Consider the following 144,179-nt stretch of genomic DNA (forward strand, 5'->3'; position numbering starts at 1 on the left):
GTTTGGAAAGCTACAATATGTTGTACATAATATACCAAATATTGCCCTAGATGTTGGAATAGTTGCAAGATTTTAATGTAGTCCAAGGGAAACATATTTGACTATTGTGAAAAGGGTACTTAGATATATCAAAGGAGTTGAAGATTATGGCCTATGGTACAAACAAGAAGATGACTTTAATCTTAAAGTCTAAATAAATGTTGATTGGGCTAGAAATATTGATGATGGAAAAAGAACAAGTGGAGGAGCATTCATTTTAAGAGAGAAGTTGATCACTTGGATACGCAAGACACAAAGTTGTATTTCACAATCTATTGTTGAGGTTGAATATGTTGATGCTACAATTAATTGTTCAAATATTGTGTGGATCATAAAACTATTGGAAGGAATGCAAGAGAAAGTAACCGAGCCTGCTTATTTATTGTGATAACACAAGTGCTATAAATATATCAAAAAACTTGGTGATGCATGTAAAGACAAAACACATATCTATCAAGTATCATTACTTAAGGGAGAAAGTTAAAGAAAAACAAGTAAGGCTTGAGTATGTAAAGTCCAAGGAGAAAATTGTTGATATATTAACCAAGTCATTTTCCAATGATGAGTTTGAGTATCTAAGAGGGAAACTAGGAGTCCTACCCCTATCCAAAATTCACTATGTGAAGTTGCATGTTGCATCGATTCATGAATGAATTGAAATATCTTATGGAGTTGATGCATAAGTTGTTAGAAAAAATAGTCCACCAAGATAAGTGGTGGGGGGGTGAATTAGTTATCCAACAATTAAAACATTTATCTTCTTTAAACAAAATTAACCATTCAATCAAAGTAAACAACCATAGAAAGATGCACATAGACAATTACACCAGATATGTTGACTAGGGAAACCCTTGTTCAAAGGGAAAAGCCTGGTGGGAATGATGCCCACAATATAAATATTCCTTGTGAACCCTATTAGGAGTTTGTTACAACATTTAGTACAATGAGTCCCTGTTAGGAGCCTTTGAATCCTTGTTAGGAGTTGTGTCAACCTTGTTAGGAGTTGTGGTATAATGTATGTAAGAAGAGCCCACTACCCAAACATGCAATTTTAACTACAAGAAGAGCTCATTGCTCAAACAAGTAATTTACTGGTATCTTCTTCTTTGCTCTATCCTTTTCTCTATCCTGTCAACCGAACCAATCACTGTCAAACCTTTTGGACTAGGCCACAAACCTCAAATCCAAATATCAAACCTCAGATCACTCAGCAAAACCTCAATAATGAAGTTTCCTTCACTTCCGCACTACTCTACTCAACTTTGTATTTTGTACTCTTTGTTGCTTACTGAACATTCACAATTCACATTCATCATATCATGATAAAGGAAAATGTCATTCTTTTATATTGAGTCCATAAAACAATTCCCTGAGTCGGTTGTTAGTCCTTTTCAATTAATTATTATAGGACCTCACTAAGAACAAGTTACACTTAGTGATAACCTTAACCTTCCACCTTACAACTTGAATAACTTTCTATACACACAATGGTATGATGAGTGAGCTTAGCCATGTCATACTCAACATGTCTTCTTCATGTCCTCAACCTCGATCCTTAAGATATCAACTCTTCTAAGAGATATAAGAAGTTTACCAGAACATGCCTCTATAAACTTTATCTCAAAACATACATCACCAAAACTTACATAACTTCTTCTAGACTTATCCTTTCTACTTCTAACATTAATTGCACATACCAAATACTCCAAAGTATCTCCCATAACCTCAGGAGGTTATCATGCTCAACTAGTTGTCCCTACCAACTTAATCTTTTCGTTGTTCTTCTGTCAGATACCACAGAAGACATCAAACATGCTATGTTGACATCAATGAAAAACTCAGTCATGAATGTAACATATCATCAAACTAATCTCTCAAAGAATCTTGCCAATCCTCCAACAATCTCCCCCTTTGGCATTGATGGCAACATAGATGAAAAACATCTAGTTCCAAGAATACCAACAAAAGACAGATAGTCTTCAAATCCTTTTCATCAATCATACTCCCCCATTGATATACCTCAATGTGCTCTATACCAAACTGTTATTTCAAATTCACACAAAACTCTCCCCCATACTCATGCCAAACATCTTCTTAGCATAATGTATTTCATGCCAATCTCTTGCCCATTGACATCAATGTCAAAGGTTTCTACAACCAACATCTTTGCATCAAACTCTGCAACAATTGATACTTACTCAGCTCGAGTGTCAAAAGACACTTTGCAAAACAACATCAACAAGAGTCCTAGATGACTTTTTCCATTAGAGATACTCCTCACACATGAAGCATCAGCATCTAATACAGAAAAACAATGGTGCTCTATTACCCTAGACTGATGCACTCTTGCATCTTCTACTCTAATGTAGGAACAGGCATAACCCCAAGCATACCTCACAAATACTCAAAAGTCTCTTTGATAAAAGGCTTAATGAATATATTTGCAATCTACTCTTTAGTGCTCACATACTCCAATCTGATTTCCTTTTTAGCAAGTTTTTCTCTCAACATATGATACTTAATAGAAATGTGCTTAGTCCTCGAATGCAATACTAGATTCTTAGACATATTTACCATGCTTGTGTTGTTACAATGAATAACAACAGGTTCACTAATCTTTATCCTTATATCCTTCAACATCTGCTTCGTCTAGATAACTTGATTGTAATTATTTGTTGTTGTAACATACTTTGCTTCTGTTGTACTTTGAGATGTACAATCCTACTTCTTACTTAACCAAGAAACCAATCTTCATCCAAGAAAGAAAGCTCCTCCACTAGTGCTCTTTCTGTCATCGATACTGTCTATCCAATCTACATCAATATAAGCACTTAGGGTAAAATCATTAGATCTATCATACCATTATCCAAATTCTGAAGTTCCTTTCAGATATCTAAATATTATTTTCACTATTGTTATGCTTCTCTGGGATCAGCCTAGAATCTTGCAACAATTCCAACTACATTTGCTATATCTGGCCTTGTGTGAGTCAGATATTGCAATCCCTCGATCATAGATTTGTACTTCTTCTGCTCAATAGTAGGTGTCTCATCCTTAGTAGATAACTTGTGTCCAATTACCATAACTATTCCAATAGGTTTACATGTTTCCAAACCAAACCTTTTTAGTAAATCCTTCAAGTATTTAGTCTGAGAAATAAAGATTCCTTCTTTATTTTATACTTTTTGCCTCCTATAAATTATGTCATCTCTTCTATCATACTTGTTTCAAATTCTTTCTTCATCTCTTCTACAAACTTCTTACTTTCTTCATCATTACCTCCAAATATAATGTCATCAACAAATATTACCAAAATCATCAAACCATCATTAATTTCTTTCCAATACATATTACTATTTGCCATACCATTGCTATATCTGAGCTTTTTCAAATGCTTGTCCAACCTTGCATACCAGGTTTTGGGTGCTTGCTTAAATCCATACAATGCTTTCCTTAGTTTGCATACTATGTCCTTGTCATCTGTCAAAGGACATCCTTTAGGTTGCTCAATGTATACCTCTTCTTCAAGTTCTCCATTCAGAAATGTTAACTTGATATCCATCTAATATACTTTGAATCTCTTATGTGCTACATAGGCTAAGAATAATCTTACTACTTCTATTCTAGCCACTGGAGCATAAGTCTCCTCATAATCTATTCCTTCTTGTTGTGAGTAACCTTTACATACCAATCTTGCTTTGTTTCTTACAACTTCTCCTTGCTCATTCATCTTGTTCCTAAATACCCATTTAGTTCCTATCACATTCTTATTTGCTGGTCTGGGGACCAATTCCCATGTCTCATTCTTTTCTATTTGATCCAATTCCTCTTTCATAGCTTGCTTCCAATAATCACCTTTACATGCTTCATCTGCATTCTTGGGCTCAACTTGAGATATCAAGCATAGTTCTTCATTCACTCTACTTCTTCTCATCACACCTTTGTCTTTGCTTCCAATGATCTATTCGAATGGGTGATTCTTTATCATGTTCTTTCTTGTAGTAGGAGTTGTTATCTCAACTCTTGGCTCTACTAAAGGTTCTGAGCTTTGTTCCTACCTTTGCTCTCATTCATTCTACAAATCATTGTTAGTCTCAAGAAATACCTCATTATTCCTTGGTTTAGTAACAACATCATCATTTGAATTGTAATCAATTATTCTCTCGTGTACTCTGAACTTTTCATCAATTCTCACATTAGTACTTTCCATAATAGTCTTAATTCACTGATTATAACATCTATAAGCCTTTTTTTTCAATGAATAACCAAGAAACATACCTTCATTACTTCTAGCATCAAGCTTACCAATGTCATCATCTCTCTTTATGTAACACTTACTTCCAAATATTCTGAAGTACTTAGCTGTAGGTGAGTGACCAAACCATAGTTCATAAGGTGTCTTGTTTGTGTCCTTCCTGACTTGCACTCTGTTGATAGTGTAGACTATTGTATTCACAGCTTCTCTCCAAAATGTCTTGGATACATCATTCTCTGCTAACATAGCTCTAGTTGCTTCTATAATAGACTTGTTCCTTCTCTCTGTAACACCATTCTGTTTAAGGGTTCTTGGAGTTGATAGCTATCTCTTAATTCCATTTTCCTCGCAAAACATGTTAAACTCATTTGAAGTAAATTCTCCTCCTCCATCTGATCTTAAACATTTAATCTTTACACTAGATTCATTCTCAACTCTATTCTTGAATATCTTAAACTTGTCAAATGTCTCAAATTTCTCTTCAAGAAATGCAACCCACATCATTCTAGAAAAATCATCAACTAGAATCATAAAATACCTTTCACCATAGAATCCTCTTATCTTTGTAGGACCATTGAGATCTGTGTGTATAATCTCCAACTTTGTTGTAATGGTAAACTTCTTGCTGGGAAAAGAGGTTCTATTGTGCTTTTCCAAAACACACTCCTTGCAAATTGTGTTAATAGGCTTTACAATCTTTGACAAATCTCTAACAACAAACATTTTACTAGTCCTTACAATACTATCAAAGTTTATATGACATAATCTTTTATGCCATAACCAACTGTCATCTACCTTTGCAACCAAACATGTCATTTTAGTAGGATTCAACTAAAATACATTACCTCTAGATCTGGTTCATGTTCCAATTTCCTTTCCATCTTTATCCCTAATCATGCATGTCTTTTCTGTGAATTGCAACTGATAACCTTTCTCTACTAGTTGTCCAACACTCAAAATATTGTGCTTTAAACCATCAACAAAGTATACATCCTCAGCTTTAGTTTTACCATCAAGAGTTATAGATCCAATACCTTTTACTTGGCATGCTGCATTGTTTCCCACACTAATAATTCCTCCATCCTAACTTTTGAAGTCAACAAACTTGTTCATATCACTAGTCATATGATGTGAACAACCATTGTCAATTATCCAATTAGATTTCTTCTCAACTTGTGATACCAAAGCTACCTTCTCTAGAATTTCTTCTTTAATTGCCACAAATCCAATTTCATCATCACTAGCACTTAATGCTTGATCATCAGAATCATTATCTTCACTTGCATATAAACAATCTCTATCTTTTCTAGACTTACGATTTCCCTTATACTTTTTCTCCCTTTTAGGACACTTAGATGCATAATGACCATATTCATCACAAGTCCAACACTTAAAGATTTTCTTACCTCCTTTCTCTCTTCTTACCAGAAGGGCTACTACTTCATCAATCTTTCTGTCTTCTTCAGATCTACTGTTGCTAGCGAAATCTCCTCTAGCACTTGTGCTCCTTGATAGGTTAGGTCAAATATTTAGGGCACTGAAAGTTGTTTCTGTTCTGGTTAACTCTCCAAATTGTCTAAGTTCATTCTCAACTACTTCAAGTCTTCCAAACAATGTCTCCTTAGTGAAATCTTTGGTACATGATATCAACAACTGTATCATCTAAACTTTTGGCTTGAATGGTGGTGTTAGAGTCTTCAATATCTTCTATATAACCTCATCATCTTCTTTATTTCCTCCTTGAGCTTTAATATGTACAGTAATTTCTAATATCTTGCATATAAATGTTCTTATAGATTCATCTTCCATCATCTTAGCATCTTGAAATGCACAAATCCAACTTTTAAGCCTTAACTTCTTAGAGTGTGCATCACCTTCAAAACTATTTTCTAAAGCTTTCCAAATCAAATGTGAAGTAGGAAGCGATTTTACCTAATTGTACTCAATTTCAGGAAGTGCAGTCAATAGTGCTTCCCTAGCTCTCATGTCACACACGAAAAGATCTCATCCTGCTTTGGAGCAACTTTTCAACTCATTTTCTTCAATGATTTTTTTTGTTGAATTTGTTAAGATCCAATATCCAAACCCATGCACAACAAACATGTCTTCATCTTTTCCTTCTAGCTATCATAGTTTGTTCCATCAAACTTCAAACTATCTTTCTTGAAAATGTTCGCCATGGATCTCCCAAATCTGTTAAACATTTTATTCAAGGACCTGATACTCTGATACCAATTGTTAGAAACAATAGTCCACCAAGATAACTGAGGGGGGGGGGGGGGGAGGGGGGGTGGGGTTGGTGAATCAGTTATCCAACACTTAAAACATTTATCTTCTTTAAAAAAACTTAACCATTCAATCAAAGTAAACAACTACACAAAGATGCACATAGACAATTACACCATATATGTTGACTAGGGAAACCCTTAATCAGAGGGAAAACCCTGGTGGGAATGATGCCCACAAGATGATGTACTAATATAAATATTCCTTTTTAGAGGGTGGACCCTATTAGGAGTTTGTTACAACATTTAGCACAATGAGTCCCTGTTAGGAGACTTTGAATCCCTATTAGGAGATTCCAAACCTATTAGGAGTTGTGGTATAATGTATGCAAGAAGAACCCACTGCCAAAACATGCAATTTTAACTACAAGAAGAGCTCACTGCCCAAACAAGTAATTTACTGGTGTCTTCTTCTCTGCTCTGTCCTTTCCTTTGTCCTATCAATAGACCAATCGCTGTCAAACCTTGTAGACTAGGTCATGAACCTCAAATCCAAATATCAAACCTCGGATCACTCAGAAAAACATCAGAAATGAAGTTTCCTTCACTTCCACACTACTCTACTCAACTTCACATTCCATACTCTCTGCTGCTTATCGAACATTCACAATTCGCATTCATCATATCATGATAAAGGAAAATGTCCTTCCTTTATACTAAGTCCATAAAACAATTCCCTCAGTCATTTGTTAGTCCTCCTCGATTAATTATTTAGGACCTCACAAAGAATACGTTACACTTAGCGATAACCTTAATCTTTCACCTTGCAACTTGAATAACTTTCCATACAACCAATATTACGAAGAGTGAGCTTAGCCACGTCATCCTCAACATGTCTTCTTCATGTCCTCAACCTTGATCCTCAAGATATCAACTCTTCTAAGAGATATAACAAGTTTACCAGAACATGCTTTTGTAAACTTTATCTCAGAACAAACATCACCAAAATTTACATAACTTCTTCTAGACTTATCCTTTCTACTTCTAACATTAACTGCATATACCAAATAGTCCAAAGTATCTCCCATAACCTCGAGCAGTTATCATGCTCAACTAGTTGTCCGTACCAACTTAATATTTCCACTGTTCTTCTATCAGATACCACAGAAGACATCAAACATGCTATGTTGACATCAATGACTAACTCAGTCATGAATGTAACATATCATCAAACCAATCCCTTAAACAATCTTGCCAATCTTCCAACATAAGTGTTCACACTTTAGGAGTATTTTTTAAGTTGTGAAGTTAACTGTGATGAATTTGATATAATCTGTACATGCAAGGTACAAAGGTATTTATGAGGTTTTATAAGTCTCACATTAAAATTTATAATGACCTTTGGCATCGTTGTCAAAGGGCAAGATAAAGAGTAACAATATGAAGAGAATATACCCAAAAAGAGGAGAGAAATAATGAAGAGTAACAAAGGAGATAATACATTGAAAGGGGGAGAATATGTCAAATAAAGAGAAGAATCAAATGAAGAAGACAAAAGATTGAATCTTAACAAGAGATTATAATCAAAGGGGGAGTAATGTTGAATAAGTTGAAGTTTTTCTGCTACTGAAGATATAAACTGAGTGTCAGTTTGAAGAGCCATAATTGTAAAGTTGTGTTGCTGACAATGCATACATTTGATTATCTTATGTAATGTTTTGTAATGTAAAATATCATGTTATGTATTGCCATCAATGCTAAAGGGAGAGATTGTTAGCCCCAACTGATGTTGTAATTGATGATGTTATGAATGTATGTAAAAGAGTCATATCAGTTGTTATATTGTCATTGATGTCAAAGTCTTAATGGGCTAGACATTATGCCAACTCAAGAAAGTACCATATCATTTGATTGATGAAGAGGATTTTTGAAGAAAGTATGACGAAGGCATAGTTGATATCAAAGGTATTTAATGGGTACTTGAATGAGTTGGACAATGATTATGTAATATTGGTTTGATTGTTTTACAATCATGTATTGTTGTACTGTGTTGAAGATCACAAACTTAATTGAGTCACAAGGTTAATGAAGGGAGACTGTATTGACCGAGTAACTACAATATTGCCTGAGTGATTGTAAAGAGGAATGGAGAATACAACATTGCCCGAGCAAGATAGTATTACCTAGGTTATATGTTGCCTGAGTAAATGTAATGTTTACTGAGTGACAACTAGATGCACAAGATTGAGAAATTGGAATACGAGGCTGACTTTATTTGGAAAGTTTGAGAAGGCTTATTGGCAGAGTCAAAGTTTGTTGCAAGATTAATGATGGAGAAAAATCAAGAAGGATTTGACAAAGGAAATTGAAGAATGATAAGGATGGACACAAAGTTCTATGAAAAGTTATATTTTCCACGTGTCTAAATTCATAGTATGAAGGAATTTAGTTGTAAACCTAAGATCAACTATTCTAATTAAGTGACAAAAGATGGACGGATCTAGAAGTGTCAAGAAATCTATTTAAGGAGGAGAAAATGATAGTTTTAGGTTGATGGTTCAAAGTGGATGATGACCTCATTGTGATGTTGTTTGAGAGTTGATGAAGTTGAAAGAGATATAATTGAAGGTTTATGTTGAATGTGAAGTTGTTGAAGGAAAAGAGTCGAGTGAGCTGAGCTGAGCAAAGAAGAGAAGAGTAAGACATTTGCGACAGACAAAATCAACTGAGTGTGTAAAAGGTAGAGGAAGAAGAAGAACTAAGGATTAAGTAAAGGTAGTTTCTATTTTTTTCAAATCACTTTATATTATTTACAGTTTAACCATTGTAGCATAAAATCTCAAAAGCATCGAGTGGACCTAACAAGCCTATGAAATCCTATATGGTAACATCGATTAGTGGTGTTTGTAAGTCCTTTAAAACAAGCCACTCTTTTTGGTCCTAGACATGGAATGATAAGGTCTAGATGATCTTTTGGCAAAATCCTCTAACAAGGCCACTTTAACAAAGTGTATGTAACCTTTAACAAGGTAGTCTCATAACAAAGATCACTTAAGAAGAATGAAATTTTTGGGTTGCCAGTCCTGAGTGGTTTTTCCCTTAACAAGGTTTCCATGTTAAATATTGGTATCAAATGTTATGATGCAGGAGCATCCAGAGGTATAAGGGCAATCCTATGTCACCCAAAAAAATTTTACTTAGACTTAGTTTCTGTTTCATGCATTTTCATTTCTGGATACCCATTTGGGTCAAATAAAGGTTCCAACTCTCACAGTTCCACTATCAGTGTTCTAGGTTAGAGTATTTGAGCACCTTGGGATATGTGTAAATGCTAGAAAAATAAGACTATGTAATTGAACCATAATTATGGTGGATTAGAAGGTGTAAATTGGAGGGAGGATTAAAATTGTAATTTAGAATATTCCAAAAAAAGAATCAGGTCAAAAGGCTGCACGGTTTGAAAGTTATCGCAGTTTTTCAGTTTCTGGAGACCTCCTAAGAATGCTTCAAAGTCATGTTCAGGGCATTAAATGACCTCGTACAGGGCCAAAAAATGGGGGATGAGTAAAGCTCATCCATAGGGCTATAGAGCACTTCGAGAGCTTTCCAAAAATGTAAATGGTTCGTCAATCGCAGCTAAGGTTCAAAAGTTATGCCTCCCGAAAGTTCAGTTACCATTTCTAGATTCTTCTAATTTTGCGCCGACTTCTAACACGACTTCTGGAGCCTTCTATTTGGTCGGTGGATGCCAACTAGCACTTTCTAGAATGTATTCCTAATCCTTAACCCTTTGGGGTCTATTTAAGGACATTTTCGACATTGTAAAAGGCAGTTCGGAGTGGAGTTTGAGAGAAGGTACTGGGAGAAGAAATTATCTCTAGATTTATGCTATTGTAAGCCCATAGGGCATGTTTTGGAGTCTGTTTCTTTGCACTAAGTGTACTAGCATATTTTCATAGTTATTAAAATTTTCCCTTTCCTGTTGTGTCCATTCTGTGCTTGGGTTGCATCTCCATCGTGTTATTTGTGTTGCAAGTTGATTTACAAATTTTTACAGTTTATTGCAACTCGATAATAACTAAAAATTTACTAACAATAGGTAATGAAAGGAATAGTTTGCTAACAATTTGAGAAGAAGTTAATGCATGAGTTAATTTTTATGCTGGATATGTCTACGGAGTGATTGGATGTGTTGAAGTTAATATTGTTAATGCTTATGTTGATTTGATGGTGATATAATGTGGAAGGGACTATGAGATAACTAGACATAATTGATTCAACCTCCCTAGTTATCAAACACACCAAATATAATTACATAATTGATGCTTACTATTATAAATGTATAGTCATTCATAGTAAATAATAAAATCACTACTACAAACAAAAAAATGTGTTATGGATAAGTAATAATATAAGAATTTATTATTATATGTTTGATATTATTATATTTGACCAGTTAACAAATATTCAATTGAATAAGGAATACTTATTAGTGTAAAATCATCAATAATAAATAAACTAATAATTACTACAAATAATAATAGACACTATTACTAATAATTATGATAATAATTATATTTCTTTAGTCAGTTGGTGAATAATTTTGACTAGAGCTATGAGCCAATAGGGTCATATTGGGGGATCCCATCTGCATGGTGTTATGGGAAAGTGCTAAGACAATAACACCTCTTGAATTAGTTGCATGTTGATATCTACATTCTTCTCCTTCCTGCTTTGGTCAATCATGAACCTCCTTATATCTCATCGACTTCCTAATCCTTCAGGACCATTATTTGTGATCTGATTAGGATCTAGGACTATTATAGAGGAATGCTAATTGATTACATAGAATTAATTTAAAACTTTTCACGAATCAAATTAACGTAAATGAAATAAGAGAGCAACAAGATTAAGCTGATAAAAGAGACAATGAGAGAAAGAAGACGCAAACAATTTGATCTCGGAGTTCATCCGTATGGACTACGTCTCCGAGTCCTGCTCCAATTGGGGGACCGATCCGATTATCTCCAAAAATCAGGTACAAATGTTTACAAAGTCATTCCTTTGAAGTACAACAACATCATGCTGTTTCAAAGTACAGGAATGAGCACTTCAAAGATCTCCCTTATACTCAGCACTTGGACGTTCTCTCCTTTTTCTGAATGCCCCTAAGAGTCTCCTAACCCCCTTTTTATACATGAAATTAGCCAAAATAAGGCTATAACAAAATTTTACAAAAATAACCTTTTAATTAATTCCCCCCTTCGAATTACCCTTTAGCCATTCTTGAAGATTCGACATCATGTCAATTTTGGGGTCAAAAATAACTAATAACCTTATTTTACTAAGGTTGGCGGTTTTTTGGATAAAGTCAAATAGCAACTCATGCAAAATAGCCTTTAAGTGCTAAAATGGCGCAATGGTTAATGAGATTTTGTGGTTACCGCCGGTCGGGGGTTCCAATCCTGCCGGCGGTCACCTTACTTAAAAAGGGGAGCTAGTTAATGGTTAAATATCAATTGTCGCCAATAGATTTTGAAAACCATGCGTGGCATAGTGGTGGAAGCATGAGTTTTGGGAATAAATGGTCATGGGTTCAAATCCTACCATAAACTTTTTTATTTCCCACTTCGCTGACATCATGATGACGTCATTAATATTCATCTCTCATGCCGAACTTTAAAATGTCATAACTTCCACGTACAAGCTCCTTTTTTGACAAAATAAACACCGTCAGAAAGCTCTCGATGAGCTCTTTGTTTTGAAATCCATTGTTGTGCACTTTGGAAATGATTATTTTTTTACCTTTTTGATGACCTCCGTTCTCAATTTGACCAACCTTTGACTGACCATAACTTTTGCATATGGACTCCGTTTTTGTCCGTTAAGTTTAATCTGATGCTGATTGTTGGAGTTTTGGAGATACTTCAATTTTGACGAAAGTATCCCTCGGATCAAGCCTCCCCACTAAGGAGCTTTCGGACCACCGAAAGTTTGGATTACTCAAAAAGAAGGTGAGGGTATAGTTCCCTCACTTTACCAATCTCCATCCATCTTGCCTTGCTTGGATGCATCCCCTTCAATCCCACTCGGAGGTATTCAACTGGTCCTCTTCGTGAAGTTCTGACATTCCTGTCTAGGATAACATCTTCTGGCAATTCTGACATGTACTCTGGTGAAAGATCGTCAACTGATGGAACCTGAACACTGATGTCTTCATCCAAGATCATTGGAGGCTCATACAACTTCAGATTCTCAACATTGACAACTGAGTAAATTTGCATGTATGGAGGAAGATTAAGGCGAAAAGCATTGGTACCGATCTTTTCCAAGATCTCAAAAGGACCATACCTGATAGGTTTAAGCTTCCTTCCTTCACCTTGCATTCTTTCCTTGCTAATATGTAACCCAACTCTGTCACCAACTTGGAATTGGTGATCAATGCGATGCTTATCATGGCGAGCCTTGTATTTTGCTTGGCTCTGCTCCAACTGTGCTTCTACTACCTGATGGATTGCTTGGACCTTTTGGATGAACTTTAAAGCCTTTTCTGCATCATGGCATCCATCTACAACATCGTCCTTCCCAAAAGCAAAATCCATTGGTGTCTTAGGCAAGTAACCGAAGCAAGTCTCAAAAGGAGACCTCTTTGTAGAAGAGTGTGCCGCATGGTTGTAAGCATGTTGCACATAATGAAGACTTTCATCCCACAACTTAGGATGTTTGCTGCAGTAGCCTCTAAGTAGATGCACAATTGTCATGTTCACTACCTCTGTCTGTTCATCGGTCTGCGGATGGAAGGTTGTACTCTTCTTCAGCTTGGTGTCCATGAGTCCCTGTAAAGATGACCAAAATTCTCCTAAGAATCGAGAATCTCGATCTGATACAATAGAAGTGGGTAACACAAAATGAACCCATACATTTTGAAAGTACAAATGAGCAGTCAGTTCAGCAGTAACTTGCTTTTTACAAGACATTAACATACACATTTTGCTGAACCGATCAACTACTACATACAAATAATCATGACCCTTCCTAGAAATAGGTAAACCTCCCACAAAGTCCATAGACACACTTTCCCATGGACAGGATGGTATAGGTAATGGTGTGTACAAACCCAATTTCCTGTTACTTGGTTTGCTGGTTGCACACATTACACATCCTTTTATATACTTGGTGACAATTTCCTGCATACGAGGCCAGTAACAATACTTTTGTAATTGAGCTAGTGTCTTACTTACCCCGAAATGTCCTACAATCAAAGAGGTGTGTGCTTCACGGATTACATGTGCATGTTCATCTCTAGGAATACATAATTTTCCCAAGTGGTACAACAAATTATCTTGCACATAGTAATCTTTCTCTTCTACATGTTTACCCTGGATTAAAGCTGCATAGATATCCTTAAAGTTCTCATCATTAGCATATTGTTCTTGAAAACTTTCATGAACCATAAAACTATTTTGAAGGATTATCAAAGCATTCTGAATAGGAGGTCTAGACAGCATATCTGCTACTTTGTTATGGGAACCCTTCTTATACTTAATTACCAAATGAAACTGTTGTAGAAAACCCATCCACCTAAAGTGCCTGCTTTGTTGCAACTTAGATTGTGAGAGCAAATATTGAAGTGGCTGGTGATCAGTGTGGATTACAGTTTCCTTTCCCATTAAGTAGTGCTTCCATTTTTTAACACTCTGAACTAAAGCATAAAGTTCTTTATCATAAGTGGGATAGTTACTTACTGCTCCTGAAAAAGTTTCAGAGTGGTAGCAGACTGGTTTACCTCCTTGCATGAGTACAGCTCCCATGGCAAACCCACTCGCATCTGTCTCAATCTCAAATGGTTGATGTAAATCTGGTAGAGCTAACACTGGTGCAGTACTCAACTTTTCCTTCAAAGTGTCGAAAGCCTTTTGTTGTGGACCTCCCCACTGAAAAGTTGCCTTGATACTGGTCAATGCATGCAACGATGATGCAATGAAAGAGAAATTTGCAATGAACTTCCTCCAGTACTGAACTGCACCTAAGAAACTCCTGATTTCTGTAACTGTACTTGGCTTAGGCCATTTTAAAATACATTCGACCTTCGCAGGGTCTACTTTCAGTTGACCATTCCCTACGACATAACCTAAGTACACTAAGGATGTCTTTGCAAATTCGCATTTTAACATCTTTACATGTAGTTTTTCTTTTCTCAGTATTTCAAATACTTTCTTTACATGAATTACATGATCATCCCAAGACTTACTAAATACAAGAATATCATCTAAATAGACTATGACAAAATCATCTATAAAGGGACAGAAGACATCATTCATGACTCTCATAAATGTAGCTGGTGCATTACAAAGCCTAAATGGCATGACCAACCACTCAAAAAGTCCCTGTTTTGTCTTAAAAGCAGTTTTCCAAAGATCACTTTCTGCAATTCTTATTTGATGATATCCACTACGTAAGTCCAGCTTAGTGAAATAGATTGCATGTTTCAACTGATCAAGTAAATCATCAATTCTAGGAAGAGGGTACCTGTTCTTTACCGTTATCTTGTTCAAAGCCCTGTAGTCAATGCACATTCTCCAAGCCCCATCTTTCTTTGGAACCAACACAATAGGAGAACCACAAGGAGAAGTACTAGAACGGATAACTCCTTTCTCGACCAACTCTTGAACTTGCTTCTTGATTTCTTCATTCTACAACACTGATAAGCGGTACATGCCAATATTAGGAAGTGGTGCATCTTGCTGCAATTGGATCTTGTGTTGTATCTCTCTCTTAGGAGGCAATCCTTTCTGTTCCTGAAACAAGTCATCATAAGCGGAAACAACTTTGACTATTTCAGCCTTATGTTTTGGATCACATCCCTTAAATGCCTCAGATGTTTCATCTTCTTTGGCTTTTACAAGCATCAACACAAAATTCTTACTAGAGTTGACCAACCTTTTCATTTGACCAGCATTGACTAATGCCAGATTAGTCTTAACCTTATGTGCCCGTACAATGTATTCAATCTCGTCTTTAAACAAATGATATTTATTTTCCCCCCTATAAAAGATAGCTTGACGATCAAACAAATAGGGACTCCCAAGTACAAGACCACATATATCTAAAGGGACTACATCAGCTTCTACCTCATCTACAAAGTTTGCAGTGATAGCAAATCTTAACTTGCATTGTTTAGTTACCTGTAACTGTGCATCATCACAAACCCATCCAAGAGGGTATGGTTTTGGATGAGGTGTTGTAGTCAAGTTAAGCTTTTTACCAACTTCCTCAGATATCAAATTAACTTGGGAACCCGTATCGAATAATGTGTCAACCTTATTATGCTTGATAACAACTCGAATGTGAAATAATGCATTCCTTTGCTTATCATTCTTAGGAGAAGATTCTTTACTTGTACTTGCACTTATGCTAGAAGAACTTGGAGATGATGAAAGAGATATACCTTTTCCTTTACCTTGAATCCCGGTAGCAACAATCTTTGTCTCATCTCCGGAGTCAGATCCAAGATCTTGTTGAATTACAGCAGCAGTTTTCTGTTTACCTTTGTTTCCACCATATCGCTTTGGCCTCTTTTCAGGATGTAACTTCCAGCACTTAGAATCATCATGCCCTTCTTTCTTGCAATGTGAGCATGTGGGTTTCTCACCCTCTTTCTTTACTGTTGCTGTCTTTTTACCCTTTCCTTTTCCTTTGGACTTTTCCTCAGACTTAGATGGCTTTTTATCAGACTTATCAATGAAAGTACCCTTACCCCTTGATTCTAAATGTTTTGCCTGGACACATACTTCATCCAAATTACAAGGATTCAGGACGAGAATAGAATGCCTTAGGTAAGAATGAAGACCACCTATATACTTGAGTAAGGTGTCCTGGGTATACAATGGGACATTTAATGAAGTAGCCTTTTTGCGAAATTCATGGGTGTAATCCTGGACAGACTGACCTTTCCCTTGCCTAAAATGTTGCCAGTTCATCATTAACTGTTGCATATGGCCTAGGGGGTAGAATTGCTTTTTTAAAGCAATAACAAATTCTGACCAAGACAAACTAAACTTACCATGTTGTGAAGTTTCATCCCGAGACCTACTCTCCCACCAAGTTAGGGCTACACCACCTAAACGAAGAGTGGCTAACTGAATTCTATCAACATCATCTACAAGGTTTTGAACTCTACAGTAGACTTCTACTTGCTGAATCCAGTCATCCAGTTTCTCGGCATTTAACTCTCCATAATATTTTGGCAAGTCAAACTTTACATCCAACTTTATTCGAGGCTTATGTCCACCCTTAAAAATATTAGAAGACTCAATGGGTAGAAGAAGGAGAAGAGGGGGAAGAAGGAGAAGAGGGAGAAGAAGGAGAAGAAGGAGGTGTCTTTGGCGGATCACGATCAGCTCCTTTCTTTTTCCCTTTGTCCTTTCGAGCTGCACGTCTTTGCATCTTCTCTTCTCTTTCTCGTACCAAGACCTCTACCATTGTCTGCAAATTTCGAAGAGTCTTCTGAATACTCTTATCTTGAGAAGCTTGTCCACCTTCGTCTGCCATTTGTGATGATGGTTTAGTCCTTCATTTTCCAATCTCAAGATTGTATTCCTCAAGCTTTCCTTCGCCTTTCTCAATCCTGGATCTTGTTAACATTCAAATCTGCAATACTAGTCCAACAAAAGCTCTGATACCAAATTTGATCTGATTAGGATCTAGGACTATTACAGAGGAATGCTAATTGATTACATAGAATTAATTTAAAACTTTTAACGAATCAAACTAACGTAAATGAAATAAGAGAGCAACAAGATTAAGCTGATAAAAGAGACAATGAGAGAAAGAAGACGCAAACAATTTGATCTCGAAGTTCATCCGTATGGACTACGTCTCCAGGTCCTGCTCCAATTGGGGGACCGATCCGATTATCTCCAAAAATCAGGTACAAATGTTTACAAAGTCATTCCTTTGAAGTACAACAACATCACGCTGTTTCAAAGTACAGGAATGAGCACTTCAAAGATCTCCCTTGTACTCAGCACTTGGACGTTCTCTCCTTTTTCTGAATGCCCCTAAGAGTCTCCTAACCCCCTTTTTATACATGAAATTAGCCAAAATAAGGCTATAACAAAATTTTACAAAAATAACCTTTTAATTAATTCCCCCCTTCGAATTAACCTTTAGCCATTCTTGAAGATTCGACATCATGTCAATTTTGGGGTCAAAAATAACTAATAACCTTATTTTACTAAGGTTGGCAGTTTTCTGGATAAAGTCAAATAGCAACTCATGCAAAATAGTCTTTAAGCGCTAAAATGGCGCAACAGTTAATGAGATTTTGTGGTTACCGCCGGTCAGGGGTTCCAATCCTGCCGGCGGTCACCTTACTTAAAAAGGGGAGCTAGTTAATGGTTAAATATCAATTGCCGCCAATAGATTTTGAAAACCATGCATGGCATAGTGGTGGAAGCATGAGTTTTGGGAATAAATGGTCATGGGTTCAAATATGACCATAAACCTTTTTATTTCCCACTTCGCTGACATCATGATGATGTCATTAATATTCATCTCTCATGCCAAACTTTAAAATGTCATAACTTCCACGTACAAGCTCCTTTTTTGACAAAATAAACACCGTCGAAAAGCTCTCGATGAGCTCTTTGTTTTGAAATCCATTGTTGTGCACTTTGGAGATGATTATTTTTTTACCTTTTTGATGACCTCCGTTCTCAGTTTGACCAACCTTTGACTGACCATAACTTTTGCATATGGACTCCATTTTTGTCCGTTCAAATTGCATTGGGTTTAGAATTTCAAGGAGTTTAATCTGATGCTGATTGTTGGAGTTTTGGAGATACTTCAATTTTGACAAAAGTATCCCCCGGATCAATTTGTCAATTGCTTAAATCATTGAATATCCCTATATCTCCCTTGCTAATCATCTAAAACTCTTGATCTCTTTGGTTAATTCTCTTATGTCTCCCGAGGCACTCCCTCCATGATGAAATAAATCTCCCAACACTTCTCCATGACTCCATCCATGGATTTGTGCATGCTTTTTTTTACTACGATAGTGTGTTTGCTCAGTTATGTACATCATCTTTTTGTCAACAACACTAAATGGTAATTGCTAATGGAGCACCATGAAAAACACCCAAGATAATATCAATATCTTTCACTTGTGTATGCCACCAAACTTCAAACTAGTTTTTACCATCATTCTTATTATTTCCAACTATGGGTGGGCAATAATCGAACCCCTAACTGTCCTCTCAACAAGGCTCATGACTTGCTAAGAAATATGTTATAAAGTTAAATGTTATAATGTTTCTTGACTAAGCAATATGTTATAAATTTTAAACTAATTGAACAAAATTAGATGCAATGCATCTTTTGTTTACTTGTACTAATTTTTTCAAATGTTTTAACATTTAAATGTAAATAACTTAAAGTTAACATCTTCTCATCACTATTTGTTAAAATAATTACTACATTGTTACTCCAATTATTATTCAAATAACTCTGGCTTGTGATTTATGATGTCAAGATTCTATTATTATCACTACAATTTACAACAGTTTCAACTTCAGTACAAAAACATTACGATAAGAACATGATGCAATTACATCCTCTCATTTTAATTTTACTTCCTTATTAATTCATTTGTTATCAACTAAACATATTAAAGCCATTTCAACAAAAAACACATAACATCTAGTTCATGCTGATGTGAATGTTGAATGAATGCTTTTGGATAAATTACTAAGTCTAGTTGGAGTGTCATTGCAATGGATAAAGCAATATTATTATACGTGGAATCATACTAATCCCAATTCTAATTGCCACAACATGGCATCTCATAGTTGCAATGAATATGAAGGTGGGCTTGATGCTATTGTGCATTTGATACTTCACATTTCTACTAGAAAAAAGAGGAGTGTTGATGGGAGTACAACGAGAACAATCAAATAGGAAAATGCCAAATTCTATTTCTCTAGATATTTCCCCCTTTCCCCTCTTTATTTGCAGATCTCCCCGTCCACATTTTATAGCATGGTGCATAATAAATTTAAAGTTACTTTTTATCATGTAGGATTTACTCCATAGTGTGTTTAACCATGGAGGAAACTCCATCTTTAAGCATGCTCAAGCTGGAGTAGTACTGGGATGGGTGACCTCCTAGGAAGTCCCAATGCTTCACCTCTGTGAGTATCACCTAGATTCAATGAGTGCTAAGTGTTCCATTTATTCTCATGAGAGATGGATTTGTGTTGAATCACGACTCATGAAATATGGTTCAATGAGTTTGACTCAAAAACTGCACAGTTAAATCCTGATAGCAATATCACAAGCTACTTTTAAGTTATTGCCTAAAAAATAATGGAGTGTTCCTAAATACTCATTTCCCATTTTAGCCAACATACAACATCAAACTACATCATATCATATAATTTATTTACTATTCCAACATGTCTATTTCTTTCTTAATTATTAATTTTTTTTAATATCATATTATTGTTGGAAGAGAGAAATCAATATTTAACACATATAAGATATATAACAATTGACATGTCCACATTGATTAGATGTGTTGTGGGGTTCTCTTTATCATATGGTATCAACATTCTTGTCATATAGTAAAAATCATAAAGTTAAAAACTAAAGTAATTATTTTGCTTTAACAAAACCTTTATGTACAAGATTCTTCAAAGAATCAACCAATAGATAATGAAATAAATAATTGTTTACAAAATAATTTAAAGTATTAAATAAATGAGACATTAGAAAGAATACATTTTTATCAAGAAATAGTTTAACTTTACAAAGATGATTAGATTTTCAAAAAATAGAACTCAACTACTAAATAGAATCAAGTAAATAATACCCGCCTTATAGTACTTTTTGTACAAATGGACCAATCACAAATAAAAAAAAAACTAAAAAATGAAAAAAAGCTAACAACTATTGGTGTTGATTTGTTTTGGCATGTTTGTGGCCATGTACTTATATTTTTTTGGGCAGTAATTGGGAGAAGGGTAATAATTAACATGGGGTATTGCGTACATAGGCCAGTTTGACAATCACCCCTACTTGTCATATGCTTTTTTTTTTTATGACGGATAACTTATTTTAATAACTTTCTTTTTATGTTTTTAGAAAAAAAAGAATGATTGTTAATTTTTTAGTTGAAAAAAATTTAACAAATCTTTTAAAATTTAAATACTTTATAAACTAGAAAACAATAAATGTGAATTAGTAACTTATAAACAACTTTTCTGAACTTGTAGATTTAAATTAGTAATATTTAAAACATCTAAACTAAAATTTCAAAACTTAAAATTAATATAAATAAATAAAAAATATATATTACATACTAATATTGTAAATGACTAAAACTAAGTTTTTAAAATTTATTCTATTTTGATATTCTGTTGGTTTTTCTCTCCATCCTTTGGTGATGGTTTTGTTTTTTCTATTGAACTTGGATATCGATTGTAGGTGGTACGATGCGATGACCACCTACATGCAACTTGTTAAACTTTGTTGCTTTTAAGAGTAGGAACTCTAGTACTTTTCATTACTGTTATGTTGTTACTTATATTTTTGATGTAAATTGTTAGGGATATGTGTCGCTATCTGCTGGTTGTTTTGACTGCTTTTATATAAAAAATAAGATTCTAGATTATTATAAATGTATAATAATTAGATGCCTCGGTTGATACCTCAACACCTAGAGGTCACTGCTAGAGGCACAACTCTTTAGGCTGCTATTCTCACACTCTGCGCTCACAGGCTTCATGCCACTGCTCTCCTAGCGGTGGCAATGGTGGATGGAGGCACTGCTCGACTTCCTCGCCCCGTGGTGGTACTAGTTGGTCCCTAGCTGCTCCTCTTGGTGCTTGGCGTGTGGTTTCTGGGACTGGCTATTTCACCTCCACGACTTGATACAAAGGATGCTGACTAGGCCCCTGATGATGTTGATGTTGTCGTTGATGGCTAGACTGTTCCCAACCCGCCTCCCAATCCCAAGGATGATTAGGGATTTCATGATCGGGATGAACCACCTCCCTTAGCATGCACTACTTTAGCCACCTGAGGGTTGCTTTATATGTTTTTTTTCGATGAACAGTTGTTCATTCCAACTTCGATAGTGTGAATTTTCGCAGGGTGATCTTGTATCCCACGACCCTTTTTTGTGAATTGTAATCTTAATATATTATTTTATTAATAGAAAATGAAACTTCATAATTTTTTTAAAGAAATATATATAAATAAAAACATTGAAACCATTCATTTTTTTATAGAAACATATATAATATAAAATAAGATAGATTTATGAAACATATATTGTACATATTATAAAATCATATTACTAATCTTGAGTTTCTATAATATATATTGAGACGGTTGTAAATGTCATAATAACAGTTTTGTAAAAAAATTAGCCTCTCTAAAACGCGGAAAAATGGCATGCCAATAGGATCAAGTAACATTAGCAAGAACTAAAATAAGAATGATCATACACCGTTTAATCCTAACAAAAATTGCACTGTAATTGATTTCGCTAGCAAACATTTTAAAGTTGATCTCGCTATCAAACATTTTAAAGTCAAAATGAATAGAAAAAGTTTCTTTCCATTATAATGGCGTTTGCTCTTTTTGCAACTCGCTGGCTTGCGTTACAGATGAATTTTAGTTTTTAACCTTTTTTTAATGTTCCCAATAAACAAGCATTGAGAAGACGTCCATCAACTCAAAATGTTTGACAGAGTACAAAATATTATTGAAATCCCTCCAAAACTTAGTCCTTCGTAGTTTTCGATGGAAGAGCTATTTATTACCGTTGAACACCAGAAAAAGAGCGGGGAAAAAACTGGTGTGCGCTTGAATACCTTCCCAAACCTAATTATACGATTCACATGGCCATCGAAATCGAAGATTGGAAACAGAAATCTCCCTGCTCAATAGACACTGAAATTTATAACAGAGGTCATGGCAAATGCAATGATCACCAGAGCTCTAAGGGGCATTCCTACTTCTTTAAAGTCATGCTCGGAGATTTTGCACAAAAACTGGTATCATCAATTGCTCATTCTTTTCCTTTGGATATATACACAAAGCAGATTCACTCTTCTCGTTCTTAGAATATATACAAACATATAGATTCACTCTTTTCATTTCCCTGGATCTATATGCACACGCCCTTTTTCGTTCTTTGTATGTATGAACACATTTGCGTTCGCTTTTTTCATTTCTTGGATATATATGCTTATACCCTTTTTCATTCTTTGGAAAGTTACTAAAAACTTGCTTGCTGATTATTATGTTTCTTTTACTGCAGCGTATTCCTCCTGCATTTGTTCATGAGCTCAGTGATGAAACCGATGAAGATATAGCTTTGGAAGGCCCAACCGGGCACCAGTGGCTCATAACTTTATGGCGTGCACGTACAGAAGTGGAATTTCGAGAGGGTTGGGGTAGCTTTGTAAGCGATCAGAAAATTGAGTTGGGCGATTTTCTGGTATTCAAGTATATTGGCAGGTCACATTTTCAAGTGAAGATATTTGGAAGAAGTGGGTGTGAGAAAAAGATTATTGTTTGCGAATCTGAGAAGCAGCACTCTGATTTGCAGCGTAAGAGAAGCCCTGCCACTCCTAGTAGTTGTATTGTTAACTGCAGTTTTCGTCAACAGATCAAGAGTAAGGTCCCAGTTAGATTGGTTTTTGGTGAGGAAGGAAAAACTGTTCAAGCAGGAGCCGTCCTTAAAGCCGATTCCTCTTCTAGAGGTAAATATATTATTCCCCTTTAGGAATTATAGAAATCTGCTAGTGCCAAAGTTGTATCGATGTTTTACTGCAGACTACATAATTAGAACTTAAGCAAAGCCTCTGAGCCCATGAATTTAATTTCACTGTAGGAAAGACGAATGCTAGATATTGCCGGCAAATTGTTGCTGGAAAGAAGAAATCGACGCCGAATTCTGCAGGGCGCGAGACTGAAGAAAAGAGTTATGTAGGAGCTTATTATGTTTCTTGTAGGCGTCCTGTTACCGACGCAGAGAAAAGGAAGGCCCTCCAGCAGGCTAATTCTTTTGCATCTGATAATCCCTTCTATTTACTAGTGATGAGGCAATCTAACGTATATCAAGGATTTTGGCTTGTAAGAAATCTCTTTGCCTTCATATGTGTGATTACTATGAGCTATAGCTTAATGTTTTGATCTTATACCATTTTCGTTAGGAAGGAATCAAAAGATTATGCGGGTTTAACAGATTAATGAATGTAGTCTATCCGATGCTTCAGGTTTTAAAAAATATTTTCTCCTTAGCCGTGATGACGAGAAATTCATCCAGGCTAATGCAAGAAAGTCTTGTTGATGTTTAAGAATGTTCTGTTTTCTGCTTACCTGGGTTAAAGAGGAGGATAAGAGTATAATTTAGTATAGTCTATATGGTGCTTGAGTAATGCAATCATCCACAGACCTGCAACTTTTACAACATATTCTGAAAGAATAGAGAATCTACGAAAACAAGAGAATCAGAAAATTCAAAGCAAGCATAACAATATACTCCAGACACTAACAAATTTCTTCATTCATCTCTGCTGTAGATGATACATTATTTTTCAGAAAATAAAAACTAACGTTTGCATAGAAAAACCCTCATCCCTTTATTTCAATCTTCCCTCCTAAAAGGCTAAAAGGCTGAAAGGCTAAACCTAGTCCCTATGTAGACTCCATCAGAACAGCAGTCACAACTGATGATTGGACCATTTATTTCCTAATTATCCTCCTATGTGGACACTAACAGCAACATCAACCAAAACTCTGTAACTAGAATCCTAAATTAACTCCACCGTAAAATCCCCTTAATAAAATCTGACACCAAATTGGAAATAGGATTTAGTAACAACATGACCAGTCAAATCTTCTGGTTGAACTGGCTGTTAGCTCTCAAATTTCTAAAAGTGAATCTAAACCTAAATCCTCTGCATCATCCTCCCCTTGTCTTGAAAAATTTGAACATCTTAGTACCCCTGCATCTGATCCAAACCTGAATCAGCTTGGCTGTACTTAAGTAAGTCAGCTTCTATGACCCAAGAGTTATAAGAGTCAGGAAGGCCTTCCCACTCAACAAAATACAGTTTTTAAGAGCTGGCTTGAGTAGTCACTAATTTGGTATCTAGCGCTCTTTCAATCAACTCCCTTTTCTTCTTTGGGAGTTGTTTAGTCCAATTGTTATTCTCCTGCTACATCTGCTCCTTGTTTGATTGTCCATCACAATCTCCAACTGAATATGAATATAAATCCGCAACATTAAAGATGGCACTAATATCCAAATCTTCAGGCAATTCAATGTGATAGACATTTCCATTTATACTCTTGATGATTTTGAAAGGCCCACTTTTCTTGGGCTTCAACTTGTTATAGGTATCTCAGGGGTATCTTTCTTGAAAGACTTTTCTTTTGCAGTGCAAATCCGCTTTCTCCTTATTTTGTTTTTTCTTAGACTGCAATTTGAGTCTAACCTGCTGGTGTCTAGAATGTTTTCCAAAAAATCTGCAGCTCCTTGGGTATGCTGTGAACTTATTGGCAAATCAGCTAAGTCCACAATTCCTTTAGGATTGACACCATGTACAATTTGAAAAGGAGACTTGTTGATCCGTTGACATTGGAATTACAAGCAAACTCAGCTTGAGGTATCACTGCATCCCATTGTTGAGGATGATCTCCAACTAAACACCTCAGAAGGTTGCCTAGAATTTTATTAACCACCTCTGTTTGATCATCAATTTGGGGATGGTGTGCTGAACTGAATTGCAATTTGCTATCCAACCTCTTCTACAATACTCTCCAAAAGTGACTTAAGAACTTGGCATCCCTATCACTTTTTATAGTTTTAGGGACACCATGCAACCTCACCACTTCTTTGAAAAACAAATGTGCCACTTGACTAGCATCATAGGTCTTCTTACATGGTATGGAATGGGTCATTTTAGAAAAACAGTCCACCACTACAAACACTAAATCATTTGCCCTTTTGGGTGCTTGGAAGCCCCAAAACAAATCCATAGAGATATCAATCCATGGTTCTTTTGTTATAGGTAAAGGCATATATAAGCTTGTAGTTTGACTTCCTCCTTTTTCTGTCTGACACACTCTACAGGCAGCAACACATCTCTTCTCATGTTGGGCCAAAAGAACTTTTCACTAGTGCAAAAGTCTTATCTCTTCCAAAGTGTCCACCTAACTTGTTTGAGTGCATCTCTTCCACAAGCTTTTTGCTTCGTGATCCAAATGGAGTACAAATCTGGGATCCCTTAAATGAGAATCCATCAAACAACATGTAATGATCGAGTGGTTGCATATGAATATGTTTTGAACTGTTCAAAATAGTCAAAATGGTACTAAAATGAGGATCATCAGCATATTCATTCTTCATTTTTTCAAAGCCAACTAGTGCATGACGCACAATGTAGTGTTCCTCATCTTTTAGACCCTCAATGGAGTTCTTAGCTTTTCATTCTCCGAAGACTAAGTGGAGAAATAAATTAAATTAAGGTCAATAAATAATTAAATCTAAAGGTGACTTTATATTTAATTAATTTAAGTTTCTTGAAGTACAACTAATTATTGTATTGGAAAGGGGGAAGCTTCTAGAGAGTGCATTTTCTAGAAGCACAACTAATTATTGTAGTGGAAAGGGGGAAGCTTCTAGAGAGTGCAATTAAATAGTATTTTATTTCCTTCTAGAAGGGTGAAGGAAAAGAATAAATAGAAATGAGAGCTTCATTGTTAGGCATCCGGTTATTGTCAATTGCATTTGATATAAACTTGAGAGAAGAAACTAACGGTTTGTGATTTCAGTTAGCCTGTTGCAACCATTTGAGGTGTTGAAATATCCACTGAATTTGGCATTCAGGAGAGCTTCATTCTGGAGTTCTATTTGTGCTTAAATTGGAGAATACATTTATTGCTGGCTGCTACAGTGACGTGAACAGTGCTGTGAACAGTACTTGCACTACAATACTTGGCTTGATTATGATTGCAATTTTATCTCTTTCATTGGGCGATTTGTATATCAGGTTCTACAATCAATTTGCATTGTTTAAATTGGTCATTTGACAGTTTAAGGGTGGCTGTCATAAGTAGCTGTAGATGCACATTTTATATCAGATTTATAATGTCATTTCTACTCAGTTTTTTTGGGGTTGCAAAGCCAAAAGCCTTGGAATATTATGTTAAGCATTGAATTAGAAATTTTTTCACTAAAGGAGTGATAAGTTGTAGGTCTATATATTTGATGTAATGTGCATATTTATATCTTCCATGATTGACATAATAATATGCATGCCAAGTGTTTGACAAAATACCAATTGGCTGTAAGTGCACATTTTTCATTTAGAATTCATCTATATGCATTTGAAAAGCCAAAAGAGAATTGCATATGCATTTAGTTCTTTTCTTAAATATAGTAGTAATCAATTACAGGTTTTTAGATTCCCTTTGATATCATTTCAAGCAAACATAATCAGTCTGAAACTCAGAAACAACAAGCATAGAGATCGTATTGGAAGTGTTTGACAATTTTCTTTGACCTACAAATCAACAAGTTGAGGTTTGAATTGACAAGGGATATTACAGTGGTATCAGAGCTTGCTTGCAAAATGTTTGACAAGATGTCAAACAATTGAATTTGAGAAGGATTTGGTGTTTTACAAAGTTATAACCGGTTGGGGTTATTACACAGAACTACCAATAGATGGCATCGTCTACTTATTGCATCAGCCACTACATTGGTCTTACCACTCCTATGTTGCACATCAAAAGAGTAAGCCTGCAAGAATGAAGTCCATTTAGCATGCTTATGTGATAGCTTACTTGTGAATTAATGTACTTCAAGGCTTGGTTGTCGGTCATTAAAATGAACTCCTTACGTAGAAGATAGTGCCTCCAAAATCTTAATGCTTGCACCACAACATTAAATACCTTGTCATAAGTTGTGGACCTCTTTTTAGCTCCATTTAATTTCTCACTGAAAAAGGCAATTGGTTTACCCTCTTGCCTCAAGATTCCTCCAATGGCGTCTCCTAAAGCATCACATTCAACTATAAAAAGTTTCTCAAAATCAGGTATGACAAAGATGGGTTCTGCGGTAACCTTCTTCTTAAGTTGTTCAAAACTTGTATCAGCCTGCCTTTGTCCAAGTGAAGACCTTCCCTTTTGTGCAATCAGTGAATGGTGCACTTATACCACTGAAATTCTTGATGAATCTCTTATAGAAATTTGCCAAACCATACAAGCTCCTTACCTCAGTAATACTTTGAGGAATAGGTCAGGCAAAAATAGCCTTGGCTTTTTCTGGATCCTTGCTCAATCCCTTTGCTGAAATAACATTGCCCAAAAATACCAATTTATGCTTGCAAAATTCACTCTTTTCCTGATTGATAAATAACCTTTCTTTCCTAAGTATATCAAGTACCTTCTTCAAATGCTCTACATGCTTGTTCAAAGATTTATTAAAAATTAAGATATCACAAACTTTCCAATGTGCATTCTAAATACCTGATTCATTGTCCGCATAAATGTGGTTGGAGCATTAGACAATCCAAATGGCATCACCACCCATTCAAATAATCCATCCTGGGTTTTGAAGACAGTTTGCCACTCATCACCTTCTCAATTCCAAATCTAATGTTAACCACTTCTAAGGTCAATCTTGGAGAAGATCTCAGCACCCGATAGACAATCTAATAAGTTATCTATCCTAGGTAGAGGATATTGGTACTTCACTGTGATTTTGTTAATGGCTCTCGAATCCATACATAATCTCCACTTTCCTCCCTTCTTAGGAGAGAGAAGAGTAGGTGTGGCACAAGGACTTATACTCTCTCACGAATCCTTTCTCCGTTAATTCTGTGATCTGTCTCCTCATTTCCTTATTCTCTAGAGGAGTCATTCTATAAGCTGTTTGATTTGGAAGTTTAGCACCAGGAACTAGGTCAATGTGATGGGTAATGCCTCTAGAAGGGGGCAAACCAGATGGTTGGTCACTTGGTGTCAGGTCTGAATATTGTTGTAGCAATTCTTCCACTTCCAAAGGAATCATTTGCTGGTGTGTTTTCTTTTTTCCCTGTGGATATAGCAGATAACATAATTCTCCCCTAGATTCCCTCAAAAATTCTTTCCACCCAACTGTAGATAGTGACAAAGAAGTTATTTTGGTTGATCCTTCTTCCTTAAAAGGCCCCAAAATATGGAGTTTACCCTTGTGTTGGATCTCATAAATATTTTCTTTATCATGGTGAGTTACATCTCTATCACACAACTCCTTATCTTCATATGGGCCAATTTTGAATTCAACCATGCAAGATTGATTCACCAGCACAGAATGATCCTTTTCCAACCAAGAAATCTTGTAAGGATTTGGTTTTGCCATGCATGCAAGATTTAATTTTTGTACCATTTCTACACTTATCAAATTATCTGTGGACCCTCCATCCACAATCACCTTGCACACTCTGTCTTTGCACTTGCATTGTGTTCGAAAAACACTATTTATCCTCCAATCTGCTTTAGCCGCTTCTTTGTCCCCAGCTACCATGGTCCTTCTCAACCTCAAACTCTCTTCTATCTCTGCTTCTACCTCTTCTACCACAAGTTCTTCTCCTTCTTGAGTCATCATAGCTTTTTTGGGGTTTTGAGGACATTCTATAGCTCTATGGCCATCATTGCAGATACAACACTTAAAGGGTTTCCATCCTCCTGAGAACGGTTGCCCTCTTCCTCTACCTCTAAAGCCACCCTTCCCTTGGAAGTTCGGCTTCTCATTAAACAAAGGCTCTTCAGCATTTTATTTAGAGGGACTCCCTCTTCCTCTATATGAATTGTTACCACCTCTTTTGTTGGCCACTCTGCTAACTCTATTCAACTTCTCCTCAGCCTTCACAGCTAGTTGATATGCCTCCCCCACAGTGCTTATTTTAAGTAGAACCATTTCATTTTGGAGCTGGAATTGAAGTCCATTAATATATCTAGCCATAGTATGCTCTTCATCTTCTTGCAAATTAGTCTTGACTTGTAGCTTCATGAATTCTTCAGTATAGACAGATATGGTGGACTCCTTTTGTTTTAAGTTCTGAAATTCTTGAAAAAGATTTTTGTTGATAATTTGATGGCATGAATCTAGCCTCCAAATGCTTCAGCATCTTTGGCCACAACTTAATTTTCTCCTTCCCTTGTTGTCTCCTACTGTTTTGGAGATTTTCCCACCATAGAGCTGCATGGGACTTCATCAAGGAGGCAGCAGCTTTTGACCCTATGTGGGTCATCTTCTTCAATTTCTTCCAGGTGACAGTATTTTTCTAACTCTTGAATCCGGTCCAAGAACACGTCTGGATTCAGTCCTCCTTTAAAATCAGGAATTTCCACCTTGGCCCGAGTTGCTTGCTTCAATAAGTCTCTCCATTGGAGCTAAGGCAATGGATTGCCCTCTTTCAGCTTGTTGCTGTTCTTCTTCAGATTCATCACGAAACAACCTAGCTTCTAAGTCTTGCAAACTTTGGAGTACTTCATCCAAGGCATTACCTCTCAATCTGGCATTCCTCCTGCCTCGTCTTCCCCAAGTCATTCGAGCCCCTCTTTGAGCCATTTTTTTTTTTTTGCTCTGATACCAAACTGATGCAGTCATCCACAGACCTGCAACTTTTACAACATATCTGAAACAACAGAGAAGCTACAAAAACAAGAGAATCAGAAAACTCAAAGCAAGCATAACAATATACTCCAGACACTAATAAATGTCTCCATTCATCTCTGCTGTAGATGACCCATTATTTTCCAGGAAATAAATACTAACTTTTGCACAGAAAAACCCTCATCCCTTTATTTCAATCTTCCCTCCTAAAAAGCTAAACCTACTCCAATGTGGACAGTAACAGCAACATCAACCAAAATTCTAACTAAAATCCTAATTTAACTCCACCATAATATCCCCCTAACAAGATCTGACACTAAACTAGAAATATGGCTTGGTAAACAACATGACCAGTCAAATCTGCTGGTTGAACTGGCAGTTAGCACTCAAACTTCTAAAAGTGAATCTAAACCTAAATACCCTGCATCATTTAGGTTTCTCTATTTTCCACTTAGGGAGTTGAACTGATGTAGGCTAGTTCCTTAAATCTGCAGATTAGATTGCAAAGAAAAATACCCTCTTCTGTGTTAACTCATGCCTGTGAATATTGTCAAATGGCAGAGATCCAAACATCCATGGAATCAATTATCTATATCCATTTGACTAAACAATAAGTTATTTTATATAATGCTAATACTCAGAAACTACTGCAGCAGGCACAGTTAGTATTATAAAGATTCCCAACAAAACTAACTCTACTAGATTCCCCACAAAACTATACTAATTACTCATGTGTCTCAGCCTCTTGCCAGAACGATTTGTAATATCCCAGAAAAGGATACTAAAAACAAGATCATAATTTCTGCAGAGTAGGGCAGAAATCTGATAAAAAGCACTTCTACAAACCAGGGCATAAATCTGGAAATGGACTTTCATCAATTTATTCTCATTAAATCTCAGATTTCAAAACTGATCTAGGACTGTATACAAACATTTTCGATTGTTATCATGATCAGAAGTAATTATAAAATAACCTAGAATTTTTAAGAATAAGCATGACTAATTTGTTCCCTATTTTTTCTGATTTGGAGTCAAGAAAATAGGCAGTATCAGATGCAGATTTACCTCAGAATTATTTCTGGGTTTTATCAAACCCTAGCTGTCAAGATATGCAAGTGCTTGACTCCCAAAATCACTGTCAAATAGCCTGTTTTATTTGCTCTTTGCAGCCGTCCTACAAGTGCTCAGCTACTGACAAAATGCAGCTGTAGATGACCACCAATCTGAAGCTTTAATGCTGCTATTCTCCTCTAATTTGGTCATTAAATTGATAGTTGTCGTCGGTAGAAATTGTGTATCAGCCGACGGGTCCCTTCGGGAAGAAATTGTGTATCAGCCGACGGGTCCCTTAGGGAAGGAAATTGTGTGTCGGCCGACGGGTCCCTTCGGAAAGGTTTTTGTTATGTAGCGGACATAATGTATCTGGCCAACGGATACTTTTGAGAAGGTTTTTCGGAAAGTATTTATAACCCCTTCGGGAAGCATTGTATTCATCTTATCATCATATTTTACCATCGAAGTATAATGTATTGTGGGCATATGCGAATAATAATAAGAGTTTTGCTGGTTGCTGTTCATGTTTGTATTCTTTGTCTGTGTGCGTTTCTTAATTAATCTATGCGGTAAACATTTGGCGCCGTTGCCCGATGGACTTGGTACGCAGGCAGGCGGATATGAATTAAATGCCGAATTAGTTGAACAAAGATAAGAATAAGCTGAAGGACAAAGATGACATACGTGTTGCGCAAGAAAATTTAATTTTGGCTCAGCAGACATAGCGCCGAAGGAGATTCCAGAAGATTGCCGATGAGAACAGGAGTGCCGAAGGATTGTTGAAGGAGACTCGACAACGGCTTGAGTTGGTGGAAGAAGCGAGGGAGGAGTTTCTGAACTTGCATACGCTACGGGAAAAGAATCTTGACGGAAGGAGATCGACTCGCACAGCTTGGAGTGCCGAAGGAGCACGAGCGTGGAGTTACCTCTTCGTTCGAGATATACTTCCAGAACGGACAGCTTCGGTTGACGAACCCTCTTTTTCACCAAACAGCGCGGAAGCACAGAACAACGCGGGTGTTGAAAACAACGCGGAAGTAGAAAACAGCGCTGGTGTTGGAAACAGCGCGGGTGTGCAGAACAGTGTGGGTGTGCACAACAACGCGGGTGTTCAAAACAACACGGGAGCTCAGAACAGCGCGGGAGTGCAGAACAGCACAGGTACACAACAAAACTCTCAACATATAGTGATAATGGCAGGTCCGAAGGAAAAGTTGCCTAAATTTGATGGTGATGAAGCAACTGATCCCATTCGACATTGTAAAACATTTGAAACGATCTGGAGGGAAAATGGCATAACAGATACAAACGAATGGATCCGACAATTTCTCGCTACCCTACGGGGTGTTGCGATTGATTGGTTTACTGATGCCGATCCACAGAAATTAAATAGTTGGGATAACATTAAGAAGGAGTTCATCGCAGAATTTCAACTTTTGCGTGACGATAATGAAATTGTAGCGGAGATATTCAATACCAAGCAAAAGAAGAATGAAACAGTATGGGTCTTTGCTAGGAGATTGAAGGATTGAATCAGTAAAATGGAGAATAAGCCGGCAGATGGGCTCCAGAAGATGGTTCATTGAAGGCCTTCACCTGAAGTTGCGGAAAAAGATGAAGATCGTGCCACCATCGACATACATTGAAGTGTACAATCGGGCAATGAACCTCGAAAGTGACCAGAAGACAAAGAAGAAGAAGACCAGCTCATCGGATTTAGATGACGATGACCCTTCAGGAGAAGATAGCAGCGATGATGACGAGGGAAGCAACAAGAAGGTCCGTGCTCTCCAGAAGGACATGATTCGGATGATGAAGGAATTCAAAAACATGAACAAGGAGACTAAGGGCAATGACCTATGGTGCACAGAGGGATCTTGCCCGAAAGATCAATTTTGTGAAAACACACGATATGGTCTGCATAGGCAACAAAGAGGAAGGGTTTAATAAAAGTTGCAGCAGTACGGAGTGGACGTGTTATTCACAGCCAGAAGGGGCAGCTGACGGAGTCCATGGTACAGAGCTTCGGGAACAAACTGGGCGATATGGAGATGACACAGAACAGGCGTAGCAGGTTTCAACCAGGACAGTTGGCGTTGAGGGATGATGGACGGAATAAGATCAACCCAGGCAAGTTCAGAGTTAAGTGGGTCGGACCATATCAAATTCGGGAAGTGGGTGATAATGGAGCAGTAAAACAATGGATGCTAGACGGAAAGGAAGTTGCCGACACAGTGAATAGGTCGAAGTTGAATGTCTGCCATGAAAGAAGTAACGCACCTCCATGGACGAACAACTAAGAGAAGACTGTAAGTACTGTACATATGTAAATATTGTACATAGTTGTTCAAAAAATTTATTTTAAAAAAACAAAAAACAAAAAAATTTAAAAAAAGTTCCGTACGGTTTTTGGAAAGTACCATACGGTTTCATAATTGCAGGGGACAACACCGTACAGGTTCTCATCTGAAGGGAAATGGAAGTAACGTACGGTTTTCCATATCTGAAGGAGGACGTATGGATTTTATGTTCGCGGTTTTTAAAGCCAACGTACGGATTTCATTGCCACCGTACGGATTTCATTGCTAACGTACGGATTTCATTGCCAAGGGGCACTGTACGGTTTTCACAAACACCGTACGGATTTCACAGTTTAAAATTAAAAAAAAAAAAAGGACTACTGTACGGTTTTCAATGTCTAAGGATGGTGTACGGCTTTCTAGATAAATTAATTGTACGGGTTCTCAAGAAGTTGCTGTACGGATTTTTGGAGGAAGATACTGTACGGCTTGTTATAAGCTTGTGTTTCGTACGGATTTTCAAGCAAATATATTAAGCATACAGATTTTAGAGCCATTTTTCTGTACGGATTTTTAAACGAAAGCAACGTACGAAAATTGCAGTTGGGAATGCAAGGTGATTGTACGGATTTTTCAAGCATATCATGTGTACGGATTTGGTTTGCAAGATTATAGATTTTGAAGAGTGGGGTTTTGGTGTACGGCTTCTACTTGCTATTTGGTAGCACAGAAGGGTGACAGGAGGTTTTCTTAAAAAAAATTAAAAAAAAAAACGTCAACAAATCAAGAATGCTTAGAATGAGTATCAGATGATGCCATAGGGAAGGGGAAGCATCAGCGATTGCCAGAAAGAGTGTAAAATCGGTAGAAAATGACAGAAATGGTGTGTTCCGTGCAATTTTGTGTGGGTTTCAGAGTGCTAATTTGGTCTTGGCGGCACTCAGCGCGCTGCTCCAGGACCTCGTGAGGGCATTGCCCCCTGGACCCCCAGTCGTTGCGGATGTCAGTCATGGGAGTCTGACCAGTTGAGAAGACTTAAGAGCTGCTGTAGGCATGGAGTGTCTGTGTACCAGAGGCACTGAGAGTAGGTGTTGGCCGTGAGGCTATCTTGGTGGATGCGTAGAGAGCTCGGGAGGAGCTGATCATCCAGTTGGAGGCAGTGTAGCGACACTTGGCTCATGGTACGGAGGAGTTGGAAGCAGAGAAAGCAGCACAGGTGGCTATCAAGGTTAGCTTGAGGAGTCAGTATTGTGTTAGCAAAGGCTATAGATGCAACGGGATGAATGTGAAAGTGATGTGGCAAATCAATATTGTTGTAATTGTTGTTTGAGTTTTGTTCTGTTGTCGTTAGGAGACAACTTTTTTTTTTTGGGGGGGGGGGATGATGTCGTCGGTAGAAATTGTGTATCAGCCGATGGGTCCCTTCGGGAAGAAATTGTGTATCAGCCGACGGGTCCCTTCGGGAAGGAAATTGTGTATCGGCCGACAGGTCCCTTAGGAAAGGTTTTTGTTATGTAGCGAACATAATGTATCTGGCCGATGGATACCTTTGGGAAGGTTCTTCGGAAAGTATTTATAACCCCTTCGGGAAGCATTGTATTCATCTTATCATCATATCTTATCATTGAAGTATAATGTACTGTGGGCATATGCGAATAATAATAAGAGTTTTGCTGGTTGCTGTTTATGTTCGTATTCTTTGTCTGTGTGCATTTCTTAATTAATCTATGCGGTAAACAATAGTTACTTGCAAACCAAAATAAACAATGTGCTAGGGTTTCACAAACCAGAATTATTCCACCGAAACATACCCTTTTGATCAGGGAGAAATTTCGCGTCTCCCTTTGAATCCTCAAGCCAAGTTGTAGCACCAATAAACATAAATCTTCATTGCCTAATGAGCTCTACATGAACCATTAGGTTGTTTTATACGCCTTCTTAAAAAATGAATCAATCTCCATCCACAACAGTCCACCTCATAATCCAATGCTCCAAAAAAGTATGCACCAATGAATTCCCTGAAGCTGGGTGCCCACCTTGGCTTTCTGTCACATGTTTTATTCTATGCTCCACAGACTTTCTGGGATGATGATGTTTTAGGGTATGTGGACATGTTCCCTATTGGAGTACGGTTCAAAGCCAATATTTAGGGATGACGGGATGGCTATTAAAAAAGTAAGGACTTTTTTATATATATAGAGAGAATTCAGATATGCATATGATAACATTGATACACCAATCACTTTAGACATTTTAGAAGCTCAATACATAGCAACTTAACAAAATTCAAATATTCACTTTGTAAAAATATGACGTACATATAACAAAAATGCCCAAAGGCTCCAAGTTTCATGCATGAAATCAAAATTGCATAAAGAAAAGTCTAACTAAAATACTAAACAGTAAACAATGACATAGAAGTTCAACTCTATAATCAGATGCCCATAGTAATCAAAATCAATATTGTATCTGCAAATAATATATGCCAAATAAATGACTTGCTCAAAAATTGAAACTTTCTTGCTGCTGCCGCTCTTTCTTTTTCTTCTTGCCAAGAATGGTTGAAATGAGAAAGACTTTACCTTTTTAAGCTTCGAATGGGGTTCCATGATTTTAAATGCTATTTCTACCCACATGGGGCACACCCAGCAATTAAAAGAAAAAAAACTTTATGCAAAACAGTGGACATTTTTTTGACTAGAAAAAGGGGACACCTTTATGCACTGAAGATAGTTGGGGGATGGCTAGGTCATCCTTGATAACTAATGGTGTCCTTGAGTCCCCTATTTCACGTGAAATGCAGTTTCCGGGATGTTTCCTTTATTTTCATTTTTGGAACAACATTTGCGTCCCCATACTGTCCCCAGGGTGGGAGCAGAGGAACTTGGGCAGGGGACATGTCCCTGTGGAGCACTGGTTTTATTAAGTCACTTAAGTACATGATAGAGGGTATAACTTAAGTCCCTTGGCTAGACATCATTCAAAGTTGCCTAAAAAAACATGCCTAACTTAAAATAACATAAGTTCACCTAAGTTGCATCAAAAGATGGGTACTCAACTTAAAATTAGAATTTAGAACAAGTCTGGGACTTTATTTCTTACCCAATGATGCTCTACGTCCTCTTACTCATGGGTAATCCAGGGGAAGGACAGCCAATTGCTATTAATTGTCTTGCTTTGAGTTGGGAACATTACACAATTATTTCATCCTACTTTAATTGTTCAATCTAAATTAAAAAAATTGTAACAGCTGCAAGCTAGAAGTTTGACAGCAGCTAACCTGCTGAACTGTTAACTAAAATTAGTTAAAGTAAGCCTAAAAAAAGTGTACCACTTTCAGCTGATAGGTGGGCATCTTTCCGAACTCCCTGCTTCCATTTTGTCCTTAAACTAAAAGCTCCCCCAAAAATGAACTCTCCTAATTACCTGTGTCCTAGCCTCCAGCGCTAGAGCAATTATTCCATCCTTACTGTAATTCTTAAAACAATCATATAAACATTGTAACAGCTGTAGGCTAAAACTTTGACAACAGCGAAACACTAAGTTCTCTAACATCCTGATGATGGATCACATCGTGTGATCCAAAATGTTGATGCAAAAGCGCACACAAGTTGAATCCAGAAACAGCAGCAAGAACTAATATGGATTGTGGAAAACTAATAATCTTGGCAACAAAAGCGCCAAATCGTTAACTAAATTTAGTAACAACAAAGGTCATGCGAAGGAAGAAGTTAAGAAACTTCCTAGTTTTGGTCCAAAAGGTGGAATTGCTTAGTTGTACTTAAGCAAGACAGCTTCAGTTATCCAACAGTTGTGAGAATCCGGCAAATCTCGTTGTTTAAAGAAACACAGCTTATACTACCTGAATCGTGTAGCTATCAATTATCATCCAACTCTCGTTCTAATTGCTCTCTTTGCTTCTTTGGCATGTGCTTAGTCCAATGATTGTTTTCCCTCTCATTCTGTTCATTTCCCACCGGATTATCATTCACTCCAGCTAAATATGAATAAAGGTCAGAAACATTAAAGATAGGATTGATGTCCAAGTCTTTGGGCAAATCAATTTGGTAGGCATTCTGATTTATCTTCTTCAACATTTTGTGTGGTCCAGTTGTTTGGGCCTCAACTTGTTATAGGCACCTTGGGCATACCTTTTGTCACGTAGATGTACCATGACCATGTCTCTCTCTTGAAAGATTTTTCTTCTTTGATGCAAATCAACAATCTCCTTATACTGCTCATGCATTGACTACAATTTGAGCCTAACTTACATTTAACTGATAGTAGTTTTAAAAAAATGATAGTAAAAATCAAAATATTGACATTGAAACGAAAAATTTCAAAATTTCATAATGATAGTTCATGATTACAATCAACAATTTTCAAACTTCAAATTTCAAAAAGAAAATAGTAAATAGTGGATAGTAATACTAATGACTTATCACTCACGAGTCAATGGCCTAATACCTCTGAACATCCCCAAGCTCCTTTCCAAACTCCTTATCATTGGAACTGTTGAGCCCCACATCCTCAAGCTCATCTACTTTGATACCCAGCTAGTTTCAACAACAAAAGAACTAGAAACATGGGACATCAAACAAATGGCTAGAGTAGTAGTTAAAGATCTCATACTTCACCATAGCTTGTGGTCCTCTTATAGCATAGTCTCAATATTTATCTTGGCTGCCTCTAATATCCTCAAGGAGGCAATTTATGTCCACTCATTACAAATCAAGCTGGCCTCTATGGGATCATACATTTTCCCAAAGACCTTTATGAACCCATCCTTCGCCACATCCTCTATACCTAACGTTTGCATGTACCACTTCAAATTCAATGCATAGGTAGTTATGTGTAAGGGAGAATTGAGCATCTCCCATCTACGTCGAATGATCAGCTGTATATGTTTTATGTAGAATTGTCGCGGTCTTTTTTTCACACAACAATGTTCATTTGATCCAGCATAGAATCAATGCACTAATACACCTCTCCAAGAGGAGGTGTATTAGAATTTCCATATCTAATAACTTTGAAAATTGGAGTAATGATGGAGACAATATATTTAGCATCAGCCCAAAAGATGTCATTCTTCACCATCACCTTCACCTTGAACTATTGCTGAGTCTTCAACACAGGCTAATGATTGTTTACCGCATAGGTTAATTAAGAAATGCACACAGATAATGAACACGAACAACATAACTCCTTAGATTATTCGCATATGCTAGAACATTACATTATGCTTCATCAGATACGATAAGATGATTTACAATGATCCTAGACGGGTTATAAATACTTTTTGCCGAACCTTCCCGAAGGAGTCCGTCGGCTACAAAACAATCCTAATCTACCTGTCGGCCAAAATCTTTACCGATGACATGAACCCGTCGGCCCGTCGGCTACAAAATCTTTACCAACGACAACACCCTGTCGGCTACAGTTTCTACTGACAACATCATCCCCCCCAAAAGAAGAAAGTCGTCTCCAGACGACAATTACAAAATATCTAGGATAGATTAACAAAACAGGATACACTAACTGGTCTCCAAAATGTGTTGCATCTACAGCCTCTGTGAACACCATACTGTCTCCTTAATCAAGCTAACCTTGATAGCCACCTGTGTTGCTTTCTCTGCTTTCAACTGCTGGGTACCCTGAGTCAAGTGTTGCTGAACTGCCTTCAATTGGATGATCAACTCCTCTCGAGCTCTCTATGCATCCACCAAGACAGCTTCACATCCAACACCTACTCCAAGTGCCTCTGGTACATAGACACTCCATGCCTGCAGCAGCTCCAAGTCTCATCAATTGGTCACACTTCCCACGACTGATATCTGCAACGATTGGGGGTCCAGGGTCCCATGGGGTCCTAGGGTAGCGCCCCAGGTGCATTGCAATACATGGTGGGGTCGAGGGGTAGTGCCCTCGCTGCCAAGACCAAATTAGCACTCCAAAACCCACAAAAATACATGGAACACACTATTTTTGTCATTTTTTTTTCTGATTCCACCCTCTTTCTGGCAATTGCTTATCATGCGTGACTCATTTTGAACTGTTTCAATCTGTTGTCCTTTTCTTTTTTTTTGGCTCCTTTCTCTACTTGTTTGCTGCCTCTGATTTGTTTATGATATTATCTCCTCTACTTAGATCTGTGCTATAACAATAACTCCATTTTCCTCCAATCGTCTTTAGTTTTTAATCCCTCATGAATTGCCCAAGAGAGCGCAATCGCATAGGTTATAAAAATCTTCTTCGTGCGACACAAATACAATTTCTTCGCAGACTCCCTACTCACCTCAGCGACATACTCGACATGGTCTCCATTCCGCAGGCGTTGGTAACATAACTCTTCGTGGTTAAACACTTTATGACAGCAAACACCCTTTCTCTTGATTAAAGTATGCAACAACCGCGAAAGATAGGAAATTTTGGGCCGCAAGGAATAAGAAGTCACTCGCGGATGCAAGGAAGAGAAGCCGCGGCAGAGAAGATGGAGCAACGGCTAAACAACAATCTTAGAAAAAACCTGTGGAAGAGTAGCGTAACAACTGTTGGCATACACAGGCTGCCGAATAAGAAGTCATCCTGTGGGGAACAATAGGCATCCACAGAAGGTAAGGAACATCCATCGGAACAAAAACATCCACGGAAAGATGAAAAACGTCTGCGGGGAAACACTAAGAGCCCGTGGGAAAACAAGACGCGCGGGGGTGTCTGCGGGACCATTCGTGGAACATGCTGTCCGTGAGACAACCTGGTCGCGGAGCAACAGTCCGTGGGCACACTTTGCCTCACGCTTTTTTTTTTTCTTTTTTCTTTTTTTTCAAATAAAAAAAATACAACTCAATTTTCTCTCCACACTTCACCATTCCACGATTACGAGGAAGTCGAAAGATACATAGCAACACCACCCAATGAACTAGGGAGCCATCCGCGGATAGAGAAGTGTGCAAGAAATAAAGGAAACTGCGGAAGAAAGAACACCACCAGAGGTGGAAGAAGATACCACCGAGGAAGAATGAAGACAACCCGCAATCACAATGCACCCTGCAGAAGAATTCGTGGAAGACAGGAAAAAGCCGCACTACGCTGTGGTTGAAAAAGTGAAGTTGCCAATGAACAAGATGAGCCCGCGAACACCAAGATGCAATCTGCGGAGAATAGAAAGCCATACACACAACAAAAGTCCGCGGGAGATAAAGGCAGGTTGTGGGGAACAAAAGACTTCTCGCGGAGACACAACGCATGAAAAAGGTGTCCATAGAATAGTCCGTTGGACCCCTGTCTGGGCAAACTTCGCTCACTCTTCGATCATCATCTAGTTTCTTCTCTACTTTTCCATCAACCTTCGTTGTCTTCAGCTGCCCCTCTCCCTGTGTATTTTCTTTACTTCTCCCTCTTCCTCTGTGATTTTCTTCGTATGTCTTTCCACTGTGGTTTTCTTCTTTACTTCTGGTGGTATTTTCTTCACTTCTCCTCCTTTTACTTTGTTCGCTCGCTTTCTTTTCAAACTCTTCTTATGCTTGCCCCCGCTTTCTTCATTCTCAATTTTTTTCTCCACCATTTCACTGATCTTCATTTTCTTCGAGAGCTCTTGCTTTGTCACTGTTTTCACAGTAACCTCGATCTCCTTCTCTGATTCATTTTGCTGCAGCTCCACTTTTTTCGAAGTTGACTCATCGGCCTCATCTCCCAAATTCATTGTTTGCAGTGTGGCTTCATTATACTTAATTGTCTCCCCCTCACTGAATGTATGAGCGGGTGTAACATCCAACAGTGCCTCCCCCTCTACCTCGATAAACTCCTTTGGAAATTCATTCCCTCGCGAACCTTCCTCAATTGTCAGTACATTGCAACTCTGGTGTAGTTCGTAGTCCTCTATTTGCCAGTGGTAGAGACTGTTGATCGAATCCAAATCGTCATCTGTTGATCCTTTGTCCAATTGCAGGACTCTCTCCCGATCTGGTTCCATACGTTGTCTTCCTTCATCCTCCTCTCCCTCGGAATTTGATGACAAGGCCTCTTCCCTGACCATTTGGGTGTGTAGATCAATGACAAATTGCCGGCCTTTACTTTCCAGTGACAAGGTGTTCTTCCAATCGTGTCGGACTCTGGCTTCAATAAGCCATTCACGGCCCGAGATGGTGTCGTATCCTTTTCTCTTCAACGGAATTACAACGAAATCCAGCAGGAACGACTGTGTGCCAATCGTCACCGGTTGTGCCCTGAGAACGCCTAGAGGTTTAATGCCATGCTGGTCCGCTGTGAGCAATTGAAATGTTGGGGGCCACAATGTCGGCTGCCCCAGCTTCTTCCAGGTCTCCTCCGGTAAGACATTTACGTTGGACCCTCCATCAACTATTGTGTCTGTGAGAACACGTCTGAGGATCCCCATCTCGACAACTGCGGGATGTCGGCCAGATGTGAGGGCTAGCAACATTTGGTCTTCTTCGCCTGCAGCAATTTCTTTCCCTCTACCTTGTTCTCTTGATATCCTCGGAGTTGGTGCAATATTTGTGAGGGCGGATCAGAGCTGGGGCATTGTAAGAAGCAAATCATTTATCTTGACAGGTATCTCCATTTGCAAAATTTGCCATACAATGTTTTGTTCCGCGGAAGTCCTCGTCGAAGTGCCGGTGGTGTCCTTCAATTGAGATGTTTTCGCCTGCGATGCTTTTTCAATCTCCGCTCGTGCTTCCGCAAATTTCCTCTTTTCTTCCGTCGGGTTCGGGTACTCTTTTGCTTGCCTCTGTGTAATCGCCAACACCTCTTCTTTAGCTGTCTTGACAGTGATGAAGTTGACTCCAGATTTTGGACATTTGGCATCTTCATGATCGCCAGGTCCGCACCATCTGCATAATAATTTCTGTGTGTTCGCCATTGGACATTCTCGAGCAAAGTGCCTCCACAAATTACATGTTCGGCATTGAACGATCAGCCGTCCATTCGCATCATATTGAATTCGACTCCTTTCGCCATTATTATTGTTATTGTTGTTCTGCCCTCTGCTATTATTTCTATACCCACCCGAAGTGGCACCATCAATCTTTGCATTTTCGTTCCCTCCGGACGTGGAAGTTGTCTGTGTCAGGAGCACTTGTTGATGTCCTCTGGTTTTCATGTTGAAGGGGCATTCTTTTGTCGAATGGCCCATGATTTGACAAATGTCATAGAATTGGTTCTTTGGACATGATCCTTTAGTATGACTGTCGGTCTTACACTCCGTGCACCACAACTCACTGCCCTTCGTCTCCTTCTGCATATTTTTAAACTCCATCATGCGGATCATGTCCTTCTGTAGGGCGCGAACGTTCTTGCTACTGCCTTCATCGTTGCTGCTATCTTCTCCGGAAGGCTCGTCGTCATCAAAGTCAGATGAGCTAGTCTTCTTCTTCTTCTTTGTCTTCTGCTCACTTTCGAGGTTCAATGCTCTATTATAAGCTTCCGTGTATGACGATGGCGGCACAATTTTCATTTTCTTTCGCAACTTTGGGCGTAGACGTTCCACGAACCATCTTTTCTGAAGTTTGTCTGTCGGCTTATTTTCCATTTTGTTTATCAAGTCTTTTAATTTCCTGGCGTAGATGCGAACAATTTCATTCTTCCCCTGCTTGGTATTGAAGATTTTGCCAACAATTTCATTATCATCGCGCAACAGTTGAAATTTTGTGAGAAACTCCTTTTTAATGTTATTCCAAGTGTCTAGCTTCTGCGGATCTGTACTAGTAAAACAGTCAATTGCCACTCCCCGTAGGGTGGCCGGAAATTGCCTCATCCAGTCGTCTTCATCAGTTATGCCATTTTCCCTCCAGATCGTTTCACATGTTTTGTAGTGTCGAATGGGATCGGCTGTACCATCGCCATTGAACTTTGGCAGTTTTTCTTTTGGTCCTGCCATCACAATTGGATTTTGTAAACAGGCGTTGCTCGATCTTGCAACATTGGCACTGTTCACTCCCACACCGGCGGTCTGCACTCCCACACCGGTGGACTGTTCTCTGACACCGACGGTCTGCACTCCCACACCGGCAATCTGCTCTCCCACAGCGGTGGACTGTTCTCCCGTGGTCTCAACAGTTGCGAATGTTGGTGAAGAAGGATCTTTTGAAGTTGCTCCCTGCGGAAGTGTATCCTGGATAAAGAGTTCTCTCCACGCTCGTGCTCCCTTGGCACTCCGAGCTGTGCGAGTCGATGCTCTTCCGTCTGGATTCTCTTCCCTCGGTGGACACAACTTCAAAAACTCGTCCCATGCTTCTTCCACCAATTCCACCCGTTGCCGAGTTTCCTCCAACAATTCTTCCATGCTCCGGTTTTTGTCGGCAATCTTCTGGAAGCTCCTTCGGCGTTCGGCTTGCTGTGCTAGAATTAAATTTCCTTGCTCAGTACGGATTCCATCTTTTCCCTTGACCTTATTTCGATCCTTGCTAAGCTGATTTGACATTAATCTTCATTCCTCCCACCTTCCAGGTTCATAGGGCAATGGTGCCAAATGTTTATTGCATAGGTTAATTAAAAAATGCACACAGATAATGAACACGAACAACATAACTCCTTAGATTATTCGCATATGCCAGAACATTACATTATGCTTCATCAGATAAGATAAGATGATTTACAATGATCCCAGATGGGTTATAAATACTTTCCGTCGAACCTTTCCGAAGGAGTCTGTTGGCTACAAAACAATCCTAATCTACCCGTGGGCCAAAATTTTTACCGATGACATGAACCTATCATCCCGTCGGCTACAAAATCTTTACCGATGACAACACCGTGTCGGCTACAGTTTCTACTGACGACAATGATTTCATTATGCTATCATAACCATTACTTGTAATAGCTCTTGCAACACAAGCATCCTCTCCAATAGAATATAGTATGATGCAGACAAAGTCCCTACAGTTTTCAAGGATTCCTCATAGGAGAAGGATTTGTGTCATGTCTGCAAATTTGAATGTAATAATTAAATTAAATTAATTAATTAACTGGTTCTAGAATTTAAATAATATAATAAAAGGACCTTTAATTAGTAACTTTAATTAATTAATATGGGCCTAAGTTATTATTTGTATTTGTGGTTTCGGTTGATTTAATATATCTCGGACCTATTTTTATTTTAGTTTCCGTTGGTAAGTCTTGCCGTCGGCTATCTTTGTACACTTTCAGAAAGGTTTCCTCCGATGGGTATTTAAACACAACTTTATGTAGTTGTAGGTATGCATTCTGATTATTTATTTTGTATTGCGAATTCTCGTTGGGATTCTTTGTTGTTTGCCATTTCGGAAGTGAAGGATCTTCCCTACTTGGCTTATTCGGTTTCGGTGGGATTCAACCCTCACCCTATTATGTTGCATGTAATACTTCGCTTGGATTTGGCAAATTAGAGCACCATCTTATTGCAAATATTAATTGAAGGATTATTCGTATTTAGGTTTCTATTATTGTGTTTGGATCTATTTATGTAGGAACAAGATTGCATTCATTGTTGTGGTGCAGATACTTAATTGTATGGCTTCCAAGCTTTTATGTACAACTTCCTAATTGCCCGTACGACCTTCATTTTTACCCTCAACCCACACCATTGTACTTCCCCTCCCATCCTTCATTTGTCCATTGTACGGCTTATTGTACGACCATCTTGACTCTCACATCATACACCAACCCTCCATCACCACCATATGCAAACATAGACCAAGGTACGACCCTCTTTAAACCACTGTATGTCCCTCCCTATTCACACAGTACGACCTCCCCACAAACATCATACGACCTCCGTAATTGTTGCTATTGTACCTTCATACCCCACTGCCATAACCTAATCATACGACATCCCTCATCCTGCCATTGTACGACCTTCACTTTGTACCATACGCACCCATATGTACTTCCTCCTATACATCTCTTCCCTCTCCACAGTATGACCTACTTCTAGGATAGCCTCCTCCACCGTATGAACCCCATTCAGGAACACACCTACTGTCATTCATACCAAACAATTCGCTCATCTTGTTTTATACATTGCATTGCTAGTACGAAACATTACAAAAGGACTTTCATACCAGCATTGAGGGAGAACTACCTAAAGCACTGGCCACCCGAAGCACTAAGGGAGAACTACCTGAAGCACTGACCCAAAGCATTGACCTGAAGCACTAAGGGAGAACTACTTGAAGCATTGGCCACCCGAAGCACTGAGGGATACTACTTGGAGCACACAACTAGACTACCTGAAGCATACGACAAGACTACCTAAAGCATACTACGAGACTTCATAAGGAAACTCTAGAATGAAACATTACAGTTATATTAGTGTTGGTGATCTTGCCAACCTGCTGAGATGATTGAGAGATTTTGGTACTTGGATCACACTATGGCCTTGAACAACGATGGAGAGTGGTGGTTGAAGGCACTGCAAAGGATTGACAAAGAGCTTAGTGAGGGTGTTGATCTTCCATTAGATATATTGGAAGTTTGTTTTTGTCAGGTGAACTAATTACCTTCAAGATTTATATAGAGAATCCTCTCGCCAATTAAGGAGGCCTTAAGTCAACCCAGGCTTTTGAGACACCATGACAAGGATAAAAGATTGGCAATTGCAGCATGTTTCAGTGAGGTTTTGAAAATTTTGGCTCCTAAAGCACTGTATGATGATAACACTATGATAGAGATATTGCAATTGATAGTTGACAACTTTCAGAGTCTTAATGACTTCAGTAGTGACCCTTTTGGTAGGCGATCTACAATATTGGAGAATTGTGCAAATGTCAAAGTAAGTAACCTTCTCTTAGATCTTGAATTGCAAAATTTGGTCCATGATATGTTTCATCACTTCTTGGTCACCATCAAAGAAGATCATAATACTAAGATTTCAGTTGCTATGGAGAGTCTTATGATTTCGTGCATTGAAGAGATGGATGAAATATCCCAACCCATTACATCTATGTTATGGGTTGTTTGTAATCTAGAATATATTCCCTCTATAGTGGCATATTGATTGGTTAGTAATGTTTTCAAGCATTGTGAAGAAAAACTAATATCTCATTTGCACAAGTGGGAGAAAATGACTAACAACAATAAGGGTGATGCTTTCATGAGGAGAATGAAGGCATGATTATAGGGCCGCTCTAGGGGGATTTGCTAAATCTTTCTACTACACCAACATGGGGAGAACACCAAAAAAATGAAGAAGTTGCTTGCATGGATCATGTAAAGACATGGATGGATCAAGTTGTGCCCATCATCGAAGTTGTGCCAAAGGCTGTGTTTGTCACGGAGGTTGTGTTTGTTGTTGAGGCTGTGTGTCTGTCATTGAAGCAATGGCCATCATCATGGTCTTGCTCATTGTTGAGGTTGTATATCCGTCACCGTCATGTCCATCACTGTCATGTCCATCATTGATGTCGAGTTTGTGTCTATCACCGTTGTGTTCATCACTGTTGTGTTTGTCACCGTTGTTTCCATCACTGTCATGTCCATCATCGACATCGAGTTTGTGTTCGTCATTGTCATGTTCGTCATCGACATTGAGTTCGTGTCCGTCACTGACACCGAGTCCGTGTCCATCGCCAAGTTCATGTTCGTCATCGTCATGTTCGTCATCGTTGTGTCTGTCACCCTTGTGTCCATCACCTTCATGCCTATCACTGACGTTGAGTTCATGTCCGACGTCGAGTTCGTGTCCGTCACTGTCGTCCTGTTTGTCACTGCCTTGTTCGTCACCGAAACCGAGTCTGCGTCCATCGTCGAGTTCGTGTTTGTCACTATCATGTCCATCACTAACGTCGAGTTCGTGTCCGTCGTCGAGTTCATATCCGTCACCAACACTAAGTCCGTGTCCATCGTCGAGTTTGTATCCGTCACCATCGTGTCCATCACCGACGCCAAGTCCGTGTCCATCATCATCGTGTCCCCTATCAACGTTGAGTCCGTGTCTGTCGAGTTAGTGTTCGTCACTGTCATTGTGTTCATTATTGTCACCGTCGCCATATCCGTCATCATCATTGTATCTGTTGTCATTACCGTTGCCTTGTCCATTGCCATGTCCAACATTGTTGTCGTTGTCATGTATGTCATCTTCATTTTGTCCATTGTTGTCATCGCAGCTGTGTCTATTGCCAAGTCCATCATCTTGTTCGTCATTGTTGTTGCGTCTATCAACAACGTTAAGTCTATATCCATTGTCAAGTGTGTATCTGTCGTAGTTGTGTCCGTTGACGATGTTATGGCTGTCTCCATCATTATGGTGTGTCTGTCATTGTGGTTGCATCGGTCGCAATAGCTACATTTGTCACCATTGAAACATTGCTCGTTATCAAGGCTCTATCCATCATCGAGGCTTCAATCTGGGTTCTGTGTCCCATTGAGATTTTATCTACAGGTAAAATTTTATTTGTTGTCAAGGTACTCTTTGTTGAGGTTTTTTCTCCCAAGGTTCCCTTTGTTTATCGTACAGGTAAAATAAATGAATGCATACAAACAATGGAAATACGAATACGAACAACAGAACTCCTTTTATTATGTTCGCATATGCCAGACATTACATTATGCTTCATAAGATGAATGATGATTTACAATGATCCCAAACGGGATATAAATACTAGCTGTCGAACCTTCTCGAAAATATTATGTTCGCTACAAACTATTTACCCGTTGGCTACAAAATCTTTACCGATGATGTCGGCGACAGAATACAAAAACACCAAATGACAATCAAGTCGGCTAACATCATCCCCCCCAAAAAGAAAAGTCATCTCTTCACGACTAACAAAATTAGGAGACAACCCACAGACAACAAAAGAAATACTAGAAAGGAGGAGGCGTTCCAGAAGAGTGCTGTTGGTGATGCAACTCATACACCTGCTCTGTCTTGGTGCGCAGATCTGTTTGAATCTGTGAATTAACCTCAACGGCCCCCTTTAGAAGAAGTGCAGCATCCATAGCCTGTCTCCTAGCTAATTGCAACTCGTGCTTAGTCGCATCCTTATCCTGCACAATAGCTGCCATATCCCTCAATAGTACAGCCCGCTTCGCTGCCCATGCTGCCTATTGGTCGGCCAAGTCCGCGGCTAACTTCTCCCTTGCCTCTCTCTCAACTGCTAAAGATCTCTGAGCTACAACACTGTCTGCTGCCTTGTCTGCCTTCGTGCGCCGGTGAGCATAATAAACCTCCTTATACAATCCGACGATCTCGTGTGCCAGCTGCATCAATGAAGTGTCACTCGATCCTAACTTTGGCTCGGTGGCCCAATCTGCCAACATCTCAGGTGTCTCAACGGCGGCCAACCTCTGTCCACGAAACAAGATTGAAATCGTCACGGACAAACTCCACGAATATATGCTTGAATCAAATGCCACTCCCTTCGTCGAGTCATAGCCTGGATTGCCACATCGTGTCCCTTCAATGCAGACTTCATAGTCTTGAGGTAATCTCTGCACCTATCCTCGTCCGACCCGTAATCCTTCTTGGCGAAGCCCTCCAATGACCATTCCGCATCACTATTTTCTTCCTCCTTAGCGGGAGCCATGCCCACATCCGATGCCGCCTCCTCTGCTGTCGGCGCAACCACGGCTTGTGGCATTCCCTCCTCCTGAGGTTGAGGCTCGGGCGCTGTAGGTGATACTCCTGAATGCCTGGGAGACTGAATGGACGGACCTCACTTGCCAGGAGTGAGTCGGAATTGCTGCCTCAGAAACATACTAGCTCTATCCATCACCTCCGGTTGCTCTGATTGCGCATACTCCATGCTCTCCTCTTGCTGTACTAGCTGGGCTGACTCGGTTGGCTCGGCCTCTACTAATAAAGATGACAAAACAGTGACAACTTCATCGCAATCCATCACATCTAAACGAATCTCACGCTCAGGCTCCGACGTTATCAATTGTGCTCTCTGTGAGACTACTACTGTAACGACATCTGCTTGTGCAACTTGCTCTGCTGGTACAACTGGAATCACCTCCGCTATATCGGTGACTGTCTGTGGGACATCTGTCACTGTTTGTGGGAGAACCTTTGCCGCTATCCGTGAGACCACCTCTGCCACCGTCAGAGGAGTCATCACGACCGAGGCATGGTGCTGGCCAATCGAGGGAATGAGTAACGTGCAGGTAGTCAAGTGTGCTGAAGTTGACAGCTGAGGGGGAGTAAAGAATGTGGACCCACTATCCGCTGCCTCATCGCTAACTTCCGTTGAAGTGCTCTCCTCTTCCACGGACTCAGCCCCGTCATTCTCCGAAGTGTCCTCCTGTCTGCTATTTGTATCTTCGGAAGTGTCCAGTCCTCAGAATACTCTCTTCTGGCTTGCTGCTGTTCCACCTATATCCAAATGGCGCCAATAGAATATGAGAGGTTCCTCGTCTGCCAATTTGCTCCTCGGAGGAGCCTCAAAATCATCCAGTGGTATCTGGCTAGTTGCAGCCTCCAAGAACAGCCCAATGGCATGGTGCGGCATAAAAAAATGTTTGGTGCTGCAACGTCATGAATTTCTCCATCCTGTCGGCAAGGATTGAAGCCCAATCATATACCATCCTCTGCATGATGCCATTCATGAACACAACCTGTGGTAACGCTATATCTGAAGCCTGAGTGGCGCCTGTCAATCTGTTCTTGATGACATCCATAATGCACCTCTAGTGTCCGTCCTGGATGAAATCTCTACGAAGCCCTTTGCATTTTGACCCCTGAAGCACTGCATCCCTCTCCACGAGTGTAAGATCCCGGCATACTAGATCTATCCAATGCTCCTTCTGTTCTCGTGAGAGTTTGTGGTTTTTGATCTCCATTTTCTTACCATCGAGACCAGGGATGCCAAAAACCCTCGTGAAATCCCTAGGTTTAAAAGACATCGTCATCTAATGCTTTTTGTACATGAATGTACTTGTTTTGCTTTGTGGGCTATATGTCTTTATCATGGTGCGTAATATTGAGTCGAACAACTGGATGGAGAAGATGGGAAGTTGGATGGCCCAATGTACCTGTGCCCGTATTAGAATTTGCTTAATCTGATCTACCTCTGAGGTTTCTTGCCAGCATCGTCGGCATTCGTTGCCATTAAGACCCTCGAACTGGACGATGAAATGAGTGAGTTCTTCCTTGACCTTCTGTTTCTTGCTACTGGAACTCGAGGGGCTTGCAACTCGAATCCCCGATGCCAAAACCCTTGAATTCTTTTCCATATTTGCCGCTAGCTGACTCTTCCACGGCTTTCGTTTGCTTGCTGATTCCATGCAAAAATGGCTTCTTCCTCTTTATATGAGTTTCCTCCGTTCGTTAAAAATAATCTCACCCCGTGGAAGAGGCAAAAGAAAATGCCCTAACCAATCAGAACGCACCTTTCTCGCGGACACAGAAGGCAGCGGGTAACTTGGGGAGGGATCTTGAACCTTTGATTCAATGAGAATGGGACACTAGCAAGAAGCTTTCTTTTGAAGTTTCGCCTATGAACAATTTTGTGATGCAATTGTGGTGCAGATGATTGAAATATCTCGCATTTGAAGATGCTGGAAGAAAATAACCTCTAATTTCCGCTCAAAAGCACTGGACTGCAACTTACGGCAGCGGAGGTAAAGGCAAACACCAAATACGCCGATCCAATTCTGCCAATGATCGATTCAGATTAAATTGAAAGCCGATGAAAAGCGTATTCCTCGCTTGGCCACAAGTCACGTGTTCAAATTTTGATTTATCCCATCCAAATCACCACAAACCTCTTAACACCTTCAATACTGACGGCACAAACCCGGCTCCAGACGTAGCAACCTTGAATCCTTAGGAAAGGATCACCAAGTCTTCATTCGAGTCACAAACCACGGTAGAATCCAACACTCCTGTGATCAAAGGCTTCTTGCGAGGAGGATTGAACAATAGAGCCCATGAGGTATTTAACAATGGGATTCTGAAGGTTGAGATTTACAAGTTCTTGTCGTACTGCCATAGGATGAATTCGCAGGTCTTTGAGGAATAGATTTTCAACAGAAGAGGCACAATTTGCCTTTGAATCGACATTGCAAAAGGCCAAATCGAATCGGCGTTCAAAATCCCCTGCGGAGTCGCCATACCCTCGATGTTATATAGCGCGGAAGAAGTTTTAATGCAGACTTCTACGGTCAAGACAACCTCGCAATTAGGTGCCTGCGAATAGATGCCTGTAGAGAACCTCTCGCGGACAGGTGCCTGCGGATAGAAGCCTGCGGAGAATCAGAGCATCTCCCACGGACCACTTTTTTTTTTTTGGAATCTTTTTTCTTTTTTCTTTTTTTTTTTTCCTTTGTTCTTTTTAAATTTTTATTTCTTTTTTCTTTTCTTTCTTTCTTTGTTCTTTTTTTTAATAATTAAAATTAAAAAAATAAAATAAAATACAGAGGCCCCTCAATTTGGCGTTGATGCATCGCGGTCGTTTAACGACGATGACGACGGAGGACTCATGTGAGCATAGGGCGACGACAACAGTGACAGCAACAACGACACCTTTGTAGCTTGGTATATTTTCAATTTGGATATGTTAACTGCTTGAGGCACCTCCTGTCCGTCCAAGGTCAATAGTTTGATTGCTCCATTGTCGCCAACTTCTCGGATCTGGTATGGTCCGATCCATCGCACCTTGAACTTCCCTAGTTTTATTTCATTGCGATCGTTGTATTTCAATACTAACTGTCCCGGTTGGAATTTGCTACGTTTCAGATGGTTATCATGCCAGACCTTGTGTCTGTTTTGTGACTTTTGTTGCCTATTGCGCTAGCAATCGCTTCTCCTCTAGCTTATTCAAATTATTTAGCCGCTCCTGTAAGCTTTCCACGTCATCCAACTTGTTTTCTAGTGCTATTCGCAAGTTCGGAATCATGAATTCCGTTGGTACTATCAGTTCCTGTCCAAACATTAACTGGAACGATGTGTGCCCTGTCGTCACCTTGTACGCCGTGCGGTAAGCCCAAAGGGCGGCGGGTAAGTTTTCCTCCCAGTCTACACCTTCAACCGCATAGGATTTGTAGATAATTGATACGAGGATTTTATTGGTAGCCTCGGTTTGTTTGTTTGCTCTTGGATAGTGCGGACTCGACAGTGAATGATAAATCTTGAACTGGGTGGTGAGCAGTCGAATGACATGATTAACAAAATGTCCTCCCCTAGCACTTGTTAATTGCAACAGAATTCCATACCTAGTAATGATCTGTTCATAGATAAACTTTGCAGTGCTGACTGCCGAGTTATCTGGTAATGCCCGTCCCTTCGCCCACTTGATCATGTACTCCTTTACAACGATGATGTATCGGCACTGTCGAGTCTTGCTCATCTGCAGGGGTCCAATGAAATCTAATCCCCATCGCTCAAAAAGTTCTTGCGCATGGGAGGGGTTAAGTGGCATGAAATCTCTCTTCAGCGGCTTCTCGGCTCGTTGGCAAGTGTCACATCTGACGACCCATTTTTGTGTCTTTGTACACCATCGGCCACCAGAGACATGCGAGCAATATCTTCCGCGCAGTGGTGTTCGGCCCTATGTGTCTGCTCGCAGGACCCTCATGTGCTTCTTTTAACACTCGTGGTATCTCCTCTTCTAACACACTGCCAAAGAATATGATCCGGCCCCATTTTGTAGAGCAATCCGTTGATCAATTGAAAGGTACGGCTCTTGATTATCAACTTGCGCCTTTCACTTGGTGGCATCCCAGTGGGAAACTGTCCTGTTGACAGGTACTCGCCGATACTCCTGTACCATTCCGGCAATACCTCAATTTGAAACAGCCGCGCGTCAGGAAAGTCGTCATTCACACCCTCCGCTGGTTCCCCTGTTTTGATCCGCGATAGGTGGTCGGCGCTGACATGTTTCTTTCCTGGCCAGACAATGATCTTGAAAGTAAATTCTTGCAATAGGAGTAGCCATCTACTGATCTTCCCTTGGATGACAGGTTTATTAATTATGTACAACAGGGCTTGGTGATCAACATAGAACACAAACGGCATAGCGAGCAAATAATGACATAATTTTTGCACAGCATAGACCATTCCCAACGCTTCTCATTCAGTCGTGCTGTAGTTCTGCTTGTCCTTTGATAATAACCGGCTGGCAAAGTATATCGGGTGATCCAGCCCGTGGTTACCTGTTTGTGCCAGGGTCGTGCCGATCGCATAGTTGGAGGCATCCACATGAACATGAAACTCTTTATTCCAGTTCGGATATGCCAAGATAGGTGCCGTAGCCAGTCGTACTTTTAGCCCTTCAAATGTCTTGTCCTGCTCTTTTTCCCATCTAAATGATTCTTCCTTGCAGGTTAACCTGTCTAGCGGGTAGGACACCTTGGCAAATTTTTGAATAAATCTCCTATAATAACCTATATGCCTGAGAAAAGACTTTACCTCCGTCACATTAGTGGATGGCTGCATTTCAAGAATGACTCTCACTTTGTTGGGGTCCGTCTTCAACCCTTCCTTCAAAATAATGTGTTTGAGCAGTCTTCCCTGCGGGACCATGAATTTGCACTTCTTGGGATTCAACGCTAGCCGCGCTCTGCGACATGTCTCCATGCATTCACCAAGTGTTGCCAGGTGTTTGTCCTCCGTGCTGAATACTGACCAGTCGTCCAAGAATGCTTTGAAGTTTCCCACAGACATCTTGTCGAAGATATGCAATATAATTTGCTGCAAGGTGGTCGGCGCGTTACACAACCCGAATGGCATCTAATTGTACGCATAGACCCCATCTTCGACGACAAATGTTGTCTTTAATTTGTCCTCCTCTGCTATAGAGATTTGATTGCATTCGGAGAACCCGTCCATAAAGGAGTAAATTTCATGTCTGGCGACCTCCTCCAGAATGCTGTCTGTGAATGGAATTGGGAAAGGATCCTTGATCGTGACTACATTCAGGTATCTAAAATTGACGCATATCCGGATCTGAGTAGTATCCTTCTTCAGTCAAATGAGTATCGGTGATACCCATTCGTTGGTCTGCACCTTGAATATAATGCCAACTTCCAGCATTCGGTTTATTTTCTCCGCAACTCATGTCGCATAGTTCTTGTTCATCCTGTAGGGTTGCTTCCGTACATGTAAAACTCCTTCCATCAGCGGGATGCGGTGCACACACAATTCCGGCGGTACTCCCTTGAAGTCTTTGTATGTCCATGCAAACACATCTCTGTATTCCAAAAATATCTTGAATGCCGCGGCTTTGAGTAGTGGATCCCAGTTATCTCCGACTAGTATGTTCTTCGGCTTTGCCTCGTCCCCTAAATTCATTGTTTGCAGCGTAGCTTCATTATACTTGATTGTTTCCCCTTCATTGAATGCATGGGCTGGTGTAACATCCGACGGTGCCTTCCCCTCCTTTACTTCAGTAAACTCCTTTGGATATTCGTTCGCTATCAGACCTTCCTCAATCGACAGAATATTGCAGTTGTGAAATAATTCATAGTCCTCCATTTGCAAGTGGTAGAGATTGTTGATCGAATCCAAGTCATCATCCGTTGATCCCCCGTCCAATCACATGACTCCCTCCTGATCCGGTTCCATCCGTTGTCTTCCTTCATCCTCCTCTTCCTCATAATTTGATGACAGGGCCTCTTCCCCTACCATTTGGGTATGTAGCTCAATGACAAATCGGCGGCCTTTACTTTCCAGTGATAAAGTGTTCTTCTTCCAGTTGTGTCGGGCTCTTGCTTCGATAAGCCACCGGCGGCCTAAGATGGTGTCGTATCCTTTTCTCTTCAATGGAATCACCACGAAATCCATTAGGAACAGCTGAGTGCCAACTGTTACCGGCTGTGCCATGAGAATACCTAGCGGTTTAATGCCATGTTGATCGGCTGTCAGCAGTTGGAATCTCGGAGGCCACAATGTCGGCTGTCCAAGCTTCCTCCAGGTTTCTTTTGGCAATACATTTACGTAGGACCCTCCGTCAACTATTGTGTCCGTGAGAACATGTCCGAGGATCCCCATCTCGACAACTGCAAGGTGCCGTCCGGATGTGAGTGCCAGCAAAATTTGATTTTCTCCACCTTCAGTAATCTCCTTTTCCTTCTCTCGACTTGGTTTTCCGGTGACTTGGGAATTGGTGTAATATTTGAGAGAGCAGATCTGAGTTGAGGCATCGTGAGAAGCAAATCATTTATCTTTACTGGTACCTCCGTCTGCAAAATTTGCTGTACTATGTTTTGTTCGGCGGAATTCCTCACTGAAGTGCTGGTGCTGTCCTAAGGTGTTGCCGCTTGGGATACTTTTTCAACCTCAACCCGTGCTTTTGCAAATTTCCTCTTTTCTTTGGCGGGGTCTGGGTACTCTTTTGCTTGTTTCCGCATAATTGCCAAAACTTCCTCATCCGTCCTGACAATGATCAAGTTAACTCCGGATTTTGGACACTTGGAGTCGTCGTGATCGCCGGGTCTGCACCATTGACACAACAGTTGAGGAGTATTTGCCGTTGGACACTCCTGCGCAAAATGCCCCCACAAGTTACATGCGCGGCATTGAACAATCGGCCGTCCATTTGCATTATACTGGATTCGGCTTCTGCTTGTATTGTTATTGTTATTGTTTGCATTGTTATTGTTGTTCTGTTTGCATCTATTATTCCTGTATCCGCTGGATGTGGCACCTGCACTATTGGTGTTCCCATTACTGCCCGACGGGGAAGCCTCTTGCATAAGAAGCACCTGCAGAGAACCTCTTGTCTTAATGTTAAAGGGGCACTCCTTTGTCGAATGGCCCATGATTGGACAAATGTCGCAGAATTGATTCTTTGGACAAGACCCTTTAGTATGATTGTCGGTCTTGCACTTCGTGCACCACAGCTCACTACTTTTTGGCTCCTTTTGCATGTTTTTAAACTCCATCATGCGGATCATGTCTTTCTGTAGGGCGCGAACCTTCTTGCTACTGCCTTCATCGTCGCTGCTATCTTCGTCGGAAGGCTCGTCGTCATCAAAATCAGACGAACTAGTCTTCTTCTTTTTCTTCTATTCACTTTCAAGGTTCAATGCTCTGTTATAAGCTTCCGTGTATGATGACGGCGGCACAATTTTCATTTTCTTCCGCAGGCTTGGGCGTGGACCTTCCATGAACCACCTTTTCTGAAGTCCATTTGTCGGCTTATTTTCCATTTTGTTTATAAAATCTTTTAATTTCCTGACGTCAACGCGGACAGTTTGGTTCTTTCCTTGCTTGGTATTGAAGATCTCTACTACAATTTCATTATCGTCGCGCAACAGTTGAAATTCGGCCAGAAACTCCATTTAAATATTATTCCAACTGTCCAGCTTCTGCGAATCTATACTAGTAAACCAGTAAATTGCCATGCCCTGTAGGGTGGCCAGAAATTGCCTCATCCAGTCATCTTCATTAGTTATCCCATTTGCCCTCCAGATCGTGTCACATGTTTTGTAGTGTTGAATGGGATTAGCTGTACCATCGCCATCGAACTTTGACAGTTTCTCTTTTGGTTTCGCCATCACGATTGGTTTCTGTAAATAGGCGTTGTTCGGTCTTGCAACACTGGTGCTTTTCACTCCCACACCGGCGGACTAGTCTCCCACATCGGCGGTTTGCACTCCCACATCGGCGGACTGGTCTCCCACACTAGCGGATTGCACTTCCACACTAGCGGACTGTTCTCCCACATCGGCGGACTGTTCTCCCACACCGTTAGACTCAACAGCTGCGAACCTTGGTGAAGAAGGGTGTTATGAAGTTGTCCCCTGCGAAAGTATATCTCGGACGAAGAGTTCACTCCATGCTCTTGCTTCATCGGCACTCCGAGCCGTGCGAGTCGATGCTCTTCTATCTGGATTCTCTTTCGTCGGCGAACACAAATTCAAAAACTCCTCCCGTGCTTCTTCCACCAATTCCACCTGCTGCTGAGTTTCCTCCAACAATCTTTTCGTGCTCTGGTTTTTGTCGGCAATCTTCTGAAATCTCTAATGGCGTTCGGCTTGTTGTGCGAGAATTAAATTCTCTTGCGCAGTACAAATTCCATCTTTTCCCTTAGCCTTATTTCGATCCTTGTTAAGCTGATTTGACATTAATCTTCATTCCTTCGACCTTTCAGGCTCATAGGGCAACGACGCCAAATGTTTACCGTACGAGTAAAATAAATGAATGCATAAAGACAATGGAAATACGAACACGAACAACAGAACTCCTTTTATTATATTCGCATATGCCATACATTACATTATGCTTCATAAGATGAATGATGATTTACAATGATCCCAGACGAGATATAAATACTATCTGCCGAACCTTCACAAAGGAGTCCGTCGGTCACAACATTATGTCCGCTACAAACTATTTACCCGTCGGCTACAAAATCTTTACCGACGATGTCGGCGACAGAATACAAAAACACCAACGACAATCAAGTCGGCTGACACCCTTTACTAACGTACTCTTTGTTGAGACTCTCATCATTGCGACAGGCTTTATTGAAGCTCCTGTCGTCGAGGTACTCACAGTCGAGGCTCCCTTCGTTGACATTCTCCCCACTAAAGCTCTCTTCGTCAAGGTTTCATCCATTAGAAATATAATAACGGTCGTTGTGATTGTGGCAGTGGCTAAGTTTGTGCCAGCATCAACATTTGTGGGCATGATCGTACCCAAAGAGATTTTTGAACAAAATGACGTGAAAGATTTCATCAAATTGTGTCATTTGGATCCTGGTGAAGGCTATGACAATGTTTATATCATAGTGGCGCAGCAAATGCTTAATGATAGTGTGGTGCAAAAGAGGTTTGTTGACCATTCACTCCTTTTGCATGCATGTTTGGTTCGGGTCCCTGGTGACTTAGGATACTACAATATTTATATCAGAGTGGCGCAATGAAAGTTTGATAGCAATGTGGTGATGTGGAGGACTGACGTCATTTCAATTGTCTTTCCTATGCATTTGATTTGGGACTCGAGAGCTGTTGGTGTTTCGTTTGATGATGGATTGCTTGAGGGTAAGCAATTTTGGGCAGCGAGGATTTGTCATGTCCCCAAATTTGAATGTAATTATTAAATTAAATTAATTAATTAACTGGTCCTAGAATTTAAATAATGTAATAAAAGGACCTTAAATTAGTTACTTTAACTAATTAAGATGGCCCCAAGTTATCATTTGTATTTGTGGTTTCGATTGATTTAATATACCTCGGACCTATTTTTATTTTAGTTTTCGTTGGTAAGTTTTGCCATCGGCTATCTTTGTACACCCTCGAAAGGTTTTCCCCGACGGGTATTTAAGCACAACTTGTATGTAGTTGTAAGTATGCATTTTGATTATTTATTTTGTACTGCGAATTCTCGTTGGAACTCTTTGTTATTCGCCATTTCAGAAGTGAAGGATCTTCCCTACTTGGCTTATTCGGTTTCGGTGGGATTCAACCCTCACCTTATTATGTTGCATGTAATACTTCGCTCGGATTTGGCAAATTAGAGCACCATCTTATTGCAAATATTAATTGAAGGATTATTCGTATTTAGGTTTCTATTATTGTGTCTGGATCTATTTATGTAGGAACAAGATTGCATTCACCGTTGTGGTGCAGATACTTAATCGTGTGGCTTCTAGGCATTTTCGTACGGCTTCCTCATTGCTTTTACGACCTTCATTCTTACTCTCTACCCACACCACCGTACTTCCCCTCCCATCCTTCATCTGTCCATCGCACGACTTGCCGTACAACCATCTTGACTCTCACAGCATGCACCAACCCTCCATCACCACCGTACGCCAGCATAGACTACAGTACAACCCTCTTTAAACCATCATATGACCCTCCCTATTCACACCGTATGGCCTCCCCATGAACATTGTACAGCCTCATAATTGTTGGCACCGTACCTTCACACCCCATTGCCATAACCTCACTGTACAACATCCCTCATCCTACCATTGTACGACCTTCATTCCATACTATATAAACTCATTTGTACTTCCCCTTGCACATCTTTTCCCTCTCCACTATATGACCTCCTTCCAGGATAGCCTCCTCCACTGTACGGGCCCCATTCAGGAACACACAGACTGCCATTCGTACCAAACAATTCACTCATTGTGTTTTACACACTGCATTGCTAGCACGAAACATTACAAAAAGAGCTTCATACTAGCGTTAAGGGAGAATTACCTGAAGCATTGGCCACCCGAAGCACTAAGGGAGAACTACCTGAATCACTGACCCGAAGCCTTGACTCGAAGCACTGACCTGAAGCACTAAGGGAGAACTACTTGAAGCACTGGCCACCCGGAGCACTGAGGGATACTACTTAAAGCACACAACCAGACTACCTAAAGCATATTATGAGACTTCATAAGGAAACTCTAGAACAAAACATTACAATTTGAAGAGTGCATATGAAGTGTGTTACTTGCAGATAAACATATGCACATCTCTAGCATAACTAATACTTGTTTTGATCCAATTGATTTACTTGTAATAAAAATCCATAAACTAATTAACCTTTAAATAGAGAAATTACATCACATTCTTAACCGAATGAAAAGAGATGCAGTGAAATCAGTTATTCAACTCTCTTTAACATGAAATGGAAATATGAGGTAACTGTAATCTACATTTCCAAATATTTAGAAGCTAACAACCATCTAACTACTAGATTCACATGACATTTAGTTATTAACTACCATTTTCATTTGCATAATGGAAGCAACATGTTTATCAAATGAAATGCAAAAAGAAACATGAAAAGGGTTACCAGAGTAAAAGTTGCTGATGACATTGAGTTGTACAAGCCTTGGTATTTGTAAGAGAGGAGAAGCATTGCAATGGGCCTAACATCCCAACTGTGGACCCTTAGTATCCCCACGCAATTTCCATTGAGATAGGCCGTCCAGACCTTGGGAATTGGCTCGGGATACCCTTATCCAATGGGCAACTTATGCGTTCGATCACCCAATGCTCGACTTGACAACAAGATAAATACAAAGGATTTCCATGAGCTATCTTTTTATTGCAATTGAATGTTATTACTGATTATAATCTTTCTTTTATTGCAATAATTTTCTCTCTCTCTCTCTCTCTCTCTCTCTCGACCAAAATGGTCCTCTTTAATTGGGAGATTCATATATAAATTCTAGTTAATGAATACTTATTCCTTTGCCATCTGTCATGCCGATTTCGGCCTATGGCATCAGAATTAATTTTATGTATTTATTTTGATTGATATCAAATTATATGGAGTATGGTACACACTCAAAACATAACATATGTATCAGAGATTCAAAATTTATTCCAGGCAAAGCATATCATAATTCAATAAAGTTGCTATGAAAGACTAGCACATCTGACTCTGAGCTTTTAGTCAAGAAGACAAGTTGAAGCTGAATGGCAAACAACATGTTCAGATAAAAGTATGATGAACAACAAATAAACATAGAGCATGACTTGATTCAATCAGTGCAGTTTGAGATTTATGTAATGAGCATACATCGGCGCCCAAAGTTCCAGTGGCACCTGATATGTGTCACAGACTTAATCCACAAACTTCGGCTCAATCCAAAAATAAATGCTATTAACTACATTTGCTCTCTTGCTTGAGTTCGAACAGAGACAAGGTAGTGAAATAATGAGAAAATTTGAGATGCTAAAGAGAAAGAATGAGCAATATGTGTATATGCTTGAGTGACAAGAATAGAGAGTATAATATGCAATGAGGAAAGTGGCCAAGATAAGAAAAGACCACCCACAACATGCCAATTATGCCAAGACTAAGGTGGCAAGGAAATGTTGCACAATCTTTAATTTCAAATTTTATCAAGAAAATAAATGCTATAGACCGATGCCATAAGGTGGTGGAGAAATACGGGTGGTCATCGAAGCAATTAAATAAATGACCATAGTCAAGATAAAAGAAAAGAAAAGAATAAAGGTGGCAATATTTGCCTAATTCATGCCTTAGTATATTAATGTCGTTCTTATATATTCATGCTTACTTGAGTAATTTTGATATTTAGGTATATATTTATATCTATATATGTATGTATGTATATATATGTATGTATGTATACACAAATGATGAATTTTGCATATATATATACATATATGTGTATACATACCTACATATTTCGTACCCACACAGGTATGAGCATAGACACGATATTACTATACTAAAATATGATAGCTTTGCAAGATATATTGAGATCATCCACATAATGAAGGTAATATTTCTTATTTAAGTTTTTATAGTGTTTTTGTTTCTCTGGATAGTTCATGGTCATCCTTGTACTTTCTTACTTGTCTAGCCATTTAGTCCTTGGTCGTGGTGGTTAGGTTTGTACTTGATGGCCTAATGTTGGATTGGGTGTCCCCTTCCCCTTCCTAACTCTCATTTTGGCAACACTTCCCCTCGCCATTGTACCCTGGCAAAATCGAAGGATTTTGTGTAGTAACATATTCCCAATAATTTGAATTAATAAGAAAGCATCACGTAATCATTTTCAATTTTTAAAATTTTCATTTTTTAATCCCATCATAACAACTAACATGTCATATAAAATATTAACTAGTAACCAAATCTCCATTTTACAAGAACTAAAATATCTCAACAACTTTATCAATAGGTCAATTTCACGTGAATCGTTTTTTTCAACAAATTTATTGAACAACTAACTTCACATGAATTTTTCCAATGGTTAAAAGTTTATTTTTAATGAACCAAAATTTGGGATGTAAAATACACTCCCCCTTGTGTTTCATCGTCCTTGATGAATATGACAAAAAATATTATAGTTAAAACATAAATCTAAACAAAATTCAGAATTCTTTCATAGTTCAAGCTCTTGGAAACAAATGAGGAAACTTTTGGAAGATCTCATCATAGTCTTCCCATGTGGCATTTTCCTGAGAATGTTGGTCCCAATGGACCTTGCATTGAGTTATGTCTTGATTTCACAAGCGAAGCTTATACACCTCGAGTATTTTGAGTGGTTCTATTTCCACCACCTCTGGGTCTTGCACCTGCAAGAGATTTTAATCAATAACATTCTCATGATGAGTTATATATTTCTTAAGGTATGATACGTGAAACACATTATGCATTTTGACAAGGGTTGGAGGTAGAGCAATTCTATAGGCTATTGGGTTTATGACTTCTAATACTTCAAAGAGTCCTACATATCTTAGGAATAGTTTTGAATTCTTGCCAAACTTGATAGTGCTCTTGTGCGACTTAACCTTTAGGAGAACCTTTATCTCCTATTGAGAATTCGCTAGGAATCCTTTTCGCATCTGCTTAGCTCTTTTGTCGGTCATTTGCCTCCATCAGCCTCTGATGGATCTGAACCACTTGTTCCTCCATCTCTAGAAGCATCTTAGGGCCGAGAATGATTTGATCTTTGATCTTGTTCTAGCTCACAGACGTCCTGCACTTCGCCCATATAGAGCTTCAAAGGGTGCCATCTTAATTGCAGATTGGTAAGAATTGTTAAATGCAAACTCCACTAATGGAATATATGTTTTGCATTGATACTGTCGATCTATACAATATACCCTTAGGAGATCCTCTAACACTTGGTTCACCCTTCTGTCTAGCCATCAATCTCAGGATGATAGGTGGAGCTGATATTCAAATTAGTTCCCAAAGCCAAGAACAAGGTTTGCCAAAATTTGGATGTTATCCTGGCATCTTTATCGGATATGATCTTTTTTGGAATTTTGTGAAGTCTAAAAGTTTCTCTTACAAACTTATGAGCAATCTTTGGTGCTCCATTTGCTAGATTATGTGGTATGAAATGAGCCACCTTAGTACCACTAGGATAATAATACCACTAGGATGGTATTATGTTTGTTCCGGCTCATGGGTAACCCTCGAATAAAATCCATGGTAATCATCTGCCATTTCCATTTTGGAACTTCATTTGGATGCAATAGCCCTGTTGGATATCGGTGCTCTACCTTGATCCTCTGACACTCGAGGTATCCTGCCAAGATAATCTGCGATTTCTTTCTTCCATTTCCAAAAGTACAAGGGTTTTATATCTTCCAACATTTTGGTTACCCCAGGGTGTCAGGAATATGGAGGAGTATGAATTTCTTCTAAGATCATCATACTAATTTTTGATTTTTTGGGTATATACACCCTACCCTTGTATCTCAAAAGTTCATCGTCCTCTAGGTGGTACCCATCATATTTGGAATCTTGAGGATCCCTTTGAAGTGCTTGATGAACCTCGTTGTAGAAGTTGTCATTGGATATACATTGTAACACTTGCTCCTTAAGCCCAATATTTATTGCTACCATAGTTGATACATGCCTTTGTCGGCTTAGAGTGTCTACTACTTTATTTTCTTTACCCTTGATATAATTGATCTCAAAATCATAATCTGCTAGAAATTCTAACCATCTTCTTTGGTGTGCATTGAGGTTAGGTTGGGTAAATATATATTTCAGTCCATTATGATCTGATCAAAGTTTGAGGGGCTTACCAAATAGATAGTGCCTCCACATTTGTAAAGCGTGCACAATGGTTGCTAGTTCCAAGTCATGCGGCGCATAATTTTGTTTGTAATTCTTTAGTTTTCTGGACTCGTAGGCAATAACTTGGTCTTCTTGCACCAATACCCCTCTTAATCCTTCCCTTGATGCATTTGTTATGACCGCAAATTGACCTTCTGGATCAGGTACTCTAAGTATGGGGGTGGTAGCTAACTTTTTCTTTAGGTAATCGAAGGTGGTTTGGCATTTTTCAGTCCAAACAAACTTCTTCCCTTTTCTCTGGAATGAGGTGATAGGATACGCAATTTAGAAAAATCTTTGACAAACTTCCTATAAAATCTGGCTAGGCCCATGAAGCTCTTGACTTTCGACACATTCTTAGGTATTGGCCAATTTTTGATTGCCTTTAACTTGGTGGGATCTACAACAACTTCTTGATTTGATATAATGTGCTCTAGATATTGAATTTCCTTTTGGTAAAAAGAACACTTGGTCAGTTTTCCATATAGCTTATGTTCTTGCAGCCTTTGAAGGACTATCTCTAAGTGTCTTTGGTGCTACTCTTCATTTCGGGAATAGATAAGAATATCATCAATAAAAACCAACACAAAATAATCCAAACAATCCTGAAATATGCTATTCATGAGGTTCATGAAGGTTGTTGGAGCGTTGGTTAGCCCAAAAGGTAACATTGTGGATTCATAATGCCCATAGTGGGTTTTGAAAGCAGTCTCGTGAATGTCCTCCTTGATTCAAAGTTGACAATAACCTGACAAGTCGATCTTGGAAAACACTGTCGCTCCCCTCATTTGATCAAATAGATCGTCAATTGCGGGAAGTGGGTACCTATTCTTGATGGCAACCGTATTAAGCATGTTGTAATCTATGCACAATCTTATAGTTTCGTCCTTCTTGACAAACAGTATGGGGGTTCCCAAAGGCAAAACACTTGATCAAATGAGTTTCTTATCCAAACGGTCTTGCAAGTGCACTTGTAATTCCATCAATTCCGTAGTGGTCATTTGATAGGGTGCTCTTGATATAGGTTTTGCCCTAGGCACCAAATCTATAGTTAAGTCAAATACTTTGGATGTAGGTAATGTAAATCTAAGGATCTCTGATAGAAATAAACTATTATATCAGACTATACGAAATCAGATTAACTTACTTGTATCTCAAACTGAAGGTGTTGATTGAGTGTTGTAGATCTTCTACTTTGAACAACAATGGGGATCAATATACTTTGTCTTTATTGACCTGCAAAAAAAATGATCACTGGGACTGCATATGCTGTGTATTGACATTATATCCCAATGATTGCTCGACACCATTTATATATAAGAGTGGAGAGTCATGTCCCCGTAGAGACATGACTCTACGTGGCCAAAGGCCACGTAGGGTCATTCCCCTACATGGGCATAACTAACCATTAGTTAGTATCATAACAAATGTGATTTGTATTCTTTGTAATTGGTGGTAGATCAGACAATTACAAGGCCCTCGATAACAATAACCTTTGTAAGGATGAGTCAGATAAAGGTGAATTCATTTTATAACAACTATATATATATATATATATATATATATAATAAATCATATATGTATGTATGTATGTATGTATGTATGTATGTATGTATACCAGTAAAACAAAGTTTATATAAAACATGAATTCAAGTGCTTAATATTAGTTCGACTGATGCTATACATTAACACTCCCTCTTGGTAAGAGAGAAGTAATAAACTCTGTAATAGATACCAGAGTATAGAAAATCTGTACATAACACATTATCTAAATTTAACACCTTGAAATAGTGGCTTGTCAAATAATTAAAATCACCATGCTATGAACACTATCATAACATATATTATGATCTCTAATTGTTCGAAACAATATCTAGAGTAATAATGCATTTGTTATCAATGACTTTTGGCGTATCCGGAACAAAACTGTCATGATAACAGGCCTATCATTTGCAAGATCGTCACCTTACAAAGATTACCTTCTGAATATATATATCCATGAAAGATTGTCACCTTTCATTACATATCTAATGCAACTAAACAACCATACAAGCATAAACACATATAAATTGAAATTGAAATTCAATATTCAACATTACAATTTAATCATACCAAGTTTTCCTCTGAAGTATTCCAACTTTACTTTAGCAAGAGGCTTGGTAAAAACATCTGTTGTTTGCGCATTAGTACTGATGTACTCCAGTTTGATAATACCTTGATCCACCATATCTCTAATGTAATGATAAGGAATTTCAATATGCTTAGAGTGATTGTGAAAAACTAGATTAGTTGAAAGCTTGATACAACTCTGATTGTCATAATGAATCACAGTGGGCTTCAGAGGCCTTTTAAACAAATCAACTAGTAACTTTCGTAACCATACAACTTCTCTATCTCCCAAAGAAGAGGCTATATATTCTGCTTTAGTAGAGCTTAATGCAATTGAGGATTATTTTTTGCTGAACCAAGAAATCATCCCAAATCCAAGACTGAAGCAACATCTAGAAGTAATTTTACGTTCAGTAGGGTTGCTTGCGCAATCAAAATCTGAATATTAATGAAGATCGATTTGTACTTTATCATATCTGAATCCCATACCAATAGTGCCTCTTAGATATCTTAAGATATATGTAGCTGCCATTAGATGTATCTTCTTTGGTGCACACATGAATTGGCTTAAGGTCTTAGTAACATAACATTTATCAGGACAAGTATCACCAAATACATTAAGGATCCAATAATCTACTTGTAGTAAGTAAGATCCGTAGATTTAGATTTAATCATATCATCCTTCAACTTATGTAGGTTGACTTTCATAAGAGTAGTAGCTGGTTTACAATCCATCATTCCAAATTTTCTCAAAATATGAATAGTATATTTTCCTTGATTTAGAAAAAATTAGTTCCCCTTTTGGTAGACTTCTAGTCTTAGGGATTTGTGGAGAAGTCCTAGATCTCTCATATCAAACTCTGCTGCTAGTTCTTGTTTGCACTTCTTTATAAGATGTTCTTCACCTGTTATCAACAACTCCTCAACATATAATACAAGAATAATCATGTCACTACCATCTATCTAGAAGTTTAAGTTAGGATCAACTTCATTCTTAGAATACCCTAACTTTGTTAGATAGCTGTCTATTCTTTCATATCATGCTCTGGGAGCCTGTTTAAGACCATATAGTGCTTTCTTTAACTTACACGTGAGATTTTCTATCATGAGCGAAGAGCCCTTCTGGTTGCTCAATATAAACTTCTTCAATTTTACCGGTTAAGAATACTGTTTTAACATCCATTTGATGAACTTTCCATCCTTTCAATGCTGCGATTGCCAAGATAGTCCTAACAAATGTGTATCTAGTAATTGGGGAAAATGTTTCTTCATAATTGATAACTTCTTTCTGTGAGAAACTGTGTGCTACAAATCTGGTTTTGTATTTTTCAACGTTGCCATTAGGTGCATGCTTGATTTTGAAAAACCACTTAGAAGAAACAACTGATTTGTTTTTAGGTTTGGGTACAACATACTATACATCATTTTTAGTATAGAATTATATTCTTCAATCATTGCTTCTTTCCAAGGTTTGCTTGATAAGGCTTCTTCAACATTTGAAGGTTCTGTTTTGATAAGTTTAGTTAATAATGCCACATAAAATGATTGATTTCTTGTTCTCTTACTTTCTCTGATTACTTCATTAGGTTCAACATGATTCTCTTCTATCATTTTCCTAGCCCAAAGTGGCCTTTTTTTATTGCCAACATTTTTAGTATCATCACGATTTGAAATAGTAGGTGAAGGAGGTTCAATACCATTCTCCCTCTCATTTTTTGCTAGGTGATCTTCATCTATTTTAGTGACAGTTTCTGTAGATGATTCATCACTGTTCTTAGAAAGATCGAAGGCAATATCTTCTTCAAATTTAACATTTCTATTGATTTCAATTGTTCTTTGACCCAGAACATAGATCTTGCAGCCTTTGGTTGTTTCGTTGTATCCAATGAATATTCTCTTCTTTCCAGATGTTCTAGTTTTGTTCTTTTCTCTTTAGGAATGTGAATATAAATAGGACATTCAAATATTCTTAGGTGACCTAGATCTGGTTTGATATCCGTAAATACTTCTTTACGAGTGGTGTTTTCTAATACAGCGTGGGGACATCTATTCTGAATGTAAACTGCAGCGTTAGATGCTTCGGCCCAGAAAGAAGTATGAAGATTTTGGTCGTGCATCATTGCTTTGGTTGATACAACAATTGATCTATTTGTACGCTTTGTAACTCCATTCTGTTGAGGATTATATGATACAGAAAGCTCCCTCTTAATCCCAATAGTAATGCAAAAATCTTTGAAAATTTCAGAGATGTGTTCACCTCCATTGTCTAATCTTAATATTTTTATTTTTTGTCCTGACTGGTTTTCAACTAGAGTTTTGAATTCTTTGAATTTTGATAATACTTAAATTGATTCCTTTTGTTTGAGGAAGTAGATCCAAGTTCTTCTAGAATAGTTATCAATAAAAATTACATGATAGAGGCACCCATTTAGGGAAGGTACAAATATAGGACCACATAGGTCAATTTGTATAAGTTCAAGTACAGATTTTGATTTGTGAACACTTTTAGGAAAGGACTGCTTACTGTTTTTGCCTAGGGCACATCCTTTGCAAATGCCTAAGTCATCAGTTTTGAGACTACGTAATCCTTTTACAATCTTCCCTATTGATGACAATGCACGAAAATAAAGGTGACCTGGTCTCCTATGCCAAATTTCGGTAGAATTTGAAGTTTCATGACTTAGGGCTAAATTTTGTTGATCACAAAGTTTATATAGGCTTCCGTCCCTAAATCCAATAGACATAGCTTTCTTGATATTAGAGTTCTTTGGCCAAGATAGAATTTTGTCCTCTTGAAAGGTGAATCTAAATCCTTGATTAGCAGGACCAGAGATAGAGACCAAATTCCTTTTTATACCAGGTACGTATAAAACATTTTAAAGTTGGAGAGTAATACTTGAATTTAAGTGAATTGAGCAAGACCCAATACCTTTGATTGGATGAGTAAAATTATCTACAATGGTTACTTCTTCTGAGGAGTATTCTGAGAAGCTTTCAAATTTGTTTCTAAAACCTGTTATATGCCGAGATGCTCCACTGTCTATAATCCAAGTGTTTTTGTTTGAGTTTAATTCACTTGAAAGAGCTAGATAAAATGCAAAGTTTTCTTTTTCTTTTTTCTCTTCTTTGACTTCTGCTAGGGCTGCTTGAATTCTTTTTCGTTCAGGGTAGAAGTTGTGAGAGTGACCAATTTTTTCACATTTGAAGAATTTTACTTGAGACCAATCTTGTTTCTTATATGGTTTGTTAAATTCCTTCTTACTACATTTGAATTTGCATGAATAGCTTGAATGGCTCCCTCTCGATTTATGCTTAATTCTCTTGAAACTAATCTTGATTCTTCTTGGGTGCACTCATTTTTGAGTAATTCAAATTTAAGAAGCTTAGGTTGGGAGCTTAGACCCCAAATAAAGTTTTCCCAAGATAGAGGAAGTCCTCTTAAAGCTATCATGCTAAGTTCTTTGTCATCAACTTGATATTCAATTACTGCAAGTTGATCTTTTAACTTAGAGATTCTTAGAAAGTAGGATGTAATTGACTCCCCATTATTCATCTTTATGTATAGAAGATCTTGCTTTAAAGTTAGCAGTCTACTGGTATTATTAATTTCAAAAGTCTTCTTAATAGTAGAGAACATCTCAAATGCAGTTTTAAGATTGGATATAGAAAGGAGTATATGATCCTTTATAGTTTGTAATAATTTTCATAGCCTTGTTGTGTCTTTTCCATGTCATTATATCTGGATCATTTTCAAGAATGGATTTGTTTGATTCTATGCACTCTTCTAATTCTATATCTCTTAGTATTATCATGACTCAAATTTTCCATGATGAAAAGTTTGATGCTCCCTCAAGTCTATCCTATAATCTTACCTAATTAACCATTTTGAATTTGAGGATAAAATTAAATTTTATAAATTTGAGATTTTAGAGTTAATTCTGAATAATAGAATTTCCTATCATAATGGCTTTGATACTATGTAAATATAAGGATCTCTGGTAGAAATAAACTATTATATCAGAGAGTACAAGATCAGATTAACTTACTTGTATCTCAGACTGAAGGTGTTGATTGAGTGTTGCGGATCTTCTACTTTGAATAGCAATGGGGATCGATATACTTTGTCTTTATTGACTTGTAGAAAGAACAATCAGTGGGATTGCATATGCCATGTATTGATATTATATCCTCATGATTGCTCGTTGCCATTTATATATGAGTGGAGAGTCATGTCCTCGTAGAGACATGACTCTAACGTGACCAAAGGCCATGTAGGGTCATGCCCCTACGTAGGCATAACTAACCACTAGTGAGTATCATAACAAATGTGACTTGTATTCATTGTAATCGGTGGCAGATTAGACAATTACAAGGTCCTCGATAACAATAACCTTTGCAAGGACAAGAGTTCGATAAAGATGAATTCATTCTATAACAATTATATATATATATATAAAATCATATATGTATATATATGTATACAAGTAAAATAGAGTTTATATAAAACATGAATTCAAGTGCTTAATATTACTTCGATTGATGCTATACATCAACAGGTAAGCCGAGAAGTTCTTCTTGGAATACATCTTAGAACTAAATGAGTGTTTTCGAGGGGTTTTGTCAAGTCCTCTATCATTACAGTGAAGATTTCACACCCCTTCCTCATGCATCTTTTAAGTTGCATAGTTGGTATTTGGAAAGGTTTTATTTCATGCATTATCTCGTGAATGCTCACAACATTTCTCCGATTGTCCAAACATTCTACTGTCTTGGCAAGATAGTCTACTCTGGCCCAGTGCTCACTGAGCCAATTCATTCTCATGATGATGTCATAAGACCCTAAGGGTGGTACATACATATTTACCTTAGTAGAGAAGTTCAAAAATTCTACCCAAGCCTGAAATAAACACTACTCTACCTTAGCCTTTTTCTTGTTTGCATACTCAAAAGTCTAAGGTTTAGCCATAAATCCAGTTCTCTTAGGGAACCTACTTAATAATTTCAAAGAAATTAAACATTTTGTTGCTCCTGTATCTATCAAAATAGAGATGGGATAGCCATAAATCTTACACGGAGTTTCTTTAGGGCCCAATTGATGTTCAGCTTGTCAATTATCCAATGCAGCATAATCCTTTGCTGATAAAATTGCTTGCTAGGGAGGTAGTGGCGGTCAAGATTGTTGGTTGGCGTTGAACTTGTTGGGGCATTGATTTTCATAGTGATTCCCTCTGTATGTGAAACACCCTTTGGGTGGCCCCTTTTCATTTCCTTTATTGCTGCCCTTGTTACTACAGTTGCCCCTAACCTCTTTACCACTATTTCCCTTAATTCCAGTTTGTTGGGCCTGAAGTTCTTAAAGCTTCTTTTATGAGTTATTGAATCTGAACCATTGGTGTTCTAGCTGGTCTTCCTCTTATTATCTTGGATGGAGTCATCCCTTTTGATTTTGTGCTCTTGCTGAATAGCTCTCTCAAGAGTTTCCTCCATGTTTTGTTGAACTTGTTGGGGGCATTGATTAGCATAGTGATTCCCGCTGTATGTGAAACACCCTTTGGGCGGTCCCTTTTCATTTCGTTTATTGCTGCCATTGTTACTAGAGTTGCCCCTAACCTCTTTACCCCTATTTCCATTGATTCCAATTTGTTGGGCTTGAAGTTCTTAAAGCTTCTTTTATGAGTTCTTGAATCCAAACCATTAGTGTTCTAGTTGATCTTCCTTATCTTGGATGGAGTCATCCCTTTTGATTTTGTGCTCTTGCCGAATAGCTCTCTCAAGAGCTTCCTCCATGTTTCGTGGAGCAAGGACATCTACAACTCCCTCAAATCTATTGTTTATACCCATGATAAACTTTCTAACTTTCAAATTTTTGTCTTGCTGGTAAAAGGGTATGTATTTTAGTAAACAAGTGAACTTTTTCCAGTACTATAGTCAAATCTCCTCGCTTGAGGTTGTGGAAGTCTAACAGTTTCTAGTCATTGAAGGTTTTGGGAAGCCATCAGTTTTTGAAGATAGAGATGAACCTGTCCCATGTGATCTCTGTAGTCTTATTATTAAGTACTATTTTGGTGTTTCCCCACCAGGTAGCTGCTTGTTCGGATAGATGGTATATTACCCCATATTGCTTTAGATGCTTCTGAAAAGCTCCCAATTTCAAAATATTGTTCCATCTCAGTTAGCCATGCCTCGACATCTTCTCCGGACTTGGAGCCTAAGAGAACCTAGGAGGTTTTATTTTCTTATAATATAAGTGGATAGATCGCTGACTATTTCTTGTTTCTTTTATTTTTCAAAGGGTGTTAACGTTTATCATTTTCATTGTGGCCAGAGTTCTCAAGTTTTGACCTAGGAGGGAGCGAGGAGTGGGTCTCCTCTTGACCTTGCCCAATCTAGGGTACCATTTCACTTATTCTCTTTTCCATGTTTTCTAGTTTTGTTTGTGTATCTTGCAAAATTTGGATCAATAGATCCGATGAGTTCTAAGGATTAGCCCCACAGGTTACCTCGTTCAATATTGTTTCCATTGGTGACCATATTTTAGGGTTGAGTTGTTTTCTTGAGATACACAATTGTTTCTTTAATCAATATCTTGCTTGCTTTTGTTTACAACAAATATTTGATTGCTTAAAAAATTATGCCCAACAAGAGAGAAGAAATCGCTAATTGCTTATTCAATAGAGAATGAATTAACAATAAATTGGACACATCGAAAAATAATAAATTCACAATAAACTGGACACCCTATTCTTGAGTATTATGTCCCTTTTCATTTTAAGGCTTATCTTGCCCCTTACATGGTTTATGATAAATCATAAGAGGATTAGTTTGCTTGGCATTCCATGCCTCAATAAGTTTGTTTCTCATTTTTGCCTTCTTGGCTAGAGTCCACCTGACTCTCTCTTTCTTGATTTGTCGTAATGCTTGCGCTAAGGTCTCATTATCCTTGGGTATGGAGTGGTAGGAATAGTCATGTTTTGGCATATTCTTAATTAGATAGAAAAAATGGGATGTCGGGGTTTCTCGCAAGGTGTCATGCAAGTATACATCCCGTTTCACATCCAAGTCTACATTTTAGTTTTTCTTGATTTGTCTGAGAGGTGTGATGAGCCCAAGGTTCATAGTTTGAACCTAGTGCTCTGATACCATACTTAACAAGCTAAAAATTCAGAAACTAATTAACCTTTAAATAGAGGAATAACATCACATTCTTAACCAAATGAAAAGAGATACAGTTAAATTAGTTATTCAACTCACTTTCACATGAAATGGAAATACGAGCTAACTATAATCTACATTTCGAAATATTTAGAAAGTAACAACCATCTAACTACCAGATTCACATGACATTTAGTTATTAACTACCATTTTCACTTGCATAATAGAAGCAACATGTTTATCAAATCAAATGCGAAAAGAAACATGAAAAGGGTTACCAGAGTAAAACAGTTGATGACATTGAGTTGTACAAGCCTTGGCATTTGGAAGAGAGAAGCATTGCCATGAGATTAACCTTCCAACCACAGACCCTTAGTATCCCCACACAATCTCTATCGAGAAAGGCCCTCCCTACCTTGGGAGTTGGCTTGGGACACCCTTATCCAACCACTGAGCATCTTGGTGTTAGAATGTCGACTAGTCAGCTATGGAGATTGTGGACACTTTCCAATCAGCCCATCTCACAACCGCTAGCACCTTGACCTCTGGTGATCATGGTGGCAAACATGCCATTAACTACCTTGGCCAAGGATTTTGGATGAGCAACTTATGCGATCGATCACCCATTGCTCGACTTGCCAACAAGATAAATACAAAGGATTTCCATGTGCTATCTTTTTATTGCATTTGAATGTTATCATTGATTATAATCTTTCTTTTATTGCAAGAATTTTCCCTCTCTCTCCCCGTATCTCGACCAAAATGTTCCTCTTAAGTTGGGAGATTCTTATTATAAAGTATGGTTTATGAATACTTAATTCTTTTCCATCTTTCATCCCGATTCTGGCATATGACATCATAAGTAATTATGTTTTTATTCTAATTGATATCAAATCATATGGAGTAGTATTCCATCTCAGAGATATATTAAGTATATTCTTCTATGATATGCACTTAAAACAAAACATATGTATTAGAGATTCAAAATTTATTCCAGGCAGAGCATATTAGAATCCAATAAAGTTGCTATGAAAGGCTAGCACATTTGACTCTGAGCTTTCAATCAAGAAGAAAAGCCAAAGTTGAATGGCAAACGACATGTTAAGAGAAAAGTATGATGAACAACAAATAAACATAGAGCATGACCTGATTTAATGGGTGCGGTTTGAGATTTATGTAATGAGCAATACGTCGACTCCTGAGATTCCAATGGTACCCGATATGATTCATAGACTTAATCCACAAACTTCGGCTCAGTCCAAAAATAATGCTACAATATCTATCTAGCTTGAGTTCGAACAAAGACGAGGTAGTGAAATAATGAGGAAATTTGAAATGCTAAAGAGAAAAAATGAACAATATGTGTATACGCTTGAGTGACAAGAATAGAGGATATAAAATGCAATGGGGAAAGTGTAACAACCAGTTTTCGAAGGTCTTAATTAACAACTAACATACTCAAAGAAATATAGTTATTACCTCATTTTCATAGGAAGACGGTTAAATCAGTTTCGTTCATATGAAAGAGATTGATGGTTAAAATTAGTTAAACAAATTTTTTTTAACTAAGAACTTAAAACAACATCAATGAATTCACTATAGAAATTAAAATTCACATACCATGGAATTTGAACCAAGAATTCATTGTAGGGATGCTTCTGTAAACACCAGGTTAGTCCACAAATACCACTATAACAATATTAAATGACGACTACCATCCAATATCGCTTATATCAAAATCATATGACAATTACTATTAAATACCACTATATAAAAATTAGGGCATCACATACCATTGTATCAATTAGGACATCGATTACCATTGGATCATTTAGGCTTTAGATACCATTGTATCACTTAGGGTTTCAATTACCACTAGATCATTTAGGGCATCAGATACCACTATATCAATTAGGGCTTTAGATACTATTGAATTAATGAGGGCTTAAGATACTATTGTATCATTTAGGGCTCCAGATACTACTGTATCAATTAGGGCTTCAGATGCCATTGTTTCATTTCTTTCCTTCTGATTTCTTAACTATGGCAATAACTTAAGATTAGAAGATATGCTCATATTCAATATTCATATAAATGAAAGACTGAAATAACAATCCATCAGATAAATCTATCTCTCGCAACTAGGTGTAAATTAACTGCAATGATAATATAACTCAATTAATCTTAGCTTCTTCTTGCATATACTTCATAAAATAAAGTACTTGTTTCCAACAAACAATTGAATGCATAGCTTATCTTTGTCTGTTCTATGTTCAATAACTTGGGGAGAGGTGAAACATTGTTAGGGGCTTAACTACCCAACCTCGGACCATAATTTATCCCCACACAATCTCTAACGAGAAAGACCCTCCCTATTCGAAATTGGAGTTGGAACAACTATCATCTACTAAGCATCCTAGTATTTAAACATACCATTCGACTTGGCAACAGGAGATAATAACATGATCATGCATGAGCTATTCAATGATATTATTCTAGAATTAATGTTTCATATCTGACTTTTATTTTCTAAGTCATTGCAGACTAAATTTCACCTCTTCACCCTTTCCATGGCTATATAGCCAGTGAATCCTAGGTGCTCGGATCTCAGAGCAGTCGGCTCTGTCTGTTGATTCTCAAATAAATATATATATATATATATTCCAGCTTATCACAATTTGTGATTTGAAAAAGATATTTTTTAAAGCATTCATAATTTATTGTATAATTCTAATCTCCATTGGCATATTGATTTATGGATTCATTTTATGGTTACTTGGCTATCAATTGCCATGAACAAGGTTAAATTTAAAGAAGGTCAATCTGTAATTTCAAACAAGATATCATCATGATAAATGCTGAAAATTGCTGCTATGAAATTCGATGTTATTGTACCTTTTATTTCAGGTTTTATTGCATTTGGAAAACTCTCCCATAAGAGATGCTATTCAACTGGATACGATGAAGGTAAGAAGAAAGTTCATTATAAATCACAGCGATTATTCAGCAAGTTAAATAACATGATTATAGACATAAAGAAAAAAGGTTCCTGTTCCTAGTTGGCTGCTATAGAATTGTGTTTTTTTAAAAAACTTTGGAAGGATAACTCATGACCTGATATGTATCCTTAGGAGAACTTGAAATTTGTTCGGCTTCCTCTGGTTTCTTCAGCGCTTAACCTCAATATTCTAGCTGGAATACTTGCTCGGCTATGTTGAAATCATACAAACAAAATAGGGCTTTATCAAAGGTAAATTACAGATGAACCAATGGCAGATTGAACACGTTTCAATGGCAGATTGCGGGTGTATCAATGGTAACTGCAGATGTTTTAATGACAGATTGCAGATGTGTCAAATGCAAGATACTAATGTAACAAAGCAGGGTTGAATGGGTTATTGAGACAAGGGATTCTGAAAACGTAGCAAGGTAAGAAGAAGATTGACACCAAGGAAAAAGGTCCTCCTGTCTCTCCCTCACGACTTCCATAAAAAGAAGAACACGTGACTTCTTGGCTTCTGTCGGTTCTCAAGACTATAAACCATTCGATTTCCAAATGTTTTAAATTCGATTAAACAAAGAAGAGGAAAAGAAAAAATTAAATGGTTGGAAGATAAAGTTGGAAAGATTATTGTCAAGTGTTAATTGGTTAAAAGCAAAGAATATTAAAATGGAAAGAATAGAGTTGGAAGATTATCATTCGAATATTATTATAATTCGAATGTTATTATATCTTGAATATTATTATTATAATATATACTTGCATATGTTCATGTAAGTATATCAATGGGGTGACATCATTATATTAAGTTATTATAATATAATGGTGTCATTTCATTGTTATATTTATATGCACGTATATAAATATTTATTATAATAATATGATGAAAGATCAATTAAAATCTTTTGAGGTATGTTTTATATTTTAACTCAATTATTTATGTTCCTCAAATTATTTATTTAAATAGCTCATGCGCATCCCACAAATGTATCCTATTTCAAGTCGTTAGGTCCTCAACCCATCTGCCCAGTGATGGTGATGCTCCTATGCCTAATTATTTTTTGACAATGCTTCCACCCCTTCGACGTGTTTCCTGCAAGAAAATTCTCCGCAATTAAGTCATATTATCATAACAAGATATAAATAATCATGACGGCTAGCTACCTTTTCAATTCCATGAATTCGTGATAAATAATCAACTAGCATGTTGTCTTCACTTGAAATTATAACAACTAACCATCTTACCATTTCGCAAGATTATAACAAATTAAATTGTCAACTGACTTCATGTGAACCTCAATGGCTATATTTTAGATTAGGTAAAAAATTGGGATGTAACAGAAAGTGGCCAAGATAACAAAGACCACCCATGACATGCTCAATTACGCCAAGTTTGAGGTGGCAAGGAAACGTTGCACAATCTTTAATTTCAAATTTTATCAAGAAAATAAATGCTATAGATTGATGCCATGAGGTGACAGAGAAATACAGGTGCTCACCTAAGCAATTAAATAAATGACCATAATCATGATTGGAAAAAAGAAAGAAAGAATAAAGGTGGCAACATCAACCTAACCCATGCCTCAGTATGTTAATGTCATTCTTATATATTCATGCTTGCCTGAGCACACACACACAGATATATATATATATATATATATACATATTTCATACCCACACAAGTATGACTATAGATATAATATTACCATACTAAGACATGATAGCTTTGCAAGATATATTGAGATTATCCACATAATGATGGTAATGTTTCTTATTTAAGTTTTTATAGTGTTTTTGTTTATCTCGGTAGCTCATGGTCACCCTTGTACTTTCTTGCTTGTCTAGCCGTTTAGTCCTCCCAACCTAATGGCTTGACGGTGGATTGGGTGTCCCCTTCCTAACTCTCATTTTGGCAACACTTCCCCTCGCTATCGTATTCTTGCAAAATGGAAAGGGTTTCGGGTAATAACATATACCCAACAATTAGAAATAATAATAAAACATCACGTAATCATTTTCAATCATTAAGATATTCATTTTCTAATTTCATCATAACAACTAACTAACATTGCATATGAAATATTAACTAATAACCAAATTTCCATTTCACAAGAATCAAAATATCTCAACAACTTTATCAATAGGTCAATTTCCCATGAATTGTTATTTTCAACAAATTTACCAAACAACTAACTTCACACGAGTTTTTCCAACAGCCAAAAGTTTATTTTTAATGTAGCAAAATTTGGTATGTAACATTATTCGTGTCCATGATTTCACAATTCATGGTGTGCACACAAGGAATCTAATAAATATGTCCATAGGATGCCTCAATCAACTTCCTTGCAACATTGCACACATAGACCACATGCATTAATACCTATACAACATTTTGTTGGTCAATCTCCTTCATAGCATTTTTGAGTATTTGGAACTCAAAATGAGCATCCTTGTGATGTCCTAAACAATCAGTAGCACTAAGGAAATGAGGCCTTGCTGTAGATTTAACCATATTGATATTATTGATGAGTGGATGTTGACTAATGTTCATTCACCCATGATGACACCCATTCATGAATATGTTGCATCTACTTGTGACCTAGTTTCTCTTCATCTTCTCCATCAAAACATCAATCTTGGAGTCATAGTTGGAAATCCTAGACTTAATGAAAACTCGGCAAGCTTGGAAAATTATGACTCGGCAATAACTCAACAACTTAAAAAATTGTTTAAGTTTCTTTAGAAACCTAGTGTATTTGCAAAATTCAATGGCAAAATGTATCCAATGAGTCCATAATCAAGTACAATTTTTTTTTGTATTAAATTTGATTGATTTGAATGCAAACTGAGTACACAATTGTATCCTCTTGTGGAATACTAATAATAGTTAGATGATGTAATACATAGAAATATGGTTAGCATGGCTTATGCATGCAAACTAGGAAACTAGACCTATTTCCACTTTAATTATATGTAAGGACAGTGGATCCACTTAACTCAAGGGATTGGGCAGAAAGTGAACTCAATAGTTCTCGTTTGAGAGTTGAAAGAGATATGAAAATTTGTAAAGCAAATACTAAATCTATGGCCAAATGTGAGAAAATGAGGGTTTTCAATAGGTATAGTGCTACAAAAATCAAATATGCAAATACCACTGATAGATTTGGAAAGAGGAAGTAGAAAGGAATTCTTTTTCGGAAATTAAGCTAGACTAAGGTGGACTATTTCACTCAGGACGAACTTGATTGACCATCAGATGCAGATAGGACTAAGTATTCTAGGATTAGGATGCTACTCAGATGTTACCCTAAAGGTTTCATCAGAAGTGCTCAGGTCTATTTCACTTGGGGCAAATTAGAACCTTCTGGATCTTTTGTCACCTAATCCATATGATCTAATCCTTCCAGTTGGTCACATAAAGAAGGAAAAATGTTGAGTTGATGGGGGTTTGCTTAGGTCAAATCCCAGTTTTGGTATCAACCATGAAATAGGTTGAAATTAACTTGAAATAAAAGCTTGGAATACTATTTGAATGTGATTGCACAATATTGATGCAATAACATGACAAGATATAAAAGAAAATCAATTGAACAAGCATGTTTGCATGGAGGTTGTTGTAACATGCCACAATTCTTAGATTTGAAGAAGATGGAGGGATGAAATGTTGCTGAGTACTTTGTGAGTAGCCTAACTATGCTGGAAAGTTTGAAATAGTTCTAATCCAAGATTGTTTCCCTCAGTTTAGTCTCCCTTGGTGGCACATATGACAGTCCTGCCCTTTATCTCTTTGACATAGCTTCCTTATAATAGGGAGAGTGAGCCACATGGAGTGGAATGTCATTGGCAAAGAAGAATTTGCAAATGCATCATCTGCCTTGTCCATTGCTTGGATATTGAATGAATATACCAATGGTCATGTAGATGGACTAGTCGTCTTATGTTTCCCCTTATGCTCTGCTGCCCTTCAACTGGATAAATTTGGTAACCCCAGACTCTGCAAAGAATAAGCAGAAACTGTAGAAATTTGATCACCCCTACTCCTTTGTGGCAAAGCAGCTGATGCAGGTAATTCATCTTTATCACAACCCCATAATTTTAATATTTCAAACCCATATTTTAGGTGCCTTCCACCTTTTGGCACACATCTTACCCCTTTGCCTTGAACAAGAAGGAAGTGAGCATTAATTCTAGAAATGCTTCGAAAGAATGTGGCACTTCAACTTTATAGTACTCCCAGCTGTCCTTGGCTTTGCTGGTACCTTAGAGGCTTTGCAGGTACATTAGATGCAAATATCGGAAAACCTATATGCCGTTGTTTTGAACAAATTTGGAGTCAACAATGAACAGTGAGGTTTGAAACTATGAATTTGACTGCATTATTGCACATTTTTACTTTTCATTGTTTCAAAATTCCCTCTCAACATTTCAGTCATTGATTTATAATCACAATTTTCATTGAAAATCATGATTATGAATCATAACAGCTGCATTGTGCAATGAACAATGCAAATGAAATTGAACAAAACATATTTTTTATTAGAATGCCCACCTTTAGTCTTGCTGTTCTCTTTCTCTTGCAAGAATGAAGAATTAAGAATCTCTTCTTTGCTTGCTCCCTCTCCAAAGTGCCCTTCCAGCTCAGTCTCTCAGCCATTCTTTCTCTTCACTCTTCACTTAGAGATGTTTCAGACTTAGGCACTGATTTTTGTGATTGAGAATGAGACCAAATTTCTCTTTTATAAAATTTTGGGTTGGCCTTGGGGGTTGAAGTCAAGTCAGGGTTAGGGTCAGTGAAGTGGAAGTGAATTTTTTCTTTTTAAAAATACTCTATGGCACTATGCCATGGAAAACTTAGCCGCATCCACGGGAATGTTGAGGGATGTTTAGGCATCTTTGGGATGTCCCAACATTCTCTTTTTGGCATTTTTGACAAAGAAACGTCTTAATCTGCCCCCAGCAAAGGAAATGTTTTGCAGATGTGGTAGAGTATGTGGTGGTGGCGGAGGGACAGCAGAAGGACATTCCCTTGAGTTTACACAAATTGAGGATGCCTGGTTTTTCTGAGGGGACATGTCCTGGGGGAACTAGGCAAACTAATTAACTTTGATTGCTAAATCTGTCATGCAAGTGAGTTCCCTCTTTAGTACCTACCTGATGTTTTTGGCACCTTTGCAATCCTCTACTTTTGAAAAGAACAGCAAGCTTCACAAATGCAAAAATATCAACGTGAAGTGAATTGGTTGTCTTTGTGCTTTGTGATGTGACGCGAATGAAATAATTCCCTTTTAGGATTGTCACTCATCTTTTATGATTTTCTAAACTAATAAAATGAGTTTTTTGATATTCAGAATTTACTTTTCTTTCATCTGAATATGTTGCTGGGTCTTTGGATGCAGCTGCGGCTACCTGTAGAAGCATTTGGATATGTCATATGACTTCTAATGCATGCCTTATCTGCCTTGATATCATATTAGTGCATGAGTAATGGGGGTGGTAGAGTTGCACCCTGGCTGGCCTACGTGCATAATAGGCTTCACTTCTGCTCTCAGACGTACCCATAGTGATAGAATACCTTGGGTGATAGTGGCATCCCTTGGTCATTCTCTATGAATACCAAGCATCACTCCCATTTCATAACTTGTTTAGTTTTGAAATAGGTGCAATTCAGCTGGAACCTGGTAACATAATTCAACATGTATGGCATGGAGGGATAGAAGGCTTCATGAAGGACATTAGGATGTCTAGTATTAGAGGTAGCATTGATCCAACAACTAGATTTGCCAAGTTCAATAGCAACATGAGTTTGGCGAAGATGGAGAAACTGCAACAAATGAGAACTCATTGAGTTGGCAATGCTTGCATGGGTTTCCATTATTAATTAGTACACCAGCCATTGGGATTGTAGTTTCTCTATTTTTGAGAGGAAATGTTCTAAATATAAATGTTCAGTTTACCAAGAGGAAAAGAGTTAGCATAGGAACTTGTGGTTGTACACAATGCCTTGCTTCTCATGTAAGATGATTTAGGATAAGAATAGTATAGCTGTAGTGTGAGATATAGAGTCAATATGAAACTGATGGAGCTAGGCAAGCCATCCAGTTCCATCAATGAGTATGCCACAACAAGAAATTAGTTGGATTTGTTGAGTAACATGGATCGTTTCTGCAAATGTAATTATATTGCCATTGTTATCGATATGTTCCAAATGTAGATCCAAATATCTTATAAATATAAGAGTAGGAGACATGTTTCAAGAAGGGACATGTCTCTGTTATTAATCATCATTAGTTATCACAATATATATATATATATATATATATATATATATATATATATATATATATATATATATATATATATATATATATATCAACATTGTATCTTAAGATTAAATCAATTAGATTGTAGCTATAATCTTAACACTCCCTCTTAGCTAGGGAGGATTTGTTATGGAATACAATATGTTCTCAAGCATATGGAGATATATCATCTCAAAGTGATATTCCTAGAATGACATTTACGAATATTAACATAAATCCATCAACACACACATATATTAATTTATATTACATATGAAATTTGCTTCAATTCAACACTCCCTCTTTAACAAGGAGAGAATCAAAGCAATTATAATACAAGATTTGAACACCATCTCAAGTGTGGTCTAAGATGGATTTAAGTTATGGTGTTCGGCAAGATCCGACTCGAAGAACCATAACAAATTGATTTTCACGGTGTTCGGCAAAATCCGGTCCGAAGAACCATGATGAGTTGATTATCAAGGTGTTTAGCAAGATTTGGCTCGAAGAACCATGATAAGTTGGTTATCAAGGTGTCCGGCAAAATTTGGCCCGAAGAACTAAGATAACACTTGCTCCAATACATTTTGGTGTTAGGAGATAGTTCAGCTATTGATAAGATCGTCACCTTACAATAGTCACCTTCTATTCGTTATCATATCTTCCGGCAGTCTGGGACATCAACTTAATGTAGTCTGTTATGATAACAGGTCCAACTATTAATAAGATAGTAACATTTCAATAGCTCCCCTCTAAATATATATATCAATGAAAGACTGTCACCTTTCATGACATAATCATAACAACATCATGTAATAACTCACATGATATCCACCATGACCCAAGTCAGAGGGTGGACCCACCATAGCTGCTATTAGAGGGTGGAACAAGGGTTTTCACCTCAGACTTCCCTCTCATAGAGGAGAGCACATTACAAAGAATTTCGCTTAGAACTTCTCCTCATAGAGAAGATATCATCCACAAAGGATTGCATCTTAAAAAATCTCCCTTTGAACAATGATCTTGGGAAGTCAGGTCTTGTAGTTACTCCCTTTGAGACTCTCTTCACCTAGTGATGCTTCTTAGACTCTCTTTGAATCTGATATTAATCTTTCAACCTCCAGTGATAAATCATGATTTCCTCATGATGTATATAGGGGTAGGCCCATCAAAATCATGTAGTCACATACATGTATTTTTAGACTCCCTCTGAATATCAATCTTCTAGGCTCTTCCATTGCCTTCGAAGAAGTGTCATACTCCCTCTTAATGTAGAAGAATCTCATAATCTTAATCATCAAAGATGTTTGCTTCAAGAGCCTCATTTTAGCTAGCATGATCACCAAATGACTAATGAATTCTAGAGCAACACTACTATGGAGCCATTGTCATAAGATTGCATTCTGCACAATATTTGGTAACATGTGTAAAATAAAAAACCTTCTTTTCCTACAAGAACATCTTTAGAGATAAAGGAAAAATCAAGGCAAATAGCTCTTATAGTACATATAGAAATACAAATAAGAGACAGTCTGTAGTAGCAAAAAAATGTAATACTCAATAATAAAAAATATTAAATACTTATTTGCATGTCTTTGATACAAGTTTCTTTAATGAAGGTCCATATCCATCGAATTAGAAAATGTTTTCTTTGATTGTTTGAGAGACATCTCTTTTAAATCATGTTATTATTCAATGTAAAATTCTCATTCTTATATTATTCAGTATTTGTTTTTAGCCATAAGCATCATATGAGTATCTCCTCTTTCAACCAGCTACATATAGCAGCCCATGTAGTAACTGAATTAGATCTTTCTCGACATTAAGAAGCTGAGATTTCTTTATGATTTCATTCATACCAAAAGAAGGTAATTTGATATTAACCTAACGTGACCCAGGCAAGTTTATCTTTGACTGGGAGTATTAAACTGATTCTCAGTATCAATCGATCCCAATATTAATAGATCTTCAATAAACACCAAGGTCACTGGGAGACGGGGAGACTTGGAGGTTTCCGGTACTGGTACTGGTATTGGTACGACAATTTTTCAAAAATAGGAGAGGTGGGTACTTGGAGACAACAATTTTTTTTTAATAGTTTAAAGAGTCTAATACTAAATACAAAATTTGAAAATAGTAATACTGTAAAACTTAAAGACGAAAGTAAATAATAATAGTAACGTCACATTAATATAGTCAAATATTTCAAAACTCAGATGATCACAATATTGTATCTCATTGGTCTTAATTTTTGCATTAAAAACATTAAAATGTGGGCTAAAATATATTAAATTATTTAATAGTATATTTTACATTTATATTTTATCAAGAGACTTCGGGGAGACTTCACTTCTTGGATTAGGAGACTAGGAGACTTCGTCATGAAGTCTCCAACCTTTTTTGAGGTCTTCGGAGACATGTCTCGTATTATAATTATAGATAAGTTGTCTATTATTAGTTAATGGTTATCTATTGTAAATATCTAATAAGCTTTAGTTTGCTTTTGTTTTTTGTTCTCTCTAGAATAGAATATTTCTATTCTTTACGATCGTTTCCTAAGGAAACATTATCTCATTCTTTTGTATAAATTGACCTTTCAGTTTCTATTAATATCAGACAAGTATTTTACCAATTACTTCGTAATATGGTATCAAAGCTCTGATACCATATTACGAAGTAATTGGTAAAATACTTAAATTTTTTCGAAAAAATTTATAATTTCTTCTTGAAATTATTTGTTTAAATTTTTCCAAAATTATTTCAGCTAATTTCTTTAAAAAACCGCCTAGGGTTTTCTACCTGGAGAAATTTCTGAACTAGGGTTTGCAAATCGCATGGAAATTGTGGTCATTTTTTACCATTCATGATTGGTATCTACAACACGCAATTTCTTTTGGCCAAACTCATCCGCAAATCGCGATTATTTTTGGGCCAAACTCCTTTGCAAATTGCGGCTTCGTGACTGGATCCTTGCGTTTTTTGTAGGTCTGTGTATGGTCAGCCTGGGTTCTGCCTGCAAACACCCTGCATTGACTAAAAACTCGCGATTTTTTGGAGGTTTGACGTTCGTAGTGTCATGGTCATTTTTCCTTGTTTGCATGACCTCAAGGTGTCGATTTTTTGAGTTTATCTATGCTTTTTCCTCCTCCATACTGCCATGACCTCATTCCAGCATTGGTCGATTGTGAAAAGCACCATTTTTTTTGCAAAATTGACCTTCCAAGCTGACGGCTAAGGTTTTGCCTAAAACCCTAATTTTTTTGTTCGGAATTTTTTGATTGCAAATTCTTGGTGGGTTTTTCGAGAGCTCAACTAGGTTGTCTTTTTTTTTGGGTGCCTTGTTTTTTGTGCCTCGATTTTTGAACCAGTGGAACCAAAAATTGACAGCATATTCTTGCTATTCTTGTTGGGTTTTTTAAGCTCTCTTTTGGGTCACTCTCTGATTCTTCTGGGTCTTCCGTGTTTTTGCCTTGAAGAACATGCCTTCACAGATTTTCACAGTTTTTCATTGAAAAATGTGCCATGGCATCTCTGACAAATATTCTGCTCAAGCATAACTCAAAATTCAATGGTCGAAATTATGGCACTTGGAAGTAGCGGATCATCGCGATTTTTGAATATCGTAACACTGATCAACTTGTTCTGGGTGTTACGAAGCGTCCAGCTTCTCCGGGTCCTAATCAAGATACATGGGATCTAAATAATCGAGAGGCAGTGATGCTTCTCAAATTATCCGTGGCTGATGATCAGCGTTCTCAGATTCCATCCGACAAGACAGTTGCCAAGATTTGGACACATCTTGAAGGCCTTCATGACAGTTCTGACAAAAGCAGGGCCTTCTTTATGAAAAACACTCTATTTTCTATTGTCATGGATGAGCGCACCTTGCTTCAGGCACACTTGAATCGGATTCAGGAAATTTGTGATGAGTTACTTGCCATCGATCAGAAGATGGAGGAAGAGGATATTGTGGTTATCACTCTTCGGAGTTTACTAAAATCCTATGAGCATTTTATCGAGATTCTCAACATCACATCTTCTTGTGTTTATTTGAAGTTCACTGATCTCTACACACTGCTACTTCAGCAAGATCGGTGGAAACAACAGTTCGGTAGTAGCTCTAGTTCCACCTCTACAGAGCAAGCCTTTGCTGCGAAATCCTTTTAGAAGGATAAGGGCAAGTTTCAACAACTATCTCAGCAGAAGTCTTCTGCTCCAACACCAGATGGTTCCAGAAAGAACATTCAATGCAACTACTGCCACAAGTTTGGACACATGAAGGTTGAATGTCGAAAACGCTTAGCTATACAGTCTAAGCAATCAAGTTCGCAGCCCAAAGCGAATAGTGCAAAGCACATTAAGCAGGCGAAATCTGCCTTTTATGCCTTCATGGCTAAAAGACCTGTAGATCATGTGAAGTCATTTGCCTAGTACATTGATTCAAGTGCCTCTCATCATTTCACTCATTGCAGACATTGGTTTATTGACTACCAACCTTATTCGGATTGTTATTTTTGGTGGCAGAGAAGAGTACATGGTTGTCGATAAAGGCAACATTCAGATTTAGTCTGCTAGAAGAATCTCATATTCCTTGATGTGTACTACGTTCCAGGGATGGAACTAAATCTTTTCTCAGTCAGTCAGTTGTTGCAACATTCTCCACACTTGGCAGCCACCTTCAATTCACATTAGTGCACCATCACTGATTGGGCAACTAAGTCTACTGTTGTAGTGTGTCTTGTGGATCATGGTCTTTTTAGACTTACTGCTTTTGGTGATTCTCAGGACTTAGCTATGGCTGCTCGGCGGTCTTCCGTCAGCACACTTTGGCATCAGTGATATGGGCACTTAAATGTGCATTAACTCTCACAGCTTGCTCGGGATGAGCTTGTTTTTGGATTGCCAAAGATTCAGACTCAACAACTTGGAGTTTGTGATGCATGCCAAGCTGGGAAGCAACATCGCACACCTTTCACCAGTGGTGATTCTTGGCGAGCTTCTTAGGTACTTCAGCTTGTTCATGCCAATATCTGCGGCCCTATAGCCACTCCTTATGTTCTTGGGTCCAGGTATTTTTTGTTGTTTGTTGATGATTTCAGTAAAAAAATGTGGGTGTATTTCTTTAAAAAGAAATAAGATGCATTTCCTGTATTTCAGAAGTTTAAACCCTTAGTTACAAAAGAGTCTGGGAAATCTATTATTACTCTTAGATCAGACAATGGGGTGGAATTTTGTTTTAATGCTTTCTCCAGCTTCTTGGATACACATGGCATCAAACGCCAGTTAACCACACCCCACATGCCACAACAGAATAGTGTAGTTGAACATCAGAATAGGACAATCACCAAGATGGCTCGTTCCATGCTCAAACACAAACATGTTCCGAAGCAGTTTTGGGCAGAAGTAATTAACATTGCAGTTTATCTGTTGAACCGGTCACCTAGAGTGGCGGTCAAAGGTAAAACTCCGGAAGAGGCCTAGTTAGGTCCCAAGCCCAGAATCAATCACCTGAAGGTTTTTGGCTCCCTTGCTTTTGTTTGGATCCTTGATGCGTCACACACCAAGTTGGATGCCAAGACCCAAAAACTGATGCTTGTTGGATATAGCAGTCTTCACAAAGCCTACCGCTTGATCGATGTTGAGACATCTCGTCTCATCTAAAGTCGTGATGTAGTCTTTGATGAGTAGCGAGGGCCATTCATGCCTCTTTCTCCTGTTCCTGATCCAGCACACCAGCCTATGATGGCTCATGATTTGGGAGTTCGGCTCCATTAGGTCCACCTAATGGGAGGACTCCAATTATTCTAGTGATACCTATACAGACACCTCTGGCTTCTGCTACAAGATCACCTTGCTTTGTAGATGTTTCACCTGAGTTTGGTCCTGATTCTTCTGATGAGGATCTTGCTGATCAACCATCTCCTAGTACTAATGTTGGTCATTTTTCTATTCGGCCTAAGTGGTGGGCTAAGACACTTGCTGATCTTCGTGATGATAAGCTCATTGATGGGAGAATTGCTCGGAAAAAGAGCAAAACTACAGATTCTGTTAACTTTGCTCTTATGGCCAACATTCACAGTGTGTTTGAACCTCAAACATATTCTGAGGCTAAAGGAATTCCAGAGTGGGAACAGGCCATGACGTTTGAACACCAGGGCTTGTTGAAGAACAATACTTGGGTCTTTTCTGATCTTCCACCACGGAAGAAACCCATTGGTTGCAATGGGTCTACAAAATCAAATACAAATCAGGTGGTACTTTGGATAAGTACAAAGCTCGTTTAGTGATGAAGGGCTTTTCTCAACGTTAGGGCATTGATTATGAGGAGACCTTTGCGTCTTTTGCAAATATGAGCACCATCAGATTAGTCCTAGCCATGGCAGCATAGTTTTGCTGGAAGGTCCATCAGATGGACATCAAGAGTGCTTTCCTGAGTGACGCAACCTCTTGGTTTTAAGGTTGCTGGTAAAGACCATCACGTTCTTAGATTGGTAAAAGCTCTCTATGGCTTGAAGTAGGTCCCTCGGGCATGGTACATCAATATTGATAAGTACCTCAGTGATCAAGGCTTCAAGAGGAGTTCTTTAGACTCAAATTTGTACATCATTCTTTTGGTTATTTATGTGGCTGATTTGATTATCATTGGCAGTTCGACATCTTTGATTTAGGGAATCAAACAGAATTTATGCCAGTCTTTTGATATGATTGACCTTGGGCTCATGCATTATTGCTTAGGTGTTGAAGTTTGGCAACAGTCTTTTGGTATATTCATCTCTCAGTCTAGATATGCTAGGACCCTGTTAGACAAATTCCCAATGCAGGATTGCAAACCTGCAGCTACACCTATGGAGAAAGGTCTCGAGTTATTAGAAAATTCTAATTCTCCTTCCGTTGATGATACTACAAACAAGCAACTAGTAGGCAGCCTCATCTACCTCTTTGCTTCTAGGTGTTTACTGTACAGGGTAAACGGTTTATTAATGCATGTAGACAATAGACAAGAGCATGTAACACAGAAGTATTCCTTTTATTATTTGCATGTATATTGAAGATACTATAATATTTGATATGATTGATTAGAATGATTCTCCTGATGTTTTCAAAGTCCCTATCGGACAGTGTACATATACTTTCCCGAAGGGGTGACTCAACCGTCACGCGCCCGTTCGGATACAATTCTACCCGTCGGCCACCATATAGATTTTACCGATAACATCAACCCCCCCCCCCCCCCCCCCAAAAAAAAAAAAAGAAAAGAAAAGAAAAGAAAAGTCTTCTCTGGATGACAATTACAAAATGTCCGAAACAGATTAACAAAACAAAATACATTATTGACTAACTATAACAAGATAGATTTGTTTTTGTCACATCACATTCACCTTCTTCCTGTGCCTACACCAAACTGGTCTCCAAAAACACGTTGCATCTGTAGCCTTTGCTAACACAATGCTGTCACCTTAGCCAATTTGACCTTGATAGCCACCCGTGTCGCATTCTCTGCTTCCAACTCCTAGGTACGTTGAGCCAAGTGTCACTCTACTGTCTCCAATTGGATGGTCAGCTCCTCCTGAGCTTTCTATGCATCCACTAAGACAGCCTCACGTCCAACACCTACTTTGAGTGCCTCAAAGTGTATCACCCCTCTCGAAAGGCTTGCTCCAGTGCCTTCTCTACCTCTAGCATACAAACACTCCATGCCTACAGCAGCTCCAGGTCTCATCAACTGGTCACACTTCCCACAACTGATACTTGAACTGACTAGGGGTCTAGTGAGCATTGGCCCCAACGGGGTTGAGGGGTAGTGCCCTTGCGGGGTTCTGGTGCAGAGCCCCAAGTGCGCTCCCTATCACGATACAGGGCAGGGTCGAGGGGCAGCGCCTCCACCGCCAAGACCAAATAAGCACTCTCAAACGCACATAAAAGTCCATGGAACACACCATTTTTGTGATTTTCTTCCGATTCCATACTCTTTTTGCCAACCACTTATGTTTTCTTCACTACCTGTTTATGTCTGTCTTTCCCTTCAGTACCATACGTTTTCCATTCTCAATTGTTTTGATTTGTCATCGTTTTTAAAAATTTTTTTTTTTAGAACCTCCTATCACCCTTCTTCTGTGCTTATCGGTGTACTACAATTTGCTTCCCTTCAAGTGAGTCTGTACGGTGATCTCAGACTTCTGTGTTTTATAGCTGACTATGCCTGTGTCGTACGGTTGGCATCATACCCATACTCTACTGTCGTACAATGTCTTCTTTGTCTGTACGGGGCCATTCTTCCTCTTATAGCCGTACGATGTTTGAATTTCACCCTTCCTTTATTGCCGTATGGTGTTTGAATTTCACCCTTCCACTAGGCTTGATATCAGTTTCAGAGTCAGCTATATTTCACTCTTTATGACAGCTCCTAAGGCTGATCATTGGATGGCAGCAAAGCATGTGCTTCGTTATGTGAAGGGCACTTTAGAGTATGGATTTCTGTACTCTCGAAGTTTGAATCCTCAACCCAGTGGGTTCACAGATTCAGATTGGGCAGGCTCTATTGATGATAAAAAGTCAACATTTGGATATGTGTTCAGTTTGGGATCCGATGCAGTCACATGGACTAGTAAGAAGCAGTAGGCAGTTTTTCTCTCTTCTACAGAGGCTGAATATAGAGGGACTGTTAAGGCAGGATGTGAAGCTGTTTGGCTTCGTCGGATGCTTGGGGATATGCAGATGTCACCAGTAGGACCGACTACTTTGTTTGTTGATAACGAAGGCATTATCAAGTTAGCATGCAATCCAGTCTTCCATGAATGAACCAAGCATGTGGATGTTCACCGTCATTACATACGACAACTAATTGGTTGAAGACGGGACTCTAGATTCGCAGTATGTTCCTACCACAGATCAGACTGTAGACATTCTCACCAAGCCTCTTGGTTTTGATAAGTTTGTCAAATTCAGAGAACAACTTGGTGCAGGGTATTACAATAATAGATAAGTCGTCTATTATTAGTTAATGGTTATCTATTGTAAATATCTAATGAGCTTTACTTTACTTCCATTTTCTGCTTTCTCTAGAATAGAATGTTTCTATTCTTTATGATTGTTTCCTAAGGAAACATCATCTCAAATTGACCTTTCGGTCTCCATTAATATCAAGCAAGTATGTTACCAATTACTTCGTAATATCTTGGTCTTCGAGATGTGACTTTTAGGGGGGAGACGAGTCTCCCCATAACCATGATAAAGACTAATGTCCATTATTACTCGATCATAGACTCTTTAATGCGGATGGTGTCATTTCACATAAGAACCATGGTTGATTTTTATTCACCCATGATTACCCTCAGTATTGTCAGCTATTTGTTGAGTTACATAGATTTATTTCACAATATACGTACAAATGTCGCTATCATATGTTGTGGGGTCAGATGTATGGGATTCACCCTTCCAAATATGATCTTCATACATAAATACTTCCAAGTTGTATCTACATGGATACTTGTGTAAGAAATGTACTTCACTATTTTGATAACCAAGAATTATTGTATCATTTGCTGCTTTATTCTTCATAACCTGTGCCAACTTCTTAGTGATGCCTTTTGAACTGTCATGTCCCAACGTCGAATCACCAAGCATATTCGTCCTTGTTTAATATGTTTGTTTCAATATATATTTGCCGATCCCTGTTTTACGTTGTTGTGGAATGTTTTGGAAACTAATCTCCTCTTTAAACATGCAGCCTTCAATTACAGCTGTTAATTATCCTTAAGGTGGCATAGCAATAACTTACAAAGACCAATAATAAGAGATTTTAGTAATTTCAGTGAAGATTAAAACATATTTTGATGAAAGGTCAGAGCAGGTGTAAATACTTATTTGACCTGGGCAATCACAAATGTAATCTGAAGAAGAGTCCACAACAAGTATCACATTCTTTGTTCTTATGATTCTCATATCTTATTTGAATGTTGTCTTTTCAGAGATATCTTAAGTAAATGCTTTTAAACAATATCATTTCTTATTTCTGTTGTGTCCAAGAATGCTTGTATGTGAGATACGCGGAGTTGTAGAATTCTCTTCTATGAGACTATAATAATCACTCATTATATTGCCTCCGCATCAATTTCCAATGGAAAATAACGATCAACTGAATGTTTCAGTAAAGATCCAAAAAAGGCCACGTTTGAAGTCATTTTCAATAACTTTTCAAGCATACACAAATATAGAAGAACCCTGATAAATAATTCGAATTGTCCATCTATTCAATTTCAATGTTGTATCTCTTCTGAGAATGATTATTCATTCTTTTGTTATATTTATCCAACTGGTCGCAGATGAAGTAACTCCCTATTTGTCTACAGTAAAATCTCTTACTCCATGCTTCGTTGTTTTCTTCCCTCTACACCTTCCTCCCTATGAGGGATTCGTACCCTGCATACGGGTCCTCTGCACTCGGTGGCTCATTTGTTTGTCCTTGTCATTTTCTAAATCATTTTCTTTGTATCGCAATTTGGCCAACAATATTAAAGATTGTTGTCTTTTACAAATTCTTCTTTGTCAATCTTACTGTTCTTGAATATTCAATTACAGACTTCCTGTCCACATACTTTACAATAACATCCACATTGATTGATTTGGGCACATAATTAACAATTCATTGTTGTCAATCATCCTTGATAGCAGCTCCTACATGATACATGCAATTCGCATTGCCTCTCCATGAGTACCATAGAGATTGTGAACCCATTGTTGTTGTCAACCATTCCATACGCCAAAAGCCTATCATCATATCATAATCTGGTATGATATCACTTAGAGATTACTTCAACTGAGATATCATATCACTGCTTGCATATTGGGATCAATGCTACCCCGATACATTTGTATTTTTGCATTCCAATGTTTGGAAATTGTTGTTGCTCAACAAGCAATCGTTCCACTGTGTCTGTCTAAAACAATTGATCTCATATTTCTGATTTTTTATTATAGGATCCCTTTATGAATGATTTCATTATTTCTCTGTGGTTTTCATACATCTGCAGTAGGCTCTGATACCATGTTGAGTAACATGGATCGTTTCTGCAAATGTAATTATATTGCCTTTTTTATAGATATGTTCCAAATGCAAATCCCAATCTCTTATAAATATAAGAGGAGACAAGTCTCAAGAAGGGACATGTCTCTATGATTAATCATCATTAGTTAATCACAATATATATATATATCAACATTGTAATCTTAACAGGATTAACTATCATATATTTTGTATTACTTTGTTCTTGACTTCTATGTATCTTGAAAGTTATGAAAACTAAACATATTATACTAAAACTATTGGATTCACTCAGTATAGAATTGTCAAATTTTGTATAACATTCAGCTTCTTTACTTGTTTACAAATAGGTGTCTTGTAGTTTCTTTTACTGATTTTTATCATTATTTTTCAAAATATTGTTTATATAATTTTTTATTAACTGTTCGGAAACTCTGAATTTTTTTTTGCCATCTACAAAACTGCATTCCCAAAACTTGGAGAAACACTTAAGATATAAGAATTATTCTAATATTTTACATTTCTCTCTATTCTTCTTAGCTCGGTTTAAGAGGGTTTTAACATGCTAATGCAATATCTGATTCTCTAGATTTTTTTACCTTATGCTTACAAGATTTCAAAGGAGTCTAGCAGGCTAAAGTAATATAATTGATAATGGTTATTTACGTTTTGCTTTTTCTGCTGAGCTGGATTAGAAGAGTTTTAGCATGTTTTCTGTGAAATGGCTTTCGTTTTTGGACTTTTATGAATGGTAGGGGGCTAAGAGGGGTTCAAGATTTTGATGTAATTTAGAGTACATGATGGTTTGGATGTGCAGAATATACCAAGACAATGTGCAGAACATCTTTGTTTACCAAGAGAAAGAACAGAATTGATTCTTGTCGATCCCAACAATAAGGAATGGGATGTAAAATACTTGGGGGATCGCTCTAGACCTGGCCTGAGTGGAGGGTGGAAAAATTTGTCAATTGATAATAATCTTGAGCAGGACGATGTTTGTATCCTTGAGCAGATAGATGAGAGAAAAAGCAAATGTAAAATCAGAGTCCATATTTACAGGGTTGTCAAAAATTGTATGCCTTACAAGAGGATGGAAGGTAAAGGAATAAGTGATAGCATTGCATTGCCATTACCTAAAAAGCACTCTAAGAAGAAACTGAAAGTCTCAAGCGAATGTTTTGATATCACTTCATCAGCAAAAGTGGTGAAGCATGAGCAAGTGAAGAAAGCGGAGCCTAGCAGTGGAAGCAATTGTCATAAACAGGCTGAATCAAAATGCATCCCTTCTATTTCAGATAGGAAAGCAGATTGTTGGAATAACCCAAGACCTAATGGAACATGTAATTTGTCAGGTACACCAAAAGAGCTGATGTACTCTGCATCGTCTGCTAATGGACAACAATCAATTGGGAGGGATACAATGGTACTGTCAAAAGAGACTATTTCTCTGGATGATTTCAATGCTGCTGACAAAAAAGGCATGAAGATTGTTTGTTACAGCAATGCTGTAACTCCTATAATGCCTTTTGACAGTGGGGAATTAGTTCTATTTCAGAAGTCCATGCTTGAAGGCCCTCGATGAATTCAACTATTCCAGTGCTGAATCTGGAATATGAAGCTCAATTCTCACCAGAAGCAGGTACTTCTCCTGTTGATATGATTGATTAACATTATTGCAGCACTGTTTCAGTATAAAGAAATAATACAGGAACACGTATATTCCCACTACACAAGCCTGTTGATGAAATATCTTTTGACAGCTGATTCAATAGTACAGGAACTGAATCAAGAAACCCAGAAGAAGCTACTTCTTCTATTGATACAGATGCAGAAACAAATTTGGCATCAAGTTCAAAGGGAAATGTGCCATGGACCACCTGCCTAAGCATATTGAAGCAGAGAGCAAATATGGGCATGGACAGCAGTGGTATGATTCGTTACAGCTCCTTGAATGTGATTTCCATAGTTAAGAAAGTAAACGATGAAAGATAGCAGATTAACTTTTTTTACTTTGTAACCTGAAGCAACTATATCCCTAATTGAAATAAATTACAAACTGAAGCAAATTTCAGACTTTAGTCCAAGAGAAACAGATTTTTAATACCCTATAGTGCTACTCTGAAGCAAGTTCTTTATAATGTTATTTGCGTGAGCTGATCTAAGCTTCCCACATTATTCTCCGGACTAATAGAATTTTTGCTAGAAACTCTTCCCACGAGCTTGCAAATAATTTTCATTTTTAGCAGACGGAAACTCTTGTAGATTATTAATAAGCAGGCTGTTGAAAATCAAACTGATTGAACAAAGGGCATTCTGGTACTGAAATGATGTACAGTAGCATTGCTTATAATTAGAGATGCTGCCATGGTTTACCAGGTGAGACTATTGTCTGATGCACCCATTTGTCATAATCAATGTCTTACTCCATTTATCAAATCCACCAATCCTATACATCAATTTTTGTTTTCTTTACAAAGAGTAAATGATAGGAGGCTACAGGTCTACATTCCTCCTATTAGTCTCTAGTTTGGGCAGACATTGTGAGAGTGAAGGGTACCCGCTGCGTGCACATGATGATGAGTTTAAAGTGTTTCTGAGTTAATGGGATATGAGATGTACGGATGCAGGGATGTGGTTTCCCAGAGATGAAGTTTTTCTGTATTTTGTGGGTTGTCAGGGATAGCTATTTAAAAATAAGATATCAAAATAGATATTTGAATTTGAAAAAAAAAGGAAGTACAAAATTAAAAAGTAAATGCGAGGTGCAGAATTTTCAAGAACAAATAATCTGTCTCGTAATTATAATATGATTTTCATTTCACTAATTAAACTGGCATAAATTTAATGAGTCAGAAATGAGAACTAGAAATAATAGGGTTTAGTTTGTGCGAGGTTTTTTGTGCTTATAAAAAATGAACTTTTTAAACTGCAAGTCCTTAGGGATGTTACATGTGATGTTCGAAAAACTCTAGGGATGTAAGGGTTATCCTCCTTGGTGTTGATGTTTGGTAGCTTCTGTCGGATAAACATATATAATTATATGAGATATAAATATATGATTAAATATATTATTATTTTAATTATCTGATTAACAAATAGACATGTCCCATGAAAGGACATGTTTATTCATGACATATATTTAATATAAATGTAAGTGATTGTTACATTTGGAAAACACATGCCAAATACAATGGAAGTGCTTGTTACGTTTGTGGTGGTCCGAGAAAATTAGAGCAAGCTGCCAATGTGAAAAAGAATAAGACAAGAGCAGATGGGAGTGAAATGGACAAAGGATATGAGAGATACAAAATGATTGTATGCATGCCTATCTAAGCATATCGAGTATGTACATCGCACATAAAATCTATAGTGATTTGATTGAATACCAAAGGTTATACTTTCAAGACAATTCTATATAGAAGTATATCTTGAAGAAGTTTGCACGAATCAAAGCATGTATGTGGTGATTTTGATAACAAAGTCACGCTAATAAAATAACATAAGCGTGGAAGGAATTAATATATTGAGCGGAGACCATTACAAGGAGTCGTAGAAAAGTAAAATGATGAATAAATACATGTTTTAGTCGGTCACAAATCGAGAATCATGGTTTGTAGATGTACAAATATTGCATCTACAGAGAGTGCATTCACAAATAAAGATTGCACAATCCAGGGACATTGAATGGAGACTAACAAGTTTCATTTGAATTAGGCATCGAACGAGATATAACTCGCATAAAATATTTTATTAAATAAAAAATCCCACCCACAACTTGCATTTGATCATCTCATCACGAGGCCTTTGTTTTAGATCTAATGAATAAAGATACAATCTTGATCAAAATGCAGAAGAAAGTGATGATGCAAAAGGCCAAACATGGATTTCGAGCAAGGCCATTGTAAGTTTCCATTTGATACGACTCATCACATGTCCCATTTTTTTATAGTTTTACTTATTTTTTGCAAGACTTTTATTATAGGTGTGCAAAGTATAAAGATAGGCCGTGTTAATTTTAAAATGGCCTAGACCTCCTCTTCCCACCTTAATTAGGCTTGAGGTTTTGATTTGTCTATTCCGAGAATACCGAACATTTTCAAATTAACATATTTGTTTAAACTGTCATCATAAAGAGAAGTGTGGAGCACATACAATATGGAACAAATTCAAATTTATTTTGTTCAAGTTCAAAGACATCCAATAAAGGGGAAGATTATTATTTCTAAATTGCAACTATTCATCAACTGTCAAAAAGGAGACCCACCACTAACAATGATGACAAGGAAATCACAAGAGGGGGATATACCCCAACACAAATTTCATTAAGACATTTGCCAAATCATGATAAGATATTCACGTTCCACATTTGGAAATGTGCAATGTGCCTTATAAGCTTTGGTTGCAACATTTGGATTCAAAGGCTCTTTCTTTTCCTTCAGAGTTAATAATCAACATCAAATGTGTTTCTAACATTGATGGGGAAGCCACTCCACTTATTGTAAGGTACATGCATATAAAAGGTGAGTATATTATATCTCAATTGATTATTTATATTGCAAAAGAAACAAATATTAAATAATTTTTTAATAAGCAAATAATATGTTGAAAATAGATTAAAGCATATATACAATAGATTGAATATATGCATAAATGTTCAAAGTATATTTTTATCTATATTTTATTGGAATTGTCTTGTATTATTATGCATAATTATTTATTATTCTTGAATATTATATCAGTCTCTTATTTTTCAATACACTATAAGAGCTATTTGTCTTGATTTTTTTCAAGAATGTTATTATGGGAAAAGGGAGATTGATGTCAGACTCAGAGGGAGTCTGACAGTCCATTAGAAGCATCATTAAATGAGGAGCTCAGATGATTGATATTGAGCGGGAGTAAACCATGTTGAGATGGATTCTCCAATGATCAATAAAATGTAGCATTCAAGAGGTCTGTGATTCCTGCATATACCTTGTGACTATGTGATTCTAATGTGACTACCCCTTGTGTATATCGTGAGGAAGTGACGACTTCCAAATGATGTTGCTTGTATTTGCAGAAGTTACTATAAGGTGACGATCTTATAATAACTTACATTATCAGATCAAACAAATTGAGTATATGGTGAATGTCTTGCATCTCAACATTCTAGAAGGTCATTACTAAGAGTATTTGGTGAATATCATTGATTTTTTGGGAGACCAATACTCTTGATATCATATATGATATCAAAACCTTTTTAGTACTTGGTGAATATCATTAATAGTCTGGGAGACCAATACTCTTGATAACATATGTGATCAATGTTATCAGTTTCCCACAATATCAATGTGATCAGTGTTATTAGATGTGATGTCAAAACCTTTTGAGTACTTGGTGAATATCATTAATATTCTGGGAGACCAATACTCTTGATATCAAATGTGATATAAAAACCTTTTGAGTACTTGGTGAATATCATTGATATTCTGGGAGACCAATACTCTTGATATCGGATGTGATATCAAACCTTATTTTGAGTACTTGGTGAATATCACCGATATTCTGGGAGACCAATACTCTTGATATCAGATGTTATATAAAACCTTATTTTGAGTACTTGGTGAATATCATTGATATTTTGGGAGACCGATACTCTTGATATCAGATGTCATATCAAACCTTAATTTGAGTACTTGATGAATATCATTGATATTTTGGGAAACCAATACTCTTGATATCAGATGTCATATCAAAACCTTTTTGAGTACTTGGTGAATATCATTTCTGGGAGACCAATACTCATGATACCAAATGCGAAATCGAATGGTGGATATATTTTGATCATATATATCCTAAAAATTTGTCATTCCTAATATTACCAATGGTGTGATATTTATCTTATGTTTATCCTCCCTAGCTAAGAGGTGTTGTTGATGTTTGATAGGCTTCTATCAGATAAATAAATAAATAAATAAATAAATAAATAAATAAATAAATATATATATATATATAAAATTTGATTAACAAATAGACATGACATCAAGGGACATGTCTATTTATGGCTTATACTCAATATAAATGCAAGTGATTGTTGCATTTGGAAAACACGTACCAAATACAATGGAAGTGCTTATTACATCTGCAACAGTCCGAGAAAAACAATACTTGACATTTCAAAATAGGGTGAAGTCCTCAAAATTGTCCACCAAATTGAGGTAACGCCTCTATTCTTTAAATTCTTTGGGTACAAACTTGGGATATCCTTGTTCCAAGAGACAAGCTATGAAATCCGAGGATGTACGTTGGAAGTTGTACAATGAGCATTTTCAGAACTAAAGAAAAGGTTATGTTCAACACTAGTATTAGAACCTCCAAACATCCAGCCTTTTGCAATTGAGATAAATGTTTCATACTATAGAAAGTGATAACTATGGGTAGAACTAGAAAGTGATTAGTTTCTTTGAAAAGACCACAAGATATAATTGACTGAAATTAAATCAACCAACTTCTTAATCATATTTGAAAACCTCTTCTTTATTGCTACACCAAATCTCCCAGCCATTTGGAAAGATCTAGGTTTTTAACCAAAAAAATCATGGCATGAAAATATGCTATCATTGTGGATCCAGCGACCCATCAATCAAACTATCACTTGCAAACAAAGAGGTGACTACATGTTTGTCTAGTAAACTTTTGTGATTTTATTGCCGAACTCTTTTATGCCAGCTTTATGTTTATGCTTGATGATTACTAACATTATTTTCTAGATTATTGGATATTGTTTTCATACTTAGTTGATTATACGATGAGACTATTTTGGTACGAGTTATTTCATGTATGCATGATTATACTTTGATGATGCTGATTTACAGTGATTTCAGTTATTTAACGATGTTAGATGGATTATTTATACGTGTTTTTTTATGGATACTTACCCCATATTGCATGTGTATGGTGTGTGTGTGTGTTTTTTTTATGTATGATGTTTTTGATGTGGTTAAGGAAGAGAGTCGTAATCACTTGCTAGTTGGGATCTATACGATGCACCACTTCTTGCCATTTCCTGTTAGTTTAAAATATGTGTTTGTACATGCACGAATTTTATGTAGATTGTAGGTATCGGGTATTGACTTTCCTGAATTGCTAGGATGAGCGTACCCTATTGCAATATTTCAATGGTAAGAGAAGGGAGATAAATTTTTGAGTCCAAATCCTATCCTTAAAACTAATTGTCGTAGAAAATTAGGACAAGTATCTGAGATGATTACCCTTTCAAATTCGTCATATGACGTAAATTCGTGATTTTAACCCTTGAGTTTGATCTTGTATGTGGTATTTTATGATGGTTTTTCATATTTCATCTTGTAGGTCTTTGGTGATTTTTCTGTTAATTAAGTCAAATTAAAAGATTAATTAATGATTTAATTTAATGAAAAATAATTAAGATAATTTCAATATTTAATTACATTTAATTAATTGGAAAATTAATTAAATAAAAAGAATTAAATTTAAACAAAAAATTATAGTTCTAATTTGAGAGCATAATAATAATAATATAATTTAATAATAAGATATTTATGAGATCATTTTTAAATAAATGTTAAATATTATTATTACTTAAGAAATATTTTATCAAAAAAATGTTTCGAAAATTAATTAAAGAAAATAAAGATAAATTAATTTATTAAAGATATTTTAAATTGTAAAAAGCGTGCATGAATATTCAAAAAGTAAATAAAGAGTTACAAGATTGTAATCAACGAGTTCCTTTGTGTGATTGCACAATCAGTGCTCTGAATTTAAGGGAGAACTCCATATCAGAGATTGAGAATTCATTTCGCAAAAATAAGGATTTTTGGATTTTCAGAGAGAAGGTTTTGAAAGAATTCTCTCACAATCTTCGGGTGGTTGTGTATTAGCATCAAATTCGAGTAGAATCTTGTGCTTTATTCGCATAATGAATTATGTTATTCGATGTTTTTATCTACATCGTGTTTGTTGAATCTATTTTCCAAAATTTGTTTATGATGAATCTTTCATTGTGATTTACTGGTATTTCATATCGAATTTCTATTTGTATTGAAAAGAAATTATCGTTCTATAAATTGAATAGTTATTTTAATCAGAATTAGTTTTCAAAAGAAATCAAATTTTGACTGGTTTATCTGGGTTTCCCTAAATTCGCAATGTGTGTGTGTGTGTGTGTGTGTGTGTGTAATGGATTTATGAGAATGTGATTTTGTTTGTTTATAAATTTAAAAAAAAAAAATTGAATTGATATTATTATGGGGGGGGGGGGGGGGCAGTTTCAAATTAAAATATATATAATATAATAAATGGGTGGGGGTGGGGCCACCAAACCCCACATCCCCAACCCTCCAATGCGGTCTTTAAAAGGTCTGAGTGTGCGCAGATGTACTACTGCACGTAGCAGCAATATTAATACTACTGCCTGCGGCAACAATCATGTCTGCGGCTACACGACACAGATAAGCAGGCGAGCCATAAACATGTTTTCATATATTTTTAAAAATTGTTTAAATTTTTTTAGGTTTTTTTATAAAATCTTATTATTAATTATTAATTAATTTTATTAATAAGTTTTATTATTTTAGAGTAATAGTTTATTTATATAGTTGTTTCAAATAATTATTAATTGAATTTAATTAATTTAGTTTAATTAAGTTTTTGATTAAGAAAAATAGGTTTTGAAGGGTGCTTGAAATCCTGTACACAGCTTTAGATATTCAGTAAGCACAGAGATAAAATTACAACAAAGTAAAGAGGAGCTGGTCACCTCCCAAAAAGGGGTAACTGTGGTGATAGAAAAGCCTATCACCAGGGACAACAAAATAACCAACTAGGAAGCAAAGATCCAAACAGAAGGATCTGCCTCCAAAAAACTAGGCACAACAAGAGAGCTCAGGATACACCCTTTGATTTAGAGTTTCCCTTGCTCGACTGAAGATTCATTTCTAAAGGAGGAGCATAGGGCTTTGTTTTCTTTATTTTTACTGCAGTCCAACCATTCTCCACCTTAGTTGCCTCACTAATCCAATCCCCAGAAGAAACTGAAGAGTGGAAGCCAATGGGAGCAGGAGCAACAACAAACTCTCTAGGAGAGTCTGTAGAAGGATGGCCTCCCATAGGATCATGAAGATCAACTGAGATCGGGATAGGAGTAGGAGAGGGAGGCTTTCCTTAGCAATCACTGGCACTGAATCGTCAACAGGGGGAGAGGACCTGATGTGCTTAGCAACCACAGGCTCTGGGATGTCAACAACATGGGGCAAGCTAGAATCATCCGCAACCTCCAAGGAACCTTCCGAGGACACATCCGAGGACTTAAACACCATGTAGTGCTTGAGAGATGCTCCAGACCACCAGGAAGGTGGAAGCCTTGGTTTAGTGTTCCCAATAGCACAACGAGCAGCAATGTGACTTGGCTTATGACATTTTCTGCAGTGGAAGGGAACAACTTCCTAATCCAACGTTTGGGTCTAGGAGCCCCGCAAAGAGTCCAAACAAATCTCTTTTGGAAGGCCCTTTGAGACATCCATCTCAACAATAATTTGTGCACATGTCGAATGGAGAATATCAGAAGTGGTTGAGTCCACATATAACAAATCTTCGAGAGAGTCCCCGATAGTTTCCAAAACAGAGTTTATCTAGAGATGCATCGGGAGGTTCGGGAGCCGGACCCAGATAGGAACCTTATTAAAGGATTTAGTAAGTGGATCGAAATCTATATGCCATGATTTGGCCATAAGTGGGTATTTGTCTTGCCATGAAAAACTGTTGTGACACAAAATGGTCTTCCTATCCTTAGCACTTTCAAACTTTACAATGAAAAAACCTCTGGCATTTGGAAATATTTGGACACCATGGTCTAAAATTGGTTCCCATAGCTTGGAGATCAACTAAAGAGGGCCAAAAACCTCGAAAACGAAAGATGGCAGTGAGGGAAGAGAACTCCTTTGCCGTATTGAGAATATCATCAATTGTCTCATTGTCTAAAAGGACCTGAACAAGTTTGGAGAGACTTATAGGGATAGCTGCATGGGGACGAGGAGGCCCAGAACCAGCACGAATTGCACCATGAAGACCCGCTTCAAAGGTGGTTAGATCGGCATAAGAGACAACCTTACCCCTTGAAGGCACAAGAGACCCAACAACACTTGGAAGAGCCGCTGAAGTGTAATGTCCCCGTTTTTTTTGGAAGAGTTAAATTATTTATAAAGTTATCAATAAAAATATATTACAAGATAACTTTATATTTAATTAACTCGATAAAGTGATAATCTTCTAGAGGTTGCTGGAAGAGGTGATGAATAAATAAAAAGGAGGTCGACCTATCGAGAAAAAAATAAAATAAATAGGCATTGAGGGCTCATTGCCTATCATCGAGATTTATTATTTATTTTTGCTTATGTGCGTTGGGGAGCCTAGGGTTTCTGCAAATAGTCACAATTGGCCATTGAGAACAAAAACTCTCAATTGGTACGCAATTTTGAGGGTGTGAAAGATCACCTGAATTATTGCAGCTGTGGGAAGGATATTTCAGTCCTTTCATTTGTGCTTAATTGCTAATTTGGAGTTTCCAGTGGAGTTGCACTTTCACCATATCATCTTTGGCATTCAGTCTCCACCATTTGATCAATCCAGGTTCTTCATTTCAATCTGTAGTTGCAACAAGTTCTCAATTGTATACAACCAGTTAGGGTTTCTCTGTAATGTGCTATGTCATAATGTTTTGGTGCTGAAATTTGCCATATCATTTGTAAAAACATTTGGTTTTCATTGAATGATACATTGGCACTATTATTTCTTTTATTCCAACAATATATTTTAGCAGTGTATTAAATTTAGGGTTTTGTTTAGTGGCCTATTGCTACGGGTCATTACACGAAGGAGCGCCTGCAGGAGACGAGCAAACCCTACCATCCCCCGAGGTTGACATTGTAGGCGAGAGCGCACCGAACCTGTATAGGGATAGAAGAGAGCGAAGATGTTGAAGAGCGCACACATTCGAGACAACATGTTTTTGATCTTCAGGCGATGTGTGCCCAGACGTGTGAGTAGGGTTAGAAACGATGACAGGAGGCATGGCAGAGCCGCTCAATATTTCACAAGTTATATTTAGTTTAATTAAGTTTTTAATTAATAATAAATATTATTTAATAACACTTTAGTTTTTTATGAATACTATTTTTTTATAATTTTGATTGTTAATAAAATCGTAGTAATTTTAAATAATAATTAATAATAATTATTTTAATAATTTATATGGAGAATTAATTTTGAAGTCATCTTATGATATTTAATTATAATCTTTGTAATCTCATAAGAGAAGGGTAATTGTGCAATATGTTCAAATACAAGAATGGGTTAAGTTGTAAGGGTAAAATGTAAATCTTATCTACTCGAAAACTTACATTGAAACAAAAACTTAAACCTTACTGTAAACTTAGATTGTGTCTTCAAAATCAAACAAAACTATGAAACTACACTGTTAATTGTATGTTGTCTTATGTTTTGAGTTTGAGTTGACTAGAGTGTTGACTAGTCTTAGGATGTTTACCAGAGGCTCGAGAGTTCTGTTTTTGTGATGTCATGATGATGATTTGATCTCGATATTTTATATTCAACCATGGTAATGTGTCTTGTATGCTCTATGAGGAGTTTTGATCTACTGATTGTTATTGCTTTCCAATGTTCTTGTGTGAAACTAAGATGAATGGTGTGACCTATTTGACTTAATCTTTGAGTCTTCGATCAATTATTTTTTGGATGCTTTCTAGTTGCTTGTAAAGGACTGAGGTGTTATTGTGAATTGTCTTTTGATGCTTTCTAGTCACTTGTATAGGGCTGAGGTGAAAACCATGATTCTTTGATTTGTACTTTTATGAGCCTAGGGTAGGTAATTTGCATGTTAAGTTGGGAAGTGGCTTGCAATGGAGGCCGAAGCCCTAAAGAGGCTGACGAGTAACCCATTGTAAGTAGTTAATAATTGAAAACACTACACTAAATGAGAGTAAAATGAACCTAATAAGAGTCTTTGTCTTTCCTTGCCCATGCCTTGAGTGCTAGTACAAACTAGGATGGGAGTAGAGAGGACGCTTGGTTGCGACCATGCTTTGTTAGTACGGAAGGATATTAGTGCCACATTGAGTCACTAAGGGGCCGGAGGATTAAAAGACTAGTTGGGTAACCCTAGAGTTGGCTCATGCAATGACACTTGCCCACTAGCAGTATAGATTTCCTACGTGTCTTTGTTTGCCTTTGGGTTTAGATGTTGTTTTATCTTGGAACCTTTGAGTTAGATTATTTTTAGGGTTTTTCTTGACCTAGAGATTACTTTTGATTTTTGAGATTGATATTATGTTTGGGACTTGAGACTATCTCCTCAACGCGGTGGGAGTGGACCTTTTTGGGTTACCACGAGGTCGGGTGGTAGTGCCTTTTACTTTTACCATTGAGATGCATCCGTTGATGCCGTGGCTAGAGTTCCTTGTTTTACATTTCCTTTCATTCTATCTTGTATATTATGATGGATGGTTATATCTATTTGATGGATGATTTTACTTACTGTATTGTATCTTGTTTCATGGATCTGAAAGGGATGATGTAATCTATTTTATATGATGTATATTCTTTCAGCTTTTCATACCCTGTGACATGTATAGTGGATGATTGTGCATTTTGATTATTGCCAAGTGGCATTCAGAACAAATGTATATTATTTAAATGGATTTGAAGTTGTAGTTATTCTTTCATGTGGATGTGTTATTTATTGGACTTAGTATTATTTAAATTTAAATGTGACTCAACGTCTTGGGATCCTTAATGAATGTAATTTGTTATGTTTTTGATTAAAGAAAATAGGTTTTGAAGGGAGCTTGAAACTCTTCACAAATCATAAAATTTTCAATGAAGCCCAAACCATACAAAACTACCCAAATGTGAAATAGGTCACCCAACAAAACATAGTGACCAGGGTGGCATTGCAGATAATATGATACTCATTAGCCACACAAACAAGTTTTGAATGGGCACCTGAAGCGCCATGGTAAAAAGAGGAATAGACAGTAAGTCCCTTACCATGTCAAACATCAAAGAAACAACAGGCCAAAAGAGCTAGGAAAAACAAAGAAAATGGGCAACCACAACTCAAGCTTTCCATTTCGGTCCCAACTTTTGAGAACGTAAAGCCATATCAAAACTAGTGGAGGGTTTGACCTTTTTTCCCTTAATTGTGGTCCATCCATCTTCCACCAAACCAATTGCCTTTTGCCAAGCAAAGTCAAGAACACCACAACCGTCCCCTAAAACCCCCACAACTAGGGAACAGATCGTAGCAAAAGAACAATCAATGTAATTTTTTATATTTGCTTATGTTTGATTGTATGTTATTGCTTTCACTCTTTTATTATTGCTATTATATTGTTTCTTAAAAAAAAATGTTTGGGCAAACGTAGTAAAATTTTAGGTTAGTTCTTTTGGATCCCTTGGCGGGGCGTTACAAATTGTGTGTCTTGTGTTAATGCAACTATATGCCATCGATTAATTGTGTGACTTTTGTTAATAGAACTATGACAGGGGAGGGAAAGGATGTAGATTGGGTGCCCTAAATAAAACATTTAGTTGAATCGATTCACAATTCAAGAATAATATTCTTTAAATTGGAGGTCATTCACCTCCTCGGGTTAAAATTAATTCAATCAAGAAGAAATAAAAAGTAAGGATATCAAACAAATCTATCATGCTTACTAAGTAATCTAATTGTTGAAACAAATGTAGAGATAATTGATCCTTATAATATTCCAATTTTATGTTGAACATGTTGTAGATAGTGATTTGTGCCCTTACTAGATAGAGGTCCCCTATTTAGGAAAGGGAGACCCCTCCTACAAACTCAAATTGACTTTTCCAATTCACTTCTCTAACTAAAATGAAAAGAACATTCTAAACTAATTAGGTAAGTGTCTTACAAACTTATAGTCAATCAAAGACTATAACTATTGTCCCATATACAACTTCAATGTATTAGAAAACTACTTGGCTAATCATTTATTTTATATTCTTCATGCACTCTTGATTATTGTCCCATTTTTCTTTTTAACATGTAAAATTCTCTTGGTACACTATTTCTTTTATCGAAATAAAGTTACAATCTATTCAAATATTTCAAGTTAAATACTATTTTAAATTTTTTTATTAAATAATAAGTAATATTTTCCCTTTTTGGCAAAGAGACTACAATACAATGGTAAATTGTGAGCATCTTATCTAAGAGGTCGGGGGTTCAATTCTACTTGAACTTAATCAATAATAATAATAATTAATCACAACACACTAATAATTAGTTTTGGCTTTAGCGTCTAATCGATAAAAAAAGAACAAAAAAATATTTTGAACCCATTGGGTAAGTGTTTATAACCCACAATATATTAGAAGTTGGCATTATTGTACAATATAAATATTTAATATTTTACAAGACAAGAGGCTACAACATAACAGTAAAATTGTAAGGCTCTTATTTAGAAGATCTTGGGTTCAAGTCTACTTGAGCTAAAGAAATCATAATAATTAATCACACACATAATAATAATTAATTTTGACTTTAACCTCTTATCGATAATTTTTTTTGAAAGATAAATATTTGACTAATTGTATACTTGACATTCTCCATGTACACTTTGATTCATCTTACACATTTTGTTTTTGATTAAGGAAAATAGGTTTTGAAGGGTGCCTGAAACCCTATACACAGCTTTAGATATTCAATAAGCACAGAGACAAAATTACAAGAGACCAAAAAGGAGTTGGTCACCCCTCAAAAAGGGGTAACCATGGTGATAGAAAAGCCTATCAGCAGCCAAAACAACATAACCAACTAGGAAGCAAAGATTCGAACAGAAGGATCTGCCTCCAAAAAACCAAGCACAACAAGGGAGCTCATGATACACCTTTTGATTTTGAGTCTCCCTTGCTCGATCAAAGATTCATTTCTAAAGGAGGAACATAGGGCTTAGTTTTCTTTATTTTTATCGCAATCCAACTATCCTCCACCTTAGCTACCTCACTAATCCAATCCCCAGAAGAAACTGAAGAGTGTAAGCCAGGGGGAGCATGAGCAACAACAAACTCCCTAGGAGAATCTGTGGAAGGATGGCCTCCCATAGGAGCATGAAGATCAGCCAAGACAAGGACAGGGGCAGAGATAGGAACCTTATTAAAGGATTCAGTAAGTGGATCGAAATCCATATGCCATGGTTTGGCCATAAGTGGGTATCTGTCTTGCCATGAAAAACTGTTATGACACAAAATGGTCTTCCTGTCCTTAGCACTTTCAAACTTTACAATGAAAAATCCTCTACCATTTGGCAATATCTGGACACCATGGTCTAAAATTGGTTCCCATAGCTTGGAGATTAGCTAGAGAGGGCCAAAAACCTTGAAAACGAAAGATGGCAGCAAGGGAAGAGAACTCCTCTACCGTATTGAGAATATGATCAACCGTTTCATTGTTTGAAAGGACTTTAGCAGGGTTGGAGACACTTACAGGGATAGTTTCACGGGGACAAGGAGGCCCAGAACCAACATGAGCTGCACCATGAAGACCCACTTCAAAGGCGGCCACGTCGGCATAAGAGGCATCCCTACCCCATGAAGGTGCAGGAGTAGCCAACCCAGAAGACCCAGCAGCACCTGGAAGCGCTGCCGAAGGAGCGCTGACAGGAGGCGGGCAAACCCTACCTTTCCCCAAGGTCGACACAACAACGATCGGGGACAGAAGAGGGTGAAGTAGCTCAGGAGCTCGCGCATCAGAGACATCATGTTTTTGAAATTTTGGCAATGTGCGCCCTGACTTGTGAACAGGGGTGGAACCGGCACGGGAGGCATCGTTAGTGTATCTTACACATTTTGTTGCATAATATTCCAATTTTAATTGTTCTTCTAGCTAAGTTTTTAATTATTATTTTTTATTTTTTAAAATTTCTTTATCTTTATCTTTTTATGCTAATATTTGCATGCTTATATTCTTTACAATTGTTGATATACAAGTTAGTACTTGCTCATCCCTGCTTGTAGTATAAAGTTGATTTAATATTGTTTATTTTTATCATTGTGAGATAATGAAATATTGGTTTATGATATTCCTTTCTAGATCTTCTTATAATCTTTTATTTTTAATGGGTAAGAGATCGAAGCCAAGATTCGTTATTAGTATGTGATGTGATTAATTATTATTATTTATTAAGCTTGGGTAGAGTCGAACCCAAGATCTATCTAATAAGAGGCTCACAATTTACCATTCTGTTGTTGGTTCTTGCCTAGATCTTCTTATAAGCTTGCTTCATTGTATTTTTATTTATACTTTTAATTTATTATTAAGTTAAAAACATGTTTTGAAGGGACTCAAAACTCTATATAACGTAGGTTTTTGGGGGACTTGAAACCCACATCTAAAGATATAAAAAATAGTCACTAAATGAAACATAACAAGACGAGGCAAAAAATAGCCAAGAGCAAAACCAGAAAGCTTCCACTACCAAAATGAAACGTTACAAAGCAAAAAATAATATATCCATGAGAAACCAACAGGTGACCAAATACAAACAACCCTCAAAGGAAAAAATCTCATGTAGTCCAAAAAGTGTTGGCATACAAAGGTCCAAGTGCCCATAGGGAATAAAATAATAGGTTCCCCATCCTGCTGATGTTGTAGCTTTAGTTGGATTGATTTGATCTAGACTCGATCCCCTATGGTTATTGTTTAAACATTATTGCATTTAATTAATGGTCAATTAGACACACACACACACACACACACATGTATATGTATGTATATGTATATATGTTTGTGTATATATGTATATGTATATGTATGTATGTATATATATACATAGATATGTACACACACATATATAACATCCCATTCAGGAACCCAAGAGAAATCAACCTACTATGTTACAATGTATTATCAAATATTTTTTTTAGAAGTTTGTACAACACAAGATAACAATGTGGAAGCAATATATACATACGCATCAAGTACACATTTAAGCAATTACAAATATAGTTTCCATTCCTCAAGGGTTCCTTCATGTTGAGTCACATTTAAGAAAGTTTTATTAATTAAATTAAATCTTAAGCACAATGTCTACAGTCATAAATGAATAACAAAACATAATCTCATAAGAAGAAACATAAAAGCAACTGATACGATAAATAACATCTAGATAACAACATCCACTACACATATTGTAGGGTATGCAATAATAAATACAAGTACATCAAAATAAAATACTACATCCCGTAGGATCACATGATACATGATACATATATAGATCAATTGAATATAATTCTCCAAGATAAGAATGAGAATGATAAAGGTATGACCACATCAACGAACAACCCAAATGGTAAAAAGTCACGACCTCTGGACGGTGTGGTTACCTAATTAGGCTCCCACTCCCACCGTGTAGGAGAGATAATATATGATCCACATACAAATATCAAATCATAAAATCAATCCTAGACAGGGAATTTTAATAGCCAAATCTACCTCAAGGGTACATAAACTATTGATAAAGAAAGATAACCAAAGTCAAATGGACACTCAACCAATTCCAACACCATATACCAAAGTCAACAACAGATACCAATTATAAATCAAGTATTGAAACTAAAGAGATACAAGACTAAAAGAATAACCATTTCCAAAGAAAGTGTCAAATTTCAAAAGCACATCAACTAACAAATAACAAATGTAATTAAAAAGACTAAATCCCCAATCAATAAATTAAACAATAAATACACCACCTACGAATAACTGAAACTCGTCAATAAAAGTCAATTGTCAACAATAAATGACATTGAACTAATATGTAACAACCCACAATAAAGACATGCAACAAGTACACCACTAGAGGAAAATATAAAAAAAACACGAAGGAGACTCAGGCTACATGCTGGGAAGTGTCATCACATGGTCAAACTACTTGAGTTACCTTGGACTGGTCTCTTAGTAGACCCTCGACCCTCAATTGTTGAGTTACCCTGGACTAGTCACTTTGAACCCTATACTGTCAATGTGACGCATGCTGAACTAGAATACCCTCTCATGAAAACAAAAACAAAGTCATACCTGTCACTAGGTATCATCCCATTCTTATCCTTAGCCTATACAAGCACTCAAGGCTTGGGTGAAACAATATCTCTAACTTATCTTTTTTAGTATTTTTTAATATTTTAATTACTATGCTGTCACTTATTTCATAACTTACAATGAGTTATCCTGACAACCACTTTTGTCCCCGACCCCCATTGCAAGCCACTCCCATAAGATGCACCCAGACTACTTTTCCAAAACTAACAAACCACAATTGTGTCCCATACAACAAAATAATAATAATCAAATTCATTTGCATAACAAGAAACCCAAAAATATAAGTTCGTTATCAAAAGCCAAGTCCATAAATACTCATTACATAAATCTCAATTTTGAATCTTAAAGTACATCATGACATTCAGTCAAATAATCATAAAGGAAATCTCAAAAGCCTCTGGTGCACATCCTAGTTGGCTAGCTAAACACTAAACAATTCACATAAAACCATCATGAAATAAATATCACAAGATTTTAAATAAAATATAAAGAGACATAGTTTCAACCATATGATTTAATTCCATATTTTTTTAATTGTTTAGCTTGGCCATAAATATGTGTTTATCAATAAAGTAAAAATGCACATATTCATATAAATTATATCGTTTATATACTTATTTAATTAATAAGTATATAAATGTCAAATCTATTTGTGCATATTAAATATCATAAAATATTATTAATTTAAATAATCTTAAATAATATCATGAGATTAAATATTAATATTGATTTTATTTCTAAGATATTAATATGACTTCTATTTAAGCCCAAAATTAACATTTACTTTCCCTTTAATTTATAAGACAACTAGAGATAACTCAAACTTGAAATTATAAATTTAATTAAATTATTTATGAAATTTCTCATAAAATCAAATAATTATAATTACGTGATTACAAAGTGAACTCCACTTCAACTTCTCTTAAAATTATATCAAAATCACAAATATTTATTTATTAACTTCCTAATTGTATTAATAAATATATAATCACTTATATGTAACTTATATCTTCCCAACCTTCATTTGTTATGTCTTTATGTTCTTGTAAGTCTGGACCAAAACTTAAATCTTGATGGTTTGTGGTTTCTTGGGCTGTTTGCCCTCTTGTGGGGAACTTGGTCGTGTCCCTCTAGTTTGTCGGGTGGTTTTCCACAGTTGTTTTATGATCCTAATTGTTATATATTTCTTGTCCCTCTGTAAAAGGTTTCGGGTCCTTTCAAAACTTGTTTTTACTTAATCAAAACTAATAGTTTAATTAGATTTAGAAATCGCTAATATTAATATTCACTTTACAAATAAATGAGTAATATTTATTTAATTTTTGAAATTAATAAATAGTAACTTTTTCATTTTTTTTCTTTTGATTTTTTAATAATAAATCTAAAAATTTTATTTTATTTTTCTAGAATAATAATAAGCATGCAATTATAATTATCACACATCTATGATCTTTGAAAATATGCAAGAATACTATACTTAGCTTTTAAAAAATCTTGAATGTATCTATTCTTTTCTGAAAGATTTCCAACCAATAATTATGTTTAAATCTTAGGCAAATATACGTTTTTTTTGATAAATCTTTACAGAGAATTCTGTTGTAGGTTTTAAATAATTTCCTTCAAACTATAGCTAATAATAATCATTTTCCTCTAAAATTTAATATTGACTTTTCACTGGTTGCTCAGATATTGGTTTTCTAAATCAAATTTCAGCAACATAATCCTACAATTTACAATTGAGAGTTGTTTCCAAACAACGCACGAATCAAATTTTATTTCCTAATTGTAAATCATAATCATTCTACATATTTCATTCCATATATTTCAACAAATAAATTTCAGCAACATGGCAGTCATGAGGTAGACACATATTCCAAAATAATTTTTATAAAGGAGTTTTCAAACCCTACCTCAATCTGACAGCTGAAATTTTGGACAATTTGGTGAATACATGCAATTCAAATAATCTTAAATTTTCACCAATTCTTTAACTTTAATTCCCAAATTGTTTTCCCAAAACCCATATGTTCAAATAACCAAGAAAACCTCTAATTAAGAGTCCTAACCCTACTTAGGGTTTCTAACATATGATCTACAAAAATAATTAATTTTTAATCAAATATTAAACTAAATCAATTTATTAATTATTCTATGCACATTTCGTGCATCTTTTAATTAAAAGATTTTCTTTTCTTTTCTTTTTCTCTACTTAATTATTTATGCAAAGCACTTTTAAAAGTATATTTTTCAAAAATTAATAATAATAATTAAAGTATATTATTTAAATATAACTCTAATTTAATCATTATTAATTAAATAATTACAATGAATCAATATTAAATCTTTAGTATTTTATATTCTTTTATCCCTTTTTTCAAATTAAACTTTTAAATTAAAGCACATATTTAATTAATTTCCAATTAATTAAATATCATCATATTTTATATTTTCATTTTAATCAAATTAATATTTAATGTTTCTAATAACATAAGATTAATCCAAAAGTCATAATAAAATCATTTATCAAGCAAATCACAAAGCCAAACTCGCATAAAAACAACATAAGCAAAATTGATTGAAGTCAAAATTAAACAACACACACAAAGAAAAACTCACAGGTTTCAAAAAGGGTAGGGAAGTCAGATACATGTTCTCCTTTTTAGGACAAGTAATTAGACTTTGGTTGTGATTGAACCTGAACATTATCTCCCCATTCTTACCATTGAGTTATTGCGATAGGGCACACTCATCTTGGCAATTCAAGAAAGTCGATGCTCGATACCTGCAACTTGCGTAAAAGATGAGTGCATGTATATCTAAGCTAGATAAGGAATGGAAGGGAGCAGTACATCATGTAGGTCCCGACTAGTAGGAGACTACGACTCCCTCCCCTAACCACATCAGACACGTCAGACATAAATATATAACAAACACACGCAAGGATGAGGTAAGTACCATAAATAAATCATGAATATATATAACGTTCTACATGGTTCAACATAGTATTTTACTTTCCAAAGCATTGGTAATTCAACGTAGGTAAAGAAATAACCAAACTCATAAATCATTGCTAGCATTAGATATGTGTGGACTATGCAGTGTTAGACAAGTCTATATATAGAAGGAAACCGAAGCCAAAATAGTCACAAATAATATATGGGATCGATAATAATGAAATATATTTCTACAAGCATAAAATGACATTTGGAGATTTACAACTGATGCATTCAATAAGATGTCAGAACCAATTGGTCAAGGAAATGAGCAAACTATTTTTAATAGGCAACTGTCGTTTAGGCGAGGAGCTATCTTTTAACGTGACAACATTTCAAGACAAGTAACTAATTTTCATTAATCACTGATAGACTTTTGTTTTAATAACAATGACATATATCATAGTTGCCGTTGAGAGTATGTTATTGGGATTTGGCTCTTACGAATCTTATTAATTTATCGGGCTAGCACCTAGACATCACCCACTAAGAAGACAACTTTGAGACGAAATATTTTTGTCTTTTCCTAATCTTGTCTTCATTATCTTATAAAGAAATATTTGTATAGCTATACTTTATTCAATACTTTCATCATATTTTTGGTTTTATTATGTAGCCCATGATTTAATAGTGCCTTAGCCATGTACCAAAATAATTGAATTCAAATGCTGAAGGTGATTGTATTCAAACACTATCAAAGTGAATGTATTTGAACACTCTCAAGATGAATAGGAAATAGTATGAAGGAAGATAGACTTGGCGGGATTGAAACCCAAGGCAATTCTAAGGTGATAAATATATTGAACCCACCAATCACATTTGAGGGAGTATAAAAGGTATAATAAATTCTATTTGTTCACATTATTTTATGAGATTCCTTCATAAGGCTTATATATATTATAAATATAAAATATTGTTATAAAATATAGATTAAAAAATATATATTCAAAGTATATAATTAAATTAGATATGTATCCATATAATAGTGGAACGATCTCATATTATTATGCATACTTTTTGTGCATTATATCAGTCTCTCTCTTATTTGTATTTTTTATATGTACTATAAGAGCTATTTTCCTTGATCTTTTCCTTTGAGAATGTTCTTGTAGGAAGAGGGAGATTGATATCAAATTCAGAGGGAGTCTGATACTTAATCAAAGACAACTTTGGATGAGGAGCTTTGAATAGTTATATTCAGAGGGAGACTAAAAATCTATGTGTGTGATTGCTTAATTTTGATGGGCCTAACCCCTGTGTACATCATGAGGAGGTGATGACTTCCAAATGATTATCACTTGTATCTATACAAGTTATTGAAAAGTGATGATCTTTCAATAACTTAACCTTCTATTGTAATAAACAATTTTAATGATGTTTGAAATATATAATAATAGACAAACTTGCATAGTGGACATCTTTTGATGTCTAAGAAAATCATGATAGATGATATCTTACATGGAGGATTAAGTTCCTTAAATAGACCACAACCTTCTATTATGATGGACACCTTATGATGTCTAGGCAGATCACAATAGAAGATCATGGTGGATTAAGTTCCTTATATAGACCATTGTTGGTTCATATGGTAAGTATTATGAGAATGCGTGTGCACATATCTTATGAATATTTTTGATATGCTATGCAAATTGATATTTTGGAAGGCAATAGTCATGATATAAAAATGTTGAATATCTCTTGATCAAAGATATATTACATTGAGGTAATATATGATCACGTGTTTATCCTCCCTAGCTAAGAGGAAGTGTTGATGTTGTTGCTTTATATTAATTTGATGTTAGATTCGATCCCCTATGGTTATTGTTTAAATATTATTTCATCTAATTAATTGTCAATAAGACACAGACACAGACACAGTCACACACACACACACACACACACACACACACACACCCATATTTGTGTGTGTGTGTGTGTGTGTGTGCAGTTGTTAATAATGTCTAATGACAATTAACTTACAATAATAAAATTGATTAACGTAGAGACACATCTCTTCTCATCCTATTTATATACACTTGGATTTGCATTTGAACAACACATATACTGAAAAAGGTAGCGAAAAACATTTGTAGCGATCTAAGAAATTCAACACATCTATCACTAGGATTTCCCTTTGAATTAACAAGGACACCATCACACCCATCAGGAGGGACAAATCTAGCATAATGAACATGCATCATATTAGAAACACTAGTAATCTCAGAAGGACCCAAAATAGAAACACCAGTGAAAGGGACAACACCATCGACAACATCCACAAAAGATATATCAGAAACAATCTCAAGAACCATGAGAGTAGAACACACAAACCTCTCAACTTGTTCCTTTCAACCATCGATGGAAATATTGTGTCCAACCATATAAGAGTTCTTAAATACTGTGTAATCTTGAGAAGAGGCGACTATCCACCATGAATATGGATTCTTTGATTTAACTTTCTCTAAGTCACATCTAGCTCCAACATGCCTAATTTTAACCATCTTCTACTTTTAAAGGGAATCCCCTCATATTCCAAAGGTTGAATCTAGGAAACCTTGAGAGTTGTGAGTTTATTATTTGCTGACCGCCCTATAAAGGCATCAATATCAGCCAAAATGAGAGCATAGGTGGAATGACGAATATCACAAGACTCCATATCCATCATAAATAATCTCTCAGTGCCCCACCTGCTTCCTGTAGGAGTGAGTCCACCCAAAGATGTAGTGGAAGGTAGGGAAGTCTAACCCAAATTGACATTTTACAGAAGGATTCAAACAAAGGGTTGAAATCCTCATGCCAAGGCTTCATCATCAAAGGGAATTGATTCTCTTAAGTGAAAAATGCCTACCAAAAATCATCTTTCTATCTGCCACATCTTCAAACTTGGAAATAAAGAAACCCTTGTCCAAACAGAAGATTTGAATCGAATCCAAAATGATGGGTTCCTAATTAGAGATTCAATCATGGAGCCTTGGGAGACTAGGCTAGAAACTCCTAAACTAATAAATAATCACAATAGAAGAAAGGTCAGAGATAACCCGATCAATCTCAAAAATTATCTCATCTTTTAGCTTAGTTGAAATAGATTGACAAACATTAAAATGGGCCTAGTCTCAAAACATTTTACCTTAGGATGAAGAATCAATCCCTCATCCTACCATTAGCTACACGATCGACATAAGATTCCCCAAGAACCCCAACAATAGTGTGAGCTACTTGAAGAACCCATGACCCTAAAGTGTCAATGACAAAAATAGAGAGATCATAAGCACTAGCCAATGAAGGCTCCACTAGAGAAGAGGAATGTTGGTCACCCAATCCCACGAGAGGGATGTAAACCTTCACTGCACTAACCAACGACAAATTAGCTAGATCAAAAACAAAAAAAAAAGGTGCCCCCAAGCCATTGCGAGATAACCCACATACCACAATATTATTCAAAGGCATTGATAGGAGACTAGCATGGGTTCCTATCAAGACTTGCGAGTCAGAGTCTTTCTTGATGTCCATTGTAATGCCCCACTAGGGAACCCTACTGAAATTAACCTATAAGGTTACAAAGCTTTCAGAGCATTTTTTTTTTTTGAAAGTTTAAACAATGTAAAGGCAACAAAGGGGAAGCAACAACTGAATACACATCACATACATTATAAATAATATAATAACAATTAAATCTCTCAAGGGTTCCATAATGTTGAATCACACACATAAGTTTATTAAGTTATATAATCATACAAGTCCATGACATAGATAAACCACATGCATAACATCTCATGAAAGAATATATAAAATACATATGCCACAAGGCATAACTAGAATGCATAATCATCCACTACACATGTTGTAGGGTATGAAATGCTAAAGGAATATACAACATGATATGACACAACATCCTCCAGGATCTCAAAAATACCAAATGTGCCAATATAAGAATACATCTAGTGAATAAAATAATAAGTCTCCAAATGATAAGAAAGAGTAGAACATCTGCAACAAGGTACATCCAACATTGGTGTCCTACCATCAGATCTTAATGGAAAAAGAATTACTACCACCTCACCTCATGGAACCTAAATGGTCCACTCCCATTGTGCTAAGGGGATAATATCAAGTCCCAAATGGATAACAATACACAAATCATAAGGAATCTAGGTAATGAAATCTTGAAAGATCTTTGTCACAAAGGTACAAAGTACAAAAAAGTAAACATCTAATTCTAGAGGGACCCAATAACACATAGGAAACCTATTATGTATATGGAAAAGTGTCTTCACATGAGCAATCTCTAAGGTTACCTTGACAGTCTCTTTGGACCCTGAGCCCCTAGTGGCTCTATGTAGTATAAAAAATCCTTTCATATAGACAATGAAACTAGCTATGCAAGGTTACTACCAAGCAACTTCTCCCACTCTCATCCTAGTTGTACTAGCACTCAAGGCATGGATAAGGAACGCTAACTCTTTTTAATTAATTTTTATCCCCATCCATGTAAATGTTTTCACTTATTAAGATAACTTACAATGAGTTACCCTGGCAACCACTTTAGGGATCCAGACCCCATTGCAAGCCACTTCCCATTAGACACACATATAATCTACCCTAAGCTCATAAAATAAGTGCAACTCATAAAGCCACAAAGCCACACACAATCCTATAAAAGCAACTGGAAATCACCATTGGTTCTTAGACCAAAATCATCATAATGAAACATCAAGAAAATGAAAGACACGAGCTTCATATAAAGAATTGATTTTCATAACAAAAAACATGTATACTCAACATAACATAAACACTAATGGTGTACTTTCCTAACTAGCCAACTATATGAGTTTCCCAAACCAACACGAGATAAAAGATATGAAAAACATAACAATCATTTAAAACATAAATGTTTTTCAGCCATTTAGTTTTCTATTTAACAACTCCCTAAAGTTTGTTTGAACATGAGTTGGTGTCTTCGTTCATGTAGGTTATTGTTGATCTAGTTGACTGAAATCAAGGTAAGGTATAAGCATTTTCAAATCAAAGTATTATCAGTTCTACCATACTAGTACTAACTAAGAGTACTAAGCTTTTTCAAGTTTATATATGTTCAGTTCCTATAATTCTCATTGACATTACAATTAATTTTTTTATTCTTATCCTTTGGACTATATATATATATAAATATATATATATATATAAAATTTCCAAAGTAATTGTAATAAAAGAAAACATTACACACACACACACACACACACACACACCCACACACCCACACCCACCCCATATGAATGATTTAAAAAAAAACCCTTTCAAATACTAAAAAAACACTAATAATCTTTGAAATTAATAAAATTATTATTATATTTCATATATAATAGTACTTTTTCAAATATTATTACTAATTTAAAAAAAATAATATTTAAATCTAATAAAGTTAAATTTAAACTAAATAATAGTTAAATTTAATAAGGCAAGAGCCTATAACACAATGGTAAATTGTGAGCCTTTTAATTGGGAGGTCTTGGGTTCAAATCTACTCAAGTTTAACTAATAATTGAAATAGTTAAACACAACAAATAATAATAAAAAACTTTGGTTTGGGCCTCTTATCGATAAAAGAAAAGAAGTTAAATTTAATAAATTAAATAATACTTAATTTTTTTTGATCGGTTAACGGTCGAAGCCTTTATATTGTATTAGATAAAATAAAAGTTACATTGAGCTCCATGCAAACCAGCACTAGGAAATAACAAAGCAAGAAAACCTCTAGTCTTGCTTGGGACCGAAGTCCTATATTATACAGATTTTCAAAGGGGCATACCCCAATATACTTAATATTTATTAGATTTTACTTTTTCTATTTAAACTGCTCTTGTTTGACCAGAGAGATTGTCACTGCATCAATCAATTTCTAACAAAAATTGCCGATTCACACTATTGCCAAATGTACCTCCTGAGATAATGTTTCAAAACTTGCCTACAGAACAAAGAAGATTTTCTTTCCACAAGATGTAAGTAATATTAGTTCAGAAGAGAGTATGATAAAGATGAAATAGAGTTAAGAAACCTTCTTTATAACAAACTTTAACACTTTAAAAAAAATAAAATCTATACATTCTTGAGAGTTGTTAAAGTTCTAGTTAATTTCCATTTGTCTAATTTAGTTTTAATGTTCTTTGGTAATTTGTACTTTGACAATATTGATATGCAAATAAGCCTAGCTTACAGAGCTGAGGAGGTTTAAGGAGTGATAAGATGTTTCCATAATATTTTATTGGTTACTTTAATTTCTTAGTGTGTTTCCATAGATGTTTCATTCAAATTTTATATATCTTAATCTAATTCCGATAGCTCTTGTCTAGATTGAGAGCATTAAGAAACAACTAGACAGAGTATTTTTCAAGATTCTACAGATATTGGAATCCAATTCTACCTTCATACTTTGAAATGGAAGTACTATTATCTTAAATGTTTTTATTTTTAAAATTGAAAAATCCCTTTTAATTATTATTTTAAAATTTTGTATTTAAATTTTTTTAAGAGTCTTGATTAATAACTAATAATTCTTCTCCATCTGCCCCTTTGTTTCCTAAATGGTTGGCTTTTTGATTTCCTTCTCTAAATATGTGTTGGATTTTGGTTTCCTCAAAGAGATAAAAAATCTTTAAAACTTCTTCTAATTTTGAATTTAATAGCCAATTAGGGGTGCTTCTTTTTCTTAAAGCGTTAAGAACAATATGAGAGTCTCCTCCAATAATGAGTCTTTTGATACCTAGATCGAAGCATAGACTGAGTCCTTCTTGGAGGGCTTCAAGTTCATCTAAATTATTCATCATGTTACCCATATATTTAGCTCTTTTGATAATCCATCTCCCTAAGTCCTTTTTTATTATACATCCTATCCCTAAAATCCCAGGATTACCTCTAGATGCCTCATCAAAGTTTAGTTTTGACCAAGCTAAGGGAGGAGGTTCCCATTTACATTTATCCCTTTCCTCTTGACTCCTTTTTTTGTACACTAATGGTGGGTTGATTAGATTATTCCAATTTCTTTTCATTGTACCATTCCAGTCTAAAAATGTCCCTTCTTCTTTTGGAGTCTTCCTTAGATGCGTATTTGTCATTTCTACTATACACACTTCTATTTTATTGAGTAGCATAGAGCTTGTCAATTCTTTTTCACAGAATACCCTTCTATTTCTATCTTTCTAGATTTCCCACAAAAGGATCGAGGGGCAAATATTCCAAAGTTTATTATAGATATTTTGAAAATTCTTAGAAGGCCAACTTTTCAGATTGCTCTTAAGGCTATTAAGTAATGGTGAAGACCAATTGAGCCTTAGTTTTAACCATTCCCAGAAGTCTTGAGAAAACTTGCACTGAAATAATAAGTGATCAATGGTTTCACTTTCTTTCTTACATAAAACACATTTAGATGGCCCTTTGAATCCTATTTTCCTGGGCCTCTCTGCTATCAAGTATCCTCTTGTGGAGTATAACCTAGAGGAAGAACCCTGCTTTGGGAGGGAAGTAGAGTCCCAACATAATTTTAAAGGTACATCTACCTTGTCCCATCTCTATGCTTGGATAATAAGATTGTAATCTTTTTTAACATTATATTTGCCATCTTTAGGGGCTCCCCATATCAGTTTATCTCTTCTTTCTATTTTATTCACTTTCCTCTCTTTAAAAATCTTTTCAAAAGCCTTATTTTCTATAGGGTCCAGATTTAAATCTTCTAGATTTTTCCACTTCCATATTTCTGAGCCATTTCCCTCTGTGAGATGTCTGTAATTGTTCACTTTATTCCCCCATAACTGTACTAATACAATTTTGACATTCTTTGAAATACCCAAGCTATCCAAGGGGGGATGTCCATCCCATGAATCTTCCCAGAACAGGGCTTCATCTCCCCTTCTTGTATCCCAAGTAATGTATTTACTTATTAGTGTTCTACATTTAGCAATGAAATGCCAACACACTGATCCTTTGGGTAAATGTTGCATCCTAAAGAGGGAAGTAGGATCAACTATATTTAAATATTTATTATATAGGATCTTAGCCCATTTTTTCTCTCTTTCATTGCAAATTCTCTATACCAACTTGGCACCTAATGCTTCATTTTGCCAATACAAATTTTTGATTCGTAAGCCTCCTAGTTCCTTGGGTTTGCTTATGTTTTCCCATTTTGTTAAAGTCAACTTCTTATGTTCCTCAGTATCATTCTAGAAGAAATTTTTGAGTTTTGCTTCTATTTTTTTGTTAGTAGTTTGGTTTAGGGGTAGGCAAGACAGTTGATATGTAAGAAGGGCAGAAATTACAACTTTAATCTTTGTTACTTTTCTCGCTTTTGTTAACCACTTTTCCTTCCAGCTTCCTATTTTCTTATCGATTCTTTCTAACATGTTGTTCCAACCTTTATTGTTGACTGAGCCTCTCTAGTTCTATACCAAGATATTTAGAAGGGAGTTTTCCTTTTTTGTAACCCATCAAATTACAGATCTGATCTTCTACTTCAGTTTTGGTGTTGAGGAAAGAATTTTTTGATTCCTCTAAGTTCACTTTTTGACCCGATGCTTCTGTGTATAGCTATATTACACTTTTAAAATTTTGAGCCTCTACCATTGTGCTTTCCCCTGGCAATATAGTGTCATCAATAAATTGTTGATGCATGGTGTTTGGGATATTGTCAGTTACTATTATTCCTTTAATATTTCCTGCAGTTTGAGCTTTTTTAATGTACCTCTTGAAAGCTTCTGCCATGATTATGAATGAAAAAGGAGACAACGGATCTCCTTGCCTAATACCTCTAGAGACGTTGAAGAAACCTTTAGGAGACTCGTTGATGAGAAGTGAGATTTTGGGAGATGAAATGCATTTGAAAATATAATTAATCCATTGATGGGAAAAACCAAAGGCTTTTAGTGTTTATCATAGGAATCTCCAATCCACCATGTGATATGCTTTTTGAATATCCAATTTCATAAACATACTAGCCTATTTGTTTTGGTTAGTTGAATGCATCGTTTCCTATATAGTTATGATTTCATCTAGAATAGATCTGCCAGGAACAAATCCTGTTTGTTCTTCCTAAATTAATTCAGGAAGAATCAATTTAAGTCTCTTGGCTAGTGTTTTTGATGAAATTTTGTAGATAGTGTTACAAAGAGTAATAGGTATAAAGTCCCTAGGGTAAGAAACTTTCGATTTTTTGGGTATGAGTGTTAAGAAAGTATGGTTGATTTAGTTAATAAGGATCCCCCATTCCTAGATGCTTCTAAAGCTCTCCATAAGTCTACCCTGATAACATCCCAACATTTCTAATAAAAGAATACTTGGAATCTATTTGGCCTTGGAGACTTATTCGGGTTCATTTTTAACAGTATTGATTTAACTTCTTCTAAGGTGAAGGGTTTTTTTAACATTTTGTAATCTTCTAAAGTTACTAATTTTGGGATGGACTCTAACATTTTAATCTGTGCTAATCTATTTGAACTATCGTTATTATTAAGAATGTTTTTATAATAATCTGTGAGTATTTTTGCAATATTTGATGGATTTTCATGTTCAATCCCTATTGAGTCTTTGACTCTATTAATCTTATTCCTCGATCTATTGAAAATGGTACTGTTATGAAATTTTTTTGTATTTCGATCTCCTTCTATAAGCCATGTTTCTCTTAATTTTTGTCTCCAAAATGTTTTTTCTTTTACCAATATGTCTTCTTCTTTTGCTAGCAACTCTTTTTCTTTTAGGTAATCTTCATTATTCATTCCCTTTTTTTATAGTTTCTTCATTTAGTTTTTTTAGATTATCTTCGTTATCTATTTTTTCTTTATATATATTATCAAAGTGCGTTTTATTCCATTTAAGAATATTCTCTTTCAACATTTTCATTTTTGCCACAACAAAACATTTTGGATCCTTAAAGTTGCCTTGTGCCCACCATAACTTTATCTGATCCATAAAGTTGTTATCAAGGAACCACATTTTTTCACATTTGAATGGATTTCTATGAGGTTTAATAGGTTCACTTATTTCAATTCTTACTGGAATCTGATCCAGCTATAGGTAAGATGGTAGATTGAAGATTCCTATCTATGCTTCTTAATTCTCCTTTAAGGAAGAATCTGTCTAGTTTGGTGAGGTTTTTCCTTCTATTATTCCAAATATATGTTCCATTATTATTTGAAATATCTAATAATTCATTGGTATCTATCCAATTTTTGAAATCATTGGAGGCTTGTGAAATATGCTGTGTGCCTCCTGATTTTTCTCTTAGGTTTAAGATTACATTAAAGTATACACCTAATATTATAAATTTATTACTAAAATCTCTCATGAAGAGCCTTAATTCTTCCCATATTCTTTTTTTGTTTGCTTTTTGAGTAGGGCCATATATATTAATAAGAATTATTTGTAAATCATTTTTAACACTTTTGACTTTACAATTCAATAATACTTAATTTTAATAAAATAGAATAAAATAATATAGTTGTTTTTTGATAGGTAAGAGGCTGAAACCAAGATTCATTATTATTATGTGATGTGATCAATTATTACTAATATTAAGTTTATGTAGAGTCGAACCCAAGAACTCTCAGATAAGAGGCTCACAATTTACCATTGTGTTCTAGGCTCTTGCCTAAATAAAATTGAATTTAATAAAAAATATTTTATTTATTAATCTTTAAAAATAATTAAAAAAAACCCATGAAGGGGACCGACTACCATAGGTAGGCCAGTTGCATGTTGTAGCTTTGGCCACTATCACCATTATTTTAAATGCAACTCTACATTTATTATTATTAAATTGAATAACTATGATTATGCCAAATTTTGCCTTTGGTATTTTAAAATACTTTCAATTCTCAATATTAGACTTCTAATTATATCTTTTAACTTAAATATATTTTATTTAATTAAACTTTAACTAATTAATTATCATAAAATAATAACATTTTATTTGAAAAAATTCTCGTTTAAGTAATTGCCTTGGCTGAATAAAAATACCTAAAACCATAAAATACACAAATCATACTCTAATAAGAAACTTGACTAAAAATAAAGTATACAAATCATACTCAAGGGTTGAGCTCTCAAATTTATGTCACCTTGATGAATTTAGAAAGGTATAATAATTAGATACTTGTCCTTTGTCTCTAGACAAAATAGGCCCAAGTTTAGGATTTCAACTTGAAAACTATCTCCCCTCTTTTATTATTGAGATTATGCGATAGGGCACTCTTATCCTCGTAATTCAGGGAAGTCAATGTTTGGTAGCTCCAACCTACATAAAAGAGGAACATGTACATATACATAACATGTATCTAACTAAAGAGGAAATCATAGGGAGCGGTGCTTTGTGTAGATCTCGAATCGCACGTGACTATGAATCCTTCCCTCAACTACATCAAATACATCAATCAAAAGTAAAGTAGACATGTACACCATATACATATAAGTATGGGGTAGGTAACTAGAATCCATATAAATCATCATCATGAACATAAAAGTAATCAAGTTTATGCTTTTGGGTACGATTGTGTGAATTTTTTTGCATCAATGTTTCAGATCATATTCAATGATCCATCATCAGGATGAGAGTGCTAAGAATGATCCATCATCAATTGACATTCTTAGCACTCTCATCCTGATGATGGATCGTTGAGTATGATCTGAAACGTTGATGCAAAATAACTCTCACACAATCGTACCCAGAAGCATAAATCTTATTATCATGGATTGTGGAAATATGTTATCTTTAATAAAAGTAATCATTATATAAAAGCATTTAAAACACCATCATCAACTAAATAATCATGAATCACAATAAGTGTATGAAATATCTCAAGTACGAAGTAAATGCTCAAATGATGAACACACTTCTAAAGACCAATATTATCAAGAATACCCATGATGAAGAACATGTCAAGACGTGGCCTATAGCTCTCTATCTATGAAATGGAAGAGTGCAATAATAGTGTGGTGGCTCTCAAATGAGCCTAGTTAGAAAACTGTTACAAGGTGCACCATAGAAAGAGAGATTCAAAGGAGTAGAAGGAAAAGTGCCAATATCTAAGAATCAAGTATGCAATGCAAATTCAAGTAAAGCCAGATGAAATCCAAGATCTAAGCTAACAAAGAATTGCAAAATACCCTAGTAAGAGTAGGTGAGCTAAGCGATTGCATAAAGGAATTCTAAGCTAAGAATGCAAGTTAGGTAAAGATGAGTGCAAGTATAAAATGACTACATAAAAATAGAGTGTAAGCATAAGGTATGAGAGAGTGAGGAGAGAGCCCCCTTTTAAAGAGAAATAAATGGTAGAGATTAAGAGGAAAAATCAACGGTGGGGGATTAATCCCATGTTGACTTTGTGCACAATAATCTCAACTAATAAAGATCAACAGTGGTGTTCAAGAGGAAAAATATGTGTGGAGGAGAATTAAAGTTATTTTGAAAATAAATTTGCCTCTCACATATAGAAGTGTTCCTATGTTTAGACAAAATGCTTTTCTTTTTATTTTTAAAATAGGAAAATGGCTTTTCATGCGCACACTTAGGAATAAAGGGACTTTGGGGATTTTTTATTTAATTGAAAGGGGACACATTCTTTTAATTAAATAAAAATTTAGATAAAATGGTCAAACCATATGTTTTTAATAATAAAGTGACATTTTGATAAAGAAAAAAATGATAGATAAATTATGCAAAATGGCTAGAGAGGGGGCTCATAGTCTAGAGGACCATTCTTGGATGATTACATTTCCCCATCTTTGAATAATGTGTGATCTATTTGGGAACATATGTAGTTAAAGAATGAAGATGTCAAGCTGATAGATAGATCTAACTTTGAACCTAATTGAACAAAGCACATAGACATAGGTGATCCTAAATGCACAATCAATAAGTAGTGGAACTGAATGTTAGGAAAAAAGTAGATAAGAGAATATCAACACCCGTAAGATGGGTACTAATATGTCCAAGATAAATAACCAAACAAAAGTAGATAGATCAAGTTAAGATAAATCAGAACCTGAGATGAGTATTGATAAGTCTAAAGTAGATAGATTAGATAGATAGTTTAGAGTATTCCAACCCCCTCGGTATTTAAATTGAAATTATATCTACTTCTAGAGGAGATGCAAAAATGAGATAGATTGGATCAAATCACGATAATGTAAAGTCCAAGATGACAGATAAGAGATGGAGACCAAAATTTGACCACCAATCACTGATAATATGCCTCAGTTCGATGAAAATTGACTAGAATGATAAATAAGGAGAATTAGATCAAATCAAGATGAAAAATAAAACACAATGAAGTTAGAAGAGAGGTGAATAGAGTATAAATGATGAAGAAATGATGATTACCTTTGAAAGATTGAAGGATCATCCTCAAGAAGGGTCAGTCAACTACGTAGAAGAAGGCATAATTTTAAATTATAAATTTGACCATCAAGATGAATTCAAATTTTGATTTAAATCCCAAAAGTGGATCCAAGATGTCAAGATTAGGAAAGCATACAATTTTCACAAAAAAATGAGACATTGAAAAATTAGGTTAGAAAGGCTACATAAGAGGTCCAAAAAGATGGAAAGATGTGATAATATGATTAATCCCTTGAATTAAAGGATAAAAGAAGGTAGGTGATGATAAGTAACATATCAAGAAGCTGGTAAAGATATGATAGAGAAAAGACTGAGTGTAATTGATGATGCATCCAAAAGTAATGAAGGAGACTCTCTCCTCACTCATATTAAAAACTAGAAATGCAACCCTAAAATACAAGATAATGCGAAAATGTAGATTGAAATTGCAAGGGTCATTTAGATAGGCCCTTTTTCTATCATCAATCCAAAATGTTAGAACCTAGCATAATCATCAAAGACATAAAGGTTGATATGACTTGCTGGTAGATTCCTTAGGTTTTGTGTAACAAGATTATACTTGCATTGAGACATAAAATTCCAAGATGGCCATAAGCATGGCTGTGTAGGAGAAAACACAATTAATATACAAGGACATACATTTGAAGATCCTAAGTGTCAATTGGGTTAAAGAAAAATTCTCAAGACACTTAAGACCCAAAAAGTACAATTGCATACATAAATCAAAGGAAAACATGCTGCATACCACTAGTCCTCTAGTTTAGTGTCATCTTGAATAGACTAAGAAGGGAACACTCAATAAGTAAATTAGCATAGACAACATACAAATAAAATAATCCAATCAAGTCTTAGTCATTTTTGTTTAAGTGTTTGTGTGAAAAGTCAAGTTGATGTCTTCCTAGGACTCGTGTTTGCAATTGAGAAATATCACAACATCTTAGACCAAAGACAAAGTGTCAACTCAAGGTAACCTATTTGATAAGTGTTGAGGAACATTCAATTTCAAGTGGAGTGTTAAAAACCACTATTTAGAGAGCTACCAAAGAAAAAATAATGCAACCAAGAGACCCAATAAGCCATACAATTTGTGCTTCCTAGAATTAGGCAAAGATCGGTTCAAAACTAGGGAAGGAGATGAGTGTAGCTCAGAGTAAAAAGAGATATATTGATAGAAATAAGTGTAAGGGTCTCAAGAAACACCTTAGGTATGATTTGATGACACAAGTAGAATTATATAGTGGCATATGGGAAGAGTCATGACCAACAACAGTGCAAATGAATCGATCATCATGTGAATCATAAGCAGGGTGATATAACTGTTCCACTAAGAATATGAACCGAGACTCATGCCCTTGTAGTTGTAGAATGGATGGAAAAGTAGCCATAGTACCAACAACCTTATTCTCAACTCTAGGAATCTAGTGAAATGTAACAAAAGTGAAGTGGTTCCTCAAAGCACCAATTTGTTTCTTATAAGGGATCTGTTAGATTAGGTGAAAAACTAATCTCCCAAGAACACCTGCATGCATAAACCTGTCACATGGATGAAGCAAAGAACAGAGGCAAGGAAAAATCAAGGAGGCCAAAAATCCAGATCCATCTTATGGACATGCAAAGAGCAATCTCACATATAATCCAATAAGTGAATGAATAAAATACAAAGAGGTGAATCCTTATAAAGGAATCATGAAACTCGAAAAGGGAAACTAAAGCCTAAAAAAGCTAGGGTTGCACAATATAATTAATAAAATATTAATTATATGCACCTACAAGATAGCTTAAGAAAACTAGAGTAATAGGCAACTTAATTAATTAAATCAAAGTGATTTAATTAATAAGTTAGAACAAATAATTACTCTAACACCCCCCCTTAAGCGAAGCTTAGGAGGAAGCTAACCTAGCACAGCTATGAAAGAGAATTGGGTCCCGACAACAAGGCCAGATCGGGTACCCAATCACAACAAAATCTCTATAAAGAGGAGAAATAGAGAAAACCACATGGGAAAAACCCTACTCCAAAAAGAGATAGAAAAGAATGTTCCAGAAGAAGGAACAAAGAGATCAGAAGAGAATCATTGAAGCATGAAGAACCGCAAAACTCTGTCAAAATGCTAATCTGTAGAACCTCCATGGAAATAGAAGGCACGAACCGAGCGTGTCTATATGGTAGATGATCCATCTCACCGAAATGCATAGGTAGCTAGCCATTGCAATCGCCTAGTATGTAGGATCAGGTACTAAATACATAGCTCACACCAACGAACCATCAACCAAAGAAGCATAGAACAACAATATAACCTCCCCTTAAGGCAGGTGAGGTGACATGCAGCTGAAAAGGTGGGCCAAAAAATCTCCTACAACACAGGAACCAGACACATCGAGAGTGAGGTACAAACACCAATAAAGGCACGTGTCATCGACACTGCATGAGAAAAAATAGAAAGAGGGCGTATAAGCGGCAAACAACTATCCCTCCCATGGCACTTTATATAATAGTGCGAGTACAACGAATCACAATGATGAAAAGGATCCCGAAATGCAAGAGTGGCACTTTATCTCAATGCGTTGCATAAAGATGCTTACAATGAATATCAACAATGATTAGAAAAAACATAAGGCTGAAACAACAGAAAGTAAAGCCCAAAACGAAGCAACTGAAGCAACAAAATCGATCTTCGGACCTGAAACAAACAGGATATCCACCAGAATACTAAAAAGAAAAAGACTGAATAGGATGTTCCTGGAACAGAATCTGGAACAACAACCAGCATCACTGGAAAGAGCACAGAAAGAGCTTTCCAGTGATATAAAGAAGTCCAAAAACGGAGATCGGATGCTCAAGATACGCCTCCCGGAGTGCAAAATATAACATCCGGCTTCGACTGCCAAAATAGGCAACCAAACTGCATCAAAACTCAAAAACACCTATACCAGCATCTCCGTCTCAGAACCAGCTTTCCGACGCATTTTTCGGATTGAAAAAATACGTCCGTATGCTCAAGTTACGGAGAAAAAACTTCCAGGGCCTTTCAAAATGCAAAAAATTATTATTTTTTTTAATAAAAAAAAAATAAAAAAAAAAATAAAAAACTCCAAAAAAACTCCACCGCCGGCAGAGCGGCGGCTGGGCGGCGGGAGGGAGGAGAGCTGCCGCGGGGCGGAGCGGCCGCGGTGGCCGCTGGCGGAGCCGCTGTGGGCCGTTGGCGGACCACCAGCGGTAACCGCTAGCGGCTCCGTTGCGGTTAATTAACCGCCGGCGGCTTAAACAACCAAAATAAGATTTTTTTTTGCAATTTTTTTGATATTTCTGCCTCAAACTGCGTGCGGGGGCCATATGCCTTGTCGGGCAAAAATTTTTTGCCTCCCAGACCAACGGTGTCCAAAATGGACAAATTTTATATGGATTCTGACTGCAAACGGCCTTCCAGATCCAATGGAAGTGTCCGTTTGAGCCCACAGTGCCCCAAATCTTTTTTTTTTTTTTTTTAAAAGTTGTCCGTACGGCCTCCCACTGCTCCGAAAAATGTAGCTTCTGAAATGCTTCAACAAACCACGAACAACGAGCAGCAAGCTAGCTCTGATACCATGTTAGATTAGGTGAAAAACTAATCTCCCAAGAACACCTGCATGCATAAACCTGTCACATGGATGAAGCAAAGAACAGAGGCAAGGAAAAATCAAGGAGGCCAAAAAGCCAGATCCATCTTATGGACATGCAAAGAGCAATCTCACATATAATCCAATAAGTGAATGAATAAAATACAAAGAGGTGAATCCTTAGAAAGGAATCATGAAACCCGAAAAGGGAAACTAAAGCCTAAAAAAGCTAGGGTTGCACAATATAATTAATAAAATATTAATTATATGCACCTACAAGATAGCTTAAGAAAACTAGAGTAATAGGCAACTTAATTAATTAAATCAAAGTGATTTAATTAATAAGTTAGAACAAATAATTACTCTAACAGGATCAACTTATCATCTTTAGTTTGGTAGTCATTATTGATATTATTGGTAACCAATTTGGAGTCTCCAAATGTGTGTAAAAATGTAATCCTCCATTTAATGGATAACTTTATCCCATTTGCAAGAGCCTCATATTCATCTATGTTGTTGGAACAAGGAAACAACAACTTGTAGGATTAAGGAATTGTGTAACCACGAGGGGTAACAAACAAGATACCAACATTGACATAATTATGAGTGTGAGAACCACCAAATAATATCTTCCAATTCCTCTTAGTGACATACATTATAGATGAATCTAGAAATTAAATCTACATAGGAGCACTGTTTTGAAGTGGAATATCAACCAATTGGTCGATAGCTTGTCCTTTGATAGCTTTACGATCGACATAATGAATGCCAAACTTTTAAAGAATCATCATTTATTTAGCTAGTTGACTAGTAAGAGTAGCCTTACTTAAGAGGTACTCAAGAGGATCAATCTTAGAAACCAAATGTGTAGTATGAGTCGACATGCAGTGTCAATTTTTTTGATATGGAAACCCTACAACAAGGTAAGCCTGCTCAATGTTATTGTAGTTAACCTCATAAGAAACTAATGTTCTGCTAATGTAATATATAACTCTTTCCTTTCCATTTTCATCCTATTGTGCTAGTAATGCTCACATAGAAGTAGTTGTATATGAGATGTATAAAATAAAAGGTTTTCCTCAGATAGGAAGAACGAGAGTAGAGGGTTTAGCAAAATATTCTTTGATTTGATTAAGGTTGTTTTCACAATCTTCGTTTCATACACAAGTGGATCCCTTATGCAAGTTCTTGTTGAAAGGTAGTGATATCTCAGCTAGTTAAGATATAAGCCTCTAGATTGACTGAAGGTATCCTTAAAGAATCCTTAGTTGACTAATATTGTGGAGAGGTGACATTTCCATGATTGCTTGGACACTCTTGGGGTCAACTTCAATCCCCTTATAAGATATTATATAGCCCAATAGTTTATTGGAAGTGACACCAAAGACCCATTTTTAGGATTTAACTAAAGCCAACATTGTTCTATATGGTCCAAGATCATGTACAAGTTGTTTAGTTGAGTATTCCTTTTATTGAATTTAGCCAAAGTGTCATCTATATAGTCTTCCATGTTCTTATGCATCATGTCATGAAAAATAATAGTCATAGCTCTCTAATATGTAGCAATAACATTGTTTAGTCTAAATGATACAACATTCCAACAGAAAATACCCCATGCACGTGATTTCTCTCTCTCTTGATCTTCTAGCTGGTTATAATATGAGAACTCATCCATTAAAGAATACATCTCATAGCCTGCAGTCATGTCCACTGTCATGTCAATGTTAGTAATTAAAAAATCATCCTTTGAGAAAGCTTTGTTTAGGTCTCAAATATTTGTGTAAACTCGAATGGATTTATTACATGCTTGGATATGGGTACAATATTGGAAATCCATTTTGCATAGTTTATAGCTCTTATGAATCTAACAATTAGTAGTTTCTCTAGTTAAACTTTTACCAAGACAACAACATTTGGATGCATCTTTCTCATTTTTAATTTAACGGCCTTGACTCTAAGAGCTATAACAATTTTAGTGTCAAGGTTAGACATATATGCATAAGTCCAAGAAAAAATGATATATTTCTCTCGAAAAAATTAATTAAACTATTCCTTCTCTTCAGCTAACAAGGATTGAGCTAGATGTATGATTTTAGGAGCCTCTTCTGTTCCAAGGTTGATAGGTTGTGTAGGATCAATAAGAACTAATGATATTTCCTAGGAGTATCTAGGAAGGCTACCAAGTACCTCATCCTCAGGAACCTCAAAGAGGTTTTCACCCTTGGATACATATTTGTTTTTTTACTATTTTCATCTCTAACATTACTAGAAAGTGGTTTTTTTCACCATCAAAGCACTTGTTCTTTTTAAGTTTTCTTTTTGTTTTATTACTAAGGTAATTGATATTTGATTTTGTCATGCTGTTATCTAGTTCACTGGAGGAAGAGACTATGGGTTCAATAAAATTAAAGTAGCAAGTGATCTCATAATCATTTTGAAAGGAAGGCATCTCAAGTCATTGATTTTACAAGTACTAGTCAATAAGATCAGGATACATAAGTGGAAGTGAAGTGGAGGATTTTAAGTTATTGATACGAAGGGAGTCATCGCTAGTGAAAGGGAAGTCATAGTCTATAAGGAAGTCTTCAAAGATACTCAAATTGGGCTGATCCCTAACAAGGTCAATGTGATTTACTAAGGCAAGTTAAGAGTTCAGTTCATCAGTTCTATGGGTGACTCATTGACCACATCATTTTGGTTGGCATAAGCATGTATAAAATCTACCCCTAGTTCATGAGACACCATCGAGAGAGAGAGTCCCATTAATACTCATCAGGATTAGTACTCTGATCACATTTTGTGAGGTGAGCAATGTTTCTCCTAATCCTACTTCTGTTAGGGAATTCCACATTTGACTCATCAAACTATCTAGAAGTAGACACTTCAACACTATGATCATTAGGTTGTTCAATTTCTCCCTAGAGAATGGAGGTAGATGGAAAAAATACTCATCTTATGGAGTAGTAGTAGAAACAGGTTGAATTTTATCTTCAAAATCACTTGTAGTAGGGGATTCTTGATCATAGATAGGTAGACCATAACTGACGATAGAACTTAGGCCACTAGTGTTTGTGCTTTGCATCCATTAGTGTGACTCATAGGTTTAACGAGAGCATGTCTATTATCAATCAAGGGACCATGTATAGGATATCCAAACTTTTTAAGAAACTCATAGCCCTTTCCATATCATTTAGGAGAAATAGTAGTATGTATGACCTCAATGGTGTCTCTTCTACTTTATAGATTCAATCTCTAATAGCTTGATCCTCTTTATCATCTTGTAGTTGGATTGAGGACTAGACAAAAGTACCATAAAATATCATGGAATAAGACAAAGCCCTGAAGGTCTCTCATAGGAGAGTGGGGAAAATAGACGTGCATAAATGGAGTCAAGTGTATATTCTCCCATTCCAATGTTTATAATCTCAATTTTTCTCTCATAGTCAACAACTATAGTTTTGGCCTAATTGAGAACTCTTTTATTTGGTACCAAATATTCAATAACAATGAGTGTATTCATATACATAGAATTATCCCCAAGGATAAATATCTCCATACCATTGAAAGGGAACTTAATGCATTGATGGGATGTAGAGGGAACCTCTTGCATATCATGTATCAAAGGTTTTCCTAGAAAAATGTTGTATGGAAGAGGTATATCAAGAACTTGGAAGACAACTCTTTCTCAATTGGATCAATGCAGATAGGTACTAACATTATAACTTTTGAAGATCTCTCAACCTAATGATAAACCTTTATTGCAATCTTCCTCATATGGTCAACATAAAATTCAGATAGAACTAACTATTGAATGACATGGAAAGAGAAAATGTTTAAGCTAGCACCATTGTCTATCAACACATATCTGACTCGAGTTTGATAGATTTGGATCTCAATGTGAAGTGAAAGGTTATGTAGATGGATAAGTGATTTTCCATCTTATTCAGAAAATGATAGGTAGTGTGGAATATAAATATGGTTAAGAATATCTTAGAACTTATTAGCATTAATGTCAGTAGGGACATTAGTTGTATGTAGTTCTTTTTCTAGGATCTCCTTATGCAAAGGTGACAACTCTAGCATCTCAAAGATAGATATTTGGGTAGGAGTATGTTGAAGTTGATCGACATGGTTTTGAGTAGACTTCATAGTAGTATAAGTTTTCTTAGAAGAGGAGGATCCTCTTTGCCTATGATTAGACTATTTGGAAGCATTCACACCTCTAAGGAAAAACTTAGGTTGACTCCTAGTAGAAACCATGTGAAAAAGAGTTTCCACCTTTAAGTATGACCATGAGTTTGTGCTCATTAGAAGTTTGTCTTTGCATGTAACCAACGCCTCTCAAGATAGCCTTAGGTCTCTCATCATTATTGGAAACTACAATTGGAGCAATTGTTATATTTTCATTGATGTCAAACCTATTAGAGAGACATTTACTAACAATGGCATATCGTTTGATTGATGAAGAGGATTTGAAAAGAAGAGATCATGAGATGACCTAGTGAAAGGTTGAGTTGAGATGTGTTAAGTATCATGGAAATACAATGGGTACTTGATAAGTTAGTCCTTGAAAAGATAATGTGTTGTTAAATCAATACATGAATGATAGAAGATAGTTGAATGAAGCTATGAATTGAAACAAGTTAAAATGTTGAGCTTGACTAAGTATCAGTATTACACAAGCAATGAAGGAGCTAAAGTAGAAGATTAATGAACTTAAGTAGAAGCTGAATGAAATAGTTCAAATCAAGTGATAGTTATTGCCAAGAAAATATATGGAGAAGTGTAGTAATGGACCAGAAATCATGTTGATGCTAAGTGAGAAAGTATAGCGATCCCTGAGCTATACAGTGATGACGGAGCAAAAAAACATAGTTATTGTCGAGTGACAACACAAGTTACAGTTTGAGAAGGATTAGGTTTTGAGGCTGATACAGTTAGAATTTAGAATTAGTCACAACAAGTGGAAGATAAGGATTGATGAGTTAGAATATTTAATACATAAGGAGAGTTTGTTACATGATCAAAGAAAAAGATTTGATTGGAAGTTTCTAGAAGAAGGACAACAAAAATGTGGAAGAATTTGATGAATATGACTTAACCTTAAGATCAGCAATGATGTTTAAGAGGCAAAAGATAAAAATTACCTATTTAAGGAGGCAAAAGGAATGAGTTGTAAGATTGGGTCATTGTTGATTGTTGATCTTAAGTAGAAGCTGTGAAGAGGAAAACAACGAAGGTGAAGTGTGAAGATTTTGTAAAGTGTAATTGCTCGAGGAGTTGCCAAGTAGATAAGTGATGGAGACTTGAATGAAGACCAATCAATGAACCAATAGATGAGTAAGTAGAGATCTAGATTTGTAAAGTGAGTTTTAATTTATATATTAAACCTATTGTTACATTCTAACCATTGTATCAGTCCAAAATCCTTTAATCATGGTTGACCTAACAATCATTTTGTAAATCCTTTAATCAAGGTGACATTCTAATGAAAATTTCCAACATCCTCTAACAAAGCCACTCCTAACAGGGTGATAAAATCCTTTAATAGGGACACATTTTATACTGTATTGTATAGCATTTAAGATGGTTGGCTCTTAACCAAGCTCACTTCCAAAGAGTGAAAATTTGTAGCATGTTACTTAGTAGTTTCTCCAAAATTGGGTTTCCATGTTAAATCCTAGTGTCAAAAGTGTTATTTTCATATGTGGATGTTATTGTTTTGCATGCTATATTTTATAGTATTTTACTTAATGCAAGTCGACACATACAAAGATATAGAGTTAACATATTGCATAAAATGTTTAATTGCTGATGATATGCTATAGAGACCATGTGGGTATCTAAGTTTGTTTAAGTTGTTTGAAGTGTTTAAAAGTTGAATTAGTACATTTGGACTTGAGGATAACTAATTCACCCCCCCTCTCATTTATTATAAATCATTATAACAATCATCAACGTCATAGTCGGGTTCATCATATTTAGGCTTCACCATGTGAATTCTCTCACTTACGGGTTCAAACATGTGGATGACATTGTCACTGTATGTGTAAGTGTGGTTGATCTTAACATCACTATTTTTCTTGTTAGTATTTGATGTTTCCCCTTGTTCACATTTAGGAAGAAGCTCTTTGAAAGCCTTGTGATCAAATTCTTAACAAGTCCATCTATATCAACTTTCTCATTGTCAATAAGATCTTGGATGATACATTTTAGCTTGATACAATTGTCAGTACTATGACCCTTATTTGATAATCTCTCCACTGTGAGGGTTTAAAATTGGGTTCATAGCGTCTCTAGTTATCGGGTAGTGTGATAATTTTGTTGGAAAGAAAAGTTTTCATCCTGATAACTATGATGAAGAAGTTGTTTATGTTGAAATGAAGGATGATTTTGACAAAGATGAGAAAACCACATTGATATCACATGTGAGTAAAAATGATAGATGGATAATTTATAGTGGTTGCTCACATCATATTATTGGCGATACAAGTAAGATCGATAATATAGAACATTATAATGGAAGTACTATTAAAGTTGGTAATGATGCACCATGTAATGTGAAAGACAGAGGATCAATTAAACTAAATACAAATATCAAGTGTTAAAAATCATATTGGGTAGATGGTTTGAAATATAACTTGTTGAGTGTAGCACAATTGATAAGTTCAGGTATAGAGTTGATTTCTAGAACAAGAAGGCAAAGATCCATGGTGCTACTAGTGAACTAGTTGGAAGTGGAGAGAAAACAAGAGGTAACTTGTCCTATCTAGACCTATCCGAAGATACTTTTCTATTTGCATAATGTGAAGATGTTTGGTTATGGCATAAGAGGTTATGTCATGTGAACTTTGATAACTTGGTAAGAATCAATAAAATGAGGAGAGTTAGAGGATTCCCAAGACTAAGTAAATGTGATAAAGTGATATGCAAGCAATGTCAAATGGGTAAAATGGCAAAGTCTAGTTTCAAGAGAAAGACCTATTCTTCTGATGATATTTTGGAGTTGGTTCATATCACTTATGTGTTCCTATTAGAATACAAATCTATTATGGTGATAAATACTTTATTTTGTTTATTGATGATTTTTCAAGAATGATGACTGTAATGTTTAAGTGGTATCTTGCTAGAGTTGAGAAAGACACACGAAAGAGTCTTAAATATTTGAGATCATCCAGAGATGGTAAATTCTTTTAAGATGAGTTCAACATATTTTAAAATGACAAAGGAATCAAGAGGAAAATAAGTGCACCAAGGACACCACCACATAAATAGTATAGCTAAGAGAAGGAATATACCAATTATGGATTGTGCAAGAAAATTGTTGATGGAGAAGGATGTTTCATAGAAGTACTATGGAGAGAATGTAAGCACTATAGTCTATACTTTGAATTGGGTTCAAGTGAAGAAAGGAACAAACAAAACACCTCTTGAACTTTGGTATGGATATGCAGCAAATGAAAATTATTTTAAAGTCTTTGGAAGAAAATGTTATATATCGAAAGATGCAAGAAGAGGTAAAATTGATGCTAAAAGTGATGAAGGGATATTCCTAGGTTATTCCATTAAGAGAAAATCTTATAAGTGTTTGAGTTCTAACACTAACAAAATTGTAGAAAGTGAAAATGTTACAGTTGATGAATTTGTAGAGAAAAATAAAGAAGAATGCAAGAAAGAACTTGAAGATTATATAAAGTTTGTCTATCTATGAAGGTGAATCTAACACACTACCCAAACCAAATAAGGTGGCTATCGAGCATCAACAACCAAGCACTGCCAAGGTTATGAAGTTGTGCTCTATCGAGCATCAGGCTATAGAAGTCAAGTCACAAACTGTGACTATCGACAAGTGGCTAGAGGAAGCCAAGTTGTAGCTAGAGACAACAAGATATGTTGAATATGTAGAATCTGATGAACAAAAAAAGATGAACCAAGATCTGAACCTGTATTGGAAAAGTATGTAAGGAGACATCATACACCGGTGTAAATTGTTGGAGATTAAGATTCATGAGTCATGAGGAGAAGAAGAATTAAGAATGAAACATATTTAATTTATGAATTTGAACCTAAATCTATCAAATATGCTTTAGAGACTAAAGATTGGATCAAGTAAATGAATGAAGAAATTGAAGAAATTGACAAGAAAAAAATATGGACATTGGTACCCACACCAAAAGATAAAAATGTATTTAAAACTAAAAGGGTGTTTAGAAAGAAAATGAATGAGAAAGGTGATGTCATAGGGAACATGACAAGACTGGTTTGTAAGGAATATGCATAAGAGGAAGTGGTTGACTATGGGGAAATTTTTTCCCCAGTTGCAAGGTTGGAAGGAGCGAGAACTTTTCTTGCATATGCTACTTGCAAAGGATTCAAAGTGTACCAAATGGATATAAGATCTACATTTTTGAATGGAATTCTAGAGGAAGAAGTCTACATTGAACAACTTGATGGATTTGTTGATTCAAACAAAAGGAATATGGTATCTAAGTTATACAAAGCTTTAAATGGTTTGAAGCAAGATCCTACAGCATGGTATGAAAGGTTACATAATTACATGGTGAAAGTTAGTTGTGCAAAAACTAACAACAATAGCAATTTATATCTAAAAAGTGGAGTTGAAAACAAGATATTACTAACTAAATTTTTTGTTGATGACATCATATTTTGAGGAAAGGATTCATTTAGCAAGTCATTTGCTGATCAAATGAAAAAAGGAGTTTGAAATGTCAATGTTTGGAAAGATTAAATTCTTTGTTAGTTTGCAAGTCTATTAGATGAACAAAGGTAGTTTTATTACTCAATCAAAGTATATCAAAGAAATACTAAATAATTATGGTATGGAAGACTTAAGACCAATTGGAACAACAATGGTAACTCGACACAAATTATCAAAGAATGATGATTCTACTGAGGTGAATCAAACATTGTACAACTTTATGATTGGGAAACGACAATATATTGAGATAGAAGACCTAACTTTGCATTAACTATTGGAATTGTAGCTATATTCTCTGATAATCATAGAGAAAATTATATGGTGACAGTAAAAAAGATATTGAGATACTTGAAAGGAACAAAATACCATGGCCTATGGTTCAAGAGGAGTGACAAATTTGAATTGAAAAATTTATATAGATGTTTATTGGGTAGGAAATATTGATGAGTAAAGAGAAAAAGTGGAGGAGATTTCTTCTTGGGTAGAAGATTAATTTCATGGACAAGTGAGAAGCATAATGTATTTCACAATCTATAACAATAGAGGCTGAATATGTCGATGCGACAGTGAATTTTTCAAACATTGTATGGATCAAGAAATGTTTGAAAGGGATGGAGGAAGAGATCAATGAAGTTGTTATAATTTATTGTGATAATACAAGTTTTATAAACATATCAAATAACCTTGTGATGCATACAAAGACTAAGCATATTGAGATCAAGTATCATTACTTGAGAGAGTTGTTAACCTTATTGTGGTTTTGATATTGTAGTGACAAAATAGTTAGTCATTATCTAGCAAAGAATTCTACGAGTTGAATGCATAGTGCATGCCGAGTGAACAAAGTGAGCCAAGTGATCAGTACAAGTTGAGAAAATAGAGAATGCCAAGCATAAGTCTCCAGACAATACATGCCAACTACTATGACAGTTAGTGCTGAGCACTAGTATGTGTTGAGCAGTCAGTGCATGTCGAGTAACTTAGGTTCTGAGAAAATAGAAGGAACCAAGAAAATAGTGTGCCAAGTGATTCAAGTGCCAAGAAAGAGTGAGTGTCGATCCATTTAGAATTTGAGTATTAGTATATTGAGCATAGTGAAGGTCGAGCATCAAAGACCATTAATGTCGAGTGAACAATCTATGTCATAGATGTTTATAATGGCACAAACTTCTATGTAAACCATTTTTGACCAACATGAACATGAATTTTTGATTATAATAAATAAGGAGGGAGTCATATTACACATCCCTATGCTATTTGTGCAACCAATCAGATTGAGGGAAGTATTAGGTGGCAATATGGATCAACCACAACCATTGATTCTAACCTAATTTCATCTCTATAATGTTTATAAAAGAACTAATCCCTAAGGGTAAAATATATTGCAAAGGAGGATACTAAGGAGAGTATTTGGTGGAAAAGAAACATGGAGAAGGTGGATAAGACAAAGTTATGCAATGAAGAATCAGTTTGAGAAGAACAAAGACAAGCAGTGAAAGGTTAGAGAAGATAGATTTGATCAAGACGATCAAGAGATAACCAATAAAGAAGAGATCTAACATCAAGTAGTAAGGTACTAACCAAAGGATCAGGTGTTGAATAATTATAATAGGTGATACATGGGAAATCTCTTAACAGGATTTTGTAAATCTCTTAACCGAGTGCTTACTTCATTGTGAGTTTAAATCCTTTGGCAAGGTGAGACCTAACAACTTTTGTAAGCCTTTAACATGACATACCTTTAACATGGTAGATCATAGTTTATGATCAAAAATTTGTAGCCATAATTGGCCACACTTTGCAACTACAGTAGTGAAGATTTGTGGGTGTCATCCCCACCCTAGTTTTACCTTTTCCTTAGAGGGTTTCTGGGTAGCCAAAATCTTACATGTTATGTGTTGATTTATCTCATGTTTTGGATGTGATGAATGCTTACATATTTCAATTTACATGTTAAGTTATGAGATGGATTAAGGTGAAATATTTTAGTAGTAAAAGTTTTAAATTTGATTCAAACCCACCCCCCTCCCCCCGCTGAACTTACTTTCTCATTATTAATTCCAACCAGTACAAGAGCAAGAAGTGAGATTGGAATATGTGAACACAAAGGAATAGTTAGCTAACATATTCACTAAGGCACTACCTAAGGATTCTTTGAGTATCTAAGAGACAAGTTAGGGTTCATCCCCCTACTTGAAGAAAACTAAGAAGAGATGCTACATTGCATTAATTGTTATGAGTAGAATATCTTATAGGTTGATGCAAGAGGTCACACTTTAGGAGCTTCCTAAAGTTTTAAAATGGAAGACATTGAACTATGAGTGGAAGAACCTACAAGGAGTTTATGAAGAGATAATATTGTTGTATTAGTTAGAGAAGTGAAATGAAGATGATGTGGTATGGTATGTCTTTGGAATTATTATTAAAGAGGGAGATGATTATTATCATGTTACCGTATACATTATCAAACAAAGAGGGAAAGTATTACTAAGAAGATATATCAGACAAAGTGAATGATTGTTTTCAAAGAGGCTGACATGTATTGCTATGGTAAAAGAGTATTTACTAAGTTGATAGAGGGAGAATCCTAAGATTGATTGGATGAGAATTAGAATGAAACTAAGAAAGAGAGACCACAAACATAGAGGTAGCCGAAAATATACAGTGTTGAAGCTTTTTGGATTGCATGGTAACTAGTAAAGTAAGTGAAGTATATGAGGTGTTTTCATTAATGCCAAAGAGGGAGATTGTTGGATTTTACAATTGGAAAAATTGTTATGTTTTCATTGATTTTAAACCTACTAGAGAGAAATTTACTAATAGTGTAGAGTGCCATATCATTTGATTGATGAAGAGGATTTGAAAAGAAGAGATCATGAGATGACCTAGTAAAAGTTTCAGTTTAGATGTATTAAGTATCATGGAAATACAATAGGCACTTGATAAGTTAGTCCTTTACAAGACAATGCATTATTCAATCAATACATGAAGTGTAGAAGATAGTTGGATGAAGCTCAGAGTTGAAACAAGTCAAAAGAATAAGCTTAATCAAGTATCATTATTACATAGTCAATGAAGGAGTTGAAGTAGAATATTAAGGAAATTAAGTAGAATCCAAACAAAACAATTCAAATCGAGTGATAGTTATTTTTGAGAAAATGTATGGAGAAATATTGTAATGGTTGAGCAAGCATGTTGATGTTGAGTGAGAAAGTCTAGTGATTGTTGAGCTACACAGAGATGACTGAGCATAAGAACATAGTGATTTCCAAGTGACAACAAAAGTTATAGTTTGACAATGATTTGATTTTGAGGTTGGCATAGTTGGAATTTTGAATTAGTCAAAGCATGTGGAAGATAAGGATTGACAAGTTGGCATATTTAATGCATGAGGAGATTTTTTTACATGATCAAAGGAAAATATTTGATTAGAAGTTTCTAGAAGAAGAAGGAGAACAAAAAGGTAGAAGAATTCAATGAGTTTGACCTAATCCTAAGATCAACGATGATGTTTAGGAGGCAAACGATCAAAATTAGCTATTTAAGGAGGCATAAGGAATAAGTTGTAAGGTTGGATCATTTTTGATTGGTGATATTAAGGAGAAGATTTGAAGAGGAAAACAACAAAGGTGAAGTGTGAAGAGTTTGTGAAGTGTAGTTTCTTGAGGAGGTGCCAAGAAGATCGATGATGGACATGTAAATGAAGGCCAGTCAATGAACCAACATATGATTAAAT

General features: G+C 36.5%; 1 protein-coding gene across 3 annotated transcripts; it reads left to right on the forward strand.

Moving 5' to 3' along the window:
* The first annotated feature begins 22,177 nt into the window (after positions 1-22,177).
* LOC149549961 (B3 domain-containing protein Os11g0197600-like) lies at positions 22,178-95,811 on the forward strand. Of its 3 annotated transcripts, none has more exons than XR_016354158.1 (5): positions 22,178-22,583; positions 22,850-23,294; positions 23,426-23,667; positions 94,414-95,235; positions 95,374-95,811. XR_016354158.1 is itself a non-coding variant. In XM_089793161.1 (4 exons), exons 1-4 carry the CDS (start codon positions 22,428-22,430, stop codon positions 95,176-95,178), a joined length of 1,608 nt encoding a protein of 535 aa, XP_089649287.1. In that variant the 5' UTR covers positions 22,310-22,427; the 3' UTR covers positions 95,179-95,811. The 3 variants fall into 3 exon arrangements, 1 of the variants encoding a protein (XP_089649287.1); XR_016354157.1 differs by having other exon boundaries at positions 22,310-22,583; positions 95,357-95,811; XM_089793161.1 differs by having other exon boundaries at positions 22,310-22,583; positions 94,414-95,811.
* The last annotated feature ends 48,368 nt before the right edge of the window (positions 95,812-144,179 follow it).

The sequence above is a fragment of the Cupressus sempervirens genome, chromosome 7 (assembly GCF_028749045.1).
Source record: "Cupressus sempervirens isolate cs-2001-9-10 chromosome 7, ASM2874904v1, whole genome shotgun sequence".
In the NCBI taxonomy this organism is placed as follows: domain Eukaryota; kingdom Viridiplantae; phylum Streptophyta; class Pinopsida; order Cupressales; family Cupressaceae; genus Cupressus; species Cupressus sempervirens.

What these genes read in the sequence shown, in the direction of transcription:
- LOC149549961 (XM_089793161.1), top strand. Translation starts at nt 22,428, where the DNA reads ATGGCCATCGAAATCGAAGATTGGAAACAGAAATCTCCCTGCTCAATA. An exon ending in GAGATTTTGCACAAAAACTG is followed by an intron (nt 22,584 to 22,849) that starts GTATCATCAATT and finishes CTTTTACTGCAG; the next exon opens with CGTATTCCTCCTGCATTTGT. An exon ending in TATATCAAGGATTTTGGCTT is followed by an intron (nt 23,668 to 94,413) that starts GTAAGAAATCTC and finishes TTGGATGTGCAG; the next exon opens with AATATACCAAGACAATGTGC.